This window comes from Mugil cephalus, chromosome 19 (genome assembly GCF_022458985.1).
Source record: "Mugil cephalus isolate CIBA_MC_2020 chromosome 19, CIBA_Mcephalus_1.1, whole genome shotgun sequence".
NCBI classification, from domain to species: domain Eukaryota; kingdom Metazoa; phylum Chordata; class Actinopteri; order Mugiliformes; family Mugilidae; genus Mugil; species Mugil cephalus.
In genome coordinates, this window is record NC_061788.1 from 7,514,181 (window position 1) to 7,656,421 (window position 142,241).

Here is a 142,241-nt window from a genome sequence, read left to right on the forward strand (position 1 = left end):
CGTTATAAACATGAAATATTACACTGAAACATACAAATATTAACACCATTCTTACTGCAAATGTGAAGCTACAGCCGGCAGCCACTCAGCCTAGCTTGGATTATCCTAATGACTGGAAGCAGGAGGAGACCAGGCCTAACCCTGTCCAAAGGTTATAAAGAGATCAGTTCCAGTGAAACTCACCATTTAACTTCTGTTTAATAGAAAAGCTAACACATCCAACATTGTAGTTTTAAAGGGAGTAGCACAAACCATTTCTCAAGTGACAATAAATCACCAAGGCTAACAGTTTTGCTAAGCTAAAAAAATGGGTAGGAGATACAAAGACAACCTAAATAAAAAATGAGGCGGTTGGGAATATGTCGTTTTCTCAATACCACTCTTACTGTATGTCTGTAGGCTAAATATGAAGCCACTGTCGCTTAGCATACTTAGCGTAGCAGTTAGCCAAGCCCTTTCCAAATACCTCTGCATGCAACTGGTTAGTCCTCCAATCAGTCTGAGTCATTTCGTTGGAAATAAATTCAACCCCATGGTGCTTGGGTGAAATGTATGACTATGTCAATTGTTCTTTCCATTCCCCACATAAAACACGATTAGTCACAACTGATCATAATCAGTTCTCTTTGGCTGGCTTCCAAGCTATAAAAGTCCCTATAAAATTCACTTATTAACATGAATCAACATGTCTCAACTGTAGAAAAGTGAACAAGCGTTTAACTACAAGATGTACTGTCTTCCATCATGCTAAGCTGTAGATGTTAACTAGGCTAGCTGTTAAGCTAAGCTAAGTGTTGGCTGGTTGCAGACTGAGTGGCAGCATCTCATCTCTTTGTTGGTTAAAAAAAAAACTTCTAAAAGTGTTACTTTTCATGGAAAAGCCACAAATGTTCCATATCAGTCACATGTAGTATTTATAAATGGATTTGAAGAAGACAATAGCACACAACATGCTTCTAAAATATGCTTTAAGCTGAGATAGCCACTGCTAGGCAGATTAATGGTGTATCGAAGCCACTGATGCCAACAGTTAGCAGGATTAAAATAGGATAACTCAATGGGGGAAACCCAAAGGTATAATGAAAACATGTTAGGGATACCAACATTGTCCTTGAACATGTTAGAAAACTACAAAGATTAAGGTGTAGATGTTAACCTTGCTAGCTGTTAAGCTATGCTAAGCATTGGCTGGTTTGCAAACTGAGTTGCAGCTCCTCATTTCTTTGTTGTCAGGAAATACTTCTTAAAGTGTTACTTTTCATAGAAAAGCCACAAATGTTCCATATCAGTCACATGTAGTTATAAATGTATTTAAAAACTATATATATATATATAAACACACACACACATACATATGTATATATATACATATATATTGCACTAGAGAAAGCAAGGTTTAATATATCTCCTTAAACACGCTCTTGAGGTCATGGTGAAGAAGCGAAAATGCTTCGAGAAACTATGCTTTAAGCTAGTATAGACGTTGTAGGCGAAACGTTGTGTCTTGAATGGCAGATGTAGCTAACGTTAGCCTGTATTAGCAGGCTAAAAACAGGGTAACTCAATGGGGGAGACCCAAAGGTATAATGGAAAGATGTTGGGGATACCAACATTGACCTTGGACATGTTAGAAAACTACAAAGACAATTTTAATATTACAGAATTAGAATGTATTATCGTGTCATTCGCAACCGGCATTTCTGAAAACATGTCTAAATGCTAGAACTTTTCATGCCACGCACGACTCTATTTGATGGCAGAATAAAAATATATTAGCTGTATCCCATTTAGCTGACATACATCCAAGGCTTGATGTTGTGCTTAAAAGGCTAAAAGGCAGCCCACTTAATGGAATGTACTATGTTCTATGCTAAGGCGTAGATGCTAACCAGGCTAGCTGTTAAGCTATGCTAAGCATTGGCTGGTTGCAAACTGAGTGGCAGCTTCTCATTTCTTTGTTGACAGAAAATACTTCTTAAAGTGTTATTCATCATGGAAAAATGTTCCATATTAAACACGTGTAGTATTAATAAATGGATTTAAAGAAGACAATAGCGCACAACATGCTTCTAAAATATGCTTTAAGCTGAGATAGCCGCTGCTAGGCAAATTCTGGTGTATAGAAGCCACCGATGCTAACAGTTAGCAGACTAAAAACAGGTGGTGTTGAGCTTAAAAATCTTACCAGCCCACTTAATGGAATATAGCTATTGTCAAAGATGTACTGTGTTCCATCATGCTAAACTGTAGATGTTAACTATGCTAGCTGTTAAGCTATACTAAGCATTGGCTGGTTGCAAACTGAGTGGCAGCTTCTCATAACTTTGTTGACAGAAAATACTTCTTAAAGTGTTACTTTTCATTGAAAAATGTTCCATATTAGTCACATGTAGTATTAATAAATGGATTTAAAGAAGACAATAGCGCACAACATGCTACTAAAATATGCTTTAAGCTGAGATAGCCACTGCTAGGCAAATTCTCGTGTATAGAAGCCACTGATGCTAACAGTTAGCAGGCTAAAAACAGGTGGTTTGAGCTTCAAAACCTTACCAGCCTGCTTAATGGAATACAGCTATTGTCAAACATGTACTGTGCTAAGCTGTAGATGTTAACTTGGTTAGCTGTTAAGCTAAGCTAAGTGTTGACTGAAAGAAAGAAAACTACACAAGACAATTTTAATATATATATATTTAGATAACTAAATGAATAGAATGTGGGCTTGGTATTGTACATAAAAGGCTTTTCACTCAATGGAATATAGCTATTGTCAGTGTTAGCTGTCCCAACTGTTCATTGGTATGACTTGACGAAAAAAAAAAAAAAAGCAAATGTCACTAAATCAAATTTAGTTGTGGGCGTACAGCTGGAAACCACACTTCTATACTAATTTCTGCTTGAGATGAGCTGATACATTTTCTGGCACGCGCATAACACACCACAGTCTGGTTACATTTATAGAATGCATTTGTAATAATAAAGCACAGAGCTCAATTCTTTTTTAATTCTTTTAATATAGATGTATATATGTATGTATAGGGTGAGTCCAGCAGTATACAACAGTACATTAGTCTTTATGTTATTCACCAACTTTTTGCTTTCAAAACACTTAACCACAAAATTAACATGTTTTATAAGCAACCCAGGAAAGCAACACGTTAACATAGTTTTGAGTAGATTCATAAGAAAACCACATTTTAGGTCGTCAGTTAACACAACTGTGACAACCCGTATTGCATGCATAAATGCCCCCAGATACACAGTATGTACATACGTCTGTACATGTGACTATGAGCATCTTCATTCAGATGTTTTTCTTATCAAAAACCTCCACCCAGCGCATGCCACGTGACGATCCCACGCTCTCTTCTGCAGAGCTCCGGTCCTGGTAATAGAAGCAGCCCGCTGACCGTTCACATCCTGTGAACTGTCAGCCTCCAGCAAGGTGTCTCCAGAAGATTACAATATGTACATCCCATTGGTGAGGCACCGTCTTAGCCATCGGTGGTGAGCCTGTATCCTGACATTCTTCGGCTTTGGCTCAATGCCTTTTTCGGTTTTCGCAGCATTCCCCATGTTGTGTCCGGCCATCGTGTTTCATCTGTTTTTCTTAACAGTTTTGCTTTTCTTGATCAGTTTGTCCAGTAGTTTGTATTTCCAGTAAAGCTCGTCGCCGGCTCGACGTAGCTCCTGTGCGCAGAGATCAATAATGGCAGTAAGATCTGACGGAGTAAAAAAAAAACAACAACAACAACAGAGAAGTTAGAATGATAGTTAGAATTAGACAGATAATAAATAGATTAAAGTTAAGTAAAACTAGTTGAATTAAAAAACATACTCACCTTGGCTAGGCATTTTTCTGACAACAGTGGACACAAATACGAAGTCTTTATGAGTGCAGCTCGTCTCTCCTCGGTGCTTATGACTTGACAAGAAGGAACAGGTTTGAACTATTGATAGCAGCCAAGCTATTAAATAGGCTACGTAGCAGCAGATGAGGAATCCCCGTCTGCTGCAGCCAAGTCCCTCCCACTTTTTATGTAGAACACTTTTTAACAACTTTTTGTCTGAACTCTTTTAATCAGTAACATTACATAAGAACTTTTTTTCCTACACTTTATTGCCCAGTTTATCATTTGTGCCTGACAATAATGTTTGACTACGGTGTAAGGCTCGTTTACTGATTAAATACGTACGACGAGGAAATACATACATACATACAGAAAGCAAAACAACAGCACAATCAGCTGATGTACGTCACATGAGGGGAGTTATTGCCATAATAGGTCATGCTTTTCACCTAACTTTTAGTCTTCACACTTATGTAATGCCACCATGAAAAAGAACAAAAAAAAACATGCTCCACAACAGATCACGGGACACCGGTGTATGGTTTTGTGTCTTAATGGGCTGATAGTGACGATAACATGGCTGTTTTTGTTTTTTTCACTGCGTACAGAACACTTTATTATTTCATATACAAAATAACCAACAAAAAAAGTACTTTATTGACTCTAATTTACTGCCTTCATTCAAAAACAAAGAGGCATTTTATTCCGCAAACACCCCGTGTAGTTACAGCTTTACTATCAAACCCAAATGTTTCTTCCTTGTAAGTATCGTCTCAGCTCTCTGCGTCAGAAACATGTCACAACTTGCCCGGCAGTTTAGTGGAAACGGGGAAGTGTCGGGGAAAACACATGTAACTTTAGTCAAGTGATCTGCTGCCTGACATACAGAAACAGTAGCTGATACAGATTTGTAGAGTAGATACAGCTTAAACGGTAAAACCTCGTGAGAAAAAAATAGTTAAGAAAAGAGGAAATGAGTCATTTAAATTAAAAGGGCATATGATGACTTTTAGATTTTCTGGCAGCAGACTCCTAGTGAGGGAAGCTAATATTTAAGTATTTTATATAGAGTTAAATAATTAAGTTCATTGATTCAAAACCTCATGTTACAGTTTTCTAAACAGGTTACGTATTTCCACTTCTGTCAAAAGCCTTTTTTTTTTTGGCCACTCAGAGCCACCATACGTTCAAAATGCCGTCATCCAAAATGGCTTCTGATAAACTTGTTTTTTCGTTTGCTAGCTGTTGTTCAGGAAAAGCTGGATTCTTAGTGGTGTTATTTTTATCCTTTTAATGAGTGGCTCAGATCACTGCCAACAGCTTCACAAACTGGACCACTCACGACAGACATGACGTCAGTGATTGGTGTCACTGATATTCTCAGTGAATATAATCTTTGCTTTGTTAAATAATTATTGGGTCAATCTCTGTAAGGTTGCATTCAGTTACTTAGATTAAAGATAGTTAAGAGGTGTATCATTGTTGTATTTTACAACGTAGCCATAAATTTAGTCTCGTGATATCTGCTCTGTTCTAGATTAAATTTCTAGAAAACTGAAGCTAAGACATTACCGTAAATGTCTTTCAAACTTTACTGTACACTTCCTCAAACAGGGGGATCCACTACATTTCATCCACCACAGAAATCACTCACGTGGTTGGAGAGAAAGTGGGCGTTGCTACTGATAGCAGTGTCGTAAAATGGTCTGATCTCACCACTACCCCGTTCTGAGGCCTAAGCAAGAGATTACTTCTGTTTTTTCAATGTACTATGAACGTGTGTTTCAATGTGACTGTATGTACACAATGTTTTGTCATGTGATGTTGTCGTAGTAGAAACCGTGTGTGGGAACACATTGCCCTAACTAAAAAAATTAACAAATACATAAATAAATAAAGCAAAACAAATGATATAATGCATTAGCTGCAGTTCAATTTGACAGAGTTGGACTTTATGGATTTAGGGACATGAATTCTTGATGGGCTTCAACTGTTTACATGTTGAATGGACCACGGATTATGGGTATGAATGTGATGTTAATAATCAAGTTGTTGGAGAACTAGTGAAGTTATTAAATGTATCTTAGTAAAAATACGTAAAAGTATCATGTAAAGTGTATTATTAGCAGCTCATGGGTGCTCTCATTTGGGGCGAATCTTCTATTCATGAATGATTGGCTCACATTACATTAAAATACTGTAGGTGAATAAATAATTAGACTTTTGGATAAATACACGCAGAGAGCAACAAACCATCATGTGTGGAGGCAAAGTGGCGGAAGAAAATTTGACACTCCATTTTTCTTCCTCCATTTTGACTCCACGTGCGATGTCAAATGGAGGCTGATAAATGGAGGCAGAAGATGTTATCTTCCAGTCAGAGCACATCTTTATCCCATTGTCTCTTTACACTCGGTTCAGCCACACACAGGAGATCTCCTAATCTGGGTACCAGTTCACTCCTAAAGCAGAAGACTAGCCTGGACCTGTCCCTCTCAGACTCAGACCCGCACACAAAGAAGAGGAGCACCAATGCCAAATATCACAAGGCCGCGTCTTACACTGTTGCTGTGTCAGGTTCCCCCATTACTGACCAAGAGCCTGTTCGGTCACCAGCTGACAAAGATCCCAGACACAACAAGGCCACATGCTGATATCAGTGGAGAAGACGAAGGACGAACAACCGGCCCCTACACGACACCAGACAGAGGAGACTGTTCATGTTCATGTTATTCTCATCTTCTACTACTGCTTATCCTCACACTAACACCTAGGGTCAATTTAGAATCGCCAATCAACCTATCGGGTGTGGGAGGAGACCGGAGCACCTGGAGAGAACCCACGCAGACACAGGGAGAACATGCAAACTCCACCCAGAAAGGCCCGAGCTGGACTCTAAGTATCAGCGCTGATCACAGAGCCGCTGTGCTTCCCATTTTCATTCATGTTACTATTATATTCTGTTCCATGTGATGAAACTACTGGGCACCGAATTTACCTCGAGATAAATAAAGTACGTATCTAATAAAATCTGTATATAGTAGGGGCGTCTCTGCTTGGCCTATGGGCCAAAATCAGCCTGCCCGAGGGACTATTCTGCCCCGTGGGAGTATAAAATAACACTGGAAAGACTTTAACTGCAATTTTTTTCCAAAGAAAGTAACTGCTATTCCAAGGGTTCACACAAATTTTTGTAAGAGTTGTGACATAGAACTAGACAGAAATCAAGCTTCTGCTTTTTCTTAAAAAAAAAAAACAGTTGTTTACTACACGTATTATAATAGTGCACTTATTTAAATGTAAACATTCTCATAACGTACTTGTGCTTCTTGGCATGAAAGCAAAGGGAAACATCCGGAGTTGTTATTTATACGCTGTAAATTCTGTAAGTGCCTTCATTGGTCAGCAGATGGCAGCACACTCAAACTCCGTGCCAGCGTATATATCGTCCTCCCTCCTCATCCTCACTGCGCATGCGTCTATCGTGTGTGACAGGCTCTCTCGTGAAAGCTCAGTTCATTCTGATACTGTTACTATAACAAGACGAGACATATAGTGAATGACAGCAGCTCTGCTTCCTGCTCGGCTCCAGTTATGAAAAACCTTCATTTCAAGGACTTCTTCTGGGTAAGTCTTTCATCAACACCAAATATTTTATTTCTTATTTTTTTTATTATATTTTTTTATTTAAACTAACTAATAAGTAATGGAACTGTTTCTCACCATATAAGATGGGAGTGAGGGACTGTTTGTTGTTTTGTTTTCTGGTCTCATCAAACGTGGTTGAAAGAAAGCAGCTTATTTTCTACTTTTAAAGTAAAATGAGGAACAAGATAAACTCGTGCACAATGCAAGGACAGTTACAAATAACAGAAACAGAAATAAAATGAACAAGCGCTCAAAAATACCAAAACCATTACTGTTGTGGTTTACGAGAATGTGCTCTAAATGCAATGATCCTGCATTGAAAATAGTCGACGTAGATTAATATACGTGAGTAAAGGAATATTTTATTTTGTGTAAGATTGTTACAGAATGAGAATATTTAAAGTTCAGCCCATAAATACTTGGATTCTACATCTGTATGTTTCTTAATAAAGAGAAGTCTCTTATAGACTAGTTGAATTAGCAATACAATCACATGCTCTTAAATGTTGTGCAGAGATAAAAAGTCTACTTGGTTGGAATGATTACAACCTGCTGCCCTTCACCATACCTAAATTATGGAGATGCACACTTCAAAACATCAATTTACCCTCGGTGTGAAAGATCGTGATCCTAAAATGTTCCTTCATGCCTGTGTAGAGCTGTTTGAACAAGCTTAGTCTTGAGCGCGTCTGTCTTTCGGTCAAGAGCTTGGGCGTTGGAGAAGAGTTGCTGGCATGAAGCTCGCCTCATCTTTTGATTTGATTTCCAAACTAATTGCGCCGTTCTGCTCACCAACAGACGACGGACCTGACCTGCACTAGCGGCTACGATGCCATCATTCAGTATCTCAATGATGGGAGGAGGACGTGCAAGGAGGTGGAGGACTTCATGAAGGCCAGGTAATGCCGTGGTGTGTCCATGCGATGCCAGCTGTTGTCTTCCTGCACATAAAAAGTCAGATGAAAGCTGAAATAAAGGAAGGCGTGAACTGTAGACTTGGCAGAGCCAGTGCAGGAAGGTGTTGTTTGTTAGGAAAGAAGTTTTTTACTTACAAGAATGAAGAAGATTATAACTGCGTAGCTTTGTGGCGTAGGAGGTAGACATGGAGAGAGCAAAGAGCAATAGGAGAAGTAAAAGACAAACATTTCAATCACAGGCAGCAGGTGAATGAAAATAAAAATGATTTAATAAAAAATTACCCTGCAGATTCATAAAATTGTAAATTTCCCTATTGTTAAACTTCTGCACACAACTGATTCATGGTAGACAAAGGGAAATTATCCTTTCTTTCGAGCAGGAACAGAAAGTTTGTAACGTAAACCCTTAAACGGTATAGCATTTCATTTACCACGAGGCATCCTCCAAATCCATTTCATAATGGAGTAATACAGTGTTTCCCCCCTCTGAGCGTTGAATTCCTCCTTCCTCCTTCCTCTTCCCTTCATCTAATCATTAATCTCCACTCAGTCCACAGCGGACGCGCCAACACACGGGTCCATTTGTCGGCCAGTGGCGCAAACTTTGCTTCAGACGCAGGGTGCAGGTGTAAACCTTTAGGATCCAGCACGAAAACGGCCCACTGTGTCGACACAACACGAGGCTCGCTATGAGAATGGCAAAAAAGGGGATATTGCATAAAAAGAAGGTTTCCCAATTTAGGAATTTTGAAAAATGAAATAAGCCGCAGCTGTTTGCCGCATCGCTTACGCAAATAAAAAGGAAAAGGGAAAGTAAGAAAGTGAAGTACGCTGCGTGATCATGCAAAGCAAAAGCAAACAGAAATAGAGAGATTAAAGCTGAAAATGTTCCATTAAGAGCTGCACAGGGAGTCCTTGTCGTCCGTGGTGGACAGCCTTATGAAGTTACTGATTACTCAGATTCACTAGGTTGTTAAGGATGAATTAGTGCTCACTTCCTTGTTGGTGTCCGTGTGGCCCACTTAGTTCTCTAAGTACCAGGTGGTGTAACTGTTGATAAAGGGTCACAGTGTGCGAAATGTTCAAGGGTTGGTTAGATCGGTCGTGTTCTCCGCAGTCTGTTCACGTCTCTAACTCTAATTGTCCCTCATTCATTTGTATTTAGCCACACACAACCTCCTCTCAGCACGTATGCCATGTAAATAAAGTCCCACTTATTATCAGCGAACCAACAAACTCTTTCAAAGTTATGAGTTATTGTGAAGCTTCTATTTGTGTGTAGATGTAATAAAGTGTGAATGGATGACCTATTATTGCTTTCATGGGAATTCATTTAAATGTATGCTATCCCTGGCTACAGGCCCGTCCTGTTCCCTGCATGTGCTCTTTGTATAGATGCTGGACTACACGTTAATTGATAATTTTTCTTTTCTTTTAGAGCATCGGTCGAAGAGAGGTACGCCAAAGACCTCCTCGGCTTGTCCAAGAAGGTGTGCGGACACAATGAGATGAAGTAAGCGGCCATCTGCTTTGCCACGCAGTTACAATGTGTTTGTTCGGCTCTATTAGCCTCATCATCTTGACTCAATGTGAAAATATCGTCTGCTTCACATGATAAATGTGGAAATGGGGTTGGCACTATTTTAACAGCCTCGTGTTTCCTAATTACCTCTGCCACATTAAATTTGCCAGTTCTGGTTTCTATATCTACAAGTTCTCTTTTGCTCACACGATGAGTGTGGCCTTGTTTGTCTTTACAAGGGTTTTAGAGGAAGGAAGACCTTCAGGGTGGGGGGTGGGGGGGTGTTACAATATTGGCTTCGTGAAATCAAAGTGCGTTATTACTGGTTGTACTGGTGCGTATGATAAGCAAATCCAGTGGCAAAATGCATTATGTGAATGCCAGAGGGACGCTATCAAAGATTAAGAAAGATTCATTTTACTTCAAATAAAGTCGTGAGCACCTTTTTTTCCCAACAGAGACAAATCTGACATGTTCCCACGAGCAACCGTGTTCTAGGAAACTACCTGTATGAACTAAAAGTGAAACTGCGCAGTGGGAGTTTATAAAAATCAGCTTTAATGGTTTGTCATTGTCACTTGACTTATATTGCGATGAGCATGTGGTATTATACGTGTTTAACTACTATAAAAAACCCTGCTTAAACCATAATTTCCTTCCTTGTATAGCTCTTTAAAGGGAAACGTCTTAGACACTTAAATGTATTATTTGCATTTCACCTTATTGTCACCGTTTGTGCATGATATATTACAAACACAAAGGCAACACTTCTCCATGATGCTACTGGAATGATCTTTAAAAGTCTTTCTCTTCTTTTCTTTTTTTTTAAGCACGTTAAAAAGATCCCTGGACGTTCTCAAACTACGTGAGTCCGCGATACATCCTTTTAATTCCTTGTACGCGCGGTGGTTCCTCTGCCCTAGTTAAAGTCAAACTTTTACCCTGCAGAGACCGAACATGTGAGTCTGTCCCACTTACAACTGGCCCAGAGCATCAGGGAGGAGGCCAAGAAGATGGAGGAATTCAGAGAAAAGCAAAAAGACGCGAGGAAAAAGGTTTGTGGCGCACGCAGGTGACGATGACGCCGCCTAGCGCGTCCCACGGTGAGCTAACGCCCAGATGTGACTGTGTCGTTTCAGATAGAACAGCAGATGGAAGCGCTCCACAAGCAGAAATCTACACAGTTCAAGAAGACGATGGACGTGAGTAAAATATCTAGGTTTAAAATAGAAAGGCCACATATTTTACACCATGTCCAAAATAAAACCACAAGTACTTTAACATAGTGGCATCAACAAACATGTCCTCGAGAGTCATGCCTGAGAAGTTTCAGTTGTGTTATGACACGGCTCTACGTCTCCCTTCTCTGTTCCTGCTCTTTGTTCGGGGGGGGGGGGGGGGGGGGGGGGGGGGGGGGGGGGGGGGTTAGGAGGAAGTTGAGTTTACACGTCTGGGAAGTTATCAGCACACCATCTGACACCATGTAAATCCATGCCCAAAGAAGAAGTACATTTACATACATACGTGGCTCAGATTAGCCTTTTTTGGCCTTTTTTTCAATGTCGTCCACAGTCCAAGAAGACGTACGACCAGAAGTGTCGCGACAAAGAAGAAGCAGACCAGAACGTGAACCGAAACACCAACACCACCAACACCAAGCACATAGAGAAGGTAGAGTCACATCTGTTTAATCTATTATAATATGTCAGTTATGTTGTGAGTCTAGATTATAAAGATTTGATCTAAATAAACTGTACGTGCCGTTAAAATATCACACTTAGTACACTTTTTTTTTTAACCATTGTATCTTAGAGTTCCTCAATTCACTATCAGCACCCACTTGTCAGACCGACCACATTTTGTCTATGTATGTGTTGCTGGGTTTGCGTTGGCTTGGTTACCCACAAGTGTTTCTCAGTTGCTTATTTTTTTTTATCACCTTTCAGCTCTATGCGAAAGCACAACAGGCAAAACAGAATGCAGAGGAAGCAGGTAAGACAGCCTGGCATTCACACTGTTTTGCATTTAGCCTCGCTGTGCAAAGGCCTCACCAGTGGCCCAGTGTGGTCGCCATAGACACTTCAACACGTGTTGATATCTCCACAACCACCTCTCAGATTGTCAATGAATGCGGCACACCCATAGATGTGTCTTTGGGCGATGAATCACTGTCAGTGCCTTAACTTGTCCTGTAGATTAGAAGAAGAATAGAATAGAAAAACACTTTATTCATCCCCTGAGGGGAAATTCAAGTGTCCAGTAGCTTGTGCAGGAGCGCCAACATCAGGACAAATTGTAGTAGACAAAGTGAAGACATAAAAGCCAAAAACAGAAATGTTTTTCTTTACTTTTTATAACAACCATATGCCCCCTCTCATTTATCAACCAATTTATCAACCAATGCTAGCATGCTAACATGCAAAATATCGGCATGATTCTTAAAAAAGATTCTTCATGAAAAAAGATTCATGATTCTTGTTGCTTTTAAATGGAACTTGTGTGCACATATACACAAAATGTTTTGCCGCCAAGCGGTAAACATCAGCCGTGAATTGTGAGCACACTGCTGCTAAGCAACTGTTGTCTCGCCATCTCGATGCCGTCATGCTAACAGCTTAGCACGCTAACAAGTGGCAAACTTAACATGTGGAATGGAAAAGCACAATGAAAGGAGGAGGTTGTTGAATATCAACACTTTCCTCTCAGATATATTATAAAATCACGAAGAGAATGAAACGTTTTCTTGTAAATATTTTAACACAGGAAATGGGACAAATGAGTCATATTCATACTGTGTTACATTTGCAGACAAGTTATACCACCAGAATGTGACCACACTGGGGAAGATTAGAGACGAGTGGCTCAAGGAACACATCAATGCCTGTGAGGTACGAGTGTGAATGACCTGTAAAACTTGGGTATATCGCACATCACGTTCAGCAAGTGAACTGAATGTTTTTTTGTTAAAATCTCCACAACAGGTTTTTGAAAAACAGTCGATAGAGCGCATCAACTATCTGAGGAACACTGTGTGGACTCACCTCAACCAGCTATCCCAGCAATGTGTGAGCAGCGATGAGGTAAAACGTTCACTTTAAAGCTGCTAGAATCATTATTTTCATATTAAATGGATGAAAATGAGTATGCAAAATGTGAAATAGGTCAACTATGATATGATTTTAGTGTCTTTCGGTCCATTGTTTTGTTTTAACTGTGTGTAACTTTTCAGTTCCCTCAGTGGACCTACTAGGAAAAGGCTTTAACATACCCATGGTGATTATCTGCTCAGTAGTGGGGCATAAAGAGTTGGACATTTCCACCAAAACAATTTCAAATAAATTTATATTTTTGCTTGGTTAGTCTGTTGGACGCTCAATTTAACTCTCATGTGCTGTAACAACTTTGTCTGATTTTGTTCTTCCGCCTGCAAGTGGTCAAACAGTGCAGGTCGATAGTCTTTTTAGTATAAATATTAGTTTAATCACACTTTTAAAACGCTGTTTGACAAACCGTTAACCCTGTCCATAAAGGTGTGGTGTAATTGGCTCAGGTCTGATTTTCACTTTTATCTGTGTGTGTGTGTTTATACAGCTGTATGAGGAAGTCAGAAAGTCGCTGGAACAGTGTGACATCAGGGAAGATATTGAACACTTTGTAAACCTCAGACGAACCGGTGAGAGACCGCCAGGTAAGCCGATAAATTCTTCAAAAATCCATTAAACAATTGTTGGACATGACACCTGCTGTTTCTCCAGGTTCCAGTGTGTGAACAGTGTCCGTCTTTCCTCTCTTAACAGCTCCAGTTATGTATGAAAACTTCTACAGCGGTCAGAAGTCTCTAACGGCAGGGCCCCCCCCTCGAGTTCCTCCACCAGTCTCCAGGTAAAAAAAAAAATAAAACAAAGACACAATGTGTTGCCATATTTGTAGATTAATTACACGGCTCTCACTGACTACCCTGTTTTGTGAAATTGTAGGAGGGGACCATTACCTGATCCAACGGCAAACAATAGAGGTATGTGTTTACTCTAAATAAATACGATGTTAAGTCAATGTCAGGATTATTAACAAGGTCACAGACTTCCCCACGGAAACAAAAGCTCTTTTGTTTTTGTTTTTATTCTATCTTTATTTAGGAATGCAAGAATGAAATATAGGACATGTACAAAAGATTATTTCCCCTTCCTCTTTCAAAAAAAGAGTACATTGTCCAGTCCTCCTCTTAGAATCGATATCATGAAGTTCCACATTATTTAGGCCAACATAAGGTGAGCAACTACTATTATGTTACAGATTTGTGTTGTAGATTAATTAAGTCTTTGTTCCTGTGAAGATGATATATTTTCTTCAGTAATGACAGAAGAAACAATTCAGATTTTTGTCTGACCAATAGTCAAATACTACAAAAGTCTGAGTTTACTGTCATAGAAAATTGGCACATTTATAGAAATGTTACCAATTAATTAAACATTTTATTCGTTTGTTAGTTGTCAAACTTTCAATCAGCTGTTCTGGTTGACTTTCTGTTAAAATAATGAAACTACAGACAAAAGAGGCCAACAAAACAACTTTTTTTCCCAGCTAGCATAGAGCTAACATTAGCATAGATATCGGTTGGCTAATATGCGGTTTCAGCTTAGTCAGTGTGGCTTTTTGAATTTCTTAATTAAATAAGTTCCGTTATTATATTGAGGAGAAATGAGTTACTGCTACATAACAGGAACTTAAAATGTTATTAATACGTGCTGCTCTTAAAGAGGATTGTGTCATCTGTTGTACAGCAGTTGGTTATAGATAGCTAGCGTGTTGTTTGCCGTGAGAGAGTTATTTAATCTCTAAAATGAAACAGCTGAACAGAATTGTTCGGTTTGGTGCTTAGTGGATTGAGCTGGTAGCTGTTGTTAGCTTGTTAGTTAGTTAGCATGCTGCTAGCCATTGCTGCTAAAGTAAACAGAAGTAACTGATACTAATAATTATTGAGGCTACATGATCAGTTAAGCTGCTTTCATAGTTGAATGACTGATTGTTTGGTCAAAAATCATTCAAAAAAACCATTACAATATTTTAGAGGCCAAATGATGCCGTTAAAAGTCCATAACTGTAAAAAAAAAAACATAGCTAGTTAGCTGGCGTAGTGCTAGTCATTGATACAATAGTAAACGCAAGATAATTTTAATTCTACACTAATAATAATATGCTGCTTCCTCAGGTTTAAAAATGTCACAATTTTGATACTTTGCTACAAGTGAAAGCAGCAAAAATAACTTATAATCTGGTCACTCTGGGTATTAATAGGTTTTCATTTGTTGACACAGTGACGTTGATCTGTAATTTCCATGTACGACATGTTCAATGTGCAGCACTTCAGTGGAAATGCTCTTTGCTGCTAAAATAAACTTAAACCTGAACTACTTTTAGCGCTGGCATGTGTCGTCGAATGTTTGTTGCACACTTCTGTTTTTCATGCACTGTTTTGATTTTTGCTAAAATTGCAGATCCCGTCTACTCAATGGTGGAAGATGCAGGCTACAGTGTCATCCAGTACTGACCTGCTACGTCTCGTCACTTTCTGGTGGTTTCTTGTAAACCTGAGTTCATGCTAGATGGAAAAATCTGTGTCATAACTACGTACATACAATGATTTAGGTGAGGTTGTGCGCTCTTTTGGACATATCACTGTGTTATAAACAGTATACTAAATGCATTGTTGTGTTTATCTTTTTTGGTTAAAGTGACGCAAGTTGATTAATTCTATAAATTAATTAATTGCATAAAGTACTCATGTCTATACACTGAGCCTGTTAATTACCACATATATTTTTATGTCATGCAAAATTTTTATCTTCTACACAAGTTGTATTTATTTGTACTTTTTCATGTTTTCTTTAAGAAAGATTCACGTTACAAGACACAAAAGATGTACTGTCTGTTCACTTGTTTTCATTTCCTCCTCTATGTGGAAGTAACACGTCAGCTGACAGCTATCTTGTGGCTGGGAAACAGTCCAGTACTGCGTTACTGCACCTTAACATTTCTCCACAAATGTTGTAACGGCTGTTAGATTGACTTGTGCGTGCTCCGTAGTGACATTCGAGGTCTTTAAAATGAATGTGATGATGACGACGACGCGCAGTTTTTCTGCATGCTGGGAGAGGAATTTGCACTTTGATTCTACTATGAACACATCATTTGTAAAATATGCTACAAAGGTTAGAACTGCAGGAGTAAAGAGGGACTAAATGTCATTTTTTGTGTTTATTAAAGATATTATTCTTCAGTGCACTTCTTCACACTTATGTCCATGACGTACATAAACCTTAGGGTTATATGAACGGCGGTATTACACCGTGAACACACAGCATAAGGCTGTGTTCACACTTTACATGCAGTTGTACAATAATCCATTTCTGCTTCTTGAGCAATGCTTTGGTGGATTTTCTTAAGGTCATTGTCCTATAGATCTTCTTTATCTTCAAGCACTCTTTGATTTGATGCAGTTTTACCACTTGAATCAGAATCTGCAGGCTGCCAAGTCTCCGAGGCCACAAAACAAATCACCCTCGTGCTTCACCTTTGTATTGCTCTAGTATCTAGGTTAAATTCCTGGGATCCCTATCTAATAGATGCATGCACATTGGTCACCAACCATTCCAATAATTACCCACAGATCCCGTGATTAAATTGGGTTATTTTCGAGATGCTCGACTCTTGGCCTGCATTTGCAGCGTCTGCCAGTCCCGGACAAATCTGAAAGTTCTTGCCTCGTGCAGACAATTTTCTTTAAAAGGGGAAGGATTTTCTTCTTATAATTTGGAGAGTGCTCTTTAAAAACATCTCACCAGACTCTACAGGCATCTTTTTCCCACGAGTGACACCATAGACAGAGCCGCCAGTTCCTCCAGGAAGTTTCTAATCGTTAGCCCTTAAACAGTAAACACTGAAAATAATTTTATAGGACTGAAATGTAATAAACGTAGGTGTGTGCTTATCTTGTAGACTTGACTGGTTTCTGTGTTACTGACTTGACAATAAAATGACAATTTATGTGCAAGTTGATAACGGAGGATGAAATGAATGGTTGTTCAAACATGTTGCAAACACTATATATAATATTTAAAGCATGATGACCATTTCAGATAAAAACAAATACAGATTTATTTCCACCACATTTGGCAACATCATAATGCAGCTGTTGGTTCTTCCTCCAAGCATGAATTTATGCCTTTCATATGTTACAATCCTCCTCAATGTGAGTTAAGAGCTCCTGGTGGCCAACGTTTTTTTTTTTTTAAAGACACCTGCAATGCTCAACTAGAGCCAGAGGTCTCCCTCGTAGTGTAACAGGAGCTGTGCAGGTTCTTCAGTGGCGATCGGATCCTGTGGTGGTTTGATGTTACAAGGCGTTTTCCGATTTGATCAGATCCAGAATCACCTGGATGGTCGACTCGCCTGCAGAGGAAGAGACGGGATAAGATCAGGTCTTAGAAATGCAAACATATTAGACAGCGGAGGAGTTTGTCATGGAAATGAAGTGACAAAGAAGAAAAAAACAAAAGGCTATTTTAGTAGCTGTCGGTAGCACTCCGGATATAACAAGAGATTATTATTACTTAGAACTCAAAGTCGGCCTGTGAACACAGAGTTTCTTATTTTTAAAAGGTCAAGTACTTCCCTAAAACAACCGGAAACATTTATTATTCAAGATTAAGCAGATAATTTATGGGTTTCCGAAAGCGGTTAAAAAACGTGGTCTCCCTATTGAAGGAGCACGTGAGACTCTGGGGATTATTGGATTGTGTGGTGGCACCGGTGGAGCTCTGAGGCACAGAGGGCTTATATATTATATTATTTAAACTGTTATATAAAGTCCTTATTAGAAGTATTACCAGATGTATCTCGATGTTAAATAATTGAGATAAAATCGCTGTCTTCATAAACATTTTGTGTTGCTACGGAGAGAGTAGCCGGTGAAGTTTATTTTAATTTCATGCTACTAATTTGAAGGAAAAAAAAGTCATTTCAGTCTTATTTTGTGATGCCGGGGTGGAGGTGGGGGACTTTACCTTCCAGACTCATCCTGGGGTTCTCAATCTTCTTCTCAAGCAAAGAGTCCATCAGTTTCCTCAGGTGTTTAAAGATGACACCGATCCGCACGGGAGCCTTCAAAGGATCAGTTCACCAATAACTTCAGTTCAGTTTTTAATTCATGCATTGATAATCTGCCCCTTTACCCCAAGAATCAATTTACAAAGAACTTATATTAAAAAACAACGACACAATAAGCAGCAAAAAAGTGATAATGATACAATAAAATGAAAATAAAATAGGTATTGGCCAACACTGACTGTTACGTTTCCATTTAAGTAACATGTTTAATTATATTTCCTTAACATACTGTCTTTGATTGTTCTTTTAAATGTAAAGTTGAGTGGGTTTAGAAAAGAGTAAAATAAAAATAAAACGGCTGAAGAGAATGAAACTGGAGCGCTTTAGTTTGTTCCAGATGTTTAAAGCAGCGGCTAAAAAAGAGAAACTTTTCAATTAACCATTTAATAAAAGCAGATAGTCTATCATAATTTTTCTGGATATTTAGCGCAGACTTGTAGAGAATAAAAACTGCTTTTCCATCTTTGACTCTTGGGTCAGCAGGCAGGTCTGAGAGCAGGAAATAAAAAGATCTATTTTGGATGTAAAGAAGTTTAGTTCTTTGACAGTGTGAAAGTCGAAGAACCGCACTTTTCTACGTCCTCCTGAGATATGAGGCCTTTCATTGTTTGAGAATAACTTGAAATAATTTGAATCCAGTCTAAGGACACGACATAACCAGACAGACACGTTTAAGGCCTCGTGGACAACTCCGTCCCCACACTGACCTGGAAGTGGATCCATCCGTCCAGCGTGATGAGCCTCTCTCTGTGTTGGATGTCGATGTCTCCTCCGAACAGCAGCATGGGGAAAGGAGAAACCAGAGTGGTGTCTCGCAGGTAGATCTTAGTGTATTTCACCTGTGGACAAACGTTTATTAACACGAGAGCGAAATCGCCGGGCGGAAAGACGCATCACGCGTGCTTCAGGGATCACCTTCTCCTGGTACAGCAGCCAGCCGTGCGTCTGCAGGTTGCGGTTCACCGACGAAGGGTGGACCTGAGCCTTGCCCTGCGGCGTCTCCACCGTGCAGGCCACTCGCTCCAGCACGTCCACGGACGGCGTGCACAGGACCCGGGCCACGCTGTCGTAGAGCCCCGCCGTCAGCACGGCGTTCAGGACCGAGATCTGCTGCTTGGACAGCGAGGCCGTCTGCTGCCTCGAGCCAGAGGACGAGGAGGAGGAGGAGGAGGAAGAGGAGGAGGAGCGAGACGACCAGAAACCGGCCTGCTCCATCATCCTCATCAGCTCGCGTTTTACGTCCTGCACGGAAGATGGATTCACACGCATGGGATTACAGACGGGCAGAGGAAGGAGACGAAATTAAAGGTTAACACGCAAGCGGAGGTTACCTCGATTGTAATGAGAGCCGTCCGATTGAGGAAGTGCTTCCTGCAGTAGGACATTTCTGCTCTCTGTCCTTCAGTCTGCGAGTTCCTCCACCTGACGTTATGACACCAGACAATAAGGTCATGAGATTATCATTTCTAGAAACTGCACAAAATGTTCTTGAACACCCACGTGGGTTCATTTGTCCTGTCTTCACTGTCTCAACCAAGGCTGCTGTTAACAAGATTAAAATAAAATACAACAATAAAATGAAATAAAACGCAATTTTAGGTCCCATAGTGGAAAGAGGAAGCAAATTTACAAATTATAAATAGTTTATGTTGAAAATTTTAAACCATGACCTTCCTCGTTACTGTGGCTCGAGGCAGTGACGACGTGATGACTGTAACCGAAACCGCACAAAAATAACTTTATCCATGTAAAGAACCTTTTTCTTTTTCTTTTTTTAATATTTCTTAGCGCCTCTCGAGCATAAAAAAATAATGCTACTGCTGGAGGCTGACAAAGCATTTCTGCACACCAGTTACTTTATAAAAAAAAAAACATCTCAGTAAACAAGCCTTTTAAAGTTTGCAGACGAGTGCGCACCCAATGTATGCGTTGTATATGGTCAGGTGGTCGGAGTTGGCCGACGCCAGCGCAGCCTTCGCCAGGTTGGCTTCGTCCTTCCTATTCATTGGTGTTGAGAAAGGAGACTTCTCTGTGATGGCTGCTGCGATGGTCGCCTGAAGCAAATGGTTATAATTCATAAAAGATATAATAAAACAAACAACGTTAAAAAATATATATGGCGATGCAGGGTGGAATCCGTGGGACGCACTATGGGCTCCAGGCAGCCGAAGATGGCTCCGTAGATGAGCATCTTGCCGATCTTGACGTTGACCGGCAGACTCGCCAGGTGGTGTCCCAGAGGGGTGAGCACGTGGTTGTCGGGGTGACACGCGCCGATCTTCCTCAGCAGGTTGACGGCGTTGCTGACCGACTGTGGCTGAGGGGCGTCCAGGGCGCGGCTCAGGAAGTCCTCCGGGGAGCCGTACTGACATTTCTGACCGGAGAGGAGAGTGTTTACCTCTGTGTGGATGTTTATTTTGTGTGCGGACGAGGACGATTAGTTACCATGATGTGAAGACAAAGCTCCTCCAGGGGGACCCGCAGAATCTCTGGGATGGAGTAATCCATGAAGGCATCGAACCTGGAGTAAAACAAACGGCTCATTAAATAAAAATATTTAAACGTTTATTGTCTGTTTTAACTTTTATACCTAATACGGTTCCAAGCTCTAAGGTTTCTATTCTACCCATATATATGCAGAGTGAATGAGGAGCTCCATACCTGAATTTCGGGTACAGTCTGAAGCAGAAGCCGCTTCGGACACGTCCTGCTCTCCCCTGCCTCTGGAGGGCGCTGGCTTTGGAGACGAAGGTTTCCACTAGGGAACTCATCTGGCTGCTCTCATGGTACCTGAACAATAAGCATGAAAGATGAGTCTAACAACAACCAGCGATTAAAGGCATTATTACTATTAATATAATTACTATTATCATTATTACTGTTATTATTAATGCTAGTGGCATTTGTGAATTTTAGTCTGTGTTCCCAAATTAAATGTCATTCTCAATAACTGCTGGTCTTTTTCCACTGGTATCACGATGGGGTTTACATATCGTATGTGGTGCATCATCATGAATTCTGTTTCGGGTATTAACAGCTGTTTCTCACTTCCTTAACTTACTACCTGGTGCCATCATCAGGCCAAATTTGGAATTTCCCCCTCGTTTTAGTCTTTGATTGTTCTAATTAGAAATCAGAATCAATGTGTTTCATGCTGTAAACTTAAGAAATTTAGGATTAACCTTTGGTATTCTAGAGAAAATGCTCACGGTCATTAGGATTTTCCATACATTGGGTTGACCACACGTATGGAAAAGTGAGGTAAAAGTGATGCAATTACTTAAAAAATACAACAAACACAAATCCAAATGGCTTCATGTCAAAGACAAATTATTTGAGATTAAATGATAACATTTTAAAACAATAATAATAATAATAACAGCTGGGGTCATATGGGTTAAAATCAATTCACAGACAAGTGAAGAAACAGGTCTGATTGTTTCCAAAGATAACGAGAATCTATCTTATTATAAAATAATAAAATAATAATAAAACTTAGTATAAAATACTATGAAATGTGAAAAAATAATTTTATATTGTTGTAGCTCTTACTTATTTTCTTTGGTCTTCCCTGTGTCGATGACAAACACGACGTCAGGAATAGTCACACCCGTCTCAGCAATGTTAGTGGACAGCACAATCTAAAAGAGACACAGAGCAGAGACTTGTTTTCTATTCACTCCAAACACAGAACATTTATTTCAGTGTGAGACACAGATATGTAACTGATGTTCCAGTTTGTGATTTTTCCAAAGGTTCAATTGTTGCAAATTTAAAAATTACCTTTCTAACTCCAGCAGGGGGCACTGTGAACGCGGCAGCCTGGTCCTTTGACGAGAGAGTCGAGTGGAGGGCGACTATCTTAAACCTAAAAGACAGACACATCCTACAGTGAGACGACGTACAGTTTTGTGCTTCACCACATTAAGTTGAAGGACATTAGCGAGTTTACGTCACCTGTGTCTGTCCCGGAACCTCTTGTCTGACGAGAGCAGGTCGTGCAGCTGCTGGATGTGAGCCAGACCGGGGAGGAACACGAGAACGGCTCCTTCCACATCTGTAAACTGTGGGGCTTTGTCTAAAAATCGAAAAGAAAAAAAAAACACATTTAATATATGTAACAAATTTAATAAAATATATGATTCTGCATGTGCTGTACCTAGATAGTCCACGAGGTCAACGAGCAGGTCCATGTTGATCTTATTAGGGTTCATGTACTGCAGCACCTGTCGAGTCCTGCTGCTGAAGTGGTCGAGTTCAGGACCCAGGTCCCAGCCCGAGGAGTCCCTCAGTATCACCTCCTGAAAAAAAACAACATAATTAATGCCGCTCCACCCTCTTGAGGCTACACACACCACGCTAACAGATATATTGATTGATTTGGGAGAGCAAATGTTACCTGGTGCTGCAGTGTCTTGCCGCCTTTTTGCGTGACAGAGATGGAGACTTCCTCTTCTTCTTCAAGAATTTTCTGGCAGTACTCGGAGTCCTTTTCTAGGATGTACCCCGTCTGCTCCACTATGTCTTCTAGATGAAACACCTGGAGACAAAACACAAGCAGCTAGAAACAGATACCTAAAACTACTAGATACAGGGTTGTGTACCATGTAAATAAATTATGGAATTCATGGTTTGTTTTCATTAATCTGAATATATATGCTGTTGTGTCACCAAATAATTTCCAGAGGATTATAGCTCGGTGATGTAGCTCAGACAAATTATTGAGATCAGATAAATTCAGTGCACTTTTTTTTTTTTTAGCTGTGCAGCCAAGCAACTTAAAAAAACAGATCAGACCATTTATTTATTTTAGATATTCCTAATTTTATGTTTCAGAACACTGAACATGAATATTTTTCCATACACTGGTTTTGATTTTCCATACATTTCCAGATGTGGAAATTTATTAAATTAAATTAAATTAATAGATACAACCAATAAGTAAATCGTGTAATTTCTTTAAATACGCTTGTCTGCAGCTGTCGTCTCAGTTCAAAATTTTCTCCTTCACCCTGTTTCCCCTCCAGGTTCCAGGCTGAGCTCATCAGAGTCTATGCTCATGCTTTTTTATCTAAATGCCCAGAGGCTTTTTGTGCTCTTTATTAAATAAAACCTTCGCTCCCGATCTAACTGCTCTCACCTCCACGGGGAACGTCCTGCCAGGAATGCTGACCACGGGGCAGCGGTTGAAGTAGCTGGAGAACTTGTCACAGTCCACCGTGGCGCTCATGAGGATCAGCTGCAGGTCCGACCTCCTCATCACGACGTCTTTCAGGATGGTGAGCAGGAAGTCCGACTGGACACTGCGCTCGTGGACCTGCGGAGGGGTGGTTCACATGAGGAAAAGGATGAATAAATTAAAAAAAAAACGCATAATAAACAGGCTCTGTGTACGATGAGCTGCCGTCAGGCACCTCGTCTACGATGATGTGTGTCAGGGAGCTGAGGTTTCTGTCGTGCTGGAGCTTCCTGAGCAGGACTCCGGTCGTACAGTACAGCAGACGGGTCCAGTCCCCGGACTGATTCTCCATCCGGATCTGGTATCCGCACAGCGACGACTGAATTCAACAGAAAACACAGCCGTTAAAGAAGTGCATCCGATTCAAGTCAACCAAAAAATGAAAAACCAAAGGTTTACTCTCACCTTCGATCCTGGTCCGTCCTCGCAGCCCATCTCCTGGCTGACCCTGCAGGCCAGGCTCATGGCGGATATCCGGCGAGGCTGGGTCACCACGATGTTGCAGGGCTCTGCAGCCTTCCCTCCGGCCAGCAGCTCCTCCAGCAGGAACTGGGGGATCTGAGTACTCTTCCCACTGCCCGTCTCTCCAGCCACCACCACCACGCGGTGGCGCTGCAGAGCCTCCAGGACGCGGCGTCGGTGTTGAAAGACGGGAAGCTGCTCTCGCTCTGCCTTAAATGCGGGACACACGTTGAATGACGTGACTTTATTTAAAAAAAAAAAAAACTGCTCTACATGGAAAAGCTTAAGTGCATCTACCTGCAGTTTGTGGGCCAGTGATGACTTCTTCAGCTTTAATAAAAGCTCTCTGGCGGCCTCAAGCGCTCCTTCCCTCCTGACTCCCTTTGTCTCGCTCTTGTCGTCCACTTCCTGCCCTCGCTCCCCGATATCGAGAGCAGCCAGGTTCTCCCAGGACTCTTCAGGCTCCTCGTCATCATTGCTGTTTGTCCCCGGCCATCCTTGCGATCCGGGCGTCTGGCTCTGCTGCTGCTGCTGCTGCTGCTGCTTGAGTCGGGTCAGGAGCCGGGAGATGAACTGGTCTCGAGGTTTGTTGGCGGCGGTGCGGCTCTCTTCCCGCTGCTGCTGCTCGCTGTCCCTCCACTCCAGCCACACGTCCCTGTAGGTGGGAGGAAGGAGCTGGTGCACCGACTGGGAGAAGGGAAGGAGAGGAAACTCAAACCCGGGAACAAAGATGACACGCGGCTTAAAACGGGAGTCGAATGAGAACGCGGATCACCTGTCCTTTAACCAGGTTGTAGAGGGCCAGCGTGGCTCCCAGGTGCTGAGCCTGCATGCTGTCTTCCGTCAGGATGGTTGGACAAACTTCCAGCACATCATCCACCCTCTGAACACGCACCCTTCAAGCATGAAAAGACACTCTCAATTACCCAACACGGTTTCAAACAACTAAACTTGTCAAAAAGTCTAGTCACAACATCTATTTGGTTTCTAAGATCACGTTTCTTTAATATGTTATATTATACTTTTCCATCTTATTTGCATAAAATATTACTGTTGCAAGAACGTTTTGTTACACTAGCAACTTTTCCAAAATTATTGTTCCAAGTGCACCTCTCTTTTTTTGACGTCAACATTCTTCAAGTTTGTTCCTTTGTTTTTCAAGTGAAACGTAAGACTGTCCATTTATCTTTTGGTTCTGAATATTATTTTTCTTTTAATTCTCTGTTACATAATTATCAAACTCGACAGGCTAAGAATCTTTGTCCTTCGTTGTATACAAGTAGTTATTATATGGAAAGACTATGCACATTTAATTGATCCCTCTTTGTCACTGACCACATACAAAAAGAAACTTAAAAATGCTCCTTTGTTTAAGACTATTAACTTGGGAAAATAGAAAAAGAAAGATCTACTTTTTCTTTCTTTTTTATATATAAAATTATCTGTCGTAATGATGATTCTACTTTTTTTTCAATGTAACTTTCAATTTGTTCATTTAAAATTTATTTGATTTTATCTTAACTTTAGTTTATCTTTGGGTGTAGTTTTCATATAAACCTCTACAGGTTTCTAACCACACCTCACACATACCTCGTCCTTTTTCTATATATTTATTTATATGTGAGACAAATAAAACAAAAAAAACACTTCTATATAACACTACAGTTTACAACTCTATTCTGTATCTTCTGTTGTTTCAATCTTCACTCTAAGTAACTCAAATGTTATAATGTCTAAAATCTCTTTTCCACTCACTAACGTGCTTCTGCAGGGTTAAATGCAGCAGAATCTGAACGCATAAACGGGAATAACTGTGGAAACTGTCGACCTGTACTCACTTGCATCTCCAGTATCTACCAGCAGCGACCTTGTGAAAAGCCGGCGCTGGACTTTTGGGCAGGTTCTTTCGGACCCAGTCGATGAGGAACTGCTTGGGCGACTTCCCGGTCCAGCTTCGAGCCGTGTAGTCAAAGTTGCGAATGTCCTTTGGTTCGTTCTTTTTCACGACTGCAGGGGGAAAAAAAATGGGAGAAAACGAGCAGGTTGATGTCACATCGCTAAACTGCAAGAAAGTTAACAGGCTTCTGTTTTGCTGGTGTATGGTCAGTTTAATGCTTCTACATGCATCAAATTAACATCCTAAACATGTCGCCACCAAACAAATAAATAAATGACATTTTCATCCTCGATTTTGGACAATATGTTCACTCTTGCCACTTTTGGATGTTTTATCTTCTAGTGCGGATAAGCAATTAATTAGAAATACATTTATCGTATATGTTACATGAGGAAGAATTCACATTTGTGTTGTTTCTTGTCATGTCCAGCTTCTATTATAGTGCAACTACTACACTTTACTTCATTGCAACAAAGTTCAGGCACTAGATGAACACACAGACCTTTCTCGGGAGGTGGCTCCTTGGCGGCTTGTTCAAACAAACTGAAGCCGATGTCCTCTTTGTCCTCGCTGACGGGAAGTACTTTCTTTTGCTTTTGCGGAGCATCCACCACTTTTAAGGCTGCATTGAACACGGGGTGGGACTCCAACTGCTTCATTTCTAGAGAGAGTAAAACACCACATCACTGGAAGTTTGAACACGTTCAAATTAGAAAGAAATGTGAGACAAAACACACACACACACCTTGCTGGATGACGCGTATTCTGTCCTGTGCCGTCCTCTGACCCGTTTTGTCTCCTTTAGTCTTGGCAACAGCTGCCATTTCTCTAGCGTCATACAGCTGAGCAGTAAGGATCAAGTACCTGTCATTCTACAAAGAGATAATAGGACAAAGACAACATTAATGACTTTTATCGGACTATCACAACTTCCTAGAGCTTGCAGCTTGTTGGCATAGCAACATGGCTGTTTGTGCCCATTGGCACCCAATTAACATAAATTAACAAAAGTCCTGCAAGAGCTACTTCAAGGTCTCTTAATTTCACTTACGGGATCAAACTTTTCATCCAGTTCTGGATTACGTGTCTTCTTCCACCCTTCCTTTTCCTCCTCCTCCTCTTCTTCTTCTTCGCTGCTTTGCTCTGCATACCTTAAAATCCAGTCCTTCATGCTTGCAGCTTCGTCCTTCTCGGAGACCTGACAAACACCACACGCACATTTATGAGTTTTATACGAGAGAAGATGGAAATCTCTCCGGCCGACCCACACTTCGTTAAGCAAACCTTGGGGGTCTCTTTGCGGGTGTTGTTGGCCGCCTTGGGGCTTTGGGCTGCAGGTTTCTGCTGGGCAGGAGGCTGGTACTTAGGTCGACTCTTCTGGGACTCCTCCTGCATCTGCTGGCTAAAACCATCCGGCAGCTCATCTGATAAAACAGACGATAGCTTTTAAGAGATGTGTCTTCAACAACTCCTACCATGACAACGGGTTATGCGACTGCTGATGTTTTACCATCTTTAAGGTTCAGGCAGAGCCAGTCGAGAGCAGAGTGGAGATCTCCTCCGTACAGCACGCTGCTCTTCATCGCCTCCTCGATGTGCTCTCTTTTGAAGTTGAACCTCTGCAGAGCTGTGTACAAGTCCTGCGAGCACATTAGGAGAAGCCCAACCTGAGTGCATCAGTTTGTGAACAGCTGTGAGGTATAAAGAGGGATTTGTTTTTGCCTTTACCAGCAGTTTCTTGCTTGTAAGTCTCCCTGATATGGGCCCTTTGTCTCCATTCTCCTGTCTGAAGTCGTTGATCAGCTTGATGATCTTCTTCTCCAGGTCAGCTTGGATAGCGACCTGCATTAATGGGACGTATCACTTTCACTGGGAGCATTTTAATTGTTTTTCAGCAAGGAAAACACATGATAAAACGGATTACACTTAACAGGGATTGACATATTGAACTTACCTTAAGAATCGACTTGTCTGAGACCCCACCTGTGTCAACTTGGGCGGTGGTGGCAAGACTGTAAGTCTTTGGAGCTGAGGACAAAACAGAGAATTTGTGTTCAGGCTGCGGTCAAATAACTGTGTGTATCTTTGGTTAATATGTCCCTTCCTTTGATTAAGTGATTACTATTTTATATCCTGGAAAACGTCCACCACGAGTGACAAGATCTCAAAGTTTGTTTGCAAATGTGACAAGAGAACTGTAGCTACACTTGGCAATGAACCAAAATACATTATTTTTATTATATTAATGAAATGGATATTGCTGGACAATTAATACTGACCGCTGGCAACTAAGGACCACAAAACGACATATGAACAGTCTCTAATGTGGACTGTTATGAGGTATTATCACCTTTAGACTTGTTTTCTTTGGCTGGTTTATTCTGCTTATTGCTGGCTGGCTGTTTCTTGGTCTCCTCCGCCACGCCGGTCCCCGTTGTAGCAGTCGGGGCCACCGGAGCGGCCGCTTGCGGTGCCGATTTCTTCTTCTTTCCGCCCATTATATCCCCAAAACCCCGTCTGTTTGTGGCTCCTTTATGTCCTTGCGCGATGCAAAATCATCAGCGAGGTGTCTGACAATTGATCGTGGCGCAAAAATGCCTCCCAGACGTGTTTCTACTCCTCTGTTTGGACCACACGGCTGCCGTAGCGGAAGTATTACCGGAACAGCCTCGTGTTGCATTGTGGGAAGTTTGCCCCTAACAAACATGGCGGACGCCTTTGGAGACGGCTTGTTCAGCGTGTTTGACGATGAACAACAAACTTCCACAAGCAAAAAGACACCAACGAGCGTGCCCACGGAAACGGGGTAAAACTTCTTTTTTAATGAATAAGTGTTGTGTTTGAAATTAGCAGGTTTTTACCTGGTAGGGAACCTGAACGTAGCATCATGTGCTCTCGTGGTAGTTAGCGAAACGTCTAACGTTACTAACTGGTTAGTGTGCCGAGAAACGTTGAATTCAACGTTTTTCTTTGTCTATAAATACTATTTAATCTTTATAATTCGTGATTTTTTTTAAATCAAATATATAATTAGCAGTGTTTGTTTAGCTAACAGTTGTTGTAACGTGCATGTAGGATTTATCCAAAGACAGCTCAGCTAACAACATGTCTGTGTGCTGTGTGTTTCTCTTTGACAGGAAAGCTGTAGGTAAAAATGACTCTGACAAAGATGCTGGTCCATCCCCGCGGGTCAAGAGGGAGGCAGACAGTGACGGAGGAGAGGAGGTGGTGTTTGGAAAGAAACCTCGAATTGAGGCGGTCTCCGCTAACGACCTAAAGTAAGATGAAGTACAGGACTTGTACCTGTGTGGGATGCTAATGTTAACTGGTTGATGTACACACAGTTTCCAGTTTGTTGAGTCCGTTGCATTGAGCATTTCCTTTCTATACACTCATTCTACACACACACAGACAAATACTGAAAGGTTATATTAAACTTCAATTATTTTCCAAGTGGCTGGATCTCTGAATTGATTTGAAACTCGCATATATGTTTTTAAGTTTCATTTTCCTTTTTGTTTCAGCCTTGCAGAATTTATGCCTCAAGTGAAGGTGGAGCAAGTTGAAACTGTTGAAGGATGCTCACACGAGGTAAACAAACCATCTGTGACATGTTTACTATGGATTTTTTTGTCATAAAAATTGGTCACCACCTGTCTGAGGTTGATTCAATTCAATTCAGTTTTATTTCTATAGTGGTTTGATGTGTCCAAACTGTAATTGCAATTGTCTTTTTGTTCCAGGTGGCCCTGCCTGCTAATGAAGAGTATAAACCACTAAAATCACGAGTGGGGAAAGCAGCCAAGGTAAAAGACACGTTTGAATTTGTCAAACTGCACTAAAACTAATGTTTATTTATTGGTATGACTTTTTCAACAAGAACTAGCATTGCTCGTGGTTTGTTTACCTTTTGTCTTGTCTTGCAGGAGTATCCTTTTGTTCTCGATCCCTTCCAGCGTGAAGCCATCTTATGCATTGACAACAACCAGTCTGTGCTTGTGTCTGCTCACACGTCTGCTGGCAAGACTGTTTGCGCTGAGTGAGTGTCATCAATAAGCATGTCTTTTTTTTTTTTTTTTTTTTTTTTTTTTTTAAAGAAATCAAGTGTTGGCAATATAATAGACACGTTTTTTTCTGTTTACTACTCTGATATCGTTGTCTTGCAGATATGCCATTGCACTGGCTCTCAGAGAGAAGCAGAGAGTGATCTTCACCAGCCCCATCAAGGCCCTCTCCAACCAGAAGTACAGAGAAATGTACGAAGAGTTCCAGGATGTGGGACTGATGACCGGTGACGTCACCATCAACCCCACTGCTTCTTGTCTCGTCATGACAACAGAGGTGGGAGAATGTTTAGTGTGGAGGCATTGTTAGATATAGGTCATATATCACCTCTATTGGAGGGTGGAGATGGAGCTGAAAGATGAACTTATTTTCTCCAGATCCTGAGGAGCATGCTCTACCGGGGCTCTGAGATCATGAGGGAAGTGGCGTGGGTCATCTTTGACGAGATCCACTACATGAGAGACGCAGGTATGTACAGAATACAGATAACTCGTTTGTCAGAGTGAGCTGTTTTTATCTTGGGTACAAAATACACAAGTGGTTCAGACCTGTCATATGAATTGTGCACATCCGGAGATATATACGAGGAGGAATACACCTCTAAACCACAACTTGTTTTTCTATTTTTTAACTGTCCTTTTGGTTTCTACTGAGAATATTTTTAGAGTTTACAATGATTTTATTGACAAGACTCTCACTGTTGTCACCTGTTTATCAGCCTCTTTATCACAGTTGCTATTAATTATCATGCTCTAATATTATACTTCCTCAATTTTCACATGCCTTCACATATTTTACATTTGCTTTAGGAAAAAATGTATCTTTTGTGTGACATGTTCTTGGCAACTGCGCACAAACCAAATTACAGACATTGCTTCACATTGTGTGTTTCTTTCTCTGCTGGTTTTGGAAAGCAGGACTTGAGGTTTTGCATTGTGCGAGTCTTCCTTTTCTTCTTCTGTAACAAACAGCACAATGAAATGTGCCCACAAACTAGAAAAAAAGCATCTCGCACTGGGCCAGTGGATAGTAATAGATCTTGTTGTTGTTGTTGTTTTTTTTTGTGTATTTCCAGAGCGTGGTGTGGTGTGGGAGGAAACCATCATCCTTCTTCCTGACAATGTGCATTACGTCTTCCTGTCGGCCACCATCCCCAACGCCAAACAGTTTGCAGAGTGGATTTGCCACTTACATAAACAAGTGAGACGACGTCCTGACTTTTTATTATAGCCATAGAAATTACACGAGGAGCCAGTAATATTCCATAATTATTTTTGCGATTGTTTTTTTCATAATACTTAATTAAATATGTATAATCTTCCCTGTAGCCATGCCATGTCGTCTACACAGACTACCGCCCCACTCCGCTGCAACACTACATCTTTCCAGCAGGGGGCGACGGACTCCACCTGGTGGTTGATGAGAACGTAAGGCCACCTCAAACCTCACCTACACGGGTCTAATCAATCAGGAGACAATTAATGACCCTCATAACCGTGTCATCAGACTACATTTATCTTATCTCTGTGACATCATCATTTGTTAATTCTTCTCTTCAGGGAGATTTCAGAGAAGACAATTTCAACACAGCTATGCAGGTGCTGAGAGACGCTGGGGATTCTGGGAACAGCGGTGGAGGTGGCAAGTGGGACCCAAGAGGACGGAAAGGAGGCACTAAAGGTCCGTGTGCCAGTTTCCAAACGAAAAGCACTCTAAATGCTTTCTGTTGAGTGATTAACTGTTTTTGTGCACTTCCGTTAGGTCCGTCCAGCGTGTTCAAAATAGTGAAGATGATCATGGAGAGGAACTTCCAGCCTGTCATCATATTCAGCTTCAGCAAGAAGGAGTGCGAGGCCTACGCTTTGCAGGTGGCCAAGCTGGACTTTAACAAAGGTATTTGGATTTATTGCACGCAATTTGCTTTTCTCTACAAAGCTACACAACAATCTGCCACAATAAAACAACAACAACAACATAAAAAAAAACAATAAAAAGTGAATAACATTGGTCCTCCTGTTACAATGCATTGTTCTGCTGCGTTAATTAGACCAATTAAATGTTACTGACCGGCCCTCGCCCCCTCATAGCAACACCACCACAAAGCTGCTTAGGATCAGCTAAAAACAAACTGAAAAACAGCTCAAGGTGTTGACCCGGCCTCAAAATTCACTAGATCCCAAACTGATCAAGTATCCACAGAGGCCCCACCCCTTAACCCAGACTCCACTGCCAACGTCCGACACAACAGGACACCCTGAGTTGGTCTGTGTTCATTCCATATGGCCTGTGACTCGGCTGAGAGTGGGTATTGATTACACGGATCATGACTAAGCAAGTCAAGAATGACTGGCATTATTCGCACTTTGTAACAATCCTGGCTACACTTGGTCCTTTATAGTACTAGTAGAGTAATGGCAAGTCATGTGTTTTCGGTTTTTGCCAGGTCATGCGAGGGCGAGCACATTCGGAATAATATGGATCAGAGCTTAGAAAGAACAAATCATGTTTTTTTCTATAGGAAAAAGATTGAAATCGTTTTGATTCGTTGGATTGCTTACATTTTGTGATCTAAATCAGGGGTCCTAACTGATGGAGAGATTAAGTAGGGACCCTACTTACCTACTATATGTGTTATATATTTAACTCGGTCTAGTGCTATTTATAAATATACATTATTATTACCATTTTGCAGTAAATATTAAGCTATCCCTTATCTCTTTACTAAAATATGTTGAATTCATGTCCATTCATCTTCTTCATCAATTTAAATTTGTGTAAAAAAATATATAAAAATGTCTAATCAACCAACGATTTTGCGACCCGATCTTTTTGACTTTGCGCTTCTTATCTGGGAAAAGTTGAACTTCTTTTTATTTAAGCAGTTGTCTGGTATTAAGGTCACACCATTGGAAAATGTGCATGTTTTTAATTAAATCCAGAGCATATTTCCACACAGAAATATCATAACAAGTACGTTTTTGTGACAAATTGCTGTGAGAGTTCGGGAGGGGAGTTTGAATTAGGCAAGTGAAACCTCTCACTAAAATGTTAAATTGTTGGCAGGCTGAGCTGAATGAATCCTCCCCGCTGATAGGGTGCCATGAATATGGCTTATTGTGCCCGCACAGTTGGTGCCGCTGTTTGGTCCAGTGGATAAGTGGAAAAGTTGCTTCATGAGGACAAATCTCTGCATGTTTGGAGATAATCCAGCAGCGGACTGAGCTTGGCTCGTATCCATCTGCTCCAAGCTTTGTTCAGCGAAGTATAAAAAAAACACAAAGTTTTACTTGGGGAAACTTTTCCCTCCCTCTGCTTGGTCTGTTTTTCTTGAATTGTGTGATTTTTATAAATGAGGAGGTTTGTTTAAATGCTGAGCTCTTTCAGCACCAGAGGCTTTTATTCTGCGAAAGCTGCCAGTTCTTTATCAATAGTGCAAAGAACACATGGAAAACGCTGCCAAACATAATTTCTCTTTTCCAAGAGTTTCATGTGTTTTGTGTTTCTTTCACAAATATTGTAAGAACTCTTCGAAATGAGCCATGACTCTGGCCTGAATCTGCATTTTACATGTGCATCTGACACGGAAGTAGCTCTTTTTTTTTTTTTTTTCGGCCATTCAAAGACTCACCGGGATCTAAACAAACGGCACATACGCCACATTGTTTCACCACCTCTGTTAGTGTGCGTAGATGTGTTACGATGAGGAAACAGAGCCACGTGGCTCTTACAGCTTTTCTCTTTCCCATCCAACTACAGTCCAAACCCTTCCCTCCGCTTGACCTCCTCTGTGTTTTGCTTTTCTCTATTTATCCATATTTATTTTGCATTAAGGCCCCCCCCCCTCCTTGTTGCTGTGACACATAGTTTCCTCATCGTGATTTCAGTGCAGAGAGCTGTGTTGGAGTCAGGGGACCAGCTGGTGCCGAAAACCAAATCAAATGATCGTGTGCAGAACTGCTGCTACAAACAAACACACAAAACAGACGTTATGGGTGTTTCATGCAACGTCTGGCATTTTGGTCTAGGTTGTGATGCTAACCTGCAGCATTCAAGGTCTTTTTTTTTTTTTTTTTTTTTTTTTTTTTTTGGCTGTGCTGCAGCGTTACAGATGTTTTTTGCTACCACTGGCTGCACTTGAATTTGGAGAAGTCTGAACGTCCAGCATTTTTCTCCAAGGCCAAATATTTCAGCAATTACTGTGCAAATAGTTGTGGATTTTGTTAGGGTATTCAGGGTCCGCACGGGATGATTTCTGGTGACTTTTGTTGACCTCAGTGACCTTTTGTTCAGCATCAGGAATTTGTGTAAAAGTGAAACTTAGTTTTATGACTCCATAGAGTTTAATTTTAAAAGACTGATTGATCAAAGACTTTTAGTTGCCTAGTATGCTGTTGGTCAAAGTCCTAAAACACACATTTCCTGTAATGCAACTCTGTAGCATCGATCACTCGTTTAATGTATTGATTATTATACAGGATGAGATGTTACAATCCCTTGTGCCAAGATCTGAGGTAAAACACATTTAGAAACCCAATGCAACTGGCAGGCTAGCAGTCAGCTACCAGCTAGCAACCGACAAGAAGTCACCAGCTAACTAGCCTAGCCAACAGCAGTAGGTAAGAAGTGATGGGATATGCGACTACATGTCAACCAACACTTCTCCCCTCTGCAAAACACATTTAGAAACCCAGTCCAACTGTAAAAAAAAAAATAAAAAAGGGACCTGCAGGCTAACAGTCAGCTACCAGCTAGCAACCAACAAGAAAATACCAGCTAACTAGCTTAGCCAACAGCAGTGGGTAATATTATTTGCACTATAATATAGAGACAATAAAGTAGAAGGAACAAGACGCATAATGTGTAAGTTGGGTAAAAAAAAACAACCTAACTGGGCTTATTCAAGGTACCTTCAACACCAAAAAGATAGAATACTCCAAAAAAAAAATTAAACAACAAAGGTGAAGGCCTTAATATAACTCAAATGTGAAATTAAGAGTAAGAGTGTGGGGAAAATGAATATGTGTAATTCATTAATGAAGTAGATATTTTTGCTGAATGAAAATATGAATTCCAAAGTAACAAACCTCTGTAAGTAAAAGAAAAGTAATGAAAAGGAGGATGAAGTGAAGGAATGCAGCAAGAATTTTTGGCATTTATTTTTATGTCTCTATTGTAAACATAAAACGTGGGGATTACGAACAACAACCAGTAAACTTCATGTGTAAAATTGAAAACTCGTGTGGCGTTGAAAATAAACACTGACCCGTCAGACTTTGTTTTTTTTTTTTATATAACAAGAAGGAACATTTCCCAGAACGATTCTTATAAATAAAGAACGACCTGTGACTAAGTTTCCACATGGACATGAGTAGCCAATCAGCCACAGCTAACCAGGTAATGTGATTAGCACAATAACAAGATACTGGCGGCAGTGTTGGTGCATCCATTTATTATTTATCGTAGCAAACCGCAACAGCAGTTTCCAGACAATATGTGTTTTTACACTGAGGCTCTAATGAGTGGCTAAAAAGATATAAGAGTCATGATACAATCTATGGCCAACAGAGACTTTACAGTATTGTTGATGTTTTGAAATGTGCCCCTTTTGTAAGAACACCGTCAGTGAGAAGAAGTCTAAAAATGAACAATGTGTTCGTTTCAGATGAGGAGAAACGTCTGGTGGAAGAAGTGTTCAACAATGCAGTGGACTGTCTCTCTGATGAAGACAAGAAACTGCCTCAGGTGAGCAGGACTGGGGCCTCACAACCTCTGAAGTTTTTCTTTTTTTCATATTTTTTATGTGTAGCCACGCAGTTTTAAGCGCACCATGTAAAACCTCAGGGGGGAAAAAAAAGGCCCTCAAGCTGTTTTTATCTAAGAGAAGTGGGTTAACGAGGCCTCAGACACAGAACTAATGTTAAATCATGATATAAAACTGCTCCTCTGTTCTGTGTGTGTGTCTGTGATCCTGAGAATAAAACGAGCCCATGTTCTACAGTAACGGGTCATTTTGATGTTCCTCAGGTGGAACATGTGCTGCCGCTGTTGAAGAGGGGGATCGGGATCCATCATGGAGGCCTGCTGCCCATCCTGAAGGAGACCATAGAGATCCTTTTCTCTGAAGGTCTTCTCAAGGTACAGGCTCCACACACACTCCACCACTTTTACTTATTTATTCTTCCTCTTCCCATCTTTTTCCTCCTCCTTTATGTTTTTCCTTCTTTCTCCTTCTTCCTCTTCTTACTCCCCTTCCTTCTCCCGATTCTTTCTCCTTGTCTTCTTCATCCATCATCATTATCATCCTCCTCATCTTCTTTTTTCTCTTTGTCATCTTCTTCCTCCTCCTCATCTTCTTGTCCTCCCCTTCCTCCTCTTATTCTTCTTTATCTCCTCCCTCTTTTTCCTCATCTACTACATCTTTTCCTTCACCCTATTCATCTTCCTTCTCTTTTTGATCCCTTTTCTCTCTGTCCTTTTTTCCTCCTGCTCCTCTTCTTCTCCTTTACTAATACATTGTTTCATTCCTCCTATTCCTCTTCATCATCCTCCTCTTATTGTTTATTTTTTTTTTGTTCTCTTCTTCGTTGTCTTCCTTTCCTTCCCCTTCTTTCTCATTATATTTTTCCTCCTTTATTCTTCTCCTCATCTTCTACCTCTCTATTCTTCTTTATCATCACCCTCATCATCCTCTTCATCGTTCATCCTCATCTTCTTCACTGATTTTAGTTATTTTCCATTTAAACAGAGTCACCGATTCTTAAACTTTCACTTTCACTGCTGAATAATCAAAACAAAACAAAAAATTCCTCAATTTCTTCTGTAAATACGCCCCAACTTTAACCCATCGAACACACAAATTATCTCTTCACGTCTTTCATCAGTACAAAATAAAATACATTTGAACAGTTTCTCACAAGCAGCTCCCAGAGGACAACTCGGACAATGGATCAAGAATGACATTGTGCTTTTATTCTCATTCCAGGCTCTGTTTGCCACAGAGACGTTCGCCATGGGCATCAACATGCCGGCTCGGACCGTGCTCTTCACCAGCGCACGCAAATTCGATGGCAAGAATCACCGCTTTGTAAGAGAGCATGCATGCACAATTACTGTCACTTCTCTATTAGATTTGTTCCGCTCATTGTTTGGTAGAACTTTGTTTTCTATAAGCACGAGCAGGAAGACGAGTTTAAATAGTGCGGTTTATGTAAACTGGGCATCCATCTAGAAGGGAGTTGGAACTCGCTGCACCAGTGATTGTTTAGTAAAAAGTGAAGCTACTCATAAACTGAGCTATCTCTGTAAAACAGCTCCGTCCTGTGAGTCGTTGTCAGACGGCGTGTTGCTCTGAGGCCTTTATAAGGTCTTGGAGAGCTGCAGCCTGCGTCGCCACATAAACAGCCACGTATTGTTTATAAGAGCTCGGGGCTGTCTGTGAAGCGCCCTTCATCTCCACTTCATACGCATGGCTTTCCAACACACACACACACACACACATAAGCACAAAGGCTTGGAGAGAAGGCAGCTGCCCTCCAAGACGTTCATCAGGAACATCTGGTGCCTCCGACGGTGCCAAAGCTCCACGCAGGCACTGACTTTGATACACTCTCATTCCTCAAACAAATCAAGAGCTGATCCCGCAGCATGTCTGAAATGAATATCGGGTCATTTCAACACAAAATAATCTCTTCTGCCTTTCGTTTTTTTTTTTTTTTTTTTTGATCCAAAGAGCAGCAGCAGATATGTGAAACATTCGTCTTTACATGACAGCTACAAGACCTCGACTTCTACAGATGTAGACGTTTAGCTCGCCGCTTAATGTTTAACACAGACAGATAATGGGGATCCACCTCCCTTCAGCCGCTTTGGGACAATTTAATCAGTTTTAGAGCATCTTAAAGCGGCGCACTCTCTAACATCTTTTTCACGTGGTCTAGATTACATCAGGTGAGTACATCCAGATGTCTGGGCGCGCTGGGAGGAGAGGAATGGACGACAGGGGGATCGTTATTTTCATGGTGGACGAGAAGATGAGTCCAGCTGTGGGCAAACAGCTACTAAAGGTACGCTAAATATGGCTGCCGTCATATATCTCTGCAGACCTTTTCAGTACTGTGTACACATTCATTTGTTGCAGTAATCGTCCCAATATATCATCAATTAAACACATTTTCCTGCGGCCTGGCCCGGACGATTTAGTGGAAATTTCTTAAGTGACTCTTCGGGACTTCACAGAGATGCCAGCGGAGTTCTTGGCGTATTGGCTTTGAGTTGACACATTTACAGCCCCGCTGCTATAAATACGTAGCTGCATAGATTTCGAGAGAGGCTGTGATAATGTAATACTGTTTGTTGGCGCTGTCATGCCGCTTTACTCCCAGAAAGTCTTGGAGAAAGCTGTCCAACACGTATCTGAGGCTCTGATTGCAAAATCTTCCTCTGCGTTCTAAGCTGAGGGAAAATGACTTCAGCCTGCATTTATTTAGACCTCATAGATTCTTGGCACTTTCAGTGAAACGCTAACAGGTTTATCAAGACGCATGATTAGACACAGCTGCGCTTTAGTACAGTAAAAGTTCTTTATTTTTACGGTTTTACCGTGTTGTGCAGGGCTCAGCAGACCCTTTGAACAGCGCCTTCCATCTGACCTACAACATGGTGCTCAACCTGCTGCGAGTGGAGGAGATCAACCCAGAATACATGCTGGAGAAGTCTTTCTACCAGTTCCAGCACTACAGAGCTCTGCCTGGTGTAGTGGAGAGTAAGTGTTTTCACACTCAGAGGAGTTAGATCAGGGGTCTTCAACGTTTTTCAGGCTAAGGACCCTCAAACTGATGGAGAGATTAAGTAGGGACCCCCTATCTACTATATACACACATTATTATCATCATTTTGCGTTCAATATTAAGCTATTCAACTAATACACAGGTTCAAATATTGTTATTTTTTATTTCAATTGTGTAATAGTAGGGTGGCCGTGCAACTGCCATAATCATAAACGTACCTGACTGGTTTACACAATTGACAGATAAAGAAAATAATTTACAGTTTTAATTTTACCTGTGGATTGAATGAGCTCTTGGCCCATTGCGGGAATCCATTTATATCTTTACTTAATTATATTGTATTCATGTTAATGTCTGTTTAAAGAAATTTAAATTTGTAGGGGAAAATGAACCCTCTGGAGTCCAGGGTATAATTTGCTGTTTTTGACTACTTTTACCTTTATATTTCATCTTAAAAACGGTTTACCTCGACCTTGTTTGGTATGGTTCTTTTAGGCAAAAAAGCTTTCGAGCATTTGAAGCTGCCTGGTGTTCTCAGCTTGCTAGTGTTTTTCTTTTCACCGTTTTCTCCCGTGCACCAGACACACACCAACATGACAGCAATATTCAGGAAATAGTATGCCGTAAATTATTAATAACAAGTCTAGTTTTACTTGGCCTATCATCACAATTTAAAAACTAGTATGTAATTTGAAGCACTTCATACAAAAGTTGAAACGGATTAGCATGTCTGACTAGCATAAGCACAGTGTTCTATAATCAGAGTAAAGATGTGATGATCAGGTGTCTGTTATGGATTAAGGATGTTTTTGAAATGCAGAAATCAAGAAGTTGGAGGAGCAGTACCACACCATTGAGATCCCCAATGAAGAGAGCGTGGTCACTTACTTTAAAATCAGACAGCAGCTGGCCAAGCTGGCTAAAGAGATCCAAGAGTTCATCCACAAACCCAAGTACTGCTTACCCTTCCTGCAGCCTGGACGACTTGTCAAGGTACAGCTTCACACACTGTATTTAGTTTGGTGATATTACTTAGTGATTGATTGACTAAACATCACTTAATAATCTCTTTATTTTACTGCCACAGGTAAAAAACGAAGACGCTGACTTCGGCTGGGGAGTCGTTGTAAACTTTTGCAAGAAGACCAACCAAAAAGTAAGTATTGTTTCACATGTGCATGAATTCATTAACGTGTAGCTGCAACTAACGCACACTTTCCTCTTTCAGACCAGCACAGACTCAGAGCCATTGTACGTGGTGGAGGTTTTGGTCCATTGCAGCAAGGACAGTGTCAAAGACGCTGCCACTGAGGCGGCTAAACCTGCAGCTCCGGGGGAGACTGGGGAGATGCAGGTGAGTGAAACAAACACACTTGGGTGCATATAATTTCAACGTTTTTCAGGCCAAGGACCCCCGAACTGATGAAGAGATTAAGTAGGAACCCCCTACCTACTATATGTGTTCTAAATTAAACTCGGGCCAAGTGCTCTTTATAAATATCCATTACTATTATCATCATTTTGCATTAAATATTAAGTTATCCCTTATCCCTTTACTAAAATATGTTGCATTCATGTTCATGTGTATTCGTATAAATATATAAAAAATGTCTAATCAACCAAAGATACCCCCCTGCAGTACCTCCGTGGGCCCTCTAGGGGTCGAAGCTCCTCTGTTGAAGACCCATGATTTACACAGATGTGTTTATAATCCCTGTTTTCTGTGCAGGTGGTTCCAGTGATGCTCCATCTCCTCACTTCCATCAGCTCAGTTCGTCTTTACATCCCCAAAGACCTGAGGCCCTTTGACAACAGACAGTTGATGCTTAAATCTATACAGGTATAAATACAGAGACGAACATTTTAAAACTTTTAAGATAAGTTATCATCAAAATGAGTTTCCGTTTCTTTCTTTTTTCCATCTTTAGGAGGTGCAGAAACGTTTCCCTGATGGCGTTCCTCTGCTCGACCCCATAGACGACATGGGCATCAAAGACCCCGCTCTGAAGAAGGTCATTCAGAAGGTGGAGGCCTTCGAGCACCGCATGTACTCCCACCCTCTGCACAGCGACCCCAACTTAGAATCGGTCTATTCTCTCTGTGAGAGGAAAGCTCTGGTGAGAAGCCTGTTTCTTAAATGTCAAACCTCACTTAAAACCCACATGATCGGTTATCTAGATTGCGCGCCTTAATTTAGATAACAGTTGACCTTTTTTTGTGAATAAATGTCCTCAAACAAAACAAGCACGGGAAGAACACAAGGGGATTATTTCTACACCCACAACCACAAGTAGGTTATAGATTTGTTCTTCTTGTCTGTAGATCAGACGAAAAACATCACCCTCACAGGCTGTGCTCCAGCATTGTGTTACACCAGCATGGCTTCCTTGCATGGGTAGAGAAATGAATTATTCACAGGCTCTGGGAACACGCGAAAGGCTCTCTAGGGTAAAACCCCAGAACAAAACGTGGAAATAATTCGTAGTAATGTCACAAAAATATAAACAAACAGCAGCTCTGCAACATACAGGCAATGAAAACACTGCTCAGGTTCGTAGAGCGTGTTCTGGTGCCATTTACCATAAAATCAAAATCTTATCCTCTACATTGACACTGATGTAAAGTTACTTAACATTGTGTTTGTAGCAGCAAAAAAACACGTCTCCAGTCTTACTCTGGGCTTGCAAACGGGCACGATGCTAATGGCACCACAGCAGCAGGCATGAGGAAGTAATCATCAGCCTCTTGCAGGAAACTTCCATAGTAGACATAGTAGATCCATAATAGACAGAAGTAAGGCTGACAGATTAAACACCACAACATATACATATGCTGCGACTTCCTCTTAAAATGCAGAATATTCCCCAAACAACAGGTTTAAATAGTTCTGCAACTTCTTCAGGAACCGGTGAATAAAAAGCCTCTGTGTTTTCGAAGTTCCTGGTTTCATACTGTGGCAGGAGGAAAGGCTCATTGTGATGGATGTAAAAGACTGGTTTTTACCAGCGTGGGCTGAGGGAAAAAAACAAAACAAACCTTGTTTGACAATTTGCATAAATATTTACATCTCACCTTGGTTGTGAGCGTTTGGTGAAATGATAGACTGAGCCATACGGCATAAACAGGATAACTTAAGTAAGTTATCCTGTTTATGCCGAGTAAGATATTAACCTGGTCTTCATGTCCTGGGACAACACCCTGCAGCTTGCCTCACTTATGTCTCTTTAGCTATTTGGTCCTAACCGACGCCGCAGTGTTAACACTTATACCTCATTTGTTAAGCAAAGCAGGTTGAACTGTCACACGGAGACGCTCTGGGGCTGGTGAACCATGTCTAGACTAAGCTATTCATTCATTCCAATTCATTTAAAACGTAGCTTTTCCATGTCTGCATGAATATGTGATTATTCAGTTTACCAGCACACATGCACCAGCAGTTTCACAGAAATCAGGCTGAAGTGTGAGTTTCTTGCTTTGCGTAACAAGCTCTGCTGGTGAAGTGTTTGCGTCTTTGGCTCTGAGTTGCGTTGTAACAATGATGAATAACACCCCAAGTGAATAATGAACATTGCTGCTGGTAGATAAGGCAGGCAGATGAACATCTGTTGCAATTTTTCGTTCGCGTTCCACTTCATCACCCCGACAGTTAATTGACTTATCTCATGAACAGATATCGCATGAATCAGCTTTAGCCTTTTTCTAGGAAAAGCTGTGCCGAGATTTATGTGAAACATATTGCCCGGTATAACATTACGTGTGTGTGTGTGTTTTAGCTCGCAGCAGACGTTCGAACGGCCAAACGAGAGCTGAAGAAAGCTCGGACCGTCCTGCAGATGGACAAGCTGAAATGCAGGAAGAGAGTCCTGAGAAGACTCGGCTTCGCCAGTCCCTCAGATGTCATCGAGATGAAGGGGAGGGTCGCTTGTGAAATCAGCAGGTAGGAACGGTTTCTGAAATGACAATGATGTCTCTGTAGAGTTATTAAACTCATTTGGATGGACCATGTTGAGTTAATCAGTCGGCCTCCTCCAACACATGGAGGCCGTCTGTGTGGAGGGTTTCACCCACTAAACACTACTGTGTGGCAGCTTTCTAAAACCCAACAGAGGCCCTGTTCACACCTGGTATGAGCATGTGTCTCCAGTTACCACTTCAGATCCAATCACAGTTCTGTGCTCCATTTCCAAAGTAACGCATAGCACAAATCATTTAGGGCAGATGGGATTGCTACTCACCCAGAACCACAACAATTTGCTATGCATGCAGCCCTACGTGGGGATATGATACACATCGTGGAGTAGGGCTGGGTGGTATGACTAAAAATATATATATATCACAGTACTTGTTTTTCATGCATAATCACGTGTTCACAACATTTTCTACTGGTTGAGAGAGGAATTAATATAGGAGATTGACTAAGGACTGATAAGTAAATATTGTATAATAATCCCACACTACTAGTAAAACAGGTTTGAATTGCCCTTTGTTAGCATTTCATGCTGATGTATAATCTGGGGACATTTACAGCTTGGGGACATGTTCGGGGACAGCTTTAGCCGGGGGACAGCTCAACCAAAAAGGGGACTGTCCCCAGAAAAAAAAGACCCCAAACAACCGACATGGCACCTTTTTTTTTTTTTTTGGCAAAAGTCTTCTTGTTCTCCCGCTTCATTATTCCGACCTTTCTATCTTCACCACATCTCGCAGTGACGCAGTCGCACCGTGTGTGTGTTTAGAAGTAGTTTGCATTGCAAAAGGTCCCGTCTGAATGCTTGTAAATTGACTTTGTGAATACAGTCCTTGTCTCAGTTTACATAAAATTGACGGGAACATTGTCCTCCTCCTCCACACTAGGTGGCGACATGTGTCTTTTCAGCGGGTTAATGCCACATTAATACAGCCCCCTTTCCAGTGGATCTATACGTCATATAATAAACAGAAGTCACTCTTGCAGCACGCTGACATTTCAAACAACATCATCATCTTGGTGTCTAAATCGGATAAGGAGAACTACAACGTGTTTACATGCACTTAACTTCTCCAGTTACAGTCTGATTAAGGCAATAATATGTTTTTTTCGCATGCATGTAAAAATTGGAACGTTCTGAACCCTGTGTAATCAAAGACACCGGTATAAAAATTCATATCATAATGACAAAACATTCAGTATGTACCAGTATACCGCCCAGCCCTATTGTTAAGCACAATGAGCTGTTCAGTCTGTCACTGAAAGCACACACGTTACATAATGTATTTTTAGAAACTTACAAAGTTCAGGTTATGACTGAACCCTGGAAGGATCCATACACACAGTAATGAAGCTGTAAAAGTTTGCCAGTAAAGGTTGATAAGCACCCGTCATAATTTAACTCCACTTGTCTCCTTGCATCAACTTGAACACATCATTCATCAATCACATATTACTACAGTACAATTTTTATGATGGAATAAAAGAACACAGGCTACTTGTTGTGGAAAGGACTCACGTGTGTTCACATTAATATAAGAAAGCGGTCCAGAGTCCATCTAACAAGAGATATTAAAGCCCACAACAGATGAATGGAGATCTGTTAAAACTGTTTATAATCTTTATTTTAATGGAACTGAACTCTTGAAAAAATCTGTTAAAGTCTTGATTCAGTACGATTCCATTCAGCGTAATTTATTTATTTCAATTTTTAATTGTTGTTATTGGTTCCAGAGATGTGTGAGGTTCCAGTTGGCTCATCTTACACATGACTTTATTTTTGTGAGGCTCCTCTCTGTCGCCATAGTTTTTTTTATTTTTTTTATTTTTATAAATAAATCCAATCAGTTTACAGGCCTGATGGTGATCTCAGGGTCGTAGCTCCTGTCATGTTGTGGACTGAGATTTCTAATGAGAGGATGCAGGAAATGATCACACCAAGGATTTTATGAATCATTGAGTCAACAAATCTACGTCGTAACCTCAGTGCCTGAGTTACTGGAGGCCTTCACCACAGTTTCTTGTCCATTTGTGCTCAGATTTAGATTTCATTCATTATTAAGCATCATTTTGGCACTTTTCTTCACGGTCACAATTAGAATTGAACGTCGCCTGTGTCATTTCATGAAGTAATTAATTCTGTCCATCAATGTTCCAGCGCTGACGAGCTGCTGCTGACGGAGATGATCTTCAACGGCCTCTTCAACGACCTGACGGCGGAGCAAGCCACCGCCCTGCTGTCCTGCTTTGTCTTCCAGGAAAACGTACGAACACAATCCCTCCACGCGCCTCCGCATACAAACATTATTAAGCTTTTCCCCAAACACTCTTACAAAGAATGTGTTTCTGTTCCCACACAAATTTTAAGCTGCAGCCTCATTCTTGGCTTCCTGCGCTGCTCTGGGACCAAAACAGAAACAAGAGGGTTGTCTTTTTTTTTTTTTTTTGATGACACCAAAGATCAGATGCTCTGATAAAACCTTTTCTCGGACCCTTTAGTCTGAACTCTTATCTAATCTCTAGTCTCATCTCCTGTGGTCGTCTCGCAGTGCGTTTTAAATGCAGAGCTTAATCGAGCTATGCTCAAAATTCGACTTTCTGACTACAGTCCTTGTCCCAGTTCACACGCAGCGCAAGAAAATCGAATAACTGTTCTCCTCCTCCACACTAGGTGGCGATACGCGTCTTTTCAGCCGGATAATACCACGTTAATACGGCCCGATTTCCGGTTGACCTATTAAGCGATATAATAAAAAAGAGTCGTTAATACGGCAGACCGGCATTTTAAACAACAACCAGACGGATAATAGTACATTTTTTAATCCCGTACGTAATGTTCGCGTAAAGGTAAGATCCGCGCTATCCCTCAGACGGTTCTTCTAACGCCTCCTTTCCTCTTCTTCTTCTACGATCGGCTTTCTTGGCCGTTTTGGAGCATGCGCACACGCATTGTCCGATGAAAACCGACTCACTGTATACATGGCGGAGAAAACCGAATTCCAATCGCATTATCCGGATGTCTCAATCGGATGGTACGAACGTAAACACGGAGTAACGTGTTTACATGCACTTAAGTTCTCCTGTTACAGTCCGATTAAGGCAACATTTCGTTTTTTTTTTTCACGTGCATGTAAACGCACTGTCTGAGTCAGAGAGGGAACGTTGACGAGACGCCGTCACATTTGAAACCCAACCTCGTGAGAGTGTACACAGCTGTGGTCTGTCATTAAAGACCACCTGCTGCTGGTTGAGCTTGAGGTGACAGCACCCCCCATTAAGCCTGTGTGTGTGTGTCTAAACTGCTGATGTGCTCCTAACAGGGCCAAATTAAATGGCATCGTTTACAGCTGCTCTGTAAATCACACTAAAAACCATCAGGGAGAAATTTCTACTTGATGCTTTGTGGTTGCAACATTATTGAATGAAAAAGAGAGAAAATAATAAAAAAAAAAAAGCCTCTGAACAAGCGCGAGAAATGACACGTAGCTGCAGTTGTTACTCGGCCGCTTTCACGCTTCCATGACGATGTCTGACCAGGTGTGTTTACACGCAACACAGACCCTCTGGCAACCAGTGACAAACCGACACAGTCAGGGCTGATTTATAATTAAACAAATTTAGCTCAAAATAAATACAGACTTAAGTAATTTTCCAGGTCTGTAACAGAGAACACTTATTAGGAAATTACAGGTGGCACCGGTCATTGATCAGAAACGGTTTGGTAGGAAAGTATGTTTCCTATTTCAAACGTAATTTATCATAAGTAACTTTTTTTCCATTTTCCCCTCCAGGCCAGCGAGATGCCAAAACTGACTGAACAACTGGCCGCCCCGCTGAGACAAATGCAGGTGAGACATTGAGAAGCAGGAGTCGCGTCGAGCGGTTAAAGTGCTCGAATTCGGTGGAAACGTGACCTCTGCTCGTTGTCATTTTTCAGGAGTGTGCGAAGCGCATCGCCAAAGTGTCGGCGGACGCCAAGCTGGAGGTGGACGAGGAGACGTACCTGGGCCAGTTCAAACCGCACCTGATGGACGTGGTCTTCGCTTGGGCTAACGGGGCCACGTTTGCTCAGATCTGCAAGATGACCGACGTCTTTGAAGGTCAGACACAGACGTTAATAAAATCAGCTCAAGCTTTCAGAATAAACTTTCTCTTTGCATTTCACCACTAAAAATATAACACGGCACTAGGTTAGATATTGCTAGAAATTGAATTTTGTGCTTATCTTAAATTAAATAGTGGCCATAACACTGGAAAACACATCAGTACTTTTATTTTGTAAAGGATCTAAATGCGTTTTAAGCCACTCCCCAGGTTATTTTCACTATCTCAGCCACTTGGAGGCTCGCAGCCTGATTTATTACCTGAGATTTGATTCCCGGTCCATCATTCTCCCCATAGTTTCTGTTTCTGAGGGCCAGCAGTGAGCTCAGCTGTAAAATATTGACGCGTCCTCATGACAAGGAAGTCAGTGTGGGTGGATACGATGAACTTAAGTGTTGGTTTTGGCTTCAGACACGAGAACGATTCCACAATAATTTTATAATTTGAACGTTTTCCAAATTTGGATTTGGATTTGTTTTCATTTTAACCAACTGTTGCACATCATGCACGGAGACAGATCCTCTCTCCAACCAGTTTTCACAACATTTAATATCATCTCAGGAGGATTTTAACATGCAAGCTGTTATAAATATCCCTAGGCCTCTAATTTAATTGATTAACAAATGAATTATTCTACAAAAAAAACTTTTAGTTGTATAGAAATTATTGTATTTTACTCATAAGGTGAATGGTGATAAAGTAGAGAGGCTGTAATCAGAGGTTGATCCAAAGCCTTAACAGACTTAATTAATCCTGTATTATGCTGATGTAATGTTGCATATGTATTTCATGTAAAGCATATTCTCCCCTGGTGTATCCGTCCGTGCAGGGAGCATCATCCGCTGCATGCGCCGTCTGGAGGAGGTTCTACGTCAGATGTGCTCAGCAGCCAAAGCCATTGGCAACACTGAGCTGGAGAACAAGTTTGCTGAAGGTAAGAAACGTTTACCGTGAAATTATTGGCAGATTTTTTTTAATTTTTATTGGCAGACTGGTTGTTGAGTTGTAATTACTATTTTCTTTTTCTACAGGAATAACAAAGATCAAGAGAGACATCGTGTTTGCGGCCAGTCTTTACTTGTAGTGACTCCACATCGTTCTCTTCCTTCACAGCGAAGTTGAATCCACTGTCGACTTCACAGTAAATTCATCCAGAACACGTAGAACATGTCATTCTTCTTATTTAGTTTGATTATGTGAGTCAGTCATTCTTTTAATTGTGACGCCATTATCAAACTCCTCTCACGTGTTCACGAGTAAAATGGCTTTATTTTTCCTTATTTTAGACATTTGTACATATTTGTTACATTGTTGTTTTCAATAAAAGTCTGTATGGTGATTAGTTTACATACAGATTATACAAAAAGAACGTCGTCGAGTTCACTTGTTTACATGATACACACACAAACACACAGGGAGCTGTGATAGCAGCAGTCCAGCAAAGGCAACACTTGAAGTGACGGTCTAGTCCGCAGCACTCTGACCAAACATGGCACATGATTATCATATTGGGTTAGAGCGCTGAAAGATAAGACGACAGAGGCCTGGAGTCCTGCTGGTCGAGGATCTGCTTCAGCCTCCAGCACGTTCAACTCTCAAGACAAACATTCCACTTTTACGTTAGCCCTTTTAGTAAAAACTAAGGCAGCAAAGTCTCTGAGCGCTGGAGACGTGAAGCTGAACCTAAATCAGATCCTCGAATGCGCCGACTCCAGGTCAGGAAAAGCACTACGCAGGCTTACATTCACAGGTTTCCCAGCAGTGGTCAGACCCTTTAAGTGGATGCATGCAGTAAAGTCTTCCCGCCAGCTCAGCAGAAAGATACATGCTCTATGGTTCCTGTAGTTGACAGTCTCTAGCTCCTATCCCTACATCTGCCAGCCGCTCTACAAGGGTCGGGCAGGTGGAGAACTGGTGGATGAGATGGCAAAATTTCCTAAAAATATTAAAAGTCTTAAAACGTGAACAGGCCTGATGTGGTTTGGAGAGTTTCTTCTGGGATGTTCCGTCGTCTACTCGGAGTCTAATGAAGCACTTCAATCCATGCAGGGTAACGGATAAGAATTGGAGATGGAAGGCTAGAGCGCTGGATCCCGGGTTTTGAGTTCGGACAGAGCAGACGTCTCCACCGCTGCTCGCGAAGCTTAGTTGGGGCTCTCGAAGTGGTTTCCGTTTGTCGGCGTCTCCTGCAGGGTTGCGTGGGCGATGTCCGCCTCTTTAAGGGTCTCCACGGGGGGCTTGAAGAAGTCGGACACAAAGAAGACCTGCGGGGCACAGGAACGTTTCGAATGTAAATGCAGCCGGGGTTTTAACTATTTAAAACTAGCCTCGAGGGACGGACACACCAAACGGGCGTTTAATAGTTACACTTGAACAGAGCTAACGGGCACAAACACTGATCTGCCACAACATAAAAACCACTAACAGTAGAAGTAAATAATATCTTGTGATAATTAGGTGTTCTACAGGAAAACTTTGGAGCTTCATGCGGATGTTCCTTAGACATGACACTCCTTGATTGCACCATCCTCAGCAGAGCCACAGAGCCAGTGCCTGACTGTCTCTATCTGCTAGAAATCAATAATCACAGCACTTACCACCAGCAGAGCCATAAGTGCACCCTGCAGGAGTCCAGTCAGCACGTCGCTCCAGTGGTGTTTATAATCGGAAACCCTCGACAATCCCGTGTACACTGTGGCGGCGATGAGGAAAAACTGGAGGGTCGGCCTCAGCAGTCGTGCCCAGTAAACCTGGAGTCGAGCCTGCAGGTAGAGCTGAGAAACGCACGGGGTGCGAGTTTAAAAAAAAAAAAAAAAAGAAAACAGAATCTGCTTCATTTATAGACACAGTTGCGTGCGTGTGTCTTGCTGGCACAGGATTTCTGCAGATAAATAAGCTGTCAATCTAACAGATAATATTTATGTTTGTGTTTTATTACACATTATCTAAGAACGTCGTGTTTAGTTCTGACATTGACTTTATTTGTGTTAATATCAGGGTGTGCTTGGTCTTCTCGGACAAAAGAGCGTCATTTCCGACGCAAATGCCGTCACTTAAATGACGGGGGTTTCTCATACTCGTTCTCCACTTTGCTCTGGGAGGACGGGGGCTTGAAAGTGATGCCAGGACTTTGTCCCCTGCGTCTATTTATATCTGCTGGGGTCAGATGAATCAGCAGCACTTAACGTTTATCAGGGCTGGGCAGTAAAACCAGCTCTGGACAAACGGGACAATGCTACAAAAGGTTATCAGAAGGCGCACATATGTAATCTTGGGAGACATCTCGAAAATATGTGGGAGAGGAGATTGATGCGTCTCTTAAGAGTCCTCATGTGGCCTCAATCGGTCCCAAAAGAGAGACGTTAAAAAAAAAAAAAGCTGTTAAACAATGTGGTTTTAATGGGAGTTCTGGGGAAGTCAGAGCACACGTAAGACCAACCACAAACTGACATTTAGATTTTTTTTTCGGTTTTCATTTTCTGGATCGACTTTTCTTCCTGTTCAACGGTTTTTATTTCTCACGTTACAATGCAAGCCAAGAGCTGCCTCCCTTCCAAATACTGACGAGAAAAGAAAATGAGTCAGTTTCCTACAACATCAAACTTAACCTTGAAGCTGCAGGAAACTCTCGAATATCCAGAATATTCTGAATGTTCTGCTAAAGGATTATCTGAAGTCTCTGTTCCAGTAAATAGCTGTCTAATATGATTACAGATCAATATGCAACCGGTGGAAGTACTTACAGCGAGGAACAGCATGCAGTACATCGAAAAAGACGAGTGGCCGGAGTAGAACGACAGCCTGCAAGAGAGAGACAGAAGCTCTTGTTTATGTGTGTTATCAGCCTGTATTGAGAGGCATTATTGTTGCAAGTCATTATCGATAACGACATCAGGAGCACGTAAACAGTGACAGGAAGTGTTTGATGTTCTGCGTGTTTCACAGAATCGAGTCGATGGGAGATGTGGTGGACAGCAGCAGCAAACAGCAGCGGCCACCCTGCATTCGTGACTTTCTGCGTATAGTGACGCCGGTGTGGTTTTCGACCATAGCGGCAGACGGGTACACACTGAGGGTTTGACTGCTCTACTTCAGAGTCTGGACATCCTCGTGAACCAACAACCTGCAGCTCAATCAACTAAAAGTCTCATTCATGCGCTTAAATTATGGGATGATTCAATGTTTTATACTAATATAAACAAGGCCCAGAGGATGTATCACAAACAAAAATTAGTTTTTAAATTCTAACTCACAAATCTTATATATCTAAATATTAAATGTGCTTAAATAGGAGTCAAATGAGTGTATTTCCCAATTAATGCATTGCTTGTTAAAACTGTTCGTCTCAGGTTGACTACCGTGAACACTTGTTTTGTTTGTTGATTTTCCGGTCCAACCATTATTTTCTCAACTTCTCAACAACAGGCTCGACGGGATACATGCGCATTGTGTTTTCCGTAAAGATCACATGAACTGCGCCCTATTGTGGTATTTACAAGCTCCTAAATGGAAAACTTTCGTCAAGGCCTGAGTTTGCAAGTTGTGACGCCTTTGCCTTTGAGAAATGGCGAAGAGGAGTGGTAATTTAATACTCTGTAGCTGAGTCATAAGTTTTCTCTTATGTAATTTTTTAAAATATGTCTGATGAACATGTTAATATCCCAAACCACCTCATCCTTTAATTACATGTTAGCGTGAACCGCTGCACCTGAATAGCCTGAATAGTCGCACACATTAGAGGGTGAAATGTAAACGCTTTAGAGTTTGGCCTCACAAAGCCACACAACACGAAAAACGAGACAAATTAAATAAAGTGTTGAGATCAGGGTCGTTTTCTACGAACTGTAATACAAAACTTTATGCACATGACGTCACAGTTAGCGAAGTCTCCATGGTTACGCCCACTGAGTGGCAAAAAGTGACAGATGAGCAAGGAGATTAGCAGCATTATCTTAAATCATAGGCTTTAATACCATCTAAACTGTAATTTTTTTTTTTTTTTTTTTTTTTAAATGGGGAAGAGCTGTTGTGCGATTAACTGTATCAACAGTTTTGAGAAGCAGGTAGATTTATTTTACACGCTCCAAATAATATCCAAAGAAAAGAGAAGTAAACGGACCGCTGCATTATGAAGACACAACTGGACCGGAACGTGGTGTTGTGGTCCACATTTTGTGTTATATAATATTAATTTATGCTGCATTTTTTTTTTTTTTTTTTTTGAGGAAGTCATACCTTAAGTTACTTCTTAAGTTACGTTCTGGAGGGCTGTCAGACAAGTTAGATAGATGTTGTTGCTTTGGTCGACAGTAACTATTTCGGTTCCAACTATAAATAACAATAAACGGAATATTTGTGATAACTCCTCGTCGTCCTTTTAACGTTCGGTCGGACGTTACTTCGGTCGTCTATGGTAAACGGTCGGTGACTCGGAACGACGCTCCGTTCTCTCTGCGCATGCTCTGTCTTGACTTAGGTATGCAGTGACGTTACGGTGACGTTTCCTTGGGCGCCATATGTGCGGCGCCGCCGAGTTTGTTTTTAATAACGACTCTGAAAGAACTAGACATTATCGCACGCTTAGAAAAAAAAATAGAAATGTCAAACTGTTTAAAAATGTCCATTAAAAATTAATTAAAGCCAGGATAGACTGAAGCATGAAACAAATTCGGGACCGCTGGGAAACCTTGAAGATCGGCTACTTTTAGGCGACCACAATACAAAAAGTGGATATGACCCCGCTAACTTCCCGAATCAAGCGGTTGCTTTAATAATAAAACTAAACACAACCGCAATTACTGCTGATTAGGCGAGAGGCCTCCAGCTTTGATCAGTCACGTGATGTTTTCATCGATCTGCGCATGTCACACGTCTGTAAAACAGCTGTACTGATTAAAAGTAGAGGTACATGTAAACAGATCGGAATAGATCAGCTCCCATGTAAACAGTTGACCTGAAACCTTCGATCGGAATGAGAAAGAAATATCTCTATGTAAACTTGGCTAGTTTCTTTCATCTAATAACAGTTTATTATCTGGAGATATCTAATCAAGATGGGAACAGAGTTAACCGGAACACTTTAACCCTGAAAACAGGAACTTCTATAAAGAACTAATTCATCATCAAAACTTAATTAATCAACTAATCTCTCCTCCAACAGTGACAGTTAGTCGACACCAGGCTGACCAGCTCTGGCCTCTGTAACAAAACCCAGCTGGCAAATGCAATAATAATGCTGACCTCTGTTCACCGAGGCATCAGATTAAACCTGCAGCACTCTGTGAGGTCTTCACTCAGTCTGCAGATTTCTGCCTTATAAGTGAATACGTTTTATTATGTGCAGACACACAGATTTGACAGTTGTCGTCGTCTCTCAGAGCTAGGGTGGTGTCATTTTACTGTAACAGGATCCTGCTTTCTCCTTTCCCTACTGCACCTATTAGAACTATTAGTCAATCGGACCATCCCAAACACACACACACACACACACACACACGTACATACAGCAGCTGGACGTATAACATGTCCTGACATTAATCTTCAAAGCCTTGGATATCTGCCTGGAATCGCCGGATCCTTCTGTTGGCCGGGCTGATATACGTTTGCCGCCTTATGCACCATTAAGAAAAGCAGACTGCAGCGGTATAATGCGGCTCCAGGAAATGTCAACGGTTGCACTCCACGCCCTGGAAAATGTACAGTAGATAAAACGAGGGGGAGCCGGGTGGGCGTGCTCGTTTAGAGCCGGGCAAAATATCTGTTTACAAAAGCCATGGAAGCCTGTAAGTATAAAAGTTGAGCAGGCTAAAAATGGGAGTAGAACGCGCCTCACAGCGTATAATAAATCCCATGACACTCCTCTGAGGTTTTCCTACATCAGAATGAGAAGAGGAAATCCTCTTCCTCCCATTATTGTTCCTTGTGCTCTGAGCTGATAAGGGACAGAGACCTTAATCAAAACAAGCTTCACATTCCTGCGATGTTGCTCAGTCCCAGTCTCTGTGGTGGTGTGAGCTGCAATTGGCTGCATATTTGCAAATTTAGTGCCACTTATCTTCTGTTTACTACATCCATCTCTATCTGTCAGGCTCACCAGTTCCATGTGTTCATCTCCTCAGGCCACAGACAAGATATCAAAGAACGAGCAGTACTTGTGGCTTAAACACACCAGGAAGACCACAGCAAACAGCCAGCTGGCACACACATTACATATGTGCATGAAAGGAAATACCTCTTCATACCAAGGTGACAGTAATGTGTAGTCGTCTTTCAAAAGGGGAAACGGGAAGAGTTACTATTAGCTAGGAAGAGCTACAAACCGTCACACAGAGCTGAATCATCCAGGTCTACAGTTTACTGCTTCTAGACAATCCTGACATTTGTCTCAATGTTCAGATTACATTAAGATGTAAAAATTATTACCGCCTGGTCTCTGTTCCCTTTACACGTCATCATTATAACTAACGGGACAATAAACTCACAGACGCCAACCAGCGATCCAACACTGACAACAGGCCTATTGTTGGTTTGATGTGTTACGGCCCTTCCAGAAAAATTATTCAAAATGCGAAGGGGAATTTCTTTGTTTATCGTTTCTTTTCATCATTACGATCAGCTGGCAGACGCATTTACATTTCAGAGTTTAGCCTGGAGCATCTTGAAACAAAACATCCACAGGATCGAAGGAAGGAAAATAACTATAATGAAACTACGGTTCGTTTGGTGCAAAGATCCTGGGAGATAGCAGTAATCGCTTGAACATCAAAACAAGAACCATAATCAAGGAGCCAATTGTAACACCAGACAGAATAAATACTGCAAGACTGCAAGCGATTTTTGGTCCAGCCTCATTGGTTTAACATATCACATTAGACACAAAAGTGGCAAATGGGAAAAATATCCATATGGCAACATCTCAAGATACTTTTTCTTCTAATGTCGATTTTAAAAGAAAAAGTCATGTTTTGAGTTGATCGTGTACGACTAAAGCTGACATTTGGAGGTTTATTGAAAATTGTTTTAATATTGCAATAATGTATCGTATTGTGACTCAAGTATATACGTATACCTATAATAGTGTGTTGTTTTTGCATGAAAAGAATACAAAGTCATCAAGGCATCAACTAATCTATGACCGGTTTCAGGTTTCATGTGATACGCACCTGCCCTCGCTGACCATGGTGGCGTCTCCAGTGCAGGTGAAGTTTTCGATATAAGCCCCTGTCGAGCAGTTGATGAGTTTCCAGTCAGGCTTGCACACGTCCAGGAAGTGCGGCCTGAGGCGGCCAATTGAATACTTGGCGATGTCCGTCAGCGACTGGCTCATGGCGGCACCGAAAAGGAAGGTACCGACGGCCTTGTAAACCCTGCCAACGTAGCTGCCAAAGGTTGACTTGGATTTGATTCGATTTAGATAAACTGAGAGGCTTTCGCCAAAGACCATCTGCAAGGCGGAGTGACATGACACAGGGTTAGAGCCTCTGCATAAGAGAATTGAATTACATCTAAAATTGCAACCAAATGAAAAACATGAATCCTACATTTAGAGAATTAAACCCAGAATGTACTTTTTTTAGGATCTAAACTTATTCTTGGCTTTCTGAACAAGCGAGAATTAGATGAGAAGATCTGTCATTCCACGTCTGGACATAAACATTAAACTACCATCAGAAAAGAGTTAGCTCAGCTCAGCATAAAGACTGGAAACCACTTACCTGGGTTTGTAAGAGGCTTACAATACAGAACATTTTAGTACAGAACAAAACAATTGGCCCTTTGTTGGCCTTACTGTTGCTAGGTTACACGAGCATCAGCAATCACCAATTCCCATAGAAAAACGTATTAACCAATTGTAAGAGTCTAGAGTGGAGGCAAAGACAGCCAACATTGGAAAAGCTATTAGGCTTTTCACTAGTTGTCAGTTTTTATGTGAAGTTATATCGTTTAATTTCTGAAGAATCACAGGTTTTCAACATGGTTCTATGAGAATGAACCACCGCATTACTAATGTTTGTTTAGCCTGGCAACAGCAACACAGGAAGTCACAACTATCCTTATTTCCAGTCTTCATGCTAAAATAATAATTTCACCCTTTAACGGTTGGAAATGACAGTGGCGTTGCTCTCCTCATGTAATTCTCTGCACCAGATAGTTCCCGAAATGTTTAATAAGTAGAGAAAAGCACCACCCAGTTCTGAGACAGAGGCAGCAGGAGGACATCCACTTAAAACACATATGTACAATAACGTCATGTACAATGTAGTTTAAATTCTTCCTATATGATAAGTGAAATGTTTGTGCGTTTGATTCATGCTTAAACTCTATACAGCTAAAAAAAAAAAAAAAAAAAAAAAAAAACGCTGATGGGCTCAAAAAAAAAATCTGCTATCTGTATCTTTAACTCTGAGATTTTCAATAAAGAAGATTCAACCTGAGACTATGTCAAATAAAAAGTCCGGTGAGGAGTTTCACATTTCCTACATTTTGTCCCTTCCGACTCTTTCTGCAGCTGCAGATTCGCTTAGAGACGGTATGTTTCAAAATAAAGTCTAAAAGAAGTCTGCTTCGGGCCACATTCCTCCACCCAAAAAGGTTAAAGCTCATTCTGCAACATGCTGGCGGCTAATTAGTGTATTGGTAGCAATAGTGGTGTGTACAAAAACATGCACTACAACAGTGTGTTAAGCAGGAATCTTTGATTAAAAGAAGAGCATAAAAGTGAAAGAAGTAAAGCACCAAGAGCGAAGGGAGGAAGTCGAAAATTTAAGAAGATGAGCAAACCGTTAGCAGAAAACAAGTCAGATGCACTTACAGTGAGTATATTGACGGGAATCATTACACCTCCTAACAACTGAGGGGAAATGGTGTCCTCTTTATATGGGAACTTGATTGAATCATCATTACAGAAAAAGCCTCGACGGTAAGGGCTGTGTTGCACATTGAGCACTACAAATGGGATTCCAACTAGCAGGGGAGTAATGAGAGAGAGAAAAATACAGGTTACAAGGTGGCACTTAAGACTTCTACCCATCATGCAACAGTGCAGCGTAAAGCAGGTGACAGCAGCATCCTCTGGAGGCGGTGGCAGCATCCATCGCCAGCCTTCCAGGAAATCTGTTAATGGTTAAAGTGTCGGCATGGCAACAGACGGGCTGATGAGGGGTGGATGTTAATGGAGTAAAGCTGGACCTCAAAGCACAATAATGACATTTTTCGGAGAAGTTCACCGAGGCCCACTGTGAATAATTTTGTCTGAATCTGTGTCAGGAGGAGCAGTGGGGATCGAGTTTCTAGGCTTCTCGTCCTCTGAAATGAAGTCACACCATTATTTCATTATCTCTTTATGGCAAACACACTTTCGCCTTCCTCAAAGCTGACTCTCCAGCTTCAGTGTCCCAAATCCACATCTTCCATTAATACGCAGCAAGCAATGAAGTGAGTCAGTTAAAAAAAAAACAAAAAAAACTATGATAACATAAAACAAAGTGAAAAACCTTGTGGTTGTGATTACTAATCAAACATAAAAGACATGAAAGATAAATCAGTGATACCACAAAACGAAACAGAAGGCAGACACACGCACACTCCAGCAGCACTTCCTGCCTTCCTCTTTTTCCAAAAATACCATCGCCCCGTTCCAGAGAAGCATTCCAGCTATTCTGACGAACAGAGGACGCAGTCTGCTCGTCTGTCACATGATCATCATCGATTAACAACAGTGAAAAGTTCAACCAGCGGATTAACGTTAAAAGACAAAATGATTAACTAGAACGGGCTGGCTCTTGCTGGCCATCATCCATGTCGTGATTAATAGATTCATTTGTGGTTTGGGTCTTTCACATGAGAGATCGTGTGGGAACAAATGTTTGGATCTGCTCGTGGAAAACAATAAAAGATGCAAACTAAACACTCCTACATGTAAAATAAAAATAAAATTAAAAGTTTAATTCCATTTGAGGTGGATGAAGAGAAGGTTTTTGAGACGTTTCTTTAGTTTTTGAGTGGACATCCTCCTTCGCCTTTAGCTCTGTCGTGGGAAACCGTTCCAATAATGTCACAATAGCAGAACTACATATAGAAACAGGTAACTTTCTTATCATTAGTTCCCTATAGTAGGAACTTAGATTACACCCTATAGGTTTCTACCAGTTCACGTTTTCTCACAGTGAATATTTTTGACTTGCCAAGTGTAGTGGTACATAATAATAATAATAATAATAATGGCTGTTTTGCCAGTGAGGTAAAGTATTATACCAGAGGAGAAGCCCCAACACGCCTTGACATTGTGAGCTACGCCTGTGGTATATTTACCGTGACACAGGTGAGGTTTGTGTATCGACCCGCCCTGAGCGACTCCTACTTACGCAGCTAATGGGCAGGGCGAAGCCCACAGTGTAGAGCACCGTGGAGGTGATTGTGCTGTGGTGGAAAGGGTACTTGATGCTGTCATCGTTACAGAAAAAGCCCCTCTGGTAAGGGCGGACCTTACCCAGGTTAAAGACTGCCAGAGGCAAACCTCCTGTGAAGGGAGAGATCGGGAGGCGTTACCACGGGCAGAGGGAGAAAAGTGAAAAGGTGGAGACAAAAAGAAAAAACAAAACAAAAACTTGAGGGGGGGGTCTTTAAGGTGGAAGAGAATTAGTTACAGGACGCTGGTGCTGATTAGCATCACAGATGCAGAAGAAAGAGAAATGTGAGTTTAAGAGTTTAAAATCCTACATGATATCCATGAAATTGTATATCTTCACGGACCCCTTCACGGTTTGTGAACATTGTGACGTTTTTTTGAGGGGCGGGGCTTAACTGGATGCAAAACATCTAAAACACTACAGCTTGTAAACATCGATTAGCATGTTTCAATTGACTGAACGGGGAAAACGCACATTTTAGAGAATATACCAATACACTCACTCCCAGAAACTGTTAGTGTTATTTTAAAAAGTTGACGTTCACCGACCCCTACACTCTCACTCACTGGATGGGCCATTTGAGCAAAGGAGAACACATAGGGGACAAAGTCTGGTCTGTCTTTATCAAGTGAAGCCTCTTCAACAAAGATATTATAACAAGTAAGTGGAACCACTGTGGAGGGTAACGGAGTAAATGCAACTTCTGCTTGGACACCCCTGAAACACACTTGCGTTATCTGGCAGCTAGCATTAACATGTAACAAGAATCCCCTAAATAATGATTAACTTAATGTAATTTCAGTCATGATTTATTGTAACTCATAATGTTATACAAGCTGAAACTGATGATGCATTACATATTAATCTGACCTGATAAGAAGTGTGTGCTCGTTGTTGTTGATTTTCTCACTTCAATCCTTTCTTTTAATCTCCAAAGCCAAACCAAAGTTGTCTACAACTGGTAGTGGTTTGGTATATGATAAAACTTCACGTGTTTTTGATTTTTCAGTTTTGGCTCCAAAAAATACAGCAAAAAGACATTTTCATGGTTGAAATTGACAGCGTTCGCCTCTGTTTTGCCTCCAGCTAACATCGTGATGTCACCATGAAGGGGTCTATACGTACCATTCAAGTCCATCGTAAATATCTGTTTCTCCCCTTTATTTTTTTTCTCTAAATTCTTTATTCTGAGGTTTGTTGTACAATTTTTCTATTTTTTTACACTTATATTCTTATGCTTATTTAAGTGCTTGTCTCGTACCATTGAGCAAAGTGACCAGAGTCACTCATACTCGGCCAGTTAAGCTGATTCTGATGGAAAGACCAGAGCTGACATTGAACTGACCACCTTGAATTTTAAACACTAATTAGCTAATAATCCTATATTAGCATCCATAAACTATTCCCTTAGAAGGACGACGTGTTGCATTTGTTGGGGAACGTTTACAGACACAGAATAATTCACAATTCGTAAACTTTAACAGCAGGAAGGTGCATGTGGGTTGACGGACTCAATTTAACTTCTGGTCATTTATTAATGAAAGTCGCACGGTGCGTTTTTGGACAACAATGGTTTACGGGTTTATTAAAGAGGATTAAAACGCAGAAGGCTTTGGCAACACAAGAAACGCTTGCTAGTCCGATCATTTCATTGTCCGTTGTTCTTTTCATGAGATTTACTCAAAATGAGAAAAATATCCTTTAAAATTTTTTACCCTGCTCAACGTTATGTAATAGGCAGTCAGTAGCTCAGTGACGTAATAAAATGAGCCTTGACTTACTATGGTGTGAACTGAGCTGTGGATCTAGCCAAGCACTCCCTATGGTTTAAAATCATAGAGATAATAGATTAGGCTAAATGGTTATGACAGTTCAAAGTCTGGATATAAAGTCTGGCCTTCTGGCCTGTTGAGTCCATTGTATAGCGGAGGAAACACAGTCGTACGTTATTTCAAATGAATTATCGAAGAGTAAAGCGCATTAACACAAATAGAAGACGACGCACAAACATCACATGAAGACAAATGTTCATCCACAGACCGTCAGTGAGCTATATTTTAATTCTGGCTGGTACTTCTGTTCTGTTCTGTTCTGTTCTGTTCTGTTCTGTTCTGTTCTGTGGGGCATTTCTGCAGCTGCTCGCACACTCAGCTGTGCCACTATAAGTTGATAGCTCGCAACAGCTGGAAGCGTCAGAAACGCACTCGGGCCAACGGCGGGACCCTCGGAGCGCTTTCTGATCACGACAAGGAGCCATGTTACGCTGTTTAACCCATTCCCATCAACAGGCTCTGCAGACGAGGGGCAGAAAAGGGGCACATCAACATACGCCTTCAGTCTCATTGGCAGTCTGCACTGACTACATTAACCAAACAAAATCAGCTGCGCAGGCAAAACAAGACAATCACTGTCTACTATCTGCTCACGCTACATTCTTGCATGTATCGCATCAATGCAGCCGGGCATGACTGTTGGTAAAAACTTCGGTCCGGCTATAATTTAACTGGCATGTCTCAACTGGAGGCATGAATCCGAAAAGGGCATCGAAACTGTACCGACACATGCTTTAAATAACTGCTTTGACACTTATTAATTTATGTAAAATGACTACAGTGTGACGTAAATGACACCTCTGCTGTAGGCCTATTAAAATCAACTAAGGATTTACTTTTGAATAGAGGAGCCGTTCTGTGTCCTCAGTTTATTTTAAATCCAGTTCCAGTTTATACATGGTATTTTCCTGTTAGAGACACGGATGTGAATTTCAAGATTTTTTTTTTTTCCCCCTGGAGAGGATCTTTAAAAACCACCGTATGACCGTGCACAGGAAAGTTCATGAGTCACAGGACAAATCTATAAGTCAATCATTTACAATTGGCCGTAAGAGAGGCACAACAAAATGAAACAGACTCAATATTGGTGATGGCTGAGAAACATGAAGACGAGCCAGCGGCGAAGTGAAGTCATGCTTCAGACAATTATCATTTTGGCTTTCCAACATAATGACTCTTCTTGGTTTCAGACGTGGCTCAGAAATTATTGTAGAGCTGCTGGGGGGGAACAAAACCTAATGACAGGAAATGTCCGTGACAAAAGTGGGAGATGTTATTTATAAGACATTCTTAGCATCATCTGAATTTAACGTCAGTCAGCTTAGGTAAGTAATAGATTATAAACTCAATATGTGCCTTCATGAGCAAATTAAGTCATAAAAATATAAGATTACCAGCTAAATAAATAGGCTACTGGTACTAAAATAAAGTGTTATACCACATATAATGGCTGATTGTATACTGTTAAAAGCCATTGAAATGCATGGAACACACAATGAGAGCAGACAATGGCATATAAAACACATAAACTGATTCGTGGCACCATTATAACCAATAAAAGCTCCCCCACCACGTGATGCCAATCTGCTAGATATCCCCCTAAATCGGCTTATTATCAATAATAGTAGCAACAACAACAACAACAACAGCGCCATCGATGCATAACAGCTCTCGCTGAGATTGAAAGACTCTTAAACAACGTACCTAGAACCAGACAGGCTATATCGAGCAGCACAAACGGGATCCCTCTCGCCTCAAACATGTTGGCTCTTGTCGGTGCGGGTCTCTGTCTGCTGGTGGTGCGTCCTGCGCCGTGGTGATAATAATAAAAAAAAAAAAAAAAAACGAGGGGGGTAACGCTCCTCCTCAGGACGCGTCGCTACTACTACTACTGCTGCTGCTGCTGCTGCAGCTTCCGATTAACAATAGCAGTAATTAAAATTAAAAAAAAGTACAAGAAGTAACGCCAACGCCCCTGTGTTTCAAACAATGACACCGCCCGGTCCGCAGTAAAAGCCGTCTCACGTCAGGAGGAGAAAGAGCTGCGTCTCCTCGCTGCTGCTGCTCGTCTTCTTCTTGTTGTTGTTGTTGTCGAGGGGCGGTGAACTGAAGCACGGCCGACAGCTCCACATGTGCGTCATGATAAATTTAGAGCTGAAATAACAAAAAACACAACATACAAACGCACTCTCTCACGCCGCTTTGCACTGACGCATACATTCTCCTACACCTGCTCGGCGCATATGTCGGCAGCCGGTGAAACAGGAGCCGAACCAGAAGCCGAAAAGCGCCGAAGAAGAGGCCCCTGTGCTGCGTTCAGGTTCTGCTTGGAAATACGAGGTCTTCATGCGACTTTCACGTAATCAAACCCGGTAGTAGTTATTTTCATTAATTGGCGGTGTAGATTGTATTAGGATTGACTTTTGTTTGTGTTAGTAAACTGTGTTTTTTACACATACACATACATATTTATACATACATATACATATATACATACACATATAGGCATATATAACATAATTGCCTAAGTCATATTTGAACGTTGTCGTAAATCATGAAAACACAATTATTGTCAAAAATGACTTCGGCAATTATGCTATTAGGCTAACGATATGTAAAACCCCAATGACTGGGTTTTACACATCGTTGCTAACACAAATGTATATATATATATGTAATATGTTATGTAACGTGTTGTTTTGTGCCTTTATTGGTTAGCTTTTGGCAGAACTAGCTAAATTTCCCCATGTTTCAAAGCTTAACGCGAAGTGAAACTGGCCACTAGTAAATCTGTTGTTGTTTTAATGTGTTATGTAGCTTTAAAAAAATGTTGACAGTTGCTATAAAAAAAACGAGTAGATGAGTAAAATAGTACTTAAATAAAACAGTAGCATCACAAGTTTATGTTTAAATAATTAAATCTGATGTGAAGGGTTAAACATACATATTTGTGAACTACTGAAACAGACAAAGGTCTCTCAACACACCTGACATTGCTGTCAGCTCACTGACGCCATCTAGAGCTCTGGAGGTAGAACTACACTATTTAAATTTATTTATTTTTAGCCACATGTTATCAGATAAGTAACAGTAGTTTTTTCATTTGTTTTGTTTGTGAACAAAAAACTTTAATTGACATAATAAAGTACTTTCTATGTACTTATAAATTTTGCCAACCTCTGTACTAGATTTTATCTGATTAATAATCCAAAAGGCAAATCACAAAAACACTTAAAGGTCATGAAAATTAATTCAGAGTTAGATTGATTCAGAAAATATGTCATGAAGGATTTACTTAGTTTCTTTTTCTTTTCTTTTCTTTTTTTTTTTTTTTTTTTGCATTTGTCCACATAGTTAAACACCACATGGTGTCAACATTATATGAGATTGCTGCAATTATATTCTTGCAGCTGAATATTTCACTGAGTGTGTGTGGCCTTAATACAAATTTAAAGTATTGTGAAACTTTAAAATGAAAGTGAATAATGCCCACACCGCTGAGAGGAAAGCTAATTAATGGTAGAAAGTACCTGAGGTCTGACATGAAATAAGTCGGTGTGTGGGTTCCTATTGTTCTTTTTAGAGACAGTCTTGACAAACAGCTGATTGACAATTATAGGCTTTGAACAAAGATGGCCATTATTAAATCATTTTGAGAATTTTCCTTTTCAAAATAAATAAATAAATAAATAAAAATTGTGATAAAAGTGTCTAAAATGTAAATCTGCTATTATCCACTCTGGTTCTCTATGTGTTTGTTATCCAATGCGTCTTTGAGCATGAAAAGTAAATAAAGTAAATACATTTTAAGTCTGTATGATGTTGGATTTGGAAAGAAGAAGTAAAAAATAAATAAATAAATAAAAATAAATCCGTCTTCCAGCGTTCCAAGATAAACATAATTAACAGTAGATGACAAACAAAAGCATGCGGTAATAAAATATACACATTGCTCAGATATGTTTATTTATAGTATTTACAGAGAGTCAACAAAACAAGATGAAAATTACAAAAATACATCTGATGTTTTCAGGGAATGCTTCAATGGCAAACAACAATGGTCAACTCACACTGACTGAAGAAGTGCTGGAACGAGATTTAAAATAACCGTGACTGCTCACAAACACATGTAAAATGTCACATTTTGTCTTCATTATTGCACCATGGATTGCTCTGTGTCTTTTTTTAAGTTTGTACGTTTTTGACACGAGTTACATTTGACAGATATACAGTTAAAAACACTGAACTCAGTGGCCTCACTCTGACCTGTTGAGTCATCGTCTTTGAGAAACATTTTTAATTTACTTCATCTATACATTACTGTATGCGTCCACAAATTAGTTATGTGACAAAACCACATAATAGTCTACTATGTTTCATTTATCTTAAATTAAACCTTAAAAAATAAACTTATCTTTAGTTACATTTGGGGCATAAACACATACGTCTCAAACGTTTGAGAAAAACTGCTGTTTTACTGACAAATACCAAGAGGAATCTCACTTATGTTTTTCTTTCCGTCAACACCACTTTCGCTCCATTGTAAAAGTTGAATAGTACTATCCACACAATAGCTACTACCCGGGAAACAACAATGGGAATAAGTAAAACAAAAACTTAAGGCATTTACAAAGAAAGTAACACACATAAAGGAATGAATATTACGTATCAATAATTTATATATAAAAAATGTTTTACAAGGCCGTTCCAGGCTTTGAAAGGATCCTTCAGATTGTTCTCCAGCATGTTGTTCAGTTTCAGTCCACTAGGCGGCTCTGTTTCCCTACGTATAAAACCTGCGGGAAGGTTCACTTTTCACTGGCCATCAAAAAAAAAAAAAAAAAAAAAAGACAATGTACAGGGTTCACAGAAGGCACACGTTTCAATATCAGGCTCCTCATTTTCTTCTGAAGGGCCTTTGAATTGAATGGCCTTAAATTATGAGTGAAATATTCAGGAGAGCTGCGGAATAATGTTCGACAAAGCTCCACTCCGGTTGCGTAGATGCATGCCTCAAGCACTCCAGTCGTATTTCATTAAAGGCAACTTTATGCCATGCCCTAAAAAAAAACAAAAAGTCTTCACATTTTTCATTCAAGGACCAATTTGACGCTGTGGGAGCCGGACATTCGCTCGATAGCTGAAAGTCAGAGGAGATGATTGACAGACAGAAAGCAGTTAGCCTAGCATAAACACTGGAGACTGACGGAAACTATTAGCAACACTCCATCCAAAAGTAAAAAAACAAAAAAAAATAGTGTATCTCAATCAATAATCGCCCAGTGTTTAGTGGATAAGAGTCATTATACACTTATCAAACTTAAAAGGCACTAGTGGGCGGATTTAATTTATCAGAGCCAGAACAGTTGCGTCCTCTCGTTTCCAGGATTTGTGCTAAGCCAGGCTAACTATCTTCTGACCGTACCTTCGAATCTAAACCTAACAAAGAAAACAAATGAGTGTTACGTTCATTACCAGCTGAATTCCCCTTGCTGTGCGCTAACTGATTGCAGTCGTCGAGGTCATGTGAGATTCAGCCTTTGAGTCTTCATGTCTTCTTGGGGTTCGGGTTCTGCTGCTGCTGCTTCTGCTTGCGGAGGTGAGCCTCGATCTCGTGCCTGAAGAAGAGCATCCCCAGCTGGCCGTGCGAGGCCTCGTTCATGGCCTTGGACTGCATGCACATGCGGTACTGGTCCGGTGGGAGCTCGTCGGCGCAGTGCTTCTCGTGCCACAGGTGGAACAGGCCCCTGGACGGAGCCCGGACCACCTGAAGGTTGCTGTGGAGGTACTTCCTGTAGAGGTGGACGTCTTCACCACCCCAGCCTTTGATGTCGATGTCAAAACCACCTGAGAGGAGAGGAGAACGTGATGTAAACCTTTTGTTTTATCATCAAAGGGTGTAACGTGGAAACTCCAGCCCTGTCTATGTAGAATTTTTGAAGTAATTCATGTTTTCCGTGCGGTGTTCCCTTCCTGTAAAGGATGCTGATTGTGAATCCTGATTAGTGTTTGCAGTATGTGATCATAATCATCGTCTGGTTTGCGTAGGGGGCTATGAGGACATGCTTTGCATTACACAAACATTTTTTTTTTTTTTTTTGACCAGACACGTTTAAACCCGCATCTTCAGACGTCCGACCCACTCGTGGATGCTTTCGCTCGTGCTTTGTGTGTCCTGCAGTTTTATTTTGATTCGCCGTTTGTTTCTAGTCTCTGGTCTTTTTTTAACTCCGGCTCCAGGGCCAAACAGAGATAAGCCAGAAATTTGAGTACAACAGAGGAATTGTTTGTTTTTCTGTGGCCTAAAAACCTTTTTTTTTTTTAAAGATTCAAGAGCACATGAGCACAACTAAACTCAGTTTTTAAAGGAATACTTTGTTTTTTGGGTAAAACATAATCACATTTTTAGAGAACAGCTGGATGAGAAGAACGATACCACTCTTTTTTCTCAGCTGAACAAAGTCACTGCACAGGCATGAGTGGAATTAAACCTGTGTGTGTCCCACAATGTGTTTCTGTTTCTTTTAAATTAGACTCCTGTTCTTCTTGGAGCTGAGTTTTGCACTTCATCACAGTCAAGCTGGAATATTTACATCCCACTCTGTGCGTGTGTGTGTGTGTGTGTGTGTTTCAGCCTTGTACAATAAAACTCTTTGAATTCCTCTGCGGCCTCTAATTGATTTCACTTTGGAGGGAAACTGAACTGACGTAAATCCGTCTCGAGAGCCAATATTCCTGGGCCAATATACAGACGGAGAGGAGACGAGGCGATGAGATATGCTAATATATGCCGCCGCCGCTCAGAGCTGTTTCATGCAGAGATTTGTAATAAAATCTCCTCCTGGTTAAGAAAAGTAATGTAATACTGAACCATTTGTGTTCTGGAGCTTTTTCACGTCCATTAAGCCGTAGCGCCATTAGACTGACAGTGTGCATATTTCTGTAGCCATCTGGGAAGCCCATTTTTTTTTTTTTATCCCTTTGTTATGTAACAAATCTAAACCGATCATCAACCCCCGAGAGCAACTGTTACTGAATTCCTTGCGATGGGACCGAGTGCAGTGCATGTCGCGTCTTGAATGTTGTTGCCGCTGTTCCATGACATTCACCTATGTTGATGAAGTCGGACCTGTATTGACAGGTCATGCCGAAACCGAAATCCCTCCAGAAGCCCGTGTCTTTCTTGATCACCTGCAGGGGAAAAAAACAGGCGGGTCTTAGGAAGCTCACGAAAAGAAATGTGTCATTTCGGCACGTGCGGGAGACTTTGTGCGCAGCTGGAAACCCTCTCTGCGACGTAAGCGCCGCACTTTTCCACAAGTGTCGCAGTGTTTGCAGAAAGATAAAGGGAGGAGATGTGTTTGACTGGGTGGTGTTACCAGCTGCTGCTCCACGGGTGGGATGTGCTCAGGACTTCCATAGATCAGAGTCGGGTTGTACTGGCTGAATAAGACCGGGTAGAACACCTTTTTACCTGCGGTGGAGAAGCACAGCAGTGTCAGACGATCAAGCTGTGAATTTTTATGAGAATGTGCGTGTGTTGCTGCAAAAACAATGTAACACTCAGTTACTTTAAAGATATCTGTGATGGTCTCCTGTAAGGAGAGTTACATTGCATCCAAGAAATATCTTTGTGTTAAAGTGTATTTAAATATATGAAACTCAGAATTAAAAAATGTGCAGAAAGGGTTCGATCAATGAAATTCCAATCCCAGATAATACGAGACGATTTAGCTCGGTTAAAAACATCTTAACAATCCCAGACTTGTCAGAATTCAACCACAAATATCTGCAACTCTAGCCGCGGAGTAGCTGCTATTCAGAACTCCTTAAGTATCTGCACGCAGACACTTGAACACCTGCAAAAGAGACAGTCCTAAGGTCGGCCGAATAATGTCGTTTCACCGCGCGCCGCTTCTCACCGGGCTGCGTGTTGAGCCGGCAGGTGTTGAGGAAGTCGGCTGTGAAATAGATGTCCACGTCGCAGAAGAAAAGCAGCACGTTGCCTCCCTTCCACGCCCGGGCCCCGACGTCCAGACCCCGTCCCCGAGAAAACTCCTCGTCCAGCTGCACGAGAGTGTAGTTCTTGAAGTTCACCTCCCTTCAGATGAGATAAACAGAGGGGTTACACAGATATTACAGAACACACAACTCATCGTGACAAACACAAAGTTAGGATCTCTTCCTCAATCTGCACACTTTATATAACTGTTATTATTCACCATTGTTATTCTAGCATATTATTCATTTTTTATATAAATATTATATTCAGTAATTACGGTGGTGACATAATAAATCAAATTCAAACTCTTATGTGCAACTTATAGCTGCATTTCATTATTTTAATATCATTATTTTTGTTTAGTCGTATTTTTTTAATCTCACTTTACAACTTGGTGGTAATTAGTTTGTGGAAGTTTAATTTAATCAGGTAATTAGTTTTGCAATATGCACCGCTGAGGTGCAATACAGTGGAAAATGAAAAGATGAGGGCCCGTCTCCTTTTTCTTTTTTTTCTTTTTTCAACATCTTGTGGTATAAATAGCCCTTTGTGCATTTTTAATCCTATTTTCTTCCTTTTATGCCTTTAGGACTTTACTCCGCGCAAAGATTAAGTTCACATCAGCGTAATCTCCCACTCCTCCCACTCTGATTCTCATCAGGCATCAACTGGAAGCAAAAATGAAACACACTGGAAATAATAATAAAAAAAAACAAAAAAAAACTTTCTCCATCCTCTGTGTTATTCAAGGCCGCGGTGAAACAGCTGGTTCCAGATGTACACAGCTGTGGCTTTTTTCCTTAGCCATAACAATTCACACGGTTAGTGACTAATCCATTACTCATGCATTAGTGCACGCAGACAAATACACACATGGTTGCAACTTCGAATAGAGGAAATGGTTCTCATGTGTGGATGCCATTCGTGTGGCAGGTAGACAGAGGCAGACACGCAGCTTTGTTAAAGTAAACCAAGACGACCGGAGGAAACGCTTCGCCCGAGACCGGTTGAATCACGCTTTTCCACATTTCCAGCTCTGCTACGTGCGCAGATGGTGTATATCAACATATTTATTCATGTGTGCTGCTGCTGCTGCTGGAAGCTCTTGTCCTGCCCCCATCCTTTCAGCCTCTCACATAAATAAGACATAATAAAAACCTTTTGATCTTGAACGGGCCCAAATTTTATCCCACGAAAAAAAAACAGAAACACGACACTGCTTGGAAGCATCTTGATTTTTCTGTGTGAATCACAGCTCTAGTCACAGTGGGCTGGTGAAAACAATGTCTTCAAGTCCCAAAAATGTCTGAGGGCGACCCACTCAAACCGAGAGTTACATTTTCAGAGTCGGGCTCAATTGAAACTATCCGTACGTTGTTATGTGCTGTCAGTCATTCGGTCTCTATGTCTGTCTGCAGTTTTGTGAATCAAAACAGAGCGCGCCTGTTTTATACCGTCTGTACGGGGTCCCAGGAGAGTGGGACCCACCCGCTGGCACTAAACTGTCCACAGATGGCAAAGAACAATGGCCGTGTCTGTCTCAAGTGATGCTCTTGCAACATCAGCTACACTCACATGTTGTTTCAGTCTCAGCGTTAATGGCACATGAAGCTCATTTGTTACAGATCACAGGAAATCTGTAAAGCAGCATGTGAAAACACTGATGTGATTTCGTTTGGGATAATAGATTACGTCCTCATCTTGTTTTAACAGCCTGTGCTGCAGTAGGTTAGCGTAACTCAGCGGAAAGACTGGAAACTAGAGAAAGGTATAAGTGTCACGCAGACCTGACGTTTATCTGTCAAACACCCACATTACATCTACTTTAAGTATTCTGAGGAAGTGAACATACTGATGGCATCGTTTAGAACCAGCTTGTGTCTACATATAGACACCCCAAAGCCACATCCAAGAACTACCAACACAAGCCGGATGTGACGTCATCTCATGTTGCATGTGCCTTGGTTGCAAAGTTACATTTTAACACGCCACAAACGCACCACAGACACCAACAGCCCAACGACAGAAGATGGTTCGCGATGCCCCAGTCTGAGTGTAAATGAATATTTTACATATTTAATTCAAACTGTTGTTAAGGAAGAAGTTTAGACGTGTTTCCAGTCTTGGCGCTAAACTAAACCGAGCGTATTCTCATGCAACTCTCAAGCGTATTCTTCCCCCACAAATGTCAGATTACGTCTTAAAAGCAGATTAATGGCCATGTTGGAATCTTGTTTTGAGACAAAATGAAGCAAGAACATTTTGTGGTCTGAGTCCTAAACAATTGTACCCCATAAAATCCACTGGAGCCTTTAAAAGGATTTCACTTTGGCGAAAGTAAATGAATCTTAAATGTTAATATTCATCAATATAAGGTATATGAGATATAGCAGTACATGCTGCAGTTTGAAGACTGAATGCTCCCTGGTTACATTGTTGTTACATTTTGGTTTCCCAAAGTACAAAATAACAAAATATGAGTAATTAGCCTTATCGGAGCAAATAGGCAGCTTTTTCCTTGGACAGAGCCAAAGCTGCTGGCTGTACTCCTGTTTCCAGTCATTATGCTAAGCTAGGCTAATTGCTTCCTGTGCCTATCTACACTTAAAAAAATAAGCACTCTGCGATAAATAATTAATTAGTGGGTTATAATAATTTCATACCGATCTATCTTGTGTGCGAGATTGTCTGAGTGCATTAGCTGTTTAAACAAAGCTTGCAGACATCGTGTGTGTGTGTGTTTCCTCAGTGAAGGCTGAAAAATACGGACACTACTATTGCATGTCAAGTGGAAAAGTCTCCTTAATCAGCAAAATCCTTGTTTTCTAAATTACATTTTTATGTTCTGCTCTTTTCCTCCTCCTAACCCACACGCATCAGCCCCTTTTTTTCTTTTACAGCCTAAAATAGTCAATTTGTTTACTGTGGGCGTGATGGCTGGTACCTAGTAGCAGCTAAATTGTTGAAATTGTGTCAGAGCGAGTAGCCTATAAAGAGCTATCCTGTTGTGTCTCATCCTGTTAGTTCTGCTCAGGACAGGGGGAGGATGACTGACTCCAAACACGGAGCTTGCTGCACACAGTCTTAAATCGAAGCTCCCAGGATGTGACCATATTCAGGCTCCTTTTCATTCTCAAAGATAAGACTGACGAATACTTCCTTTGGTCAACTTTAGGCTGTACTTAAGTTTCAGTATGAACTACTGGACGGAGTGCCAGACATTCATAGTCCCCAGAGAATTGATCTTACTGATTTCGGAGATCCCCGACTTCTAATTAAGGACACATGACTCAACAATCGGGGTTTCGGTGTAATGTGGTACAACGTTCAAATGTTTCTCTGGATGTGTCATAGCATCAGTTCAATTTATGAAACGCTTTGGTTATAACCAAGCACCAAACAGTGACATCGCAGTGACTGGTGAATGAAACCAGTTCTTAAGCGCCCATATTTCTAATCAGATTTTTTACATTTTTTATTCCGTCCCTGGCAGCCATTGTTTTTTTATTCATTTAATAAGTGCAAATTACGTTGTCTACATTCACAAGTGCTCAAGTGGCAACTCTGGGTACTGACAAATGAAGACAATGTCAAAAATTGCAGGTCCTCAAATCCACCTTAGACTACAATAGAATAAACATGTTGTTAATTTCCCCATTCACGGCAACTCTACGGACAGGTAATTTTCGTTCACCTTTGTGACCTTAGCTGAATTAGCTGGTTGTGAGACAAAGTCATCCGCACTGAGCTTCGGTTGGGGAATCCAATGGGTGATATCATGGACAGTTACTCTATCGATAAATATAGTCAGTGTCAAACATCTGCCAAACTTTTCCTTCAACCTCAAATGTTAATTGTGCTTATATGCTAAGTAGTTAAATAGTAAACACCTGCTTAATGTTAGCATGTTAGCATTGCCACTGTAAGCATATTATCATTTAGATTAGCCTCGCAGACGCATTGCACCTCGACGTGAATGTTGTCCGATTAAAAATGAGCTTCAAATTTCTGTATCTGCAATGACTTTTAAATGGCTCACATTCAATGTTTTACTGTAATCTGTCTGCTGTTTACACAGCAGGAGATGGTGTGATATCCTCTCTGGACAACTATGCCGAATATAGCACCTGGGGAACGGGCAGTTTATTCATCTAATGGAAAGTTAAGTGCGAGCTATGGAAAATGTAAACCTGCTGTAATTGCTCTGCAACTGAACCCTCGAGCAAGACAGCCAGTTAATAACAGAGTAATTTGCAGCGCGGCTCTGTATTAGCTTTTCTGTGATGAATACTGGGCAGCTTTCAAACCCAACTATGATTACGATAGCATTTCATCTACTGTCATTCTTCTCTCAATCAAATTATTGTCATCCCCCTTGTTTCCTCTGAACTGTCGGAAGGGTCTTGAGAGAATTACTGACCCGTCAGTGAACTGAAAGAAAGGCCCCCTAATTACGAAAGGCAAGTCGCTACAAGATAAAAGTTGTAGCTGGACGAGTGACAGAGTGATCTCATCGTTAGAGTCTTCTTTTATCATTGTCCAGTTCCCAACGTAATCCTTGTTGACGCTCCTCTTCCACCCGCGGAAAGTCTGTAAGTTCCTTCCGCAACTCCCCATCTTATCTTTACACCTCTCCTCTCGTTTCCTCTCCCATAGTTTTCCCCTGAGGCTGAAACACAGTAATTATTCATATGTATCGACTGCAATCTCCTTAGAACAGATCACTCACACTTGGCTCTGCTTTACACACACTTTCCGTCCGTCTCCCTCTCTGTTTTCTCCTCCCCTGTATCTGGCATTGTTTTCAGTCATTATTCTTGAGCGTGTAGAGCTCAGAAACTTACATGCCCCCCCGATGGTTTGAGTCTGAGAGCAGGCTTTGAAATGTGGATGCGGATGAGATATATTTGAAACTAGAGAAGCTGATTCTTTCTATTTTAACCAAGATCCCCGGTGTCTGGCAGAAAGCCTGAAGACGGAGGCCTTGATTTTTTTTTGAAGCATCTGAAGCGTTGGCTTCTATCATGTTGATACAGTAGAACTGGGTTGTCTATATATTTACAAATAATTATTAGTAGTAAATCATCTTATTTAAATCCTACAGGGGTTTAAAAATTGGTTGAAATGTAGCACAATTTAGACCTTGTGTTGTTATGGGGAAAGTCACCTCAAGTTTTTTACATCGACTGCCGATGGTCACGTGAATTCATTTTTCTTTTAAATTGGACACTGTGCGACTTATAATCAGGGAAATCGACTGACAGACAAAAAGCTAGATGTCATTTGTGATTAAAACACAAACTGAACTTGTTTTTTGGAGGCTAAATTTAATTAGTTGGAAAGGCAACAGAGAGTCTTTCCAGCAACTAATTATGGCCTCACTGCTGAGAACAGATATCGCTTTATATGTGAATAATAATAATAATCATTTTCTACTGTTTGGTGCAGGATTATTTTCTTTAGCGTTAAATTAGTACAGAATAAAAAAAGACTTGGATTTGCATTAATGTGAGAGCATCTGGTGATTGGTTTAAAAGACGCCGTTCGGCTGATTAATCCTAATACAACCTCACAAATGTGAGGATTTGTTTGTTTGTTTCGTTCATTTGTTTTTCACCCAGCGATATTATCGTAGTGAATGTTTAATTCTGTCCCGTGTTTTAATGACTCAAAACCTTCCAAAATGAATGACTAACCCATCGGAGTAAGTTGGGTTTGATGCTAAATAAACAAACCAAAATGTTAACATATGATGGCCAACATAATTAATATTACACAACGTCAGGATGCTCATTAGTGTGAGTATGTTTGCACCTTTTTATTAGCATTTACCTCAGGGGACCGTCACAGACCCTACACAGACCTGGTATTAATATGTCTTCTGAGTGATCCGATCCCAACTATCCAGCTTCAAGTACAGGAACGCACCTGAGAGCTGTTCATTTTTTCTATTTTTGCGTACTTAACAGCCAACCAGCCAGAAAAGGCAAAAGCACCATATGGCTTCAATATTCATTACTAGGGAGAAGCTTTTAATATCACGAAGATGTTAGCGAACTACACAGAAAAAACGAGCAAGAATGAATAAACGAGTTTAATTATTTAAACGTGATTAGGCAACAGTAAATGAATGTGTAATAAAAGGTATATAGTTAATTAACCATGTGTTCATGTTGATGTATGTAAAGTAGCCATGTGATGTTAAGTTCTGTGGCAGAAATACTGTATCTTAATGCCAGGGTTGAACAAATGCTCTTAGAGAACGATTAATTTTATTATTCTTGGCGTTTACCGAGTAAGAAATTAATTGATTCATTAAACAAACCCTTAGCTTCAACTGGACGCGCACATGTTCGTGTTTCTTCTACTAGAGAGCTACGTTGTGTCTGCCTTGATTTCCAGATATTAGTCAGCCTCCACTGATGATTCCCATTCATTTCAACCACAGTCTGAAAGCCAGATAAAAAGGGACAGATTCACACCCAGATACGCTGCTCCATCACTGATGAATGCATTGTTAGACTGTGAAGTGAATACAAAAAGACTGAAAGAGTTCAAAGCAGGACTGTAGCTCAGGGAGAAAAATTACAGGACAGTCTACTTTATTCAAAGCCCTCCTTTCACTGATTGTACCTTCACTTCAGCTCCAACTGTTCTCAGTTCTCATCCTTTGTTTCTGTCCAGACCTTCACTCTAACTCCTTTATGAATGCCCCAGAACTAAACACAACCATTTCAGGTTTGTTGGACGTTTTTTTTTTGTTTTCCTCCTTCCACGTTGACAGGTTCTGAATTTGCTCTCTTTTATACTTGCACGCTTCCCCCTTTTTTTTTTTTTTTTATCTCCACAGTTCCCTCTCAACACAGAGAGAGACAAAGAGACGCTGTGTGATACTGGAGATAGTCCGACTGATTCAAGGCCGCACAAAAAACCTTCGAGGCTGGGAAATCGACAAGCGTCGCCATAGCAACCCCCTCAGGGAATCTGCGGGCTCAATCCACAGTGGATGTGACTCCTGAACGGCACACAGCGATCATCTCCAGAGGTGTGGGTCTGGAGGGGCCGTGCGAGAGGGCAGCGTGAGTCAGGGATGATCGCAGGCCTGTTGTAATTCATCCGAGTTGGCTGATCACTCTCAGCTCCTCAGCATGGGTGGCACACTGCTCCATTATTCATTAGACGGATGATTGGCTGTGGCAGGATGCCAAGCCAGGAGGTGTTTGTGTGTCTTTGTGTGTGTTTTTTTTTTTTTTTTTTTTTTTTTTTGATAGTGCATGTGTGGAAATCGGAAAAAATGTTTTCACAAGCGCTGTGAGAGGTCACAGGTTTCATTTCATCTGAATTTCACATTCTGCATTTTGGCCTCGAATTCAAAGATCTGAGCTTGGCTGCTGTTCCAACCCACCTGGATGTGTTTTCCAGAGTGCTGCGGACTTCGCTCATCTGCTCTTTCCCGAAATACACCACTGTCAGGTGGACCCGGCTGTCCTGACGCACGCAGACTTCCCTGAACAGACACAAAAACACACAAAGGAAGGGACATTATGGATGAAAGCGTTCGGAGGGGCGTGGGGGGGAGGGGGGCGTCCCTGGAAGGAAGAGCACTGGGTAAGTTTATGTTTAAAAGGAAGGCATTGAAGGTATTCTGATATATCACCGATTGCTTCATTGTGTATTGTCTGATTTCACATTTCTGAAGTGAAATATGTTGTGCCGTTTTTGTAATAAATCAGAAAAAAAACAAAAAAAACATTTTATTTATATTCCTGGTCTCCATTCTAACACAATGCTAGCCCACAGATGGGGCTTGTATGCGTGCAAAAGAGGAAAGATGAGGTGTAAAAGAGGCCGGGTGGATGTGCCTGAAGGCTCTTTGATGGAGATATGTCAAATATATCACACACATGCTGCAGATACTTCCCCGCTCCCACAAGACGCACACACACACACAACACACACACACATATTCACAGATGTCAGCGCACACATTTGTCAGAATTCGTCCCTGAAGCACATGGGGGAAATAAATTCTCATAAAACTCAACTAGATGAGTACGAGATGCTTAAAAATGAAATACGTGCAGGGGATACAGAGCAGTCGTAAATAACACAGTTTTACTGTCATTATGGATGCTATTAAATAAAAGGCTTTCTCTGAATGCTGCCATTATTAGAAGTAAATTGGAGTAAATTGATTTTTTGCTGGAATCTGATGAGCCATTCTTCGGTTTCTCTCTGGGACCATAGGGCAGAAAATAAACTGTTATAATTACTTTATCACTCAAATCCAGATTGCCTGAATTTGTTTTGTGTGAATTCACAGTTTTTTTATTCCGCGCTTTAGCATCAAATGTGCTGCTATTTTCCAGCACAGCCATGAATAAAGCAACACGCAGCGACCCAATGTTATCATCCCTAAACATTCATGCACAGTTCCTCCTAGCGCACCTTTAATATGGATGAGGGTAAAGTGTTTGCTCAGCGACTCGCCAAGTCTTTCAAGTAAGTACACTTCTCGCCACGCGGTATATCAAGTACTGCTGGTCTGCCCGGGGGGGGCATTTTAATGGGCTGCAACACTGCTACTAAGCAGGATTTACCATGTTAAAAAAAAAAAAGAGCTGTGATAAGCAGAAGCGGCAGCACAATAAATCACAGACATTAAGTAGGACATTTTCTCAACTGACGGTGACAGACTGCAGAGTTGAAACCAAAATGTTTTGCTTTTAGTTGGAGAGTTTTAACTCCTAGTCATGATATGACTGTGAATTTTGGCAAAAATGACAGCGGTAATTTACTATATTTTCACCTTGGAGTGCTTGACTAACAGAGATTAAGACCTCTCTGGTATTTCTTTGAAAAAAAAAACTGTCATCGTTTGGTGTCATACTGACTCCAGCTTGGATGTACATGTAATTAAATCTATATGATGTAGAAAATTTGAGAGCCATGTTAGTCAGATGCATCCACAATTTGTAAGAAATTCCATTCCAGTTTCCAAAAACCGGGCTGTGATCTTTAAAGTCATCTTCATTCTTGTCCGAGTTATTTAAATCTCTTTCAGATGTGTTTATATTCTGCGTGTGCCTGCCAGCACCAAAATAAATTAACTGATAACACAACACATGTAGCTTCAAAATGCAAATGACATGTCCCTTAAGAAAAAAAGGAAAACTAGCGTCTCTTATATTAATTTTCTTTCCTCTAATCCCTCATTCCAGTCTGCTTGATCCCCAATTAAAATGTGTAGCTGGAATTGAACATCACGAAGTATCACGTCTCCCTCAATTAGTTATGTGTGACTCCGACGTAGACCACCGTCATGAATACTTACAGCGCGTCGTGCTGCTTTTGGTTGTGTCACATTGTGACTTTGCAATAAGCAGCTGTAAAGCCGCGGAGAATTCAGCCTCACCTGAAGTTGTGCATGAACTGTTTAAACTTGTCCGTGCGCCTGGACAGCGGGACGATGATGTTGATGGGGACGTTGGCTGTGTCCACCCTCTCGTTTTTCACCTTCATCAGAGGTCCGAAGGGCCGGAAGAAGACCAGCCGTCTGAATTCTTTACTCGATTCCCCTTTGAAGGTCAGCTCGTACAGTGTCCCTTTGTCCTTCTCTGTTCGGGTGATACCTGATGACACAGGGACACAAACTCATGACCAAACAAACACCATGCAGCATGATTGTCTTCCCGGGTGAAACAGGGCTAGTTCACTTTCCTATCTGCTCTATGTTGAACTCAAAAAGTCCTCACTCTACTGGAACAAGCCCACAGTGCAGAATCTTAGTTCCTCATATTCAGCTTGAAGATAGATGCTGCTGACGTGGCTAAAATTCTGTTTACCATCGTTTCTAAAAGTCACACATTATGCTGCATTTTGTGAATCTAAGTCATAAATTATGATTCTTAATATGTTTACATCTTTGTTTTTGTTTCAAATTTTTAGGCCAAGCTACTAATCTCCGGGTCCTGACAGTGGCATCCATCTTCTCATTTAATCAACAACAACAACAACTACTACTACTAATAAGCTTCAGCGACCTCATAACCTAGTCAGATTTTACTCTCGTCTTCAGTTCACTGTGTTTTCCTCTGTCGCGGTGACTTTGTTCTTCTAGTGTTCTACAGGGTGCGGCATTTTGTTCAAACCCCACGAGATTTCTACTCTTTCTAAGTGCAAAGGATCATGTTTTTCCGTGCCATGTTTTAGTCTTCAGCAACTAACCAAAAATAACACTATTTACACAAGTATCATAATCTTTGTGTGTGTGTGTCATCACTTGTCTGGGATGCCTGATGTGATATATGCGGGAAAGGAAAGAGGGAATGTGAAGCCACATAAAATATTATCCATGCATTCTGCTGCAGTCGGGCCAAGAGCCATAACTGCACATACCCATGTAACACACTGAAACAGAGGCCATTCTGCTGACTTTTTTTTCTCCCTTGCAGCAGGTCTTACGTAATTAATTTTGTTCCCCCCAGAGAGAAGTTGTTTTCCAATTACTCTGCCATTACTAAATGACCAAATGAGGTCAATGGTAAAAGGCAAAAAAAAAGAGAATGGGGTTGTGAAATAAGAGAAATAAGAGAAAACAGAGAATGGCAAAAGAAAGGGAGAGCGAGAAAGAAAGCACGACACTGGAAAGAGACATATGGTGTTTAAAGAGCTCGGAGACAGAAACGGAGCAGACGGACGGACTGAAGAGAGTTAAAAGATGACAGATGAAAAGGAGAAGAAGAACAGAGGGATTTCTGTGGGCTGAGATTTACAGCCTGATAGCAGCTTGAATTAAGACCTTCCTCTTAAATTGGCCAGCTTCCTGTGATGGGAGGCTTCAATTCCCAGAGGGACACGATAAGCATTCATTAATGCTGAACAATTTAGACTAAATGCCTTAACTTCCTGTCTCTGTCTAGCTGCATTTCTCTGTCTCCTTCTGGGGATGCAGCTCAGTGGCTGACTAGTCCGCTCTGCATACCTCCAGTGTTTGTGTACATTTTCACTGGCTTGATAATGCAGCCCTGAGCCTCCCTGAAGATGCCCTTGTCAGCCCGGCCATCCAGACTTCCTTTGATTTGTCTACGTTTGGATGAAGCGCTGTTTGTTCCAGATTTGCTTAAAATCAATGTCCATTACAGATAATTAAAAAAAATATATGAGCAGGAGGGAGAAGCTATTTCATTAAAAGCAAGCTCCTGCAGTTGTCCAGTCGAGGGAATTTAGAGGCCATTTATTTAGATGCACACAAATATATGCACATTTATTACATTCAGTCACATAAACACACACCTAGATTACAGTAGGTAACACACAGGCTCATAAACATGCAAGGGGGCTTGATATAGTGAGTGACCCATGGCTCATTTCCTCTGAGTCAGGTGCCCCTATTAGTCACTTTTAAACTACACCCACTCACACGTTGAAGATGTTGACCTTCAAAGAGCACACACACAAACACGCACACACAAACACACGCGCACACACACCAAAACACCATGTATGAAGAGATGCTACACTGTGAATGAAGAGCAGCTGTGCTCGTTTCCTGAGGTTCTGATCAGAGCTGAGCAGAACAACCTAAGAGGATATCCTGGATGATGATGTACACAAACAAGCTCAAATATTTGTGACCTTCCAGGGATCTGTTTAAAAAAAAAAACAGATGAAGGTAACAAGAGGAAGTGTAGTGTGAGGAAGTATGGTGTAGGAGGAGGAAGAGGAAGTATAATGTAGGAGCTTAGCATCATATTAATTATTAATTCATTACAATACATTTTACTTGGTTACTGCATAAAAGCAGCAGCACAAAAGCTTTTTAAAATACAACGTTTTGTTTTAGATTAAACTGGGAAGTCCTCAAAGTGTTTGACCTACAATTACGTTTCAGAAATTGACCTTTCAGATGATTTGATTTTAAATAACAAAAAACCAAAGGAGTAAAACAGACTTCTAAAGTTGAATCAGCGAGTGCAGACTTGATGAGCGGAACTTCTTGTTTTTTCTTCTACATCATCAGTCATCTCACAGCCCCTCATTTATCTTGTTACCCATTGGAGGAACAATTTAGAGAAAGCACTGAACTGCATATAAAGCAGTTGAAATAGGCTCCGCTGCAATCAGCTGCAACAGAAAATGTTACTTGCTGACCCCATCTGATAAGGTAATAATACCTTATAAATTTAAATCATAACGGGGTATTTCATTGCACAGACCTGTGACTTCTAATACTCTGGATATTACTTTTTCTCAGCAGGACTTTTATGTGTAATTGTGACTTACTTCATTGTTGTATTGCTATTTTTACATGACTCATCAGTGCTCTGAGGGAGCACTGACGAGTTATGAAACCTTTATATAACAGCCACAATCAACAGCCATAATCACTGTCTGGATTGCATTTAGAAGGTGGTGGTCAGGGTGGATAGTGGGTCAACAGAGCACAAGACTTAAACGGCAGAGAACAATAGCACTTGGTGAAGGTTAGTTGCATATAAACATACATTCAAGGACATGGTTCTTAATCTGAGGTGTTCTCACCTTCTATGAAGTCAGAATGTGCGTAGACTTTGCTAGCGTGAGTCTTCTCCGCTGCTACCCTGCCATCCTGCTGCGACGAAGGTGCATTGAGGCTGTGCAGAGCAGTCTCGAGCACTTCCGCCAGCTCTTCCCTCTTGTCCTTCCTCACGGGCTTCTCCTCGGGGTGACGCGTCAGCCCCATCTCCAGCTGATACACCTTCTGCAGGGTGAAGCTCTCGAACGGCACGACGGCATACTCGCTGGGCAGCCTGATGCCGGCGCTGACCTCTGCCTTCGAAAGCTGGCTCCTCAAGAACTCCTCAATGTCCGCCTGCTGGCTCTTGGTTCCCTGGGTCTCCCCGAGGCCGACGCTTTGCGATCCACCGCCCCCTTCGTGTCCCGCTGATCTCTTCAGACTCTCCTGCACTCCTTTCAGTTGCTGGCTGCATTCTTGCAAGGCCTCCTTCAGCTGGGCTATCTGCTTCTTCAAGGATGAGATGTGGAGGCGGTGCTGCTCCTCGCGCTCTTGGAGGAGCACCTGATAGGAGTGCACACCTGGTGGACCGCCGCTTTGAGCAGGCTCAGCTCCTCCCGCCCTACCAGCGCTGGCTCCGATCCCCGGCCCCGTTCCTCCGAGGCTGGGGTGGTTGGAGCCAGCGTGGGGCAACACGTGACTCAGCGGGCGGTTTTCGGAGTGTGGTGGACCGCACGTCATCACATAGAGGAGCGACAGGGAGCAGCAGAGGAGCACCAGCAGGCCCCCGACACGAGACGCCCAGGTTAGCAGTCCACGCCGCAACATTTCCTCGCGTAGCATCAAAACTCACTCCTCTGAGTTAAAAAGCCTCACATGCAGAGACATCATGTAACCTCGCACACTCCAGCCTCAATGATAAGAGTCCATTTGTGATTATGTTCCATCACCCAGTGTGGAGGCGGGCTGCTTATCAGTGTGAGGTCATTCAGTGTGAATTAGGTCATTGGCTCTCAGCTGCCCGGGACCGTAACTTATTTTGTCATCGGCAAAATAAACGAGCGAGAGTCAAAAGCTTGTAAAAAAAAACATTTCTACGTTTCTGCTGGACCAATTAGCTCCATGGTCTGCAGGAAGGCTCTGTTCCAGACGTTATTGCATCATTTGTCACTCATACGTGACTCATCTGTTTACATGTGCTGTGACTCGCTCAGTCAGTCCACTCTCTCTCCTCTTCCTGTCTGAACAACTGAATATTCAGACACATAAGCCTGGATAAAGCTGGTGGACGCATGGAGGAAAAATGTCACATTTTAATGAGAAGGCAAATCCTCTGTGGTCAGCTGTGGTTTTATCGTGATGTTTTCCTGATGGGGGAAACAGAAAGGAGAGAGAAAGAGAGTTTTTTGTAATTAGGAGCAGAATATTTACATCATCGTGGCACTTAAAGGTGTAACCAGTCAGAAACATGCTTCTTCGACATGTTAGTTTTAAGGCTGTAAAAGAGTTCAATTGTCCTTGCCAAACTAAGCAATCCTTCAGAGCTACAGCTCCTGGAAAACAACGTTGTTACTGATGCGTGAGGATATGTAGCAGTGTGTGCAGCATGTGTGCTTGAAAGTGGGTGAATGAGTGTGTTATTATAAGTGTGTAGCGCAGAGTAACTTGGGAATCTCTGTATTTATGTTCTGAAGTGTTTATAATGGCACAGCGTCATATTACCAGACAGACTTGTTCTTCATTTACATTATATTGTTTAACAGATAGTGTGTATTTAAAAATTATTAAATTTCTTCTCTCATGTTGCAGTTTTAGGATCCGTACAGTGTTGTCATGCTAACACACAATATTACCATCAAACATTTATTTACAGAAAGCAGTAAATTGAGGTTTGGGGCAGTTATGATCCATAATACTAGACTTATCAATTGCTTATCACATTTTAAGAGCCACACAATTATTATTTCAATGCGACATGCTACATTGTGACACAAGAATACTAATGTGGCATATGTTGTATTTGAATGCACCAATTCCATTTAAAAATCATCTTCATGGTTTATTGCCATCAAACTGTGACCTAAAACATCGACAGACAAGAAACAATAAGAGATGGACTGTCTTCTATATGGAAAGGGTAAGTGACAGTAAGGTGAATTTGGATGTGTGAATGTGAGTCTTGAATATATAGTATATGGTTTTGTGGGAATGTGCTTCAGTGTTTGAGCTACTGTACGTATCTGTATCTCTGTGTATCACCCTGAGTCTCTCTAGACTCCCCACACAGTCAGCTCTTTGACAGGACGGCCTCAAACCGAGGCTAATGAATGGATTAGTATGTGGCAGGAGTGAATACTGGACTGTGCTCGAACAGATGGCTGAATCAGCAGAGACAGGGCGTCTCTCCAGCAAGACCTCCACTGCAGACTCGAAAAATGTTTGAGGAGACAGCACTCGGGGAAAAGCTGGTGAGCCTGCGCTAGAGAGCAAAATGTGGCTGCTTAGGTGGACCATCATCCTTTCAGTTACAGGAAATTCCTCATGATGTCATTATATACAGCCGTAAATCCTCGGCAAAGTGTGGCGCGAGTTTAATAGAAGTGTAACGAGTTTCTTTGGTGGCTCCACAAATGGCTCTCATTAGTTTTATACCCGTGGTTGCAAGCGGAGGACCTCCTTCAAATAATTACATCACTTCTCTATGATGATTTTGACTTTCCGGATTTCACAACTTCCAGTAACACACACTTTCACTGGCACTGAGGCCAACGAAATCAAAAGCCACTCACAAAATGAAAGCATGCACTTCGTTCTCAAATTGTGAAGATCAATTCAATTTCAGGGGGTAAAATAGATTACTTACTGACTAGTGGATTATTAAGCCACTGCCAGGTTTCTTCTTGGCAGAGCAACATGCTAATAATAGGACAAATGTAACTATTAGATATTATCTGCAAACAATTTCTAAATGACTAACAAGCTATTGATATAACTTATCTCTCAAACAGCTTACGATGCTTCAAACAGCAAAAGCAGAAGTATATTTTCTAAGGAAGCACTGGCTTCAATATACATACTGTAACCTACAGTTAGCAGGCAGTTAGCTAAGCATGAAAACTGTAAAAGGGAAACTGAGGTCATATTCATGTACACGGTAGTAATGTATATTTGAGTCCTGCTGTGCAATGGTATATTGCGTTATCTGTGATTGCTGGTTTCACTTAGAGATAAACTCCCAGTAATTCACAAACAAACACAATAGACGCACACATCATCCGCGGCAAAGTGATCATTCCCTGCTGTAAAACAACAAGAGAAAGATTCATCGCTGGACAGGAAGCATGGCATGAAAGAGATTTACGAGCGGGGACCTGCACTCAAACTAGCGAGTCTCACTGGGAATGAATAAGTTGATTCAGCCCTAGTTATTTAACGCCCCATGGGGATAGGTATGGCAACACCAGCGGCTAAATAATCATGTTTGACTTTTATTGGTGGTGGGATGTCTGTGCAGGTGTTTGTAATTTCCTGTTACCATGGCTACCTTACTTGTGCTCAAATGATGCTCGCCCCTATTTATTAAACGAAAGATCTTCTTCCAAGTTCCTCTCTAATATACCGAGAAAGTGAAGAAGACTTTAGCAAGCCAGGGTTAAGAATTTATTTTGAAATAGTGCGGTACAGCTTCAGACATCCGCTTGAGCAACTGTAGTGTCTTTAGTTAATACTGCAACACACTTTCCCAATGACACTTCCTGTTTCGAGTGAGTTTATCTTTGCTGTTATCAGAAACTTTGTTGTTGCAGTACTAAAGAGTCAAACACAAAGGCTCAAAAGAAAATGTCTAGCACACCCAAAGAGGAAATCACATAATTAAACAGCAACACTCCACCTTAAATTCACCAAACACAATGCACATTTATGTCATTTTTTACTTACTTTTTTACTCCATAGTATATTCTCAGTATGAGCCCACTTCAACAGCAGCCAAGCTCACAGAATTACTAAAACAGTTCTTGTTTTCCTTCTCTGTGGGGCTGTGACTTCCCTGTTACACTTTCCTGGTGTTTGTTCCAACCTTCACCACCCATGCAACCGTGACACGGCCTATATCGAAGTTTTCAAGGTATCGCATTTGACAAATTCTTCTTTTTTTTGCATAACAGATAGATCTGCGTGCTGTTTGCCAACACAGAAACATGGTGTAGAAAACACATTTCCTCCACTTCCTGAGGTGACAACTGATAAATGTGTTTTCCTCCTTATCGCATATCTCATCCTCTCTGCTGGAAATAGAAAAAACAGACGCGGAGGGTCAGAGAAAGAGAGATGAAATGAAACATCAGACTGTCACAAAGAAAAGAAAATAAGGGAAGAGAAAGAGAATGATTTAGTACTTCGGTGGCCGGAGATGTTTCCAGCAGCACTGGATTCGGTCTCCGAAATCATTTCCTCCTCTCTTGCTGCAGCCTCCTGCCCACGGGGAATGTATCTTTAATACTGGCTGCCAAAATATTAATGTAACAGTCTTAACACCTGTTGAAAGTCTCGTGCTTATCCTTGTGAATGTAAGTTACACGGGAGAAACCTATGTGAGCAAACGGGAGGTAATGAGACGGGAACCGAAGCTGCAGATGTTTGCTGCCAGAAAACAAAAAGAATGAATTTCGTCTCTGTCTTTCGCCCCGATTGCTGGTTGACAGTCACACTGGAACAGGAGAAATCACACGCAGGTGACAGGTTACCTCTGTGTGTGTGCTCCCCTCTGTTCTACAGCTTATGCAGTCCAACCTTTAAATGTCTGAGGCATCTGAGAAGCAACCTTGTGACCCCCTGATCGTGACAAATGTAGCATCCAAGTCCTGCTGTCAGATTAAAAGAGCGGGCCGCCTTTGCTCTCCGCTGATATTTAATATATTCGAGGCCACTCTTAAAGAATATTGCATGCACTGGGAATGCACAGTATCGTTTCAAAGGGTCTGAGTGTGTGTGGGCATTAAAATGTGAGTGGGAGACGATACTATATATCTCCTTTAACGGATCTCGTCAGCGTGTCTGCGAGTTCAGCTCTTTAGCTGTGCACTTTTTGCTGATTATTTTCATAATCAGGAGTTTCAGCTTTTTTCCTTTCCTTCCTGTCAGCTTTTGTTATCCATTAATTTCTGTAGTCCATTAAAGTGAATTATGTCTCCTACATTCATCCAAGCACACAAGGTTCAGCGTCCAATCCTGAAAAATAAAGCCAATGTGTAGATGCCAAAAACCAGTTCCTCAAATGGCCACTTGAGGTATTAGGATTTGCATAAAAGATTTGTAAAGTAAAATTAAATCAGATGCCACCAACGTGGAGGCGGCTTGTTGGAAGGCTTAGGACAGACAAACTAAAATAAGAATAATTAAAATAATCTATGATGATGAGTGTTTACTCCTATAAATCCAGAATAAAACGTCCAGATTTTTCACTTGGTGAACCTCAAACTTTAATGTTAAAACTAACCTTTGATGTTATTTCTTCTCTGCACCAGGGTCTTTCGAACTCCCATCACCGGTTACGTTGTAACACTATCTTTCTATCACAAACGAGGGATGGTGAAATCATCATAGGTTTGGAAACTTCCTCCACAACCACAACTGCTGCAGTGATGACTAAAACTAAAGGAGGAGTTTCCTTTTAAGTGCTCAAAGTGCTCACTTCACAAAACTTAACAAAATAATGTCAACAAAAGTATTTCGAGAGCCCGATAGACTTTCAATGTGTGTGAGAGGATGGGAAATAATGAATAATGGAAACTGTAGATTTTCTTTTTTCTTTGCCATAGTAAGACTATACAGAATGTTATAAGATTCTTTAAAAATGTATTGCGAAGAAAAAATTTTTTAGGAGAAAATGGCCGCTAATTGTAAAGTAGTTCCATATGGTAAATAGTTCTAAGTGGGAGAGAATTTCCTCTGCAGAAGAGTGGAATCACGCAGAGCTATAGATGCTCTTTCTTTTTGTTTTTCTTAGTTTCTTATGGGATGCAGTTGTCAGCTTGATTTCTTGAATTTTGGAGGGAGCCGATATATTTTTTATTTTCATGTTTCTATCTTGTCTTTTTTCCTTTTTTTTTGTGAGTGCCCCTTTGTTTGAGGTTGTGTTGTTGTATGCGATACGTTTATGTCCGTATGCTTGCCCGCATCAATAATAAATAATGATAACGACACATGACAGACAGCAAATGAGCTAAACATACTAAACTGTGATGGTCCTGTTAAGTCCATTAACTCCCTTTAGAGTCATAGTTTCCCATGCTCATCCAACATGTTTACAGGAGAACGCATGGATGCATCGTTTAAACAGCACCCCTTCCTGCATACATATCCACTCTTTCTACATAAGTGGCCTCTGTGATCATTACAAACAACCTGATAAACCACAGAACTGTACATGTTTAAACTCTGCTCCGTGCTGTGTGTGTGTACGTCCCTCCATCCTGTCTCACTGCAGCCTCTAGTGGGTTGTGCATTGGTAACAGGTCAAGGATGTTAAAGCGTTGATGTGCATGTTGGCTTCGGTGAATGTCAGGGTTTCTTCTCAGACAGCTCTGTCTGAACCTGCCTTCTGGCTATCTCGCGGTGAAAAATGAGGAATGTCCTCTGGGGAGAGGAGACGAGAGGAGAGGAGAGAGGAGGGGGGAGAGGAGAGGAGAGATTAATTAAGATATCCGTTTTAAAAAATTAGCGTAAAAAAGGAGGCGGATGAGAACCAAAACACAGCCGCAGATTACTTGAGGGCGTGTAGTTGGCGTGAGCGGCAAATGAAGAGCAGAGACAAGTCGGTATAAAGTGAGCATGTGGGAGTGGAAGAAGGCGAGAGAAAGGTTTCTTTGATGTCTCTTGTCCCCTCAGGTGATTCTCCCTCCCATTCATTAGGGGCCCCGGAACCTTCCTGTCGACGAGCCATCTGGAAGCCCCTTATAAAAACACTACTACATTACAAGCTTCTTATGTTAACGTACGCTGTTCATCCCCCTGCCTCCTCCTCTCTGTTTCTCTCCGAGGGTCCTCAGATTGTTCCGTTTCTTCTCAGTAAGGTTAAAATTGCATCAGATGAATCTTTAATGGACCCCATTGGGAAAATTGGTGATTGCACCAGAGATGGTTGTGATAATAAAACTGATATTTTCACGTAAATAGTTCTGTTTTTTTATTGCAAGGATTTTGTACAGATAACTATTTTATTTTTTTATTAGTGGCCATATGAAACAAAACAGAAGACAAATTATAACAGGTATGAACTGCAGTCCTACTGGACATATACATACTCATAGTACTGGCGATTATACCACTAATTTATGCAATGGATCTTAAGGGTCCAACTATTGCCGGGACTCCAGGGATACAGGCAGTGCCATCTTGTTTGGCCCATGTCCCATACACCATGTAGGAGGTGGAGCATATGACCTATACTGCAGCCAGACACCGGGGGGAGCTCTACTTGCTTTAGCTTCGCTTTTGAAGAGGTGTTATGGCATCGACTTTTATATACTGTCCATGTGTACAACAGTCTGTAGCTCACACATCCACATATCGTATGAACTAGCTGGCCATGGCCTGTAGTCATTGCAACGTGTACAACTGCAACTTTTTAGCCCAGATACAGTTGCCTTTTTTTCCTGTTGTTCTTTGATGTTGGTTTGGTGTGTGTCTGGGCTTTAAGGGAGCATCGGGGATAGGTACCATTTATCTGTCGCCAGCTCCAAACTCCCCTGGTGGACAATGTTCCTTTTTTTGTTCCATACTTAAGTACATGCCTCAGTTGTTGCTGTTTCTCTTATGGATGTACTTTATGATTTCAAATCTCAACAGTGCATAGAAGAAGATGAAGTGTCTCTATGCCCATGCACATATATATACTTCAGGAAATATGATGGATGACAGATGCAAACTTAACTGGCTGAGAGAGGAGTATAACTGTAGTTTAAGTCAAAAAGGCAACATCAAATCCTCATCAGAGCTCCACTTTCACAACAATGTGTACCGCACAGGTTCACCTGATCTGGATCCCAGTCCACCTCTGCAAAAGGTACTGTGCCTAGGTACACAACATTCACACTTCACAAATACCGGACTTTGTGCTCAAACATTCTTGAGCAGTAAGTGAGAAAGAAACCTTGAAGGGAAACTAACAAAGAATGACCACACTTATGCAGTTTCTATAACCTCTGTGGAGTATGGCTTAAAACTGTCATGGCAAATAAATCTGATTCTTATATAAAGCACCAAAACATAAGTCACAAACTGGGCTCAAAGTCCCACTGAATGCTGCCCGCCCAGCACAAACAAGCAGACTGATGCTTAACAAGGCAGTGAACATACAACATCAACAGTCAGCTTAGCAGCTTAAGGCGGAGACCGAAACAGAGATAAAAGGCATGTGAAACTGAAAGTAAAGTGACTCGAAACATGGCTCTGACTCCAATCAGATAATTTGACAATGTGTCTGGACTGTGTGTTGTATGTATTCATTGGCTGATGTACTGCTGTCTATTTTTTTTTCCGCACTCAAATATTGATTTTGGCATCAGCCTGAAAAAGTCCTGATGTGGTCAAGGATGTGTAGAAGTGCTTTGTTATCGCAAAAAGCAACTGAACACAACAGACATAAAGCACTGTCCCTGATATGTGTTCACAATGACAACTGGGCAGCACAAGCACAGATTTCAGCTCCAGCACAAGTCAAAAACAATTTATGACACCCACACAATGATGATCTATTCCTTAAACCGATAATAGCAGCCACCACCCAATTCTACAATGCGCTACGTACTGCATACTGAACATTACAGAAAGTGGAAATTAGTGGATACTGACTAAGTCCTGAAAACACAATGAAAAACCACAAGTTATTTCTGATAGGTCGCAGCTCATGTCTGCATAATTATGGTGCAACATAATAAATCTTAGTTTGTACAGTGAGACACTCCCTGTGTCACATGTGTCACTGATGTTGCAAGTGGTTTTGCAAAAGGAAATACATATAATAAAGATGGCAACAGAGCAAACAGCTGAGTTGATCGGAAAAATAAATAAATCCGGTGTGTATTCATATCACACCTGCTCCTTTTAGGGATCAACCTATACAATAACAGCATTATACGTCTTTGCAATACTTGCACAGTTGAAGGCCACTGAAATCTCCTCTGGATGTTTTCTGCAAATTAGTTGAGAAAGACTTTGACAGATATGAGAGGATTTCAGTCAGGACCATTTCTTTACTTCCCTCTTCTACCCGAACAATAAACCACCACACCGACAATATTGCCTGGAATTTCTCAACTGCGCCCTCTTTGCACGCAAAGTGTAGTGGTTTTGCTCTTAACAGTTGCGACCGGTTTCTGTATCTATTAATAAACCTGTTTTTGTTTTTTTTTCCTGATGATAATCTAAACCGGTTTGTGTTGGTGAAACTGAAAGCTGGCCCTGGAGGAGTTCTACCCTGCAGCGCCACCAATAACGTCTCCATTTAATTCAATAGATTTCAATAAGCCGACGACAACTAAACAAGCAGGAGCAAGTTTAATATCATCAGAGGTAATTTGTCGGTGCGCTGCAGGGAAGTTGCGGCAGCGCCGTTAAAATGTCACTGGTTAAATGTTCCACAAGATACTGTTATCTGATCTGTGAAACACGAGAACACATGCAGTCTCAACAGCCGTGAAAGCGAGAATACGCGCACACCCACACTCGTACATGGGCTCCAAACACACATTTAGGACAGGCACTGAGCATCTCCAATGGGGTCAGTTCATCTTCTGGGCACATGAAGCACATATATGTCATCATGCATCACATCATTGTTTTCGGTTACAGAGTTAAGATATTTGGCCTGGAGTCATTTACGCTTACCATACAGTATGTGTACACTCTCCAGGGTTGGTCTGTTCTTTGCTTGCTAAACAACCTCAAACACCACCTAATCTCCGCTTTCATTCTTCCAATATGAGCAAAACATCCCTGCCTGCTTGCAAACCAAATATTTCAGGGTGCTAGGTGCTTGTTAGTGAGCGCACTAAGCAGGATTAGAGCCATTTCCCTGATAAAACCTCCAGCTTGCTCGGTAGGCTGTGTGTGTGTGTGTGTGTGCGTGTGTGTGTGTGTGTGTGTGTGTGTGTGTGTGTGTGCGTGTGTGCTGGATGAGAGTGTGAAAATGTGTGCATGTCCGTGTGCACGTGTATAAAAGGGATGTGGAAGAACAGTGTTGAAAAGAAGCCTCCTTGTACTTTCACTGAGTGCACGTAATTTCATTATCCGGGTCTCCTCGCCACGAATTATTGTGGGCGTTTTTGTTTCAGTTATTTATTTATTTTTTTTTGTTATTCCTCCATTTGATTTTAGTTTCAATGGACATAAATATGAGTCACAGATTAGAAAAATAAACGTATCTGGACTTTTAATAGGGTTGTTTAATTGATTTTAAATATAGTGGGGGAAAAAAGAGTATGAATAACTCAAAAGCAGCACAGGTCACCCCAAAAAACAGTCATCCAAAAGAACTGTGGATTTATACTCATATTAGACAAGTTTAAGATCTGTTATCATATTACTGGTGTATAAATAAAGTGCATTAAGGAGACAATGGGACTATATGGAGAAAATGGGACTATATATAGTTGGTTGATTTGTATGATCCATCATTAAAGTATAATACACCTTCTAAACACAGCAAACTTACTGATCAGTGAGGGGATGATGGCTAAACTCACCGCAGACACACTAATCAAATATTTTTTTTTTTTTTACAGTAAAGCAAAAGCAGGTTACAGCTGCAAGCAGTGTTAAAAATGCCCCCTCACGCGAACAACTTACCTCTTGTTCCAGCTGTGGTTGGTCCCGTCCATCCTGAGTGGAGGTTTTGTCGGAACCGTCCTGCAGCCCTGCGCCGGTCCACAGTCTACTCTTGTGGAGCCCAGACGCGGCTGTGAGTCTTTATGCCGCGGAGCAGCGTGAAACCAGAAAAACCCCGGAACACGAGGGCTGCCGCCTTCAAAATAAAACAAACATATCGCATTAATCTCGACCTTCAAATGAAAAACCGGCAGACACAACACTTTTTGTGTTTAACTTGAGTTTGCAAAAAAAACACAGCTGGTCAGCTTTTGCATTAATAGGCTGAAGACCGAAAACAGCTAGCCTAAGTTGTATGATAGAGATACGTACACAGATACAGAAAGCTCTATTAATGCCCGAAGGACAATTCAGTTTCTACAACCATCCACACAACAATAATACATAGCAGGAGTAGCATGAAGAAAAACACGGCCTAGGGTTAAGTACAATTACTAAGAGGCAGAAAGCAGAATAAATCGTATAAGGAGTTGTTGCTAAAACGTTGACATGACACTTACTTGGTTCTTCATAAAGCTCACCAATTAACATTTTAGATTGTATTCGGCTAACTTGTGCAAAAAAAACTGAAGAACAAAATTAAAAACATGCAGTTTTGAGTTTGCTTCTTAGCTTGGTGGGGTCGTTTACTGTTGCCAGGGTGTGGTTGCCTAGGACACTGGGAAACGGCCAAGCTAGCAACTTCCCGTATTTTTATGCTAAGCTAAGCTAAGCTAACTGTAAAAACGTAAAAGTGCATAATAGCAGTGGAGCACATTGCCCAAATTGTCCAAATATTCCTTCAATGAGACCACTGACAAAAACGTACGCCATAAGTTATGGTAAATATTAGTTAATTTTTTTTCTAGCTAAAGCAGTCTTAAATTCCGCAAAAATAAATACCATTTTTTTTTGTGCAGAAGGCATGACTGTGTCATGCTAACTTATATTTACGTGAATTATTTCTTTCATTGCTGTTTAAACAACCAACTATAATATTGTTCATTGTGTTTTTTTGTGCTGTGATAATAAAGTTTAGAATCATATGATCTATCTATCTATCTATCTATCTATCTATCTATCTATCTATCTATCTATCTATCTATCTATCTATCTATCTATCTATCTATCTATCTATCATACCATTTTGCTGTTAATATGCATATACCTATGAATAACATGAATGGGAATTCACCCAAAGGGTAGTTTTGTTAATTTTACTCCCTTGTTACCAGGAATACTAAATACAAATTCCCTTTAATTGTTCTTCCTCTTACCTTATTAAAACATTAAATGTAGAAAACTATTTAAGTGGTTTCTCTTACTTTTGAAGAAAATTGGTTTGTACATTTCATAAATCCAGAATGTACACAGTGTTATCCAAATGGTATTACTTAAGTTTAGGGCCCATTACAGTAACAAAAATCCAAACACACACATTCAGGATAACTCACAGCCAAGATTTATAGAACAACACCATGTATTCAACCATGTGGGTGATGCTGAGTGTTTATTAAGGTGTTGCAAAAGTCTTAGACTCAATATAACGTCTCTTAAATGACACCTTCTGAGTTTTATTTATTTTCCACCGGAAGTTCCGGTTAATAACATGTGGAGCTTGACACCAGCGCTCTCTCCGTGCAGGTCTGCCAGTCCTCCCATAGTCCTCCCAGCTCTCCGCCTCCCTCCCTACCTCCCTCCCTCCTCATCCTCCCTCCAGCATCGCCCTGAAATAAAGACAGCCTTGTTAGCTAACTCAAGACACCGTTACAGCCGCAGGAAACACTACTGCCTTTCATTTGTAAAGCCAACAAGATGTAAAGTCGACATCTTAATCTAAAGTGACCCGAGGGGCAAACGTGCAGCGAGCCCTTGAGCAGGAAGCAAAAGCAAACACTGTCTTCAGAATAAAATTTAAGTAACCTTGATAGTAGAGAAGCACTCAGTTCTTCAACTGAAACACAACAGTGTAGAAATACTGAAATATACTGCATTCAAAATAAATAATACGCTTTAAAAAGTGCTCACATATGTTTTAACTTACATTACAATTTTACAAGTAACTAGTCAGATACTACTAGGAGTAAAAGTAGAACAAAATGGAAATGGCATATGTCCAAAATTAGCAAAAGGACCTTTAAAGCATTATACCAGTATATAATATGCAGTTTTATTGTATGATCCAACATATCTAATAATATGTTTTATATATAAATACTTTATATGAATCTAACTCGTTTCATGTCATAATATGGGATGATATCAATAATACACCACAGCAAATCATTTCTTATGCTGGTTAGCAGCTTGATAATAATTCTCATCATCCCTGATTTGAAAACAAATCATCTGAATCCATAAATATTCAGATGTTTTCTCTTTAAATATTAACTTGCAACACTCAAGGCTTTCGCATTTCTCTCCAGATCAGCAAATACGTGCGAAAACAGCCTCCAAAATCTTAACATGCAAGATTTTGCACAGTGACGGTATGAGAAATTGTAGTAGTGCATCCCTCCTATTAGATATACTGTCAACCATGTTCTTCATTAATGGCAAAACAGTGACCCCTCCTGGTGGGCTGCGGGACTGCAACATGCACAAATCATCCTCAGAGGAATAATGATGCAAACCGGTTCAATACAGCTCAGTTTCAGCTGGATGTCACCAATCAGGGATTCACTTTGAAGTGCAGTAGACGTTGCTATCTAATGAGCCGGTTTGAGTCTTCATTATACACACTGTGACAGACTGTCAGATCTGAGAAAGCTCCGTCCTCCGAGACACGCCGATGTTGAAGGACGGCATAAACACACCTGAACGGACCTGGGCAGAGGCCCTGGGGCGTTACCCGATTTGAAATGGAGCTCTTTGAAGATAGCAGCTTTTACTTTTAGGAGGATCAGCCTCATTTTCATGTTATCAAAACTCAGCTGAATGCTGTATGTGCACAGTGATATGAGCGGCCGTGTCAGCGCACCCAACGGAAACAGGTGATTAGAGCCATGGATGTGAGTGTGCTAGCGCGTTGGAAACGGATCCTCTGGGCTTTACATTTAATGAGGCTGGAGGGAATTGGTTTGTTTGCGTGCATGAAACATCAAACACCATGACGTGCCCGAAAAACATTAAAAAAAAACAACCACACACAGAATAATGGAACATTTTTTATTAACAACCTGTTTCACCAACTCATAAAAAATAAAATAGAAAAATATACAGGTAGCTCGACATAGAACTACAAGTCCATTCTTTAAATTTACAAAAGCAAGCTCTCTGGGAAGAAAAGCTCTCAAGCATATACATTAATAAATTAAAGAGCATACATTAATATACATTCAAATAAACTGAATTACAATAAGCTTGTATTAATCCTACTATATGCACAATTTCTCAAATGGACTTGCCTGAGGTTTATCTTAAATGCATAGCACGTTTGGTAAAAGTTTGCAGCTAAAGCAGCATTTCTGAACTTTTTTTGCCTTTGACATCTACTTTCAGCCCCATCATCAGACTTGTGAGAAGTTGAAGCAAACGTTTTTATTTATCATATCATTTCACTCCAACGATTTCAGAGTGCTAGAGAGTTAAAGGAAACAGAGAGAAACTTCGAATAGGTGAACGTTAATTTGTGCAACATAAATATATAACGAGTTTGTTCATCTCACTTTCTAACCCTTGAAGTTCTGAAAGATCTCGGCGGCGTCCAGCCAGGACCTGAAGCAGGCCAGGCCCCGGTCTCTGATCTGTTTCCTGCCCTTGTCCGTGATCACGTCGCCGTTCTCCTTCACGATCACCAGTTTGGGGACGGCTGTGATCTTGTAGCGCTGCTTCAGTTCGCTGAGGGAGAAGCGAGACACACAGACACCTGTTATAGTTTAACCGTGCTGCAAAGATTTGAAGAAATCTGAGATTTTTTAACTTTCCAGTTTATTCAACATATGTTACAGACTAGTTAATTAACCCGCATCTCAGCAAACAACATATAAGGTCCTTTATTTATCAACGTATCAGTGATAACAATTAAGTAATTATTTCAAATATTTTTCAAAGCAGGAAATACAAAAGGTCCACGCTTTTATTTATGAGTTGTTATCATGGACATTTAGATAGATAGATAGATAGATAGATAGATAGATAGATAGATAGATAGATAGAGTACTTCTAATAAAAAATATTAGTCTACAGCACCGCTAGCTAAGATATCCTGCACGGTACATCACATTTACTCTTGTACTGTTACTTATACTAAAGTAAATGTAAATACCTCTGATGCGTAACTTATTAAAATATGTACTAATCAGAAATTTACACGCAGGGAGAAATGTGGGACAAATATAGCTCAAGTTTTCACAATATTTGACTTGAAATAAAATGTATTCAAAGAAATAAAGTGGAATAAAATAAAATAAAACAGATCCACCGTCAGTGCCTTTCACTCACCTGGAGGAGGAAGTGAGTCTACATTTAAACCTAATCCCTGACAGGGTGACCCTCATAAGCATTTTACATAATCTGGAGTCTAGAGTTTAATCCTGATAAGATCTATATATACAAAGAAAGCACGTATTTATGTTTCTAATGTGTTCAACTGAGATCAACATTTTAAATATTTCAGAGACAGTGCATCCGATGCTTACTGTTTGTAGTCATCCGTCCAAGGCAGAGCGAGCCAGTCTCCGTGCATGTCGTGATAATATTCAACCATGTCCTCGGTGGACTTGTCGGAGGAGACAAAAACTATCTCAAACTGAGCCGGAGGTTCGCCCTCTTCCACCAGCTCCGTGTAGAAGTCGCACAGGATGGGAGTGAAGTCGCGACACGGCGGACACCATCCCGCAGAGAAGTAGATCCCCACCACTTTGTTCCTCAGCGCCTCCTCCGGGTCCACAAAGTCCCCGTCTTTATTCAGGAGCGTCCGCCCGGAAAACACTTCCACCATGACTGCTGTGGGCTCTCTGGCAGGCTTCAAGGTGAGGAGTCCCGGAGGTTTGACAGCTCCAACTTACGCTTTTAGCTCATGTTTGCTGTCGGCGTCCAACTTCTCCGTAGAAGGTTCCCGTTGTGTTTACCTTTTCCGCAAAAGCTGCTTACAGCCAATCCCGATAATCACCCACGGACCAATGAGGAGGCAACAAACGTTGAGTTGTAGTCCATTAACCACGTGAAGCCGTACGGCACGACGTCTCACGGCACTTTCCGGCAGCGTACAACTGACGCATGCGCAGATGTTTTAAGAGTCGTAGTTTTTCATTAAAAAAAATATATATATATTAACAGTGTAAAAAATCCAAGTGGTACTATTCTTTACAGTGAAAGGAGTAGAAATCTAAAATAAAGAAAACATATTAAATAAATTAAACATATAAAAGGGTATAAAAAATTTTACATATGAAAAATATGTATGTATAATACAACAATTTTATGAAAATAAGAATAATTAAAAACAACGTTTATAATTAAATATACTTTAATTTTTCCCCCTTATTTTTATTTTACGATTTTACAGCCAAAATGAGAAAAAAATATATAAACTGGAGAGTAATTTAGTTAAATTGTAAAAGATAAAAAACTACATTATCTGGTAAAATTAAAAGGACCAGCTTAAACGGAAGTGTAAAGAAATTGCTGGGATATTTGATGGGCACACCTAAGTTGGTGTTTAAGAGTACTTCTAAACAATCACATTCACATTCTCATTCACAAAATGTCTAAATGATTTCGACATGTTGGAAGTCTAAACTAAATTGGTTCTCAGGGTTTCATTTCACACCCAGAATAGAGGTCTTAAACTGTTTCCTACGAAGTGTCAGTGAAGTGGAGTTACAAGTCAGCATGCTCATATCCCTCCTTGTTCCAGTGGGGGAGTGCTCTGAGGTCATTTGGAAAGAAACCCGGCCATTCTTTCCCTGTCCAGCGTTTGCTGACCACCAGTGAAGTGAACCGCTTCCACCTAAAGACTGAAGAGAGAGACTCTATTTTACAAGGATCGTTTTCATTCCCACAACAATTCCCACCGCCATGACCTCTAACTCCAATTTATCCAACATGAGACGGATGGTGCATCAACTGAAGCTTGAGGCCAGTGTGGAAAGAATAAAGGTAAAAAAGTTAAACAGTTTAACTCGGACATTAAAGAGCATGGGAGCGTATCATTTTGTAGTTACTTGATTCACTTAATTTGTTTTACTTATGACACATAAAAAAACTCGACTGTTCACTATAATATATTTATTATTGGTTTGATGCTTTATCAATTTATACAAAATACTTCCACTAAAATAATTCTGGCTGCGTCATTATTCCATCTTTAATAAAGGAGGATTTGACGACTTTTCCATCACACTTATTTTAGTGTATTTGATTAATTATTAATAGTTTTTAGGTTCAGGCAGTGAACAAAACAAGCACAGTCGCTTTTACTTAAGTATAATTTTCCATTCATTGTTTGTAATGGAGTATTTCTATCTGAATGTTTGAGTTTTTCACAAGAACCGTCATAAATAATTTTTTTTCAGTTCCATAATAAGTCAGCAGCAAAACCTAGTAAATCTCATGCAGTTAAAAATGTCTATGAATCATTCATATCCAGTCTGCTCCTAGAAATATGAATATGCTGTTTAAAATCAGCTTTTTCCCTCCAGAAGGGAACAGTTTGATATGTCCTACTGGGGATTTAGTACAACGCTGCAACCAAAAAGAATCAATAAAATGACTTGTTAAAGGCTGCAAAACTTTTTTCAAGTGTGTACGTAACAGAAAGTTTAATTAAACACACTTGTTTGTGCGTGTGTGTGTGTGTGCAGGTGTCCCAGGCGGCCGCAGAGCTCCAGCAGTACTGTCTGCAGAATGCAGGCAAGGACGCCCTGCTGGTGGGAGTCCCCACAGGCAGCAACCCCTTCAGAGAACCACGCTCCTGTGCTGTGGTGTGAAGGTGAGACTCCACGCTGCACACGCGCCTTCTCTTGGTGGTGAACCCTTGTTGTTGCAGGAGAATTTTATCGTTTGCACCCTTTTTGCAGAGGAGCAAAGAAGAAGTGGACCATGCATCAGATGCATCTGACTCACAGAAGAAATTTTTTATGATTTTTTTACGCTTTTGTATGCTTTAAATGTCATGGTTTTGTAATAAAATTTCAAATAAAGATCTTGTTTTATCATTAGCCACAAAAATCTGCGTTTTTTTTTTGTGTGTGTGTGTGAACTTGCTTCCCATTACTCTTCTTTTAAATACCTACTGAGAGATACGGATTATTACAGTGACTGTCCGTGAAGAGCACAAAGCGGATGTTTGTAGCCGAGCTCTAAATTACGCCTTGGAATCTCGTGGCGTCGGAGTTTCCTGATGTTCAGTCTAAGTTAGGAGCACAGGCGCAGAGAGGAAACGCAGCCTTCCTGTTGAAAACGGCAAAGACACTCCTAAACATTTGACTCAGACTTTGAGCTTTCCGAAACACGCTGGACTCATTTATAAAACCTCACGGCTAAATTAGAAATAAGACACCTTTTAACATGGTGTTAGAAGGTGAAATGCATACACTATATGTGTGACCAATGGTGGCCACTTCGTTTGTGTGTGCTTCTCAACTTACAGTAACTCAGTGTCTGTTCATGAATCTATTCTGTATGAACTTCTGCTTTAGATGTGTGAAGTTGTAGATTGTCCCAGAAAACGTCTGGCTTAGTCTAAAAGGGGTCTAGCCAGTCATGAGACTGCTCTACTTTATCACTTCCTTTTCCTCTCTGTGCCCGTCGGGTGGACGAGTCTCAATAGTTTTCCCGTCCTGACGTCTCCTTTACTAACAACCTTTGCTCGGATGTTCCTCCTCTTTTCTGGCCCCCTTTGCTTGAGGCTGGTGCATGTTTTGCTCCTTCCGTGCCAATGTTGGTGTGATATATAAACAGTTATCATGGCTAAATGTAGAGGATAAATTAAAATATTGTCTCGACAAGTGAACACAGGTCATGTGGTGACCACAAAAAAATAGTATGTCAGAAACATCACTAGTAGATTTTATTTTAAAAAGTTACTTAAACATAAATTCCTATAGTCCTATATAGATAGGTACATGGAAAGTAACTGTACAGATTTATCATTTACACGCTGTATTTTTGACACTATATTGGTTGTTAGTGTTTGTTTTACACTCAGTGACTTCACTTATTTGTTGAATTATTATATTTAAAAGAAAGACAGAAAGAAAGAAAGAAAGAAAGAAAGAAAGAAAGAAAGAAAGAAAGAAAGAAAGAAAGAAAGAAAGAAAGAAAGAGCTGTGCGAAGAATATTATCTAATATTATCCTGTGCTTAATGACACATGAAAATCAGTGAGATCTGTTTTATATTTTCAACCCCAAGTCATTTGCAAATTGCACGAGGTTAGACGGTAAAATATTTATAAGGTTTCAGGTATATTCTGTTCTGGAGCTCGACATGTTGCAAGTATATTAGCACAATAGCGACGTTTCCAAAAAGTGAGCTGTTTCCTGACAAAAACAAATAAATAAAAACCGGGAAAAAACAATTGTTTTAAAACAATTTGCTACAAAGAGCACACACTATATACACGTGCAAAGATTTAAGGGCACTGTAAATTCATTTATTCATTCATTTTCTGTATGTTCATGGGGTCCCAGCTGTCAGTGGACCCTTAAATCTTCATGACAACAACTGACCCCTGCAGGTTTGGTGTAAAGGGATGATTATGTAAAGTAAGTTGAACAAGTGTGCACCTGTTTACTTGTCTCGAACTGGTCAGGAATATTCCCTTCACTTGTAATTTGTAAGTAAAAACATGCATTTGACAAATATTGCTGCCATGAGGAGTAATAGTTTGACATTTCTGAAACAGAAGCAGATGAAATGTGTGACTGCTGTGCTTTACAATTGTAAGGTGTGAATAGCTGGTAACCCAGTCTGTCTGGATCCGGTATTAAAACACAATCCTCGACCCTCCTTGACCGGAGCCTCTGTCCTCCGTGATTAAAGTAGGAGCTGCATTTGTTGTCCTTTGAATTCCACTGTGGCTCATTGTTAGAACTCCATCAGTATTTACTGGCTGTTATTTACTCTCTAATTCAATGTGAAATTAAAAAGAGTCCTCTCGTACTTCAGAAGTCTCCCCCAGATTGTTCCCAGCTTGACCTCGAGGTTGTCACTGAATGAACCTGAGGAGAACAGGCCAGGGCTTCGGGGGGTTTTAAGTGTGTGATTTTAATTAGCGTTCATGGTGGATTGAAGGGCTCGGTAAAGTGGAATTAAAAAGTGGCTTAGCACCAGCCTGTAACGCCGCGTTTCACAGCCCTCCCTGGATGGATGAAGTCTGGAGGTCGAGAGAAATGAAAGTGGGACGCAGCACAGATTTAAGGGAACCTTCAAGAAATATACCCCTCATGTTTTTGCATTTATGTATTCAGGCTACACTTGTTGATGCACTTGTTGGAGATTTATAGCTACCTGGACAGAATGAGGCTAGATATGTAGCTCCCCGACAAGCTAACAGGTCACATTTGACCATACAAACATGAGGCTGGGATCTCGTGTAAGTAAATGTCAAATTATTAATTTAACAATACAGAAGATAGATGGAACTACAGACAGATTTATAATATAAATCACCTAGAACGTCACTCAGATTACTCACAAACATCACAAAAACACACACGTAAGCAGTAGTTTCACCTGACTCGCACTGAATATGAACTTATTCAACTAGAAACTGCAAGAGAAAGGTTTGTGTAATCATACGGATCATTTCGATGGTTCGTAATGTAGCTGCACACGTCTCAGTTTTCATTTTAGATCCATCCTGATACTCTCTTTATACAGGCCACGCCAAGGAATTCTTGCCCAGCTTGTTTTCTTGTATAGTGATACAGAAAGGTTTTGTTACTGTGTATACAATAGGTATAGTAAAAGTGAAACTTGTATTTAACCATACAGAGAAACCGCTAAATTCTGCCATCTACTGGTTGTATTTAGAACAACAGAAAGCACCCAGATTATATCTGTTTTTGTCATAAAACAGCTGAATTAACCATGTCACAAATGTAGAAACAGATAATAAATTTAAAAAATTAGTCGAGACCTGAATTGGAAATATTTGTATTTCTTATGATAAAGCTGTAAGTAAGTATAAGAATGTTATATTATGCATTAGCTAGTATTTCTGATGTATTATAGGCGAGATTTTTATTATTACGGGCCTGTTTGGTTAGTATCAAGTGTGCACCTCCCACAGATTTGCCCAGTAAACGCTCGGCTCCACACCAGTCACTCAGAACTGAAGGAGGCACACGGACGAAGCGTCATCAAATAACGTCACACATGTCCAGGTGACTTTGTCTAAGCTTTGTTGTGAGATAATCAATGTCCATGCTTCAGCAGCTACTGGAACTTTAAAAAAAAAGAAAAAACATTTAAAATAATAAATACCTACCTAAAGTCTATAGCATTTACCACGGACCAGTTGCAAGCATTCAAACGTTTGCATTAAGCCGTCTTTAATCTCCTCACGTTATTAATAATAATAAAAATCAGTGTGTGATTCTTTCTGTCCTCCCACATCTATCTGCTCACTATTGTCCGTATGGATCTCGCAGAAACAAAGTATAAAGAGAGGCTGAAGTCTGTAGTTGGTAAACAGGTTATAGATTATTGTCAATGGACGCTCCACCTTCATTCTGAAGAAAGAGAATGTCAGGTATAAAGGAGCACTTGTTCGCTAAAGGGGAAATAACTTGAATAGCTTGAATGGAGCCGTCGTCTCCTTTAAAGGTGTGGGCGGGGACGGGAGAGCAGAGTTGGGTTTCAGTGCCACCCCCATTTTTTTTTTTTTTCTATTCTCACACTCCATAGTTCAGCCACGGTCCAGAGAGCCAGAGAGCTCTGGGCCACATACGCTCTCTGGTCAAATCCTCGAGCTTTCCCGTCTGTGCTATGAACTATTAGCCGCCATCAATGAAGAGCCACAATACGACACGGCACTGGGGATCCTCCACGGCTCGCTCACGCTTCTTCCAAAGGTCACTGACCTCTGAGAAAGACCTGATCCAGTTTGACTTGTGTTTGTCAGAGACTCTCTGTCAGATGAGCACCTTTGAGAAGTGAGGAGATGGCCACCGCGTACAGACTCTGTGTGGGAATAGTAACAGGTAAGTTTCGCTGTTGTTCTAGTGCAGCTGATTGAATCAGTGTTTACTTTCTATTATCGTCGGCCATAATTAGAAGGCTGGGTGTATTACACTGGAGCCTGAACACCTCAGACAGACACATTTAAGTGATGTTTACATATAATTATTATTTTAAACACATGTTTCTGGTTGGAGGTTTGATACAGTGCAGCAGGTCCAGGTTCATTGTATATTGTTTACATTGCTGGGACACTTATTTGACATCCATGTGGTTTCAGACTAATGCAGGTTTTAAAAGGCACTGCTTTACCCTCTGAGGAATATTTATACATAAATTATCAGTACTGGTTAATGATTGAATGGGAGAATCCATATACGAGCAATATATCCTCTGGGTTTACGAATCGTTGTCAAAACAAGTGTGATGTTTCACATAGTCCGAGTGGCTTATTATGGCATGTGTTAGTTAGAGTAGTACTGTCACGTCTCATGCAGATCGGGTGAAATGTGTGCCAGGAGGTGCGTATTTGTTGTTGTGTGTGACTGGCTTTTGTTTGTATGTGTTCATGTGTATGGCTGCAGCGCTGGCCGTATGCAAATACAGCCTGGCAGAGTGGAATGCCACCGAGGAGCCTGCTGTGCAGAACTGTCATCGCCATGGTGACGGAGACAATTGCACAGGTAGGTGTGGACGGGGAACCCCCACCCACGCACACACACACACACACACACACACACGGACATGCACGTGCACGTGCACCACCTCCCATATTATGCCAGAAATCTTTGGTTACTCGAAATTCGGGAGGTTTGATGGATGAATGGTCACAGAGGGGGAGGCAAACACCCGAACACACCTTCGTCATGGACGTGCCAGCGAAAAAGGAAAGCGGAGAAAAGATGTGTGGTCCATTACAGATCACATTTAAAGAAGAAAAATTTAAAAAAAAAGAAAAAGGAATGCAACCCCTTGGTGTCGCAGAGGCTGTGTCAGCAAATTCTGCAGCTGCAATGTTGCAAAACATCAATCGGATTCGTCTCCCTTTGATGGATTAACTGAATCAAGTCACAATAAATCAAATATTTAATCAGATTTTATCCCTGATTGGGGTATTTAGTGGCAACACTATATTTTGAATGGAATTAACTTGGTGACCAGAGAATCATTTGATATCGTTCGCATTGAGAAAATGGTGATTTCTTACATTTACTGGAAAATATTGGCTGCACGCTGGAAATTTATGTGAATATTAATTACAAAAAATAATAATAATCTAAATGAGCTTCGACATTTAAAAAGAATGATTCCACAGTTTCTTCTTTGGTTTCTAGCTAAGACACCTTTCACGCTTGTATGCTAACCAGCAGCTAACCTAGCTTAGCTGTACAGACTACATATATACATCAAGCTTTATAGGTACTAAATATATTTTCCTGTGCTAGCTATTTCTGTTTCCAGTCTTTTTGCTAGGCTAGGCTAGGCTAACCTACTTTAGCTTCGTAGCTTCCTTAGAGAGTGGTACTGATCTCATCTTAGCATCTTAGCCCCCACAAGATAACAAACATATTTCCGCAACTATCCCATTAAACTCTGTAACCGGAGATTTTTTCCACCTTTCCAGTACAGAGGTCGTGACAACTAGTCTGGTTTCGTGTTTCATTTAACAAGTAGTCGCTGTCATTGATGTCACCTGAAAGGCAGTATTGTTTTACAAGCTCATTTTCAAAGATAATTTCATGGGAGTAGGTGGTAAAGATAGCAGCGGAGGTTTGAGACGAGCTGCATGAAACTGGAGGTCAGAAGTTCAGTATCCTGCTAAGAGTTGTGTTTTTCTTTTCCCCTGGCAGGTTGTGTTGTAGTTTGTGTGATTGTGAGTAAGCTACCGAGAAGAAAGAGCTCGTCGGGGATGCTCAGTAAATGTTAATAATTGAGACATGTGGTTAATTGACGACACCAGGCTTTTCCTGGCAGTGATCGCGAGGCTTCCTCTCAGGATCATATTCCAAACTGTTTATTTATAGATCAGGCAATGCCAGAAGGTGACGGTAGATGTAGAAGAACGCTGACGGAACGTGTCACGGTTACAGAAATAGACATTTGGGGTAATACGATTATTTACGTTCTTGATGAGATCTTATAATCGACTCTTATTAAAACATCACAGATACAAAAAATGTCTCGCAAACTTGGTTGAGTCTGAGTCCATTGCCAGAACAGAAAATCCAGTCATGTTTTTGCTAAATAAGGACTCAAATGAGAAATCATTGTGTAGTCTTGAGTTTAAACAAGTTGTTTCTACTTATAATAACACTGTTGAGGCTGAATCAGGTATTCAGGTGTTTGTGATTGATTGCCAAGGTCAACAGCATACTGTGCCCTTAATTGATTTGAAAGAAATGGTGGAAAAATACTAGCTGACATGTAGCTTGTGACATCCACCCACCTGCAGCCTGTAACCATCAATTAATCCATCAATCTTATCTAAGTAGCTTAGCTAAGCACAAAGGGAAATAGCTAGCGTGGCTCAGCCAACGATGATTAAATACCCAGACAGCATGTGGTGCAGTGACATCTGGGAATATTTACATCACCAGATGTAGTGATCTGCTAATTGCTCAGCCTCGTCATTGTTTTCAGTCCTCAGGCTAAGAGGCTAAGCTAACGGCCTGTATTCATGCATCGTTGCCGTTTAAGGTTGTGCGTAAATGGTGGATTGCTGTGTCTCAGTTTCTCCAACAGACGCGACAGATACAACGGACACGGATCAGTGGAGCGGCCACTTCTCAAGTTGCCCTGAGGAACTGCTCCACTACTGCATCCACGGGGAGTGTCGCTACGTAGAAGAACAAAAGACGCAATCGTGCAGGTGAGAGACAGCCGCAGGGGGATGGTGACTGAAGAAGGTGGATAAGAGAAGTGACGGCAGAGTAGATGAGAGAGGAGCAGCTTCATTATTGTTCCATGACAGATTATGAATGTTCAGTTTTGAATTCATTTTCTCCTCCCCCTTGTCTTAGGTGTCACCACGGTTACGTCGGCAGCAGGTGTGAATATGTGGACCTGGGCCCGCGGATAGCAGATCCACGACAAATCATAATCGTCTGCATCATTGCAGGGCTTGTAATGATCATTCTCCTCATTGTTTTCGTCTGCATCTGTTCACAGTAAGCATTCACGTGCTGGGGCGTCAGATAAAATATGCAACAAGGAACAGTTTGGTCATTTTAGATCATCATTTTAGATCGATAGATCTTATGATCTTTTCTCCAGAGGTTAAGCTATAAACTTAAAACTTAAACTGGACTTGAAGTTCTGGAGTTTTCTTGAGGACACTTCTCCTCTCGTCCAAGTGGCTTCTTCAGTTTTTTGTTTCTGATTGAAAAGGACTCACATGACTAGATTCTGCTAATGACCCAATACTCACCTGAACTGTAGGACGTAGACCATATCACCCTGGATGGTATCTTCTTTACAAAGTTAATGGTTAAACTCTTAAGGTGTGAAATTTCTTGGGGATAGACTGTGCTGTGAGCGGCTGACAGAGGGTGTTTTCAGACCGACTCCCCCCTTTAAATGAGGGTTTTCCAATCTCACATAGAAATCTTCTCTGCGAAACCACCTTCTAGTGGGCACAGGCATAAAAACCTTAATTCCTCACGTGTCATTCAGGAGTAAAGACGCCACTTGCCTCCAAGAGAATTTAAACAGGTCCAGGTTTCAGGCGTCTTTGAAGACTGTCAGTCTTCCAGGTCGTGGTACATCTATGAGAAAGCTAAAATGAGGGCATCTGGACTTGTCCGAGGTTTGTCTGTCTGAAGTGTCTCTTCAGTTCTGTTACTTTAGATACACCACGGCCTGGATGATTGAGAATCTTCAGATGCCTTCACAAATTGTTTCCAGGAGACTTTTTTTTTTTCCTTTATTGGATATTTGCGGTAGACACGAAGACAGGAAATGTGGTGAATGAGCTGAATCTGGTATGAGCATTTTTATCCTTAAAAAGAAACTGCAGCCAGTTACTTTACAATGATTTTATGTTGTTACTTTTTTCAAGAGTTTTTCCCCCACACTGCTCCTTTTTATTGCATACAAAGTTAATGCCCTTGGTTCCCTTGAATACATTGCTTGCTTTTCTCTTAGTCGTAGGTGCAGATTGTGTCGGAGGAGGGGAAGGCGGAGGGAAGAGCCCAGGAACGGGACGGAGAAGCTGAGGATGATGGACACCGGCGCAGCGCACGCCGCCTCGACACCAGACGCAGCAGAGGCCCCGCATACCAACTCTGTGTGAGAGCCATGCGCGAGCACTGTCCAGAACACTTGGAATTGTTTATACCGGAGGGACAGCTGCTGGATTTTGTATCACAGCGACAGAAGTGAGCTGTAGGAGGAGGAGGAGGAGGAGGTCCCTGTGCAGCACTCCCTCAAAGGACGGACGCCTCTGGATAAAAGTGTGTGCCTACTTTCAAAGGGACGTGTGTCTCACGCGAACCTTCAACGAAGCCCCAGAACAAACTAGGCCTTCCGAGGATTTATGATAAACACAACTCGGAGGAGAGCAGCTCATGTGCCGGCACACATGACTCTTGTTGCTATGTTTGGGGGGGAAAAAAAAAAAAAAAAGCTGTGAGAGCAGTTGGCAGCCGGTGATAACAGCTGATCGGGTTGACCAGTTCTTGGTGTGCGTGGGAGAACCGTGGACTCTGAAAGACGAGAGGAAAGGGACTCCACGGTCGTGTAAATAAACCGCAGAGATTCGCTATCGTCGAAGCACAAGCAGCCACCGTTTCTCTGTGTCCTCCTCCTTCATTCACTGCTGCTTTGGTGTCATTTCAAACGTGCACAGTATTTCACTATATATGCACCATAATTATCAGCTCACAGAGACGTGGCCACGCGAAAACCCGCACACAGAATGTTGTTACTAACCTATGCTAGCAATGCAAGTGGAACCTCATGTCAAAGGTAGCAGGTCTGGACTCCGGGTTTAGAAGGAGGACAAGGAGAACTTGTGCTCCGGGGGCTTTTTTGATCTGTGTATTTGGAGCCGAGCGGCCTCCGAGCTTCGGGGGCAGAACAGCTGAGCCTGTGTGTCGAGGCTCAGGCCGAGGTGAAAGTGCTCCACTGTACGACGCAGTTTCCAAGTTTTTTTTTTTTTTTTTTAAGTTTTTTTAAATGCCTGTCTGTATGTGTGTTAACTATAAATGTAGTACGAGGGGGGAGTTCAGGACAGAGCCAGTGAAGTGTTTTTGTGTCACCCATCAATAAATACTGTGTGTCTGTGTGCGCACTTTCTCCTGTGCAGTAATGAGTTTTACAAGACCGCAGGTGGAAAACATGGCATTATTTTTTTCACGTAACGCCGCGATTACGTCTCCTTTCAGGTGATCGCACTTCTTGGTTTTACTGTGTTGTTGTGTTGCTATGCGCCGTGAGCCAACAAATACCAGAGCGGGAAAGTATCGTCCTCTGACATAATGGCACTTAATCCTGCTGGCACAAAGGGGAATTATCTTGAATCTGACTTTATCCTGGACTCCAACTCTGTTTCTATTTTTAAAGGAAATGAGCGGGAGAGTTTGGGACGGTGGGAGTGTTGAAATGTAGATTATACTTTTTGGTAGCACCTGTTATCTGGCACGCAGGAGGAGGAGGAGGAGGAGGAGGAAATCTAAAATCAATACTTGGACTTTTTGCGAAAATAACACTCCTCCGGATAAGAAGACTGACTGAGCTCTCACGTCTGTTTGCCAGATATGAGGTTGAGGTCCAGCCGACAGACATCAGAGTCTCCACCAGCTTTAGCTTTATTAATTTATAACATTTCGAATCCCTTAGAAAATGAGAGAACTGTTTCGCCTCACGTATGATAACATATAATCCTACTGGCTGGAGGATTTTTTTTCAATAATCAAGCCTTAGTTCATTTCACAGAAGCCTGACTGTGCTGTGCTCGGCTTCTGTTTGTCCCAAAATGCCCGAAAAGCAATCTAATTGCAAACTTTATGCTATGAAATTGGGTGTTAGCGGTGTCGTTTTCTCATTATTCCCTTATTAAAAAATCTGTATTTATCACAGACAGCTGCATGTTTTGACTGGCAGCAACACCGAGTCTTTTCCCTGCTGTTTACAATGAGCGTCGTGATCTTTGACCTGATTTCAGGTGGCCTGCGTGAACGCCTGTCTCCAGCACGGTGACAGCTGAGGAATGCTGGAGTTTCTATATGAGGGGTGTGTCCGCGGGACTTGGAAGTGCGGCTGATAAGAGGGACAGATACCAACAACACGGCCGTGGATGTTCGCTCTAGATTGGAGACGCGGCCGGGCGTCTTTCATCAGCTGCTCTCGCGTCATTTTAGTTTCCTCCGACGTTAAACTTGAAGAGCGACTCGACGCGGTTTCCAAACAGTTTCCTCCTGTTCCTCTCCGGCATGTGTGTGTGTGTGTGTGTGTGAGCTGTGGACTCTTGACAGCTGTGCTCGCTCTTACCTCATCTTCCAGTGCGTTTGATGTAGTTCCTATGAAAGCCACTGGAGGTCAGCAGAACACAACAACCAACTCCAAGGCAAAACATTATGACCACCTTCCTGATAATGTGTAGGTCTCCTTTGTGAATCCAAAACAGCTGTGACTCATCAGAGAATGGACATGGGTCTTCTGAGGGTATCCTGTTGTGTCTGTTGTTGGAGAAGGCCTTTTGGTCGTATTAGTTGAGGTGAAGGTCCTCTGTGGATCGTCACAGATACTTGATACTAGTGTTTTTCATATTTTATTTAGTTGTTCCTAAACTATTTTTGTGCGTGTGACTGCATCAGTGCCGGGGATGGCTGCTGCCATCAAGCAGCCCTAAAGATATCCGCTGAAACTCTGAGGGTGAGAAAACCATTAGTGGGACGTCAGGTTGGTACAGGCAGCAGCTGTGGTAGGCCGCTCCACTGACAGGAGGAGCAAATAACGTTGACCATTCGTGACAAATCATGTTCTGCCGGGAAACGTTTGGACCTGGCATCTGTGTGGATGTTACTTAGACATGTAGCACCCACTTAGACCAGACCCGACACCCACACCTCACAGCAATGACGCCCTCCAAACTGATCGAATATCTCTGGGATGCACTGGAGCACGCCGTATCCACACAATGTTAGGGAGGTGGTCATAATGTTATGCCTGATTATGCATATGTACACACTTCCTGGCCACTTTATTAGGTACGCCTTTTAAGTGACTTTGAACGTGGTATGGTTGTTGGTCTGAGTATGTCAGAAACTGCTGATTTTACAGAGAATGGTCCGAAAAAGAGAAAATATCCGGTGAGCGGCATTTGTGCGGATAAAAATAATACCATCTCTGAATGCACAGCACGTCGTACCTTGAAGAAGATGGGCTGCAGCAGCAGAAGACCACACCTGGTGTCACTCCTGTCCTGAGACTGCAGTTCACACAGACTCACCAAAACTGGACAAAGGAAGATTGAAAAAACGTTGCCTGGTCTGACGAGTCTCAATTTCAGCTGCGACATTCGGATGTCAGGGTCAGAATTTGGTGTAAACAGCATGAAAGCCTTGTATCAACGGTTCAGGTTGCTGATGGTGGTGGTGTAATGATGTGGGGGATATTTTCTTGGCACACTTTGGGCCCCTTAGTACAAACTGAGCATGGTTTAAATGCCACAACCTACCTGAGTATTGTTGCTGACCGTGTCCATCCCTTTATGACCACAGTGTACCATCTACTGTCACAAAGCTCATATCATCTCAAACTGGTTTCTTAATGAGTTCACTGTACTCCAGTGGCCTCCACAGTCACCAGATCTCAATCCAACAGACAGAGCAGCTTAGGAACCTTTGGGATGTGGTGATTCTCATCATAGATGTGCAGCCGACAAATCTGCAGCAAATGTGTGATGCCATCATGTGAATATGGACCTAAATCTCGATAGTCTTGATAGTATGCCTTAATTAATTAATTAAGTTGATAGTAACTAGCAAGGTGTACCTAATAAAGTGGCCGGTGAGTCTATATATATATGTATATATGCTGCCTTTCAGACATTGTGGCTGATGATGATGTTTCCTTTTCATTCCGTTATCAACAATCATCCCTAATGAGACATGATATTGCCCTCATGACTCTCCATGCACAATCAAAGCAAACAACACATAATATTAAATTAACCTTCACATCTGCTTGAACTGTAATTGATGGTAGATCACAGATGTGTTAATACTGACGGAGCCGAGCTGCAATTTCCACATAACAAAGCATGCCCCCTGAGAAAAGGCACGAAATCGTAGGTATGAATAAACTAATCAGAGTGCCTCACTGATCTGCGCGACACCGTATTGGTCTTATCTTTGTATGAGCTACATGTGAGCACCGTCACTGAGCTGTGACGCTACAGCGAGGACACGATATCAGTATCTGGCGACAGAGTTAAAGCAAACCGGACTGAGTTTTCTTGAAGATCTAATCTAAGTAGCTTCTGTTGTTCTAAATGACTGGTGGGCTTTTTATTTGGAACATCTGTGCATGGTCCCCATTAGAGTCTGTTAAAGACTACAAACTGTAATTGGAAGATGCTGCGTATAGATTACACCCAGAGCAGAGTGCAACTGAATCACATTCAAGTGTATCTGTCGCATGTTGCGCTCTGCACCTTTTTGTACTGTAGAATTACTCCATGCGAGTAGATACTTAGTGAGTAATCCACAGAAGTTACCCCAGCATCTACATATATATATATATCATAAATCACATGTACAGTGTGTAATTACCACAATTAGCTGCAGCTGTCGTGGTTTCTGAAGATTTAAGGCGCTCGCTCCTAATGAATATATGCAAATGATGATTACAAATCATTTCCAGGCTGATGAGACACCACGAATAATAATATATGTTAATCTGACCTAGCATGAGTATGAATTAAGTGTTAGCTGAAGGACTGGGTTGTGCTTGATGGTAACTTCACTTAATTCCCTTTGCTTTATATTTTATCGTATATCACCAAGACACCTCTAACCTTTGTGCAGATGTAGAATTGTGACGGAGAGACGAAGACATTACTTTCTTTATGTAAAATAAGAAGGCATGCGCCTGTTACTCTGTGACATGATACGAATGATTTCACCGACAAGAGCCGTGACCTTTTGCAAACAGATTCATCTTAGGAAAAAGAAAAAAATCAGATACTAACCTCTTTGCGGTTTTCTCTCTCAGATTTATCACTGTCTAACGTCTCTCATAACACAATTATGAATGAACTCATAATTTAGAGTTTCCTGCACTCAAAGAACTGGTGGGAATTTAAAAAGGATGACTTGTTCTTTTAGCTGAGGGTGCTGAGGAATGATTGACACTAGTCTATGTTTTCCTAGTGAAGCCACCTAGTTAAATGACTTTTTCGAATAAGTTTTAGTTTTTAATTTCATAATCAGCCCGAGGAAAGTTTTCTGCAAGTAATGAGTCTGTCGGCCTCTGTGGCTCCCAGACGCCAGCGGTTTATCACCTGAATGTCAGGCGTCCTGTGTGCACGACTTCCTATGTTGTAGCCACGAAGAGTTTCATTTGAATTCAGCAATAAGGAGCGAGGAGCTGCTAATCTGCTCGCATGTCTGCTGCTGCCTCACTGAGATCATCTGGACTTGTTGGTTTTCTTGAAGGTGTTTTTTTTTCACACTCATTCAGGTGGCATCTTTAGCTCTAAGTAAAAGGTGGAGAGCTGGGATTTCACTGACAGACAGAAACTCGCCTGTAACTGGAGGAGTTTGTTTTTCTCTTCTTTTCTCTTTTCCCATTGAATGCTACTCTAATGGCCCACTCCTTTAGAGCTAAACGTGCTACTTTGGTGAGTGGCAAAACGTCTTCAAGAAATTTAAGTTGCCTTGGGACCTGGGCAAACTGCCTCCCTGGAGTTGAAATAATTTTCACGTACTTATCTCTAGTGGAACAAGACGGGGGGAAAAAAAGAGCAGATTAAACCACCTCCATGTCCTCCCTTCGACCCTTCTCATCCCTCCATCCATTCCTCTCACGAACCTGTCCACCATTAAACTTATTTAAAGAACATTAAAGATGTTAATGCACTTTCTTAAAGTACGGAGGCATGTGGCCTCTGACCTCTGACAGATGGTGAGTTCAGATAAAAGAGCATGTCTGAGTTTTTCTTTGAAACTAATTGTTTCTTTTTGGAAAGAAGTTTAAGAGGATTTTCTTGCTTTGTTTCTTTTCTTTTAATTTCTTTGCTTCTACTGGAAAAACACTTCCGCTCCCTTCTCGTCATCACACCAGGTCTTTTTTACTCACCGCATAAAATAACAGTCATCTTATTATGTTTAAATGGGTATTCTAAATTTAGTGGGCCTATTACTTTGGCCATGTAAAGTGCCTCGAGGTACTCTCGGGGAACAAATGAATTGCAGGGCCTCGACCACTTCTCACTGCACCAACTGTTTCATTATTTCCCATTTATTGCAACTAGAAATCAACCAGCACTTTCCATGTCTGACTCTGGATGGAAAGTTACTTTGGACTTCTTTACCTCATCTATCACCACCACCCTCTTCTGCTCCTTGTTCACCACCACTGTGTCTGGTTGATTAGCCAGGAGCTGCTTGTCTGTCTGGAAGCTGAAGTCCCACAGAACTTTGGCCCTGTTGTCCTCAACCATTGTGGCCCATTGGGACTTGGGTGCTTTTATTCCATACTGGGTACAGATGTTCCTCTACACTGTCCCACTCACTTGGTTGCACCCCCTCCATGTACAGTGATATATGTCTTTGCACAGTCTGCACCTTGGGTCTGATCTACTCTGGTAAATCCTGGCCTCTATGGCTCTTATACTCAAACTGTAGACTACAGTTTTCTATATATATACACTACAGTTTTCTATATATATATATATACTACAGTTTTATATATCTATATTAGTTTTATATATCTATACTACAGTTTTATATGTACCTATACTACAGTTTTATCTACCTATACTACAGTTTTATATATCTATACAACAGTTTTACATATACCTATACTACAGTTTAATATATCTATATTGCAGTTTTATATATCTATGTTACAGTTTTATATATCCTTTATAAAAAAAAAGGTCTTCATCAAAACATTCTCTACTTTCTCACTTCAATATCTCTATAAAATCTGGACCTATTTACACCGTCGACTGTGTACCTTGTGATATTGATATAGATGGTCCTACAATATCGGGCGTTTATTAAGTTACTAGCTTTGTAGACAACATCATTAAGCTATAACAACACTTGTAAATCCCACTGGTGTCATCTAGTTTAAGTACGACCTTATGTCCACAGTCTTTATCAACTTTCCCCTTCCATCATTTGAATTATTTCCTGTGACAATATAGACCACAGACAGCAATTTACCGGAAGGGTAAGGTATTTTATTGGTGCCTCATACCTACAACCAATTTATCCTCCGGTGATCACGGGCTGTATAGCTGCTCTAAATTTTTAATTTCCATGTGTGTCATTAAGACATATGAATCATGGGATGAGCAGGTGAGCCACTGGCAACAGGTATCAATAGGAAGGACACCAAGGTATCCTGAGTAATAGGTGGGTTATTCCATAGTGGAGACATCATAATTCATTTCATGTAGGATTTATGTGTTTTTATGTGTTTTATATATGTTGCCAACTCATCTACCCCCTCAGAAATAAACATCATATCTGCCTACACGTAACCAGGTCAGTATGCTGGATTTGCTAAAAATATATCTTACCAAGGATTTATAATAATTTAAATACCCAAATAAGCGCACAAACACACACGCACTAACCCCCTTTCTCTCTTGCTTGCTCTCGTGTTGCTACGGAGAGCGCGTAGAAAAACTCCCACAGATGAAAATCTTTATATAGCCCACATTTCTTAAAAATATACGACCTACTGCTTTACGGTTGCTTTTAACATCAAATTAGTTTTTGTTACACCTCCTGGCATCTCATCAGGACCAAGGACAGTAGCGCCACGTTGCGCCTGAGCCGTGCGTCAAGACGCCTTTTAACGCCTGGAAAGCTCAGAGAAAAAAATCAGAGCAATGTGACAGACCGATGAGGAGCTCTGTCTCCAAAACAGCGACATTTTCTTTCGATTTTCCTCATGTCGACTCACGGAGCACCTGCAACATGTAGGTTATTTACGTTTGTTGATTTCATTCAAGTAACTCGAAGACTTGCGCATGAACGTCCGTCCGAGGATTTATTGTATTTTTAAGAATGTATGACTTTGACAACCACCTTAAGGAATAAAAGTTAAAATGTCTGGAGAATTTACAGACTCTAACTACGAGGAACCAGCAGCGTTTATCTACGCCGCATCCTTCAACGTCAGCTGTATTTTCAACTCGACCAACCGCTCCAATGGAGACTTCGTCCACCTGTCAGACTTTGGAAAAACTGAATATGTTGGAGATGGCGCCGCTGTTGTGAGGATTATCATCTCTGTCATTTACTCTCTGGTGTGCGCGCTTGGTCTGGTTGGGAACTTACTGGTCCTGTACCTAATGAAGTCGAAGCAGGTGTGGAGAAAATCATCCATCAACCTTTTCGTAACTAGTTTGGCCGTGACTGACTTCCAGTTCGTGCTGACTCTGCCGTTCTGGGCGGTGGAAAACGCGCTCGACTTCACGTGGCTTTTCGGCAAAGCCATGTGCAAGATAGTTTCATATGTGACAGCCATGAACATGTACGCCAGCGTGTTTTTCCTCACGGCCATGAGCGTGGCGAGGTACTGGTCCCTCGCCTCGGCGCTCAAAGGCAGGAGGCGGCGGACGCACTGCTGCTCCGCGCGGTGCATGACCGTTTTCATCTGGTTTGCCGCGGTCTCCGCCGCTCTGCCGCACGCAGTTTTCTCCACCACCGTCTCAGTTTCCGACGAGGACCTGTGCCTCGTCAAATTCCCGGAAAGCAACGGAACTGCGCAGCTTTACCTGGGACTCTACCACTCTCAGAAAGTGCTGCTGGGTTTCGTGGTGCCCCTGGGCATCATCTCCGCCTGCTATCTGCTTCTTCTGCGCTTCATCACCTCCAAGAACATCAACACCTCCAGCGCCAAACGACGCGCCAAAGTAACAAAGTCCGTCACCATCGTTGTCTTGTCCTTTTTCCTGTGCTGGCTGCCCAACCAGGCGCTCACGGCCTGGGGCATCCTCATCAAACTCAACGTGGTTCACTTCAGTTACGAGTATTACACTATGCAAGTGTACGTGTTCCCCGTGTCCGTGTGCTTGGCGCACTCCAACAGCTGCCTGAATCCCATCCTGTACTGCCTGATGAGGAGGGAGTTCAGAAAGGCGCTGAAAAAACTCTTCTGGCAGATGACTTCGCCGACCCTGACCACGATAAGACCGATCACAGCCACCACAAAGCCAGAGGTGGACGAGCAAGGGCAAGCCCTGGCCCCAGTCTGCGCTTCGGGAGAGCCCGCGGTGGTGTTTTACCCCCCGGGGGTTGCTATGTACAATGAAAGAGGAGATCTGCCGCAGAACAGCACTTAATATTCTAAATATTCTGTGATTGGTGTATTTTTTTTATCCGTTTAAGTTTCTGCCAGTTCCTGCTTCACAGCTATCAGAAAGTTGGATCTGCATTTCTTACACAGGTGGCAAAACCTGAAAGAGGAACATACCCGTTACCGGCTTCATTTTATACTTACTGCTTTTCTTAAAACACAACTCACATGTACATAACAAGGAATCTTTTTAATGTGTTTGTCCAGAAGTAAAGTGCATCATAAAAAAAGAAAACGCCAGATGTGCACATGCTGGTTCCTTCTCTTTGTTCGGGATGACACAGAGATTCAGATTTTTAAATGCCACAGTGAGCTCAGGTGCCATGTTAACGACGAATGAGTGTGAATCAAATGAGTTTCACGGAGGTTTGCTGATTTTAAATGAGGGGGGAAATAGATTACCCGGAGTAAAGGGGGGTATTCTGTGCTGCATGGATATCGGACAGTCTTCTTCAAATAACCTTGCAGTTGTTTCACAGTTAATGCCATTTAAAATGAACATCGAATGCTTTATTGTCATCAATACAACAATCGGTTCAATGTAACCTAAATAAAGTCAGTCTTTGTGAATTTGCATGATTTTTATGCAGAAGTGTTGCTATTTAAACAGCTTTAATCTCAATATCTTTTATTTGCCACGGAAACACAAAAGTAATATACCATTACATACCCAGATGAGAATTAATCTCATGTTATATCACAAACAGGCACAAAGTGGATTCCATATAGTGCTCACTTTACTCTCCTTTACTATGTCTCCATCATTAATGAAGAAATTAAAGTCATAAAGTGAAAATTAAGAGCATCTTAAAATCACATATTTTCCACTGCTACAGATGGCAGCACTTAACTACAGCAAATCCTGTTATGTGAAGGAGCCCGGGGGGAATGCTACTTTTAATAAACCAGGAGCAAGTGAATCATAAAAAAGGAAACACAATTTAAAAGCAGTTTAAAAGGAGTCAAAAGTGACAATTGATTGCTGTCAGATGACAGGCCCAACCACACACAATCAGCAAACACATTAATACAAGTTTGCCAGAGTGAAACTCCGCACTAATAGACAATTAACTGTGCAGCTGTAACAAACAGCAGGAACAGGATTTAATTAGGCGGTGAAATGATTACTCTCTTATTTCTATAACGATTAGTGAAACTCATTTGGTTAAGAACCGACGTCCTCTTCTCGGCTCTGTCAGATAAACCAGTGACACAGACAAGTGGAATGAGTGAATTCCTACATGACAGAGATAAAGACGGCACTGAAACAATCAGCAGCCTCGAGGAGAATTTCCTTTCACATAGCAGAAGGCTAATGTGATTTCAATCAAATGGCTAATGGCTAATTAGGTCCTGGATATTAAATTAAAGTAGCACCCCAGAGCTGTCATGTGGGTGTTTAACCTGGCAGCCATGGTGTGGTGTGCACACACGTCGGTGAGCATGTAATCTGTTAGTAAAAATCCCTTTGAGGGAAGGAAAATAACTAAAAATCCTTATTAAGAATTCAAATGTGTATTCTGCATAAATTGAGCTAACATCTCCAGATCTCCCACAGCGCTGGAGAAGAGCCTTTGATGTGTCATGACGAACGCCAACGGAAGCATTTTTTCTAAGATATGTAGATCTTCTAAGGACACAGTTCTAAAGTCTTTTTTTTCTGTGTGTGTGTTTGTGCCACATTTACATTTTTCGATCGTTTCCCTAATATTTTTGACGTGCGACATGGTGATAAACACCTAGGAAATGAACTGCTGACTAAAGTTTTAATGGCAGTTTTGGATTCAGCAACCACATTTTTTCTGATAGCATAACAGTTAATGTGAAATAAGGATGGAAAACAAGCTTCGAAAAGTCAGCAAGCTACTGATCTGTCTCCCGTCCTTACAACTGTCTACATAAACCCTGGTATAATGAGGAGAAAACAAAGTTGGAGAGTTGTTTTTTTTGACTGCCACTAAAAATAATAATAATAATAATAATAAACAACTCAAATAGCTGAAAGCAAATGTTGGCCTGGTACACACTGGTTACTACTATGCCTAAAGATATATTTTAAAGCTAAGTCAACAATTATGTGAAATAGGAAAAAGTCCAATATCCTTTGACCTATCTATCCACCCCAAACTCCTCCATGGGTGGACTTAGTGGCTATAAAACCCATGTCATGTTTTCTACATCCACAAGAGGGCACTGTCACAATGAAATATAACTGTATGTGTTTGGGGTATTTTTAATTATTTTAGGACAGTCTTGAAACATGAATATAAAAACAACCGCCCACGCTCAAACTCTGCACACTCACTGTGTGGCATAATGACTTTCAGACATCCAGATTAAATAAAAATCTGGAAAATACACCTCAGATTGGACACAAGTCACGTCGATGCAGTAATTCAATTGTGTTTGGAGATTCCTACTTGACTTCTTCTTGTCTCATGGCTTTTAAATTTAGATTTTGTTGCTATTTTTCACCGCAAGTTTGTGATCTTAGGGATCCACATAAATATATATAACTATATTCTCAAACGTTATTTGACGTCAAAGAAAACACATAACTGTGTCTGGCTTTAAAGCCTTTTGAAATAAAACTACCTCTTACATCCATTTACATCCTCTTCTTACATCTTACATCCTATATGACAACATGTCAAATTATCCATGAGCGGCTCCTCTGAAGCCTAAAGGCAGATTGCACTTTGAATTTAATTCAAAGTCTTATTTAGAGACCTGCAGCATCTGTGGAATCACACACTGCAGGTAGAGATCAGTGACAGTTTCCTTCTCTTGTGATTTATATTTTAAGCCATTTTACTGCTATTAATAATATAATACAACTTAGCATGAAGACTAGCAACAAGCACTAGCAATATTAAAGTTAATTAAGCTGTGTGTTACTCGCTATGGGGAATATTTTTATCCGCTTGGAACTGTTCCAACTAACTGACTGGATCTTTACAAATATGGGAAAAACAAACATACAAACAAAAAACAAACAAACAAACAAAAAAAAAACGTACAAACTCACCAATTAACGCATATGTTGTATATTCAAATTATCTTACTAAATTTAATTTGCAAACCTTAAAAATTGTAGTATGCTTTTGCAAGCTGACCAATTAATACAATGTTATCCCATTAAAGTTAATCAAATAACATTGGAATTGCACAAAAGTGAAGCCAAAGCAAGTAGAGCTCCCCCTGGTGTCTGGCTGCAGTATAGGTCAAAGGCTACACCTCCTCCATGTTAGTGGATGGGACTGGGACCAAACTAAAACACTAAAATACATGTGGAAAAAACTTATATTCAAGGAGGATTTCTGTCATTTTAGGTAGCTTATATAATTTTGATGCATGTCCAAGTGTCAGTTTTGTTGTCAGTTTTGAAGTGATTTTGGAGGAAGTGTGTGTCTGATCAGACTGCTTATATACAGTCTGTGGTTGAGCCTAGCTAGGAGGTTTGCTTGGAGCATTTACCATTAGCCTTAATCATAAGCACTTATGACTCTATAAAAAAAAGTGAAAAACCTTAACCAGGGACTCTAAAGTTCACCAAATAACACAGTATATTTAACTAACGTTGATTAGTGTGAGTTAGCGGTGTTAGCGTTTGATTTCATAACAATTAGCTGAAACAAAAGTTATCTATGAGCTTTTTCCAGTAGCCTAAATCACAAGCAGAAATGGCTCTGTAAAACCTCACTAGCAACTATAAAGGCCACCAGTTATTAAGAGTATATCTCACTATTGTTTATTAGCGAGCTTTAGAGCATTCAGCCAAATGTTAGCTAGTACATTAGCTCTTTACTAAACTGATGCAGCTAACACATGTATATGAGTCCAGAACACCAATATATATTTAAGTTAAAAGTAATGATGAACTATGAGTATGTGTAGCTGACTCTGAGTAGCTAATTAAGTATATTATCCAAAACAAATTAGTCGTTTTGGTCTGCAGAGCCACAACACACAAAGAATTACACTGCTGATAAATGCACAATGTGTCTCTTGTGTTTCTGCTGGACTCCAAATAAGAGTGAATATCCTCAGATTATTTGTTTTGTTATTTGGTTGGATTATTTGTGGCAGTGGATTGACAATTTGAATGGTGATATTTGGTGGATTTGAACTAGGCCTGTCAAGCCACCGTCGGCCTTGGGCTGCAGACACTGGCAGGACTCACCAGATCTCTCCACCGTCCAGGCCATCCCCAAGACCTGCTCCAGCCCATCTACCAGGCCAGCTCCTGGCAAAGCCCTGAATCAATCTTCTGAGACTCATCCATCCACCAATCTGCTGAGTTCTGAAAACCAAGGAGCGATATGGCAATGAAAAACCTCCAAAATTACACAGATTGGTTAAAAGCAGCAATGAACTTGATGACAAGCAAGATGGAAACCTTCAAAAAGCAGCCGTTCATCATAACTGACCTACTGAATGAAATAAAGCAGCTCAAAAGGAAAAACAAGGAAAACGTGAAAGCAAGTTTAAACACTTGGAAAACCGACTTGATGACTTGGAGCAGTATTCCCGAATGAACGACATCATAATTTATGGACTGACAATTAAATCATGAAGCCACCTGCAAGTGGTGAAAGGCATCGAGTCGGGAGAGGAGAAACGAACGTGATGAGACTGCAGAGGAGCAGGTAGCAACATTTCTTCGTGCCAAGAACATTGACATTGAAGTCAATACCTACAGTAATTATACTTACTTACTTACCATGAAAAAAAAAATGCTGATATAGTCAGGAAGGCAAGACATCTCAACAAACAAGGCAAAATTCACTTGGACTGTCAACTGTAAGGTCTTTATTAAAGCAAATGGCACGCCAGAGAACTAAGACGGGATGTGCATTAGGAGAGTGGATCAATTTGAAAAAGCAATTAGTAGTTTATAATTCTCACTTTTGCTGTCATCTCAGGGATAAATTGCCATTGTTGTAGAAGTCACTGTAGAAGTCTTTATGCAAATTGTTAAAGTGACTCAGTCTAAAAAACTGTTCAATATCATCTCTGTTACAGAAACATGAATGAATGCAGGGAGGGGGTCTGATGATTTAAAGGATAATGGTGGTGGTGTGGCTGATGATACAGTGGAAAGTATTACTACTGAAATAGAATTAGTGAGAATTAAAAAGGACTCATCAGCTGTATATACAGAAAACCAGGTTCCAACATCCACAAGTTTATCATAACTATAGAAAGATTGTTTATCTCAACCAAACTAAAATACACTTATATTTGTGGGGATTTTAACTAACCACTTAACTAACTGATTTGCTGAATCCAAGAGATGAATTAATCTTTATATCTTTTCCCAACAATAACTAAATCAACCAGAATAACAACCTATTGTGCCTCCCTAATTGATAATATTTTTACAAATAATATGGAAAGTGATAAGTGGAATAGTGCAGTAATCACCTGCCTGTTTTTCCTATTTCTGAATGTAATTATAGAAAAGAAGGAGGGAATTAAAAGAAATTAAATATAAGAGGAAAAAGGACCTGAAGAACCTATAGCTGATCAAATCAATTGGAATTGGATAAATGCAATAATACAGTTAAATGCAATGAAACAGCGTTAGAGAAGGCGCATGATGTATTTTTAGATTAATTCACAGATCTATATGTGATAAACACTGCCCTCTTAAACGGTATGACACCAAGAACCGTCATGCAGAAAACCCATGGATGACCAAGGGGCTTCAAAATGTCTGTTAATGAAAAATAAAACGAAAGAGGCAGAGTTTAAATATGAGAAATATATATATATAAAAAAAACTATTATGAGAGTGTGCAAGAAGGATTATTATACCAAACTATTAGATAAGAATGAAAATAAAATTAAAGCTATATGGAATATACTAGAAATAAACAAATAAATCAAACATATCCTGATCACTTAACAGATAAGGGAAGGCAAATGACGGCAAAAGATGTTGGGCCCAATCTTGCTAAAGAAAAAAAAAAGGTAATAAAACATCTGCATTTCACTGTACTTGAACACTGACAACAAATATATTCGTAAAAAATTGGAGTGCCCCGCACAGCTCATATCCTCCCACTGTTGATGCAGGCAATGTCAGGAAATAGTACAAACTGTGTTTCGTTGCACGTAACAGATGCAAAGTAAGAATGTTCACTTTACTTTCAATATCAATGTTCATGTTCACTGTTTACTTTCAAAAAAGGATAATAATTGAGGGAATAGCTGATCCACTAACATATGTGTAACCTATAGTTTGAAACAGACACCTTCCCAGATAAACCGAAACTGGCTAAAGTGATTCCCTTATACAAAGGGGACAATAAACATCTGTTCACAAATTACAGACCTGTATCCTTACTATCACAGTTCTCAAAGATACTGGAGAAATGATTTCTGCAAAGACTGGATGATTTTATTGACAAACATAACTTACTAAATGACTGTGGTTTTAGATCATCTAGATCAACTTTCATGGCTGTAATGGAGCTTATTGACGTCAAGAAGGCTTTTGACACGATTGAACATGAGAGAATGCGCAAGAAAACAGAGCAGTATGGTGTCAGAGGGGCAGCACACCCAGTTATATCATTAACAGGATGGATATTGTCCAATAAGGTAACCACAAACAAATAAATGTACTTGGACACTACATTCGGTGTCCCACAGGAGTCTATCTTGGGACCCAAACTATTTATCTTACATATTATATTAAAAATTGAGTTTTTTTTGTTTTTTTGTTTGTTTTTTTGCAGATGACACAAATATTTTCTGCTCAGGGGCAGATTTGCAGCAGCTGTTATTGATGGTCAAAGTGTTGGTTTGATGAAAACAAATTATCGTTAAGCCTGAACAAAAACTAAGATGTATGTGATACTTGGATACCGTCAAATTAAGCATGTGGTATGTTTGGAAATTGAAATTGTGGAAATTGAAAGACTCTATGGAATGAAGGTTCTCAGTATTTTAACTGGTGGAAACCTCACATGAGATATTTGTGCTCCTAAGTATCGGAACGTATTGGAATACAGAGTAAAACTAAATGTTTTAGATCACTTCAGATCTTTTTATCAAAAGGATGTTATTTAGTTTGTATGTTTATAATTAGGGCTCTATTTAATATTAAAATAAAATGTTTTAATATTCTAACATTGTATGAATCTATGGATTATGTATGTTCTTGTGGATCTTGTTTTTGTGCTTGTTTGAGACAAATAAAAATGACTCGAATGGTTACTTCAGTAAAATGAAAAGGAATCACTCATAGACAGTTTAAAGGATGTAATAAACAATCTTTATTTATTAAAACAATAGCATTAAAATAATTAAAATAAAGCAGAATCATTCCACATATCTGATAAAAAGCGCGATGAATATGCAGCCCAGCAGGGACATGGTCGAGGCTGAGAGGACCACCACGATCACACTACCTGCCACGTTCACCAGAGCCCCGAGACCAGCGCCCACGATGATCTGAGCCAACTGGACCATGCAAGTGAGCGCTGCGCAGTCCATCCCGCTGCCTCGGGGAGTTTTATTGCTGCCTTCCAGCTTCAGTTTTTCCTGGAAACACAGAGGTCAGTTGTGTTGGTGATTAAAAGAGAAAGCGTACGAGGAAACATCCTGAGAGCATCTATCCGACGTCATCAGTTTCTGCATTACAAGAAATGTCCTTGGGAAAAAAAAAGCAATAAACAGTTGGGTAAATAGGCTTAGTGATAAATGCCTTAATAGCTATATTTTCAGTGTCAGCTCAGTCATTTCATGCCGTATCTTATCACCCACTCACCAGATTTGTTTTAATGAGGTGCTAACTGGACCTGGCAAGTGTTTTTCCACCGACAGTGGATATTTTTTTTATTTTTTTTAACCCTACTGAAAGGGTGACATGGTTTATAGATGAGCATAGACCTGTTTGAGAATGCTGCAGCAGTGTTATTATACGTAACTGAACTTTAAGCTGAGCATATAATTTTCGTCTAGATCTACATACTTCATTGGGTAATATATATATTAGTGTGAGTGAGCAGGCAGTCAATTTAAAGCAGTGTGATATATGAGTATATCTCGCGGAGATGCTGCGTTCAGGATCAGCCGCCACGCCTGCGGATGTTAATCACTGCATCAGTTTGAACTAAAATAAGAGACCGGAACTAATAGCTGACATATTGTAATTGCATTATTGATTACATTTAGTACATGTGCATTTATTATGTGCAGGGAACAGTGTTGACGCTAAGTAGATTATCGCGGTGTAATAAAGTAAACGGAGTTGAAGGGACACTAGATAATTTACATAATGTAAAGTGATAATGAATAATGTATTTTGTAGCACTGGCAGGGCACTTTGCAAGAATATTGATGGTTTAGACTTTAAAACTTATGTATTTACTTTACAAGGAGAGTCAGATGTCATTTGTCTGCCTGAGGCCCTTATTTATTGAATTTTATTTATTTTATCAATTTATGTTTTTTATTCTGTCCTTTAACTGAACTTTACTTATTTTTTATTGTTTTTATCTTTTTAGTCTGACTTTTAACTAATTTTAACAGATTTTTATCTTTTTAGTGGCTTTTAATTGAATTTTATTCATTTTATATTTTTTAGTCTGGTTATTAATTGAATTTTATTTATTTTATCATTTTATATTTTTTAGTTTGTCTTTCAACGGAATTTTCTTTATTTTTTTATTATTTTTTATCTTTTTTAGTCTGGATTTTAAGTAATTTTAACTTGTTTTATTTTATTTTTACCATGTAATTAGCATTTAATTGAATTTGATTTATTTTTATCCTTTAGGGAAATAGTAATTTATAATTTATATAGCTATTTTTTCTTTAATCTCTTTAGTGTTTCCGTAACTTCAAAGAGGTGAGTGTGATATAACGTTTCCTCTGTTCTTAATTCCTCAATGTTTTTAAGTGTGTGTGTGTGTGTGTGTGTGTGTGCGTGTGTGTCTGTGTGTGTGTGTGTATGTGTGTGTGTGTGTGTGTATGTGTGTGTGTGTGCGTGCGCGCACTCCGGGCTGCATCTTTTGTATGAAAAGTGCTCTAAAAAATAAAGTTTGATTGACTGATTGACTGAATTATAGGCTTGAGTTTGACCATTCAACAAACAAAATAATAATCTGTAAATCTTTCATTTAGGATGTTTAAAAATAGCTCAAGCCTCAAATTCATCCACATCAGGACAGATTGGCTTAATTTATCAATTTATTTTACTATCAGCCCCAAATCCAAATACCAAGCTAGAACCAAACTAAAAGGATTATAGGCTGATTGACTTTCTTTTGAGCAAACAGGGCTTTCAATTCCTCTAGATGCTAGATGAGACTAGATGAGAGTAGATGAGAGTAGATGAGAGTAGATGAGACTAGATGAGGCTAATTGACAGATGGCAGAACCGTGCACAGCGACGAGTTCAGGGAGCGGAAATTCCTGCTCTCTCCAGCGACTTCTTAATTGCCTTTTATTAACGGTTGCCCTTGATTACAAATCTGGGAGCTCGGGGCACGTTTTTCATCTCCATTACGGGATCAAGCCGTTATGTGCTGTTAAATATTCACTGGAAGCTTCACATCTGGCCTCGTGATGAAGAAACCAGAACAGGTTGGTAGCTGTCACATTCTTTTGCAGGCCGAAGACACGGCGAGTCTCCCGGCAGAAAGACAAGGGACGCGCTGTTCTGTTTGTACTTGTGTGTGCGTCTTTTGTTGCGCTCTGAAAGGTGCTTTCTGCTGCCGTTACCTCCTCCTCGCGCTGATACTCTGCGATCAGGTTGAAGGGGATGGTGTACAGCGTGCTGGACATGACGCCGAACACGCTGCAGAGGGTGAGCGTGGCGATGACGTTGGGGAAGAGGCCGATCAGGCTGGTGCCCATGCCGAAAACGAAGTAGCCCATGAAGTACAATCCTTTCAGGCCGATGTACGGGAGGAGGAAGCGCTGCACGTCTGAAAACACACACATAAACACACACACGTGTCATGGACAGTCCCAATTACCCGAGAATCAACAGACTGACGTGAGGAGTGTTGGTTCAGGGATAGATAGTAGATAACTAATTTGTCTTTTATGGTCCACAATGTGCATTGGGGTTAGCCACAGCTTCCTGGCAAATTTAATTGGACCATCTTTTATTTCAAAGTGGAAAAAAAAAAAGAAGGAGCAAAAACTAATTTTTCTAAGCGGCGATTTCACACCAGTCCAAGTCTTCATTAGCTGGCGACTCTGCATGAAGCGCATTATTCCGCTCTCTTCTGCACACATGGCTAAAGCTAATTTCTTTGGGATTTAAGCAGAGATAATAAGGAGCACAATCAGCTCGCCTCGGGGAGAACTCGTGTTTCACTTGTGCGGGCCCTGATTTCATTCACCGCAGCCCGTTAATTGTCCACCGTTATCGATTTGCTTGCGCCCACTTTTCAGGCCGTCGCTCACAGAGGAGCTAATGATGCCCATGCAGGACATGTTGAAGTGTTGAAGGCAGAAACAAACGCATCCTCTTCCACCTTCTCCTTGTCACTCACTCACTCACACGGACACACGGTGCATTCACTTACAGGAGTAGAGAGCAGAGGACACCGCGTTGATGCACAGCCCCCAGCAGCCAACTTCCACCCCTCGCTCGTACGTGACGTAGGCTGTGGAGTTGTGGTCCGCATAAGGATTTCCCTTATATACAATCTGAAAAAGAGACGAAGAGGAGAGTGATCATTTGCAGTAATAAAGAGAGGATCATAAAAGCGCACGGGTTCACTAAAATAAACATCAAATGCCGCCCACCCACCTTTTCCAACACTGAACGTTTTCCCTTTCCCTTAACAGGGAGTCTGCTTCTTTGGGTTTTTATTTATTTATTTTTTTCCTATCCCTGATAACAAAGCCTGCAATTTTAGATAGCATGTCGGTGTGCGCGAGTTTTAATAAACCGAGGCCGTGAGAACTGTGCCACAGTGTGAAGTGTGTCCTTTGATCAGCGCGCACGCTGCGACGCCGTGAAGCGTATTACAGGAGTCAGCAGAAAATTACACAAAACAGCAGGCCCTCCTCTGCCTTTAATCCCACACGACCAGGATTAATGGGGCTTTAATACAGATGTGTGTACCGCATTGTGGAATCTCTCTCAATTTCGCAATAATATTTACTGATACACTCACCGGTCACTTTATTAGGTACACCTTGCTAGCAAAAGGCAATCTGATGCTCGGTTTGAGCCTCAGCAAGTTGTCTTGATCACCTCTACGTGTCTAATACATTGAATTGCAGTCATGTGATTGGTTAATTAGCTATTTGTGCTAACAAGCAGTCATCATTTAAGTAGGTTTCTATCTTTGATGAATCCTTCCGAAATACTGTCACATTTTAGGACGAGAAAAAGAAAATAAAGCGGGAGCTAAGACGTAAAACTGAAGACATTTACATACTGGAATCACTTTGAAGCGTCGACGTGCAAACAGACCCGTACCTGTCCCATAAAGTCTGTGAAGAAGAGCATATTGCAGAGGAAAGCGGTCCATCCCAGCAGGTGACTGACACAGAGGTAGCGGTAATGGTCCGGCATGTTGACTACGGCTTTGACCAGGGACCTCAACGTCATCTTCTTTTGGGCCTGCAGACGAGCACAAACGTAACGGACGATCAGCGCGTTCTCACACAACTCGCTACATTTCCTATTGTGCTTTTACACATATGTAATAAAGCGTCAGCACTGAAAGAAAAGAAACGTGTGTTGATTACGATAGTGAGCGAATGATTGAAATCTCAGTACATTAAAGACATGGCTACAAGATGAAAAAAAAACACTGTTGGGCACAATCATTCTATAGGTGCAGTGCTATTATTATTATTATTATTATTTTGAATAGCACTTCAATCTAAAAATCGTTTTTCCTTCATGAAAGATGAAAACAAACCTTGTTAATAGTTCCAACAGTAGAAATACATGTAGATGTCCTTTCAAAAAAACAAAAAAAATCAAACAATCTGACAGATCGGTGCTACTTAAGCAAAATGTTAGAGCGAATTAGTAATTTTTGTGTCAAATTTGTGTGTCAAACATGTGGCCTGTGGGCCATAAGTGGCCCACTGGAGGGACTAACCTGGTCCGCAGCATAAATTTTCAAACAGTGATAGAAGACTGCAAATTTTCAATGAAAATAGCGACTACTCCTAATCTGTCCACTGTTTTAGTAAAACTAAAGGGATAGTTCAGAGTTATCGCTACTTATAGGCTATTATGCTATTATTTTATTGTCAAATCAGTCAAATTTAAGCTAGAGGCAGCACCCGTGTCAACTCCTCAACACGGAAAGTGCGATTGCCTTGACTCGTATCCTTCCGAGCGACGTTCACACGATGACTCAGATGATTGAGGACCGTTCAAGTTAATCTACCTGCAGCCCTCGTTTGTATTACAAAAATGACTGCGCATCGAAAAATTTCCAACAGAACATTGCTCACCGCAAACGTGACATTAGTTCTAAGCGAATGTGTCAGGAGTCGTATTGTTATTCGGAGCAAAGAAGGCCGCCTTCACATTCACAGTGTCAAATGGTAGCGAGACTGAAGGTTTTTCGGGAGGGGCGTTGCGCGGCTTGCTGAATGCTTAGTGAAAGCTGGCTAGGCTGTTATCAATAAAACACTCTAAACTACTTGTCATGACGGGAAACAAGGCCAAATGCTTGAGGTGGGTTAAGGCGCTCCGTCGGCTCCCGTGAGATGACAAAAAGCGTTCTGTTTACTGATGAGTCACAGAGATTCATGGCAGCGAGAGGAGGGTTCTGTGTATGCGTGACGTTTAGATATGAAGGCGTTTGACCAAGTGGAAGTAGCATTCTTCAGGAGGTGCAATAAAACCTTATGCCTTTACGTCTTTGGGGATTGTATCAACACTGCAGCGGAATAATGAGACGTTGTAATTGCGATTAGAAATCACTCACACCCTCGGGAGGAATCTACTGAAAGGCTGTAAGTGCTATATATAAATATATAGGGGTTTCTAGAGAAAAGGAAATCACTGGGGAGGGGGGGCGCTGAAACTAAAGCGCCACTTACACGGTGGCTTCTAGGCATTTTAACAGGCACAGAAACACATTGTTGGTGCAGAACTTTGTATGTATCAGGCCATAAGACTCTACAACGCCTCTTTATATTTTTATACAGCATAACACACATATATATATATTACATTACTTAAATGTCTTTCATCATTTGGTTGATTAGACCTTTTTTATATATATATTTTTTAATTTTCCCCCTCAAATTATTATTTTTTTCAAATACATATTAACATTAATCCAACATATTTTCGTAAAGGGATAAATAGAGGTACAAGATGTTATCTTCCAGTCAGCACTTCACTCAACAGCGCATGTTTCACACTAGTTGAGTCCTGTCAGTCTAAGTTTCCTGTACACGGTTGGCCCCGCCCCTATCGCTGCTGAGCCAATCACAAGTCTGCATGTTACACACTGACTCTGTGAGGTTCCTCGTTATTGGCCGAGAGCCTAATCAGTCCCCAGGTGAAATATTTGCAGCTGTATATATGCAGTATATGTGTATTATTTCAATACTTTAATATCGAATGCAAAACGATAATAATAATGTATATTTATATCTGTCTATCTATATGTTTGGAGCACTGTCGAATCATATTGGGTTGATATAAGTTAAAACATGTCGTCCATAAAGACGAGATATTCTGTAATTAGAGTAACTGAGTATCTTAGTCATTGACCACCTCAATGCATAATGTAGGAAATCAATTCGCATATAACTTTTTAGTTTCACAGGATATAGTCGCACTTCTGAATCCCAGGCTCTGCACTTTCCTCTTCAGAGCACGGCCCAATTACACATTTCACCCTCTGCGCAATCAATGTTCATTCCAGCAGCTTCAAGGATGGAAAGCTTGGCTCTAATTATGACAGCACTTGGCCTAGCAACATGGGTTTTTTTTTCATACCTCCTTGTTGGGCTGCTTGGCGCTGGAGGTCACAGAGTTGGCCTCCCCCAGGGCAGAGAAAGACCTGGGCCGGAGGTCCGTGACGGACGACATGGCGGAAGAGGAGACGGGCTCCTCCGCCAGCGTCCCGTAGCCTTTGCTGTGGGATCCCAGCGGACGGAGGGCGCTGGAAAACGAGGAGTCGCTCGCGGACATGTCTTTGCTCAGAGGTTGTTCGGGAATGCTGAAGAGGTGCACGGTGAGGAAGATGGTCCAGGTCAGCGCTGAGAAGAAGTAGATGACCTGGTACTCGGAGCCCAGCAGCTGACCCATGACAGAGTGACCCCAGTCCATGGCTCCCACCAGGTATCCGCATGCTCCGCCTAGCCCTGCAGCACAGCACACGGAGGCAGAGATTAAAACTCGGTCAATGTATTCTGCTCAAACCATCCCGAGAGATGCATTAGATTCACATGTTGTAGCCGTAACACTGATAAGAGTGGATCTCCTACTGTGTTAACATGTTCCTTGTTTTCTTCTGAGGAAGAAAAATAAAGTACATTAATAATAAAATTATTATGAAAATAAAATCCAAAATAATTATACCGAATTCAAAATCCAGATAATAAGGAAAGATGGAATTAATGACTTCTCTCCACCTCTGAATTTCATCTTCAGTTCTCATGTGATTATGATTTGACATTTGCAAAAAGAGACAAAATGAAAACACAACAGTATTGAGACCAATTACAAGAACTACTCCTGACAATGTTAACTGATAAAAGTTAAGTAGCTTTGAACTGAGGGGAATTAATTTTCTGGTTCCATGAGCCTATCCAAAGTCAGGTCTAAAAGACGACACATATTGAAGATAATCAAACTTTCTCTGAGGGATTAACATTTATCTGTCTCAAGGTAAATGTTAATATTTCAAACATTCTTCGACCGTGGGACGTCTCTACTTTCCTACTGGCTACTAACAGAAAATAAAACTGTATTTGTTTCCAAAGCCTTTAGCGAGTGTTTTACATAACAACAAAGCTGAATATAGTACAATCTTCGTTTTAATTTCTTTCCAATATTCCAGGAGCAGGGGCCATTCCCAAAACACATGATAATGATTTGTTTTTATTGGCTCCACGGGGTCCTTTGCGGAGGCGTCTTTCCCTGGAAACGACTTCTGCGTCGGTGTTTTGAAAAAAGCTCATTGTGTTTTTCAATCGCGAATTCCCTCCAAGACAGAGAACGTGCAGCTTTCCACTGGTTTGCAATTAGCTTTTCGCATTAATCCAAATGTAAGGTAAAAATGGCCTTCATTTTCCCCATTTCTCCTTCATACATGAAGTGTTTTGCGCTTTTAGTTTCTGCAGACCAATCTGTAGTTTTTGACATATTGTTTTGACCTGCGTTTGACTTGTGTTTTAAAGGTTTTTAATAAAAAAAAATAAAATAAGAATAATTAGCATGCACTCTACGTAAAACTGTGAGAGTGAAGCAAAACACAGGCGTAGCAGACTAGATAGCAAAAATAATGAGCTCTCTATAAATCTCTGTGAAGCTGATAAAGCTGCAGGTTCAGATAATAATTCTCCAGCGGTTAGGTCCATCACTCTGATAAGCCCCTTTCACACTGTTTTCATTTGACATATTGCTGTAATAAAATGACCCTCAGAAAGGTAATAATCTGACATCACGGGCACCAAACAGTGTCGCACAGAGAAAAAAATAAGCACATCCTGTACAAACTATAATATTTGAATAATCTAATGTTGGAACCGGTTGAAACGGCACCTAAATACAACTTAAAGAGAACATACGTAACATCCGCGCACCACGCATATTTACTGAAAAACCTTATAGAACCTCATCCTCAAGGGTTTGCTCTTCTCTTTCTTATTTAAGTGTGCAGCGTTTTCACGCCAGGAGCTACAGAGCTCCCTAAGGCCTTCAGAACAACAACAACGACAAAAAAAAAGCCTATGATTCTGAAACGGCATTGGAAAGGACCTCCAAATCACTCGATATAAACCGTTCCACTGGAAAGAATAATCCTCAACGTGCCGGGTACATTTCTGACTGCTAGTTTGTAGCGCTGGCCGACAGTTCAGCCCAGGAGAAATCGTAAAATCTTCCAGGATCTGCAGCAGTTGGTGTCAAAATGCTACAGTACATCTAGAATATGAAGGAGATTGGTCAGATTTGATCTGAACAGTGATTCGCCATCAAGGTCAGCAACCCCCCTCTCTGCTGGCCTGAACTCTTATAAATTATTCCCAATATCTTACGCTTTTCATTTTATGTCTTGTCTGTGTCCCAGCCGCGGTGCTGCTGGCAGTATAACCTTGCGTTAGAGCTTTTATCCAATCACATTTCAGCTGTCATGTGTTGCCGGAGTCAAAGGAACCTGCCTGGTCCTTCGCAATTATAAAACTGCAAGCGGCTGAAACTTGAAATGCATTGTAATGATGCTGCTCCTTTAACCAGTCACATGTCACATTAGTATTCTCAGGCCCTTCTCTGTGGCCTACAGTAGTGTCCTCAGACTGGAGGATCAGAGAGCCGCTCCGGTTAAACCAAGCTAACGGTTCGTATTCACCTGCTACGAGCTGCGCGAGCAAATGGTCCCAGTTGACATTGATTTTTTAGAACCCACGATGGTGGAAGGAGGCTATCGAAGCCAAAGCAACCATTTTCACGGCAGACTTTGAAGGAAAAGTTGGACATTATGAGGAAAGGTCGCGCAAACTTGGAGCTAACTAGCTAGTTAGCCTAACCCAGCTGGGGGAATGGGTGTGTCGGTCGCTTTCAGGGGAGCAACTACGAGCACTATGAGAAGAGCTCTACACTTTTTATTAAGTTCTGGCGAGTTAAATTAATTATATTTACATCTTTTATGTGTTTTTTCACAATTTTCTTGGGTCGTCATTGATGCTTCTGGTGGATTTGACGTATGTGCTGTTATGAGATACCATCCTGTTTTATTGCATGTTCTAATGATTATGTTGCATCATAACGATCGTATTAAGAGGTGTTTTGAATAAGGTTGGAGGCCACTGAAGGCATAGGTGGAAAGTGTATGGCCTAACACATGGATTTATGTGGAGTACTGCCTTCTGTGCAGATTAACCAAAAGCAGAGTTGTTTGACCACAGTAAGAGCATGGATGTGTTGAAGTATGAAGTAAGGTGTGGGAAACCTTCTGGTATGTGGTTGATTTACATCTGGCTGTAGAATCTACAGCGTCTAGCCATCGGCCTGAAAGTCGTGAAGCCGAACTCGGAATGCACCTAACGGGATAAAGATCCTATAAGCACACAAGAAAATCCACACAGGAATTTGCTCGAAAAAAAAAAGAAGTGAAGGGTTATAGAGTGAACAGCAAAGCCCCTTTTTGAACCCCATTATAATTGATTTGAAACAGGCAGGACATGAAAGAAAAATAATTTTGCAACAGAAGAGATTTTGTTACGGAAGAGTGCTCAAAAAATTTCCGCAAGCTCATCGTAGACTGTTGAATACTATTTTTTGTTGGATGAATGATAAGGAAGGATTCTTTTTATACTGCTGTAAAGCTTAATTAGGAAATAATGTGCGTATTATTTTTGATTGTATCACATCGAGTAGTTTCTTCAGGAGTCCATAAGAAACTCTGTAAGAACTAGAAACTGATGCGAATAATTTCCATTAACCTGTCATTGAGGCGAGCACTGTTGTCCTCTAACCACTTTTCCTATGAATGGTGCTCTAACGAAGCCATTATCAGCTGGAGGCTCCAATCTCAGGGTGTAAATGGGGTTGAAACTTCTTCTCAGGGACAGTAGTTAAGACTGTATTGTGAATTGATGACAGATTATATCTCAGTCCACCGAAGATATCCAGTTGCTTTTTTTTTAAAAAAGCCTTCTGGATTACCAAGAACCTTCTCAGACACCTTGAACGTGCTACGTAGTGAAATTCAATGACACCATATGAGAAACTCATATGCCACTTGAAGATATCCTCCTGGTAACTCTGAGGGCAATGTGGGAAAGTCAGGTTGGTATGATTGGAAAGGATCGCGGATATGGTTTTTTCCATAGGTGGAGATGTATTTGTATTTCACTGCACGCACACACACACACATATATATATATATGCACCAATTAGCCAAAACATTACAGTGCTCTGCAGGGAAATCATCCACCTCGCCCAGACCAGGCGCCCCCACCCCATAGCAATGACAGCAATGACAGCAGCCATCCTCAGCAGGCACACACACACACACAAAAATAATTTATGACCATGTGTTGACTTGGCCTCCAAATTCACTAGATCCCAAACTGATCAAGTATTTGTGGGATGATCCACAGAGGCCCCTAACCCTCGTCCTATAAGCCCCCCACTAACAACATTCTGTTACCAAACACCACACGTGTCTATTCTCTAATGAGATTACAAATGTTTTAGAGACACAATATTCTGAAGGTGGTCGTAATGTTATGTCATATTTAACAACACAACCTTCCCAAGTAGAAAGTTAGTGACTCAGCTTCTGTTTTGGTGCACATTAAAATAAAAAAAGCAAAGACAAAAAAAAACATTTATACACCATATTGTTTGGAAATTGGTATCGATGCAGCACAGAGGGTCGACGCGCAGCCTGAATTTGTTTAAAAATGATGTTATAGGTGGTATCACTGCATATAAAGGAGATATTAAAGTACTGGTTTATAAAAGCTGTGATCATATGCTTCTATTATGACACATACACACACACACATGATTTGGACCAATAGACGTACAATGATAAAAAATGTACTTTACAGACTGTCAGGCAAACGGATTGATTTATTTATTACCTTTCTGAGAAGCTAGTCTTCTTTTTTTCCCCTGAAGGGAAGCTATTTTTTTTATTATTTTTTTTTAACATCTCCGCAAATGGCAGGTAAAGTAATAACCATTTCAGAAGACACGTCAGCACATGACTGGAAGATTACCGCTTGTGTGCAAAAAAAAAAAAAAAATGCCCTTCTTGGGTTTCAAGAACCTTCCTTCGGTTCTTTCTGCCTCCTTAATGTCAGTGTTCCCATGTGCCTGTGCAATTATTGTGCACTTTTTATTGTCTACCGGTGCAATTCACAGGTGTCACCGCGGCGCTCGCGGACGCTCCAAAAAGTACACAAAGCGAGATTGAAAACAAGAAGGGAAAGAGATTTAATATCAGCAAGCTGAAGTTTTATATAACTGTGTCGTGGTTTTGAGCAATACAAAGGGTTTTCTCTACGGCTGATTGTTCTCAGTGTTTCATATGCAATTAAGGCAGCAACCTGGAAAACAAAAAGGGGGCGCTTTGAAGTGAATGGTAATGTGAGTATGCTAATGTGCACTCAGTCACAATGCCGATGTTCGACCGGTAAAGTTTATTGTTTTAGTGAAGAGAAAGCTCAGTCGTGATAAACAACACAAAATCTGTTATCAGTTACCTACTAAGCTACAGCGTCACTCTACACAGAGGTCTTCTGCAACACAAAGAGTCATTTTTGTGTTCCTACTGTGAACGTAAGCTCGGTTTTCTGTTTTGCTCTGTTTTGGTCTCCACCAGTTCCTGTGTCAAACACCCAGCAACTGAAAATCTGATCTTTTTCATTTTATATATTATTGATAATCGATTCCCTAGTCTGTCCGTTGTGTCCTTAGGCAAGACACTTAACCCACCTTGCCTCCAGGTGTGTGCTCCCTGATGTACGATTGCGTGCGAGTGATGTTGGTGGAGGCCGGAGGCTGTGGGCGCAAACTGGCAGCCACGTTTCCGTTCATCACCGATTGAGCGGATGAATAATGCATGCAGCGCAATTGTAAGCGCTTTGAGCATCTGGAAAAAAACGCAATATAGATCCAGAAATGCATCAAAATTACAGCATGTGCAGCGCGGCCGAACCCCAGCGTGACACATTGGTTATTCTGAACGACGCCCTCTAACCACCACCTACAGCGGTTCCCAAGAAGAAATCCATTCTAGCAACCTGTCATTTGGACGAGAGGAGGAACATCCCCAGCAAAAGTCAGACGACTTCAGTCGCCCTTGTTTAACCTCCTGAGACTCTGCGTTTGTGGCATCTTATTCTGTCTCATTTAAACTTTCCTCCTCACAACTAGATACTAGTTGGTGTAAAAACATGATAGAGTTCATTTCAGCGGAAAATGGGATAAAATCTCATCCAATTTTACAGTTGTTTACACTTGTTTATTTATGATTATTAACTTTACTAGTTCAATTTGACCACTTCTATCAATAGTAACGAGCTATGACTTTGCTAATTAGCAAGTACTCAATAGAGGACTGTTGGGAATTCATTACTTGAAAACGAATATATTTTGTTACATATTGGCGACTTCATTATAATATTGAGTGAAATAATCCCTGTGTCCACGTACGAGGGCTTATTTTGTTTTCCCCCAAAAGTTTTTATAGTTCTTAGGTTCTACTAATCCCAAATAAAGAGAAATGGAGAAACAAAACAAAAGCTCCGGTCTCAGGGGGTTAGGATGCGTGGTCTGGAAGACTCTAAATGTGTCTTGTTTTTATAAAGCGCTTTTCTACCTGTTGTCTTCCAATCCCCTTTATAGTCACACTCTGACACACTCTACACAGCGTTTCCTCACACAAGCACGCAGACTTTCACCCACACCAGTGCCACTGGGAGCAACTCGGGCATCAGCATCTCGCTAAAGTTTGACAGTTCGGCGTGTACCAGGAATCGAGCCATTAACCCCCGCGACTCTACCCACCGAGCCACGGCTGCACTCCACATAGACGCGTTTGGAAACAGTTGCCTTACTCGTGGCATTTGGAGTCGTTTTTGTGTGTCCCTACTCTGAATGTAAGGAGAATATTCTTATTTATCCCACAAGGGTACGGCTGAGAATGATGGGGATGTTGCCACGTTTGATCACGGCACTGAACGAGCCATTTAAGGAGGAGCAGAGCTTTTCTGATTCTTCTATGAACATATTGGGGAAATGCATGGGAATCTGTTTGTAACATTTTTGTGATATCTCAATCTGTTTGTAAATCCACCACCTGTTGCAGGCAGAATGGCGTCATCTGTTAGAAATGAACTGTCTTTGTAGGAGAAAACGACTAAAGCCGGAGTACAGATGCAGAAAGGTGAACAGCTCTCTCCTCCGCGGCCCTCACATACCAGCGTTGGCAGGGGCGTCTCAGGAGTCATGTGCCTGGCCTCTGTCTCTCTCAGCCCAGACCCATGACTGCAGCACATGACTAGCTCACGGCTGGATTACAGCCTGACTAGCATGCACGCAGCACGCAGTGCCTGCTGACGGCCGAGTACACCGCCGGCGCTCACACCCAAAAACAAAACTTGTGCGAAGGAAAAATGATAACAGAATGTGGAGTTTCCTACAAATGTGCTGTATTTTAATGAGATTTTTGACTCTACTATTTATTGTTAATTAATCACAAGTGGATATAATTTACCACATATGTCTTTTTAGCCTCCTGAGCCCTGAGCTCTTATTTGTTATGTGTTGTTAACTTCTCCAAGAACCTGAGAATTATAAAAACTAAGCATCATCTATGACCAGGATGTTTAATCCCAATGTCCTCAAATGGGTACTCGCTAACGCCGTAGCTTGTTACTACTGATAGAATTTGTTAAATTTTGGAGAAGTTGGTAAGCATAAAAAGCCAATCATGCTATCAGTCTCAATGAAGCAGAATAAGCAACCACAAACCTAATGTCAACATATGAGGACGCAGGGTCTCAGGAGGTTAGCGGCTTCCTGTCTTTTTATCAAAACGTTCGACAATCTGTTCAAAGAAAGGTTCAGCATTTCACTTAAAATGGAAATTTTAAATTGCACTTGCTGTAAACCAGAGCTAAAAAGTCTTAGTGTAATTGAAATGATGATGCAATAGGTTTTGCACTTGAAATATGGGGAAATTGATCTTTCTCGCTTTAAGAATGGGAATAATTTATCAAATCATTTATCAAATTACACTACATTATTTTCTCTAGTGGAGGGGGGGGGGAAGCACTTGCTAACCTTCTCCTGAAACTTTGCGAACACAAGCCAGACAAATATCTCCGATCCTCCTCAGGTAACCTTTCCTCGATGTGTTCCATTTGTATTGTTCAAAAACAATCAATTCAAAAATTGCGGAGATGGAGAAGGAGCCAGAAATACTAAAGTGGGAACACGCTGCTTCCGAGCGGATCAATCGCGGCTCTCTCTATGGTGCTGGGGTCTTCACACTGTCTGTTTACGGGTCTGCGTCAACGCAGAAGCATTAGCCACCTATTAGAAAGCACAGTGATGAATTATCCAGCATGTTATAAACAGAACACCTCCTTCACAGCATGGCCTGAGGTAACATCAACAAGTAAATGGAGGTCTATTACAGAACACCTCAACGCTAACGGCACTCCACGTGTCCAATGTGTCTTTGGAAACTTTGCTTTCGTTGCAGGGTCCGCTGCGTCTACCTCAGATGACTCTGTGTGTGTCAGACAGTACAAATGGAGGAGCACTTTGTGCATTCAGCCACAGGCCCCTGACCTGAAGATAAAGTTGGGACTGGTCAATCCATCAAGAGTCACAATCATAAAAGTGTGACTGTGCCATTATGGCTGAGGAGCACACAAGATAAAAAGATTTGGGAAAAGGCAAAAAAAAAAAAAAAAAAAAAAGGCGCCCACACGACCGTGTCAAACACACACAAATTCAACAAAGTAAATAGACAGAGTGAAGAATTAGTTTGCTATCTTAACTTTAAACAGTACAAACAAGTTTCATAAAAATTCATTCCGCATGACAGTGTTAGCCAAACTGACTCAGTGAGGGACAGGTTACACAACAAAGACTTTGTTCTCTCAGTTATCCTAAGCTGACACAATAAAAGTTTTATCTTTCAGTACGTGTTTGGACACTTCTGGAGACACTGACACACTATCCCATTTTCACAGCTCCTTTGCAAACATGAGGTTTTCATTTCAGAACATATGTGGGTGGTGCCATCTGGAACTCACAGTAGAAAAACCACTACTAAAAGTTGGACATCACCCAAGTTATTTTTTTGAAAAACATCCTTTAATTTCAGGTGAGCATCTGGTCATTGACGGACCCTAGTCACAGGAGTTCAGGTGGGCACCAACCACAGATAATAATAATAAAAAAAACAACAACAACAAAAAAAAAAAACAAGTAAAAAGCTAAACTTCCCACCAATCGTTTAGAATTGAAAAAGCCACTTGAATAAGTCAAACAACTTAGTTTGCCTTTGTCTTAAAAACAATATTAACTATCCATTAGCATAACCGGCAATTACAGACGAATGAAAATAAAAGATTAATCGTCCTTTTTGCTCTATTTTATGCTCCACCACTTAAATCCATCTTTTCAGCTGCCAAATGCTCCACTACAGCTTGTTTTGTACTTTTTCTTCAGTTTGATGCTCAGCAAGGACAATACAGTAGCTATGGTTCTATAAATAGAAGCGACATTTACAATTACAATTTCGCTTTGTAGGTAGGCGTTTCGGATAAAAGGTAACTTTATCGTAAAGTCTCGTCTCACAATATGTGACACGTGACTTCACTTTGAGGAGGACGGACTTGTGGTGAACTGGTCATATGACCCCCTGCGTCACCTCCAGTGACGCTGGTGACGTGGAAATCCGAATAAAAAAAAGTGTTTTCATTAGACTTTTACGATAAACTTTTATACCAAAACATCTGAAAAAACACCTCATGAGATCTTAATAGTGTTGTGAGAGGTTTTTAATACGATAATTAGGTTTTGCGCATTTCTAGGGGGTGATGGTAAACGCAGCAACTGTGCGTGACCGCTCTCCGAGGCCTATTTAAGGGAGCGTCCAGGTGGAGTGACAGGTGGCTAGTCGCGAGGCGCTAGCTGTCTGCCTAAGTGCCACTCAGCTCAGTGGCTTCCAGTGGCTTCCCCTGTCAGAAGACACACACAAATCACGGACACGTTCACACATTCTTCAGTATGTGCTGCTCCGCCCACTCAGTCACACCAGGGGGACATTTAGTTTAAATCAGAGCTGTCATGCGCCATCTGGTTGTCTCTGAGATGAGTAGCTCGGGCTATCACCGTGGAAACTCTCGCTGACTAAACTAATCTAAATTCATCTGAGCCGAACACATAACGATGCACAGGGCGGAAACACCCATCGAGGAAGGATTTATGACCATCACAACATCAGTTAAAAAAAAAGAAGAAAAGAAAAAAAGCAGTGAGTGTTATTAGATCATCAACCACAGTGTGTGTTTAGGCTTCTGTGTCTCGTACCCGTTAGCAGAGCGTGGTAGTGCAGACCCCGCTCCTTGTCTTGGTGCGAGCACACGTCGAACAGGTAGGCCTTGATGGGTCCGTCGATGAAGTCTGCGGCGAAGTCGAACAGCACGACTCCGAACATCACCACCACGATCGCCCACGTGCTCCTCGCCGACCTGTCGCCGACTAATGCTGCGAGACAGAGCAAAAACACTCGTCAGCGACGACGACATTTTCACCGCGTCGATAAAGTAAATCCAATCCCGAAGCAGGTGAGAAGTCTATCGCTCCTGTCTGGGAAAAAGAGAACTCTAAAGCTTATTCCAATGAACTTTTAATGAATTTGGTCTGATGTTAATTGCGGGAAGGAATCTCAGAGGGAAAAGCAAAATAAAGACAATACACTAAAACTGAAACTAATTATGTTTGACAGGCGACAATTACCTTTTAAAACGCCGGCTGCTTAAAAATGAAGGCTGTCAGGGAACGTTAATTAAGACGTAGTTAATTAGAGGTTTGTGATCAAAATCGCATTTGTGAGTCTCCTACTTTTACAGGAAGAAACAGCTCAACAAGTCCATAAATACTGTGCAGCTGCAAACATGACCCTTCTGGAGCTCGTGAACAAAGAAAAAACAATGAATGCAATGTAAAACTGAAAGGTACAGCTCTCACGACTGTCGGAGTGAAGCTAAACTTGACAGTTTAGGGTGATTATAAAAATGCACGTTATGTCACAGAGGCATTTACTACAACCCTGAGAAACACGGGAAACTAATCGGCTTATCAGGCGTACGTCAGAGGAAATACTTTATAGTCCATATGAGGGCTGCAGTGAAACTAGACGGGCCGATTTCTCTCAAAATACATTCAGCTTTACAGAGTCACTTTGTGTGCGGCGTTTACTCGATATTTGCGGTATGTTGACTGCTCACCGACAAAGAGGAGTCGATAGGAGTCGAGGTAAGTATGTTCAGAGCAGCAAAACCGTGACTGATCCTGTCGAACCATAAAGCAACACTGTCACACAAAACTGATTCACAATCAGCTCGGGCGGCTGGTGTTGAAAGGAGATTCTCTTTACCCTATTTTTTTTTTATATTTATTTATTTTTTCCCCCCTCACATATTACATTACGTGGATCTCGTGATGCTTCCTGGAGCGTCGGGGGGGGAAACGGTGCGGGTGTTTAAATGTTATCTAAGGTTTCCTTCTTCTTTAAATGCCTCACACACCCAACGCTTTCCCTTTTCTTCCTGAAATGCAGCGACAGGACAGAAACTGAAAGAATTCAGGTCCTGGATCTCTAGAAGCTCTGCAGTAAAAAAATTGACCAAAACAGATCACGAGCCTGGATCACAGGTTTGACCTTTTGGAAACTCTCTGGGAGCCTTTACGTTGTTTGAGAAAACATGAGCATATGGGGGCTGGACTGAGCGTATGATGTTCCACAAAATTACTGCCCGGAATATGAAGCCGCTTTTCGATATAACAAGATTACACATATCACTGTTCGCCCTCTTCCTCCTCCTCCTCCTCCTACTGTCTGGTTTTACCCTCTCTCTCTCTCTGCCTCCCACCGCTCACCTGAAATGACAGCATCTCCGTTGAGGAAAAGGGTGATTCCCAGCAGCATGAGGATGCCCAGGACCAGGATGTAAGGCCTCCGCCGCCCCCACGACGAGCGGCAGTAGTCGCTGGCCGAGCCGATGATGGGCTGCAGCAGGAAGCCCAGGATGGGGCTGATCAGCCACACCAAGCTGTACAGGCTGCGAGGCAGACCCACGCTCAGGAGCACCGGCGTGACGAACGCCGCCTCCACGGCGTAGCAGAATTCCCTTCCGAACATGACCAGGCCGTGGAGGATGAGGCGGCCCCGCGAGCGCCTCGGGGGCTCCACGGCCCTGAAAACCGCGCTCTCCCCACTGTCCATGTAGAGCTCTTTGGACTCGGTGCAGTCTGTTGAGTACTGGTGCAAAGAGGCGCTGATGTGTTTGCCCGGCTCGGGGAGCCGGCACGGCTGGGGCCTCGCGGACTGGTCCTCTGATAGCAGGGTCATGGCGGAAGAGGGGGGAGAAGAGAGGGGGTTAAAGGAGAGAGGGAGAATAAG

At 41.2% G+C, this 142,241-nt stretch overlaps 9 protein-coding genes and 1 long non-coding RNA gene across 14 annotated transcripts in view; 4 read left to right on the forward strand and 6 right to left on the reverse strand.

Moving 5' to 3' along the window:
• The first annotated feature begins 7,315 nt into the window (after positions 1–7,315).
• Positions 7,316–16,220, forward strand: pstpip2 (proline-serine-threonine phosphatase interacting protein 2). The gene is made up of 14 exons (XM_047570087.1): positions 7,316–7,478; positions 8,298–8,398; positions 9,855–9,929; positions 10,769–10,803; positions 10,887–10,993; positions 11,078–11,140; positions 11,511–11,609; positions 11,885–11,930; positions 12,747–12,826; positions 12,920–13,018; positions 13,530–13,626; positions 13,736–13,820; positions 13,916–13,953; positions 15,434–16,220. Exons 1-14 carry the CDS (start codon positions 7,446–7,448, stop codon positions 15,484–15,486), a joined length of 1,011 nt encoding a protein of 336 aa, XP_047426043.1. The 5' UTR covers positions 7,316–7,445; the 3' UTR covers positions 15,487–16,220.
• Positions 8,298–9,837, reverse strand: LOC124996783. Its single transcript, XR_007110889.1, has 3 exons — positions 8,848–9,837; positions 8,552–8,579; positions 8,298–8,440 (listed from the first exon to the last, which is right to left on the reverse strand). It is a non-coding gene; the product is annotated as an uncharacterized LOC124996783 (long non-coding RNA).
• An 848-nt stretch (positions 16,221–17,068) lies between the features above and the next one.
• On the reverse strand, positions 17,069–28,349 carry dhx29 (DEAH (Asp-Glu-Ala-His) box polypeptide 29). The gene is made up of 28 exons (XM_047570085.1): positions 28,053–28,349; positions 27,657–27,730; positions 27,431–27,544; positions 27,213–27,342; positions 26,987–27,126; positions 26,754–26,900; positions 26,448–26,574; positions 26,205–26,363; positions 25,644–25,812; positions 24,581–24,701; positions 24,103–24,492; positions 23,749–24,015; positions 23,519–23,662; positions 23,245–23,421; positions 22,504–22,644; positions 22,264–22,405; positions 22,062–22,182; positions 21,888–21,972; positions 21,657–21,745; positions 20,766–20,894; positions 20,550–20,625; positions 20,254–20,478; positions 20,022–20,158; positions 19,436–19,526; positions 19,020–19,346; positions 18,812–18,943; positions 18,002–18,098; positions 17,069–17,387 (listed from the first exon to the last, which is right to left on the reverse strand). Exons 1-28 carry the CDS (start codon positions 28,198–28,200, stop codon positions 17,332–17,334), a joined length of 4,155 nt encoding a protein of 1,384 aa, XP_047426041.1. The 5' UTR covers positions 28,201–28,349; the 3' UTR covers positions 17,069–17,331.
• Positions 28,350–28,356: 7 nt separating this feature from the next.
• Positions 28,357–47,993, forward strand: mtrex (Mtr4 exosome RNA helicase). The gene is made up of 27 exons (XM_047570086.1): positions 28,357–28,508; positions 28,840–28,980; positions 29,227–29,293; positions 29,446–29,508; positions 29,629–29,741; positions 29,869–30,043; positions 30,145–30,235; positions 30,843–30,967; positions 31,096–31,194; positions 31,327–31,447; positions 31,529–31,660; positions 35,430–35,509; positions 35,792–35,902; positions 36,750–36,851; positions 37,705–37,830; positions 38,378–38,528; positions 39,374–39,546; positions 39,641–39,709; positions 39,782–39,907; positions 40,283–40,393; positions 40,482–40,670; positions 42,327–42,490; positions 44,679–44,784; positions 46,312–46,368; positions 46,458–46,620; positions 47,454–47,558; positions 47,656–47,993. The coding sequence occupies exons 1-27, from the start codon at positions 28,408–28,410 to the stop codon at positions 47,706–47,708; spliced, it is 3,114 nt and encodes a 1,037-aa protein (XP_047426042.1). The 5' UTR covers positions 28,357–28,407; the 3' UTR covers positions 47,709–47,993.
• Positions 47,874–62,172, reverse strand: plpp1a (phospholipid phosphatase 1a). Of its 2 annotated transcripts, none has more exons than XM_047570090.1 (6): positions 61,569–62,172; positions 56,436–56,587; positions 54,787–55,067; positions 50,368–50,425; positions 49,222–49,398; positions 47,874–48,888 (listed from the first exon to the last, which is right to left on the reverse strand). In XM_047570090.1, exons 1-6 carry the CDS (start codon positions 61,624–61,626, stop codon positions 48,769–48,771), a joined length of 846 nt encoding a protein of 281 aa, XP_047426046.1. In that variant the 5' UTR covers positions 61,627–62,172; the 3' UTR covers positions 47,874–48,768. The 2 variants fall into 2 exon arrangements, with proteins under 2 accessions (XP_047426046.1, XP_047426045.1); XM_047570089.1 differs by lacking the exon at positions 56,436–56,587 and adding an exon at positions 57,988–58,142 and having other exon boundaries at positions 61,569–62,165.
• Positions 62,173–63,800: 1,628 nt separating this feature from the next.
• On the reverse strand, positions 63,801–91,360 carry csgalnact1a (chondroitin sulfate N-acetylgalactosaminyltransferase 1a). Of its 4 annotated transcripts, none has more exons than XR_007110896.1 (9): positions 91,211–91,360; positions 80,410–81,729; positions 77,282–77,498; positions 75,272–75,373; positions 67,787–67,965; positions 67,244–67,338; positions 66,974–67,055; positions 65,340–65,711; positions 63,801–64,924 (listed from the first exon to the last, which is right to left on the reverse strand). XR_007110896.1 is itself a non-coding variant. In XM_047570203.1 (8 exons), the coding sequence occupies exons 2-8, from the start codon at positions 81,203–81,205 to the stop codon at positions 65,413–65,415; spliced, it is 1,770 nt and encodes a 589-aa protein (XP_047426159.1). In that variant the 5' UTR covers positions 81,206–81,729; positions 91,211–91,360; the 3' UTR covers positions 63,801–65,412. The 4 variants fall into 4 exon arrangements, 2 of the variants coding, with proteins under 2 accessions (XP_047426159.1, XP_047426160.1); XR_007110895.1 differs by having other exon boundaries at positions 63,801–65,004; XM_047570203.1 differs by having other exon boundaries at positions 63,801–65,711.
• A 3,022-nt stretch (positions 91,361–94,382) lies between these two features.
• nxnl2 (nucleoredoxin like 2) lies at positions 94,383–96,385 on the reverse strand. The gene is made up of 2 exons (XM_047569937.1): positions 95,869–96,385; positions 94,383–95,068 (listed from the first exon to the last, which is right to left on the reverse strand). Exons 1-2 carry the CDS (start codon positions 96,168–96,170, stop codon positions 94,900–94,902), a joined length of 471 nt encoding a protein of 156 aa, XP_047425893.1. The 5' UTR covers positions 96,171–96,385; the 3' UTR covers positions 94,383–94,899.
• A 5,685-nt stretch (positions 96,386–102,070) lies between these two features.
• btc (betacellulin, epidermal growth factor family member) lies at positions 102,071–107,643 on the forward strand. Its single transcript, XM_047569069.1, has 5 exons — positions 102,071–102,380; positions 102,942–103,040; positions 105,088–105,226; positions 105,378–105,524; positions 106,501–107,643. Exons 1-5 carry the CDS (start codon positions 102,341–102,343, stop codon positions 106,646–106,648), a joined length of 573 nt encoding a protein of 190 aa, XP_047425025.1. The 5' UTR covers positions 102,071–102,340; the 3' UTR covers positions 106,649–107,643.
• A 6,802-nt stretch (positions 107,644–114,445) lies between these two features.
• rxfp3 (relaxin family peptide receptor 3) lies at positions 114,446–118,416 on the forward strand. The gene has a single exon (XM_047570084.1). It carries the CDS (start codon positions 114,647–114,649, stop codon positions 115,883–115,885), a length of 1,239 nt encoding a protein of 412 aa, XP_047426040.1. The 5' UTR covers positions 114,446–114,646; the 3' UTR covers positions 115,886–118,416.
• Positions 118,417–123,161: 4,745 nt separating this feature from the next.
• slc45a2 (solute carrier family 45 member 2) overlaps positions 123,162–142,241 on the reverse strand; it is a 19,311-nt gene continuing 231 nt past the window's right edge. Inside the window, exons 1-7 of the mRNA XM_047569912.1 lie at positions 141,719–142,241; positions 140,147–140,323; positions 129,857–130,224; positions 127,358–127,501; positions 126,453–126,576; positions 125,638–125,843; positions 123,162–123,453 (exon numbers count right to left, since the gene is read on the reverse strand). The exon at positions 141,719–142,241 is cut by the window's right edge and continues 231 nt beyond it. Coding sequence (XP_047425868.1) covers positions 123,232–123,453; positions 125,638–125,843; positions 126,453–126,576; positions 127,358–127,501; positions 129,857–130,224; positions 140,147–140,323; positions 141,719–142,190 — 1,713 coding nt within the window. The 5' untranslated portion in view covers positions 142,191–142,241 and the 3' untranslated portion in view covers positions 123,162–123,231. The remainder of the gene's footprint in view (positions 123,454–125,637; positions 125,844–126,452; positions 126,577–127,357; positions 127,502–129,856; positions 130,225–140,146; positions 140,324–141,718) is intronic.

Coding starts and splice junctions, on each gene's coding strand:
- rxfp3 (XM_047570084.1), top strand. CDS start 114,647: ATGTCTGGAGAATTTACAGACTCTAACTACGAGGAACCAGCAGCGTTT.
- plpp1a (XM_047570089.1), bottom strand. CDS start 61,626: ATGTTTGAGGCGAGAGGGATCCCGTTTGTGCTGCTCGATATAGCCTGT. Junction 55,068..57,987: donor TCGCCCTGCCCATTAGCTGC/GTAAGTAGGAGT, acceptor TCCGCCTTGCAG/ATGGTCTTTGGCGAAAGCCT. Junction 50,426..54,786: donor ACCATGGTCAGCGAGGGCAG/GTGCGTATCACA, acceptor TCTCTCTTGCAG/GCTGTCGTTCTACTCCGGCC.
- pstpip2 (XM_047570087.1), top strand. CDS start 7,446: ATGAAAAACCTTCATTTCAAGGACTTCTTCTGG. Junction 11,931..12,746: donor ACAGAATGCAGAGGAAGCAG/GTAAGACAGCCT, acceptor TTACATTTGCAG/ACAAGTTATACCACCAGAAT. Junction 13,954..15,433: donor TCCAACGGCAAACAATAGAG/GTATGTGTTTAC, acceptor CTAAAATTGCAG/ATCCCGTCTACTCAATGGTG.
- csgalnact1a (XM_047570203.1), bottom strand. CDS start 81,205: ATGCTACGCGAGGAAATGTTGCGGCGTGGACTGCTAACCTGGGCGTCT. Junction 67,966..75,271: donor ACTCTGGAAAACACATCCAG/GTGGGTTGGAAC, acceptor TCTCATCTGAAG/GGAGGTGAACTTCAAGAACT. Junction 65,712..66,973: donor GTCCGACTTCATCAACATAG/GTGAATGTCATG, acceptor CTCTCCTCTCAG/GTGGTTTTGACATCGACATC.
- mtrex (XM_047570086.1), top strand. CDS start 28,408: ATGGCGGACGCCTTTGGAGACGGCTTGTTCAGCGTGTTTGACGATGAA. Junction 46,369..46,457: donor CCCCGCTGAGACAAATGCAG/GTGAGACATTGA, acceptor GTCATTTTTCAG/GAGTGTGCGAAGCGCATCGC. Junction 46,621..47,453: donor GATGACCGACGTCTTTGAAG/GTCAGACACAGA, acceptor CCGTCCGTGCAG/GGAGCATCATCCGCTGCATG.
- btc (XM_047569069.1), top strand. CDS start 102,341: ATGGCCACCGCGTACAGACTCTGTGTGGGAATAGTAACAG. Junction 105,227..105,377: donor CAAAAGACGCAATCGTGCAG/GTGAGAGACAGC, acceptor CCCTTGTCTTAG/GTGTCACCACGGTTACGTCG. Junction 105,525..106,500: donor TTCGTCTGCATCTGTTCACA/GTAAGCATTCAC, acceptor CTTTTCTCTTAG/TCGTAGGTGCAGATTGTGTC.
- dhx29 (XM_047570085.1), bottom strand. CDS start 28,200: ATGGGCGGAAAGAAGAAGAAATCGGCACCGCAAGCGGCCGCTCCGGTG. Junction 24,702..25,643: donor GGTAGATACTGGAGATGCAA/GTGAGTACAGGT, acceptor TCATGCTTGAAG/GGTGCGTGTTCAGAGGGTGG. Junction 24,016..24,102: donor CACTGGCCCACAAACTGCAG/GTAGATGCACTT, acceptor CCCGCATTTAAG/GCAGAGCGAGAGCAGCTTCC.
- nxnl2 (XM_047569937.1), bottom strand. CDS start 96,170: ATGGTGGAAGTGTTTTCCGGGCGGACGCTCCTGAATAAAGACGGGGAC. Junction 95,069..95,868: donor TGGACGGATGACTACAAACA/GTAAGCATCGGA, acceptor CTTCTCCCTCAG/CGAACTGAAGCAGCGCTACA.